This window comes from Mixophyes fleayi, chromosome 1, assembly GCF_038048845.1.
Source record: "Mixophyes fleayi isolate aMixFle1 chromosome 1, aMixFle1.hap1, whole genome shotgun sequence".
In the NCBI taxonomy this organism is placed as follows: Eukaryota; Metazoa; Chordata; class Amphibia; order Anura; family Limnodynastidae; genus Mixophyes; species Mixophyes fleayi.
Window position 1 is genome coordinate 357,959,618 of NC_134402.1, and position 144,179 is coordinate 358,103,796.

A 144,179-nucleotide genomic window follows, 5' to 3' on the forward strand; every position below is an offset into this window, starting at 1 on the left:
GCCCTCTCTCACGCTGTGTCCCCCTCCACTGCCCCTCTCACGCTTTGTCCCCCTCCACTGCCCCTCTCACGCTGTGTCCCCCTCCACTGCCCCTCTCCTCTGCCTCCCTGTGCCCCTCCTCTGCCCCTACTGTCACCCTCCTCTCCCCCGCTGTCACTCTCATCTGCCCCTGCTGTCCCCCTTCTCTGCCTCTCCTCTGCCCCTGCTGTCACTCTCCTCTGCCCCTGCTGTCACTCTCCTCTGCCCCTGCTGTCACCCTCCTCTGCCCCGCTGTCACCCTCCTCTGCCTCTCCTCTGCCCCGGTGTCACCCTCCTCTGCCCCGGTGTCACCCTCCTCTGCCCCGCTGTCGCCCTCCTCTGCTTCTCCTCTGCCCCGCTGTCGCCCTCCTCTGCCTCTCCTCTGCCCCGCTATCACCCTCCTCTGCCTCTCCTCTGCCCCGCTGTCGCCCTCCTGTGCCTCGCTGTCACCCACCTCTGCCTCTCCTCTGCCCCATTGTCACCCTCCTCTGCCCCGCTGTCACCCTCCTGACTCTCCTCTGCCCCGCTGTCACCCTCCTCTGCCCCGCTGTCACCCTCCTCTGCCCCGCTGTCACCCTCCTCTGCCTCGCTGTCACACTTCTGCAGCGGGCCAGCCATATAAAAAAAAAGAAAGAACACAGTAACTTACCAATCCACCGGGTGCCGGGACCCAGTAGACTCCTCTCTCCCGCAGCAGCTGATATTCAGTGACAGCTGCTGCGGGAGAGAGGAGTCTACTGGGTCCCGGCGCCTGGTGGATTGGTAAGTTACTGTGTTCTTTCTTTTTTTTTATATGGCTGGCCCGCGGCACCCCAGTGACAGCGCCGTGGCACCCCTGGGAGCCGCGGCGCACAGTTTGGGAACCGTCGGGTTAACTTGTTTATACTTAAATCTGTTCTTTTAATTACATGGCTAAACTAACAATTCTGAAAAACTATTACAAATTGATTTAGTGACTGTTCAATTGTTATGACAAGGTCCATTCCCAGAAATGTTTTAAAAATTCCTTGGAGATTTGCTGTTACAAGTGCTGCTGCATTATCCAAGTGTTCCAACTAGGAAACTAAACCAAATTTACTCCACTTTCTTCTTATGTTTTATAACCAATCCCTTATTGTATATTACTATGTATTTGTAATATGCCATATATGTGTTACCAAAGGAGTATCTACTATAGTAGAAGGGGGTGCATTTGCTACGAGGCCTACAGTGTGGGAGGGGTCCCATCTCATACCTCCCCACTGTCCTGATTTTGGCAGAACGTACAGATTAGCAGCACACAGAAGGGGCTGAGTTTAACATGAAAGTAGGTGGAGTTCCGACCAGATGTCCATTTGTGTGCAAAGTTTTAGCAGAACAGGGGTGTGGCTTATTTTGTCCAGCTTTCAGGATTCTAAATTTTGGGAGGTATGCGGTCTCCCCTGACAACGCACTATGTGATGCGTTTTGGGGTTTTTTTGGGGTGGGGGGGTTCCACCAGGCAGCACATGGTCTAAAGTCTGAACTAATTTTGGCATATGGGCCATGTAGAGGGCTGCCTGCTGAATCATATGATAGCAGTAAGACTAGCGATACACAACACTGAGGAATCTTCACATTGGAGTCTGCATTGATAATGAGCAGGAACGATTCACCCATTTTAATCAGTAATTTTAGCGCTGATCCTTCTGTCTATAAATATGAATTTCTGCAGTTTGACTACTTGGTATATGTTAAAAGAAAAAATCCAGCTAGAGTAATGTTATTTAAATCAACAAAGCCTGTAGGCTTGTGTTGTCTGTACACACTATTTGATGCCTATACCATATTCATATGTCTTTATGTACACAAATACATCTATTTACAGAAAACACCTTTATTTACGTTGTATCAATATAATCTCATACAAAAGTGCAATTAAAGCAGTCCAAACACATTAACAACTAATCATAAGAACCAAATGGCCATGAGTAATAATATACTATATAGGATTAGATGTAAATGTCTGGATCAATAGACAGTACAATCGGGACTGGTGGAAAACATAAATATGAAGTTCTTTGAAAGATGTGTATTCTAATCATGCATCAAAAGCCAAAATATATGATATGAGAAGCGATTGTTCATTCCTAATCTGCTCTTATATAAAAATTGATAAATTGTATGTTTTTGGGTTTTATTTTTGCTAAAGAGCCCATCCCCTGAGTTGGCAAACTGGGCACTTCTACACACAGTTTTTCACAGTGCTCTGTCAATTCTGAAATTCAGAACTGGGAAATCAATAAAGCTTAGCATCTTTAAATAGAAGAAGGGTAGGGGAGTGACTGAGAGAGCCAATCACCAGTTGCAGTGTATTTATTCTTGGTCATAGGAATAGAGGAGCCCCGGTGCTTTGGCTACAGGAAAGGGCACCTTAGTGTTAGGCTGCCGGTCTGATCATAAACTTGCAGAAGAGGCCTTCACCTATAGCAGCCGCCTTTCCCATAGAGCTTTATGCGCTCACAGGTATTCAGCTGCCCCCAGGTCTTAATTCTAGATGTAGTGCAAGTTTATTAACAGCACTGCAGGGGCTGGAGGTGGCTGTACAGATGGTAACGGATGGTCAGATGTAGGCCGAGGTCAGGAGTCCGGAGCAGTCAAATAACACGCCAAAAGGTCAGGGTCACCAGCACCAAAGCAGAGTCCAGAAACAGAGCAAAGGGTCACAACAGGAGGTCCAATAGCAGAGAGGCAGACTATACACAGGAACACTGGGAGAAACAGGAGCAGGTCAGCAACAGACAGTACCCAAGCTATAACCGGCAGGGAGGCTAAGCCCTCCAAGTCTTAAATACTTAAGATAGCCAATCGGGATCAGAGAATGAAATGGCATAATAAGCCCCCTCCATGTGTGGCTTAATGAATGCAATTATTTGTTAATAGCCTGCAGGCTTAGTAGATGTCTTGGCACACGCGCCCGGCTGCCCTGTGTTGCTAGGGCGCGAAAAACTGACAGCTCGGCAACAGTTGGGCCGAGAACCAGAAGTGACGTCCCAGTCGTCATGGAGAAGGCCAGGACTCCAGAAACAGAGGGGAGTGAGTCGCGGCGGTGGCCGGGCCGCCGCGGCTCGTAACACTTAGTCAAATATTTTACTAGGTACTAGTATACCTCTTAAGCGATACAATTACATGAGTGTTCTTGTACAAACAGATTCAGCTGGTTGAGAGTAGTGTTGAGCTCAAGGGGCAGAAGATTCAAACATTTCAGCCGATCTATAATCCCTTTTAAATTTCAAGAGCAGCAATGTTGTCATTCAGTTGAATAAAGGTGGGTACACACTACAGATTTCTCACCCAATTATCGTGCCAATTACACCATAAACAACTGTTAGGTCTGATATTGCATTAGTGTGTTCATTCCCACGACCATGTTTTATCGTACCAAAGCACATCATATAGTTTAATATGATCTTCTAAACGGACTAAAAATCTCTATAAACAATGGAACGATGTTGGAAGTGTTTATGCACTCAGGGGCAGCAGTGTAGGCAGATCTCCATAGAGTTTACACAGTCACAAACTATTCAGCCGATGGTTATGACAGAGTACAGATCTGAAGGACGAGCGTGTAAAACATGTATAGTGTGTACACATGAATCGGTATGCTGCTTGGGATTTTCAGTCGTTTGTAAAATTGTTAACGATATCGCATCAGGAGAAATTTTCTGTTGAATCTTGTCTCACACAGCACAAGTCTGAGGGCAACATAGACAAGTACAGTTCCTTAACTCACCTTCCAGATCCCAGTTTGCTCCTACTCCTCCCTGATCATCCATTAGTCAAGTCCCATTACATTGATTGCAAGAGAAAGCTTTGTAACACCAATCACTTGTGCTTCCTCCTACTGTCATTGTACTAGCAGAGAGGAGACTGACAGCTGGAATGGAGGAGGTAGAAGAAAATGAGGAAACATCCTCTTCCTCCCCAATACATCTACACTCTGTGAATCTGGAGTCTCAGGGATGGAACAGTTAAATGACCAACTCACAAGTGTCCCTCCAAAGCTTTCTGTACAGAGGATAGTAGCATATTTTTGCACGAAATTCACCAGCGCTCCTGACCTGTAAATGCACTTTAATTTTACTGCATTTATTTTCATATACCTGCCAGTAAAAACAGATCAATGCATTTGTTCTTATAAAATACATGTATTGACATTTGTGACACTGTGGATGTTGACTTAATGGAGCGGTGAGGTAATAAGGAATGGATATTCAATCACACTTACAACCAGTTTTGACATAAAAATGTAGGTGTGGGTTAGGTAGAGAAAATATACAAAGGTTCTATTAAAGAAAGATATTTCAATTAATTTCCTGAATATGTATACATTCATATATATATATAATGAGAAATAAATATGTTGGTGGGCTTCCAGTGTGAGAACAAACATATTTCATCTCAGAATTAACCCTTACGGTCATTTCTGCAGGCAACAAATAAGGTACCACATTTGTGGATACTTGAAGGCTGCAGGTTGACTGTAAACAGCTCACCTAGAAGAGTCATGTTTACAAAACAAACTATGGCCACAAGCAAGGGAAAGAAAACTATATTCATTTCAATCAAAATCACCAGCAGTCATCTGTTTGCGATTTTCCAAGCTCATTGTTATAATGGATGCTGACCATCTCACTGGAGTGAAATGATAACCCGACTCCAGGTGTATTGTTACACATAGCCGTGTGTAACTGCCATTCCTATCTGCCGTCATTGAAGTCCACAACACATTAGAAGGCATTGGGGCGTGGTTAATGGACTATATAACATTTTGGTGCTTTATAAATAATAGAAAATAATAATCACTAAGCTTTATTGGCAGGACCAGTTTGCCAGCTATATACAGTAAGTGACTGGTGTAGTGCGCACACATTTTAAATGATCCAGATATTTTAAGATAAGAGCATTTAAATCCTTTAGGATTTGTGGGGCTACCTCTCAATATATTGCATGTGCATTATGCAAATCTCTCACTGTTATTTTAGATGAATGGTTTGCTTTATTCTACTATAGGGTTGGTTTATATGTATTTATTTAATATATGGTGCTAGCTTCTAACCCTTTTGACTTTTTATATAGTTCTTTGGTTTGAGATTTTATATATATGGGAGAGATATCTATAGATATTTATTTCAGTTTGCTTATTATTTCCTTTATTTGTTGTTTAGACATTTAGTTTCCAAGGAGTTGTTGGTTGAGAAAAGAACAGATGAACTGTTTCAGGTCCCGTGATAACACGAAAAGCCTCAGTAAATTGTAACTTGTCCATCATCATCATCATCATCATCATCATTTATTTATATAGTGCCACTAATTCCGCAGCGCTGTACAGAGAACCCATTCACATCAGTCCCTGCCCCACTGGAGCTTACAGTCTAAATTCCCCTAATATAGACACACACTCACACACAGACAGATAGGGAGACAGACAGACAGAGAGGGAGAGACTAGGGTCAATTTTGATAGCAGCCAATTAACCTACCAGTATGTTTTTGGAGTGTGGGAGGAAACCGGAGCACCCGGAGGAAACCCACGCAAACACGGGGAGAACATACAAACTCCACACAGATAAGGCCATGGTCGGGAATCGAACTCATGACCCCAGTGCTGTGAGGCAGAAGTGCTAACCACTAGGCCACTGTGCTACCCTCACTGCATGAAAGTGGAGGGGAGTGGGGCACAATTAATTAGTTTCAACCATAAATCAGGGAATTATGGCAACATGACTTTCAATTTATTAAAGCACCTTTTCCCCTGCATTTTCATGTTCTGTAATATACAGTGTCTGACTGGGGCATGAATGGCTCACAGGGGGAATACAATGGTAGAGGCCCACCAGAGGGGGTGTTGCCAGCCACTAGAGAGGCGTAACCAAACTACTAGAGGGGGGTGTGTTATGCCCACGAAGGACATCTAGCACCATAGTGTAGTATATAAAGAATGCAGTGTATATATAAAGATATAGTCCTGACCTTCCCCTTAGATTGGGCAGAACAGTCACCAAAATTGTCCCACTAGAATCAGAACATATGACAGACTATCCTGCAGTCTCCTACCTGTTCTTGTCACTTTCACCACCTGTGGCTGCTGGTTTCTTTATTTGCGGCTTGTCTGGATCCTGGAATGTTGGGGGCCCTATTTGGAAAAAAAAATGTATACATTTAGAGAATTCCAACCAGCCCCGGCGTTAAATCAAAGGACCCACGATTAATATTTAGGCCTTTCTCCAGCCCCAACATTAAAATAATAGTATTCCCATTTAATAAATAGATCTATATACCTCCAACAAACCCCAACATTAAAGTAATCGTATTACCTTTTAATAAATAAACCTATCTCACTGCCTCCAAACAGCCCCAGCAATAAATTAATAGAATTTACGTATAATAAATATATCTATTTCCCGCAACCGTCACTGCTATCAAATAATTCATATTCACATTTAATAAATAGACCTTATGCTCCCCAAAGTCAGCCCCACATTCAATTAATAACTCCCAAACCACCCCATCTTAAATTGATTGTCCCCACTATAAAATTAAATTGCCCCACTATTACCCTACAAACAAAATGGCACTCATTAATTAGCCACCCTCTGCCATCACACACACACACACACACACTACATTTCCACATGCCTCCTGTGCCATCACATACACACACACACACACACACACTACATTTCCACAAGCCTCCGGTGCCATCACACACACACACACACACACACTACATTTCCACAAGCCCCCCTGTGCCATCACGCACACACACACTTCATTGCCACAAGCCTCCTGTGCCATCATGCACATATACTACATTGCCACAAGCCCCCTGTGCCATCACACACATTACATTGCCACAAGCCCCCTGTGCCATCACACTCACATACATTACACTGCCCCTTCATCACCATGCTGTGCCCCCTTATGATCACACTGCGCCCTCCATGCTGCTTTTGCTCCCCCTTCAACTGCCCTCCCTTCATCACACTGTGCCATACTGCTGTTGCTCCCCTTCATCACTCTGTACCATCCTGCACCCCCCCTCCTTCATCACTCTGTACCATCCTGCCCCCCTCCCTTCATCACTCTTTGCCATCCTGCTTTTCTCTCCCCCTTCCTTCATCACTCTGTGCCATCCTGCTTCCCTCACCTTCATTGCTCTGTGCTATGCTGCTTCCCCCTTCCTCATCACTCTGTGCCAACCTGCCTTCCTCCCCTTTATTGCTCTGTGGCATCCTGCTTCCCCTCCCTTCATCACTCTGTGCCAACCTGCTCTCCCCCTTCATCACACTGTGCCATCCTGCTTCCCCCCTTCATCAAACTGTGCCATCCTGCTTCCCACCACCTGCATCACTCTGTGCCATCCTGCTTCCCACCACCTGCATCACTCTTTGCCATCCTGCTTCCCCTCCCTTCATCACTCTGTGCCAACCTGCTCTCCCCCTTCATCACACTGTGCCATCCTGCTTCCCCCCTTCATCAAACTGTGCCATCCTGCTTCCCACCACCGGCATCACTCTGTGCCATCCTGCTTCCCTTCCCTTCATCACTCTGTGCCAACCTGCTCTCCCCCTTCATCACACTGTGCCATCCTGCTTCCCCCCTTCATCAAACTGTGCCATCCTGCTTCCCACCACCTTCATCACTCTGTGCCATCCTGCTTTCCTCCCCCCTCCATCTATCAGTGCCATCTTGCTTTCCTCTCCCACTCCCTTCATCACTCTGTGCCATCCTGCTTCCCCCCACCTTCATCACTCTGTGCCATGCTGCTTCAACCCCTTCATCACTCTGTGCCATCCTGCTTTCCTCTCCACCTCCCGTCATCACTCTGTGCCATCCTACTTCCCTCTCCCCCCTTTCCTTTATCACTCAGTGCCATCCTGCTTCCCCCCACCTTCATCACTCTGTGCCATCCTGCTTCCCCCCACCTTCATCACTCTGTGTCATGCTGCTCCCCCCATCTCTGTGTGCCATCCTGCTTTCCCCCACATCATCACTGTGTGCCATCCTGCTTCCCACCACCTTCATCACTCTGTGCCATCCTGGTCCCCCCCCCTTCATCACTCTGTGCCATCCTGCTTCCCCACCCTTTCATCACTCTGTGTCATCCTGCCTCCCGTCTTCTCCACTCTGTGCCACCCTGCTTCACCACCCTATCACTCTGTGCCATCCTGCTTTTCCCCACATCATCACTCTGTGCTATCCTGCTTTCCTCTCCCCCTCTCTTCATCACTCTGTGCCATCCTGCTTCCCTCTCCACCCTTTCCTTCATCACTCTGTGCCATCCTGCTTCCCCCCACCTTCATCACTCTGTGCCATACTGCTTCCCCCCACCTTCATCACTCTGTCATGCTGCTCCCTCCATCTCTGTGTGCCATCCTGCTTTCCCCCACATCATCACTCTGGTTCCCCCCAGGATGGCACAGACTTTACTTAAATGTGCCTTTCTGCCCCCCCCCCTTATCACCCTGTGCCATCCTGCTTCCCACCACCTTCATCAATCTGTGCCATCCTGGTCCCCCCTTCTTCACTCTGTGCCATCCTGCTTCCCCACCCTTTCATCACTCTGTGCCATCCTGCTTTTCCCCACATCATCACTCTGTGCCATCCTGCTTTTCCCCACATCATCACTCTGTGCCATCCTGCTTTTCCCCACATCATCACTCTGTGCCATCCTGCTTCCCCTTCCTCCCTAAAGTGCCTTGTGTAAAGTTGGTGCAGAGTGCATGCTGACTTTCTATTGGTCCACACACTTTCCCCCACCCCAGAGGTGTAACTGGACATTTGTGGGCCCCATAGCAACATTTTGTAAGTGCCCCTCTATACTGCACAAACTTGGAAATGAAAACACATAAATATATTAACCTTTGATAGAGGAGACAACCCCCACAGCTGCAGGCCTCATAACAGCTGCACACCCTGCTACTATGGGAGTTCCGCCATTGCCTTCGCCCATAATCACTACCTCTATGGTTCCAAGGGAGGCCTAGGCCCCCTCTCTCTGTACCTCTGGCGGTAACTTGTACTTAGCCTATCTTTCAAACCCAGTTCGTGGAAGATTTGGAGGTGAGATATGAAGAGTTGGGGCTGATGTTATGATGTCCTTTGTGTCATCAACTGCACGGAGAAACAAATGCTAATTTTGTAATCACACTCCTGCCCACTCAGTGTTTGCTGTCGTGGACAGTGCTTGTTGACGCAATTTGTGATCCACACAAATACATATAAATTATTAACATGTTTATTTAGTCCATCCGTTAAAAAAAACTAATGTGCAGAGGAACAGAGTACATATGTAAAATAATTGCGTTGCCGCGCCCCTTGGGCAATAAATCAATTCTGCATTTAAAAGACAGGAGGAAGGACTGTAAAGCTGAAATGTCTTATACCATTAAGGCAATCAAGCTACAACCTGTATGTTCAAATTGTGTTTGTAGTACTTACAACTGCACATTCCCAAACAGTAAATAAATGATCCACACCCAGATTCCTGTGCTGCAGTTAGGTCCAACTCTGTATAACAAAAACATATCAAGCAGCACTGTTATCGTGCTCCTTTTACAGACACACAGAGATCTAAGAGATCCTCTGTAACCCTCTTAACTAGGACTTTTTTCTCTACGCCTATCATTAGACTATAGCGGTTTCACTTGACTCTGCAAATATTTAGTTTCTAATGCGTTTACATCACTGTAAGCCAAAGGCAGAAAGAGTAAAACAAAGACCAAAGAAAATCTTCCTTATTTGGTTCTCTATAGCTTTATAGATTTCCATGCATGCTTCGGGGAAGTGTGATGACTCGAGTTCATATAAACCTCTAAGAATTCATATACATTATGCCTAGCAGTATTCATAGTACTGGCAGAGGACACAAGAAGGCCCAAGGCAGAGGGAAAGCTGGGCCCCTGACATTCAGTTTAATTAACATGTGACTTACAAGTAAAACCACATAACTCACATTATCAAATACAGTTTATAGCTTCACTGAACTTATAATGAAATAAGTGCAAATCCAAATGCAGGTATCATTTTTAACGATCCAATTTCCAGATTGTTTAGTTTACAGGGAGAGTTCTCTGAACTTATTTTCTATCTCACTGTGCTGAAAGAAGGGTTGTTTGTATAACAGAACCTGTTTCCATAACTCTTAGCATAGTAATTTCATGCAATTAGTAAAGCCACAGAAAATACTCCTAAATGTGTATTTTTAAAAAGCTACTTTTTTCTAAAATAGGGCTGTGTTATTAAAATACTCCTCAGTTGTTACTAGACTCCTAGGCATACCTCACAATAGTCCTGATTTTGGTGGGGACTATGTATATTCTTGTACCATGAAAATGAAGTTGTCTACCAGAGCGTTTGCATGAATAGGTATATGGGAATGGTTGGGTGAATCTGGGGTGTGGCTTATTTTGTTGAAATGTTAACTTTTAAAATGTAGGAAAGTATGTCCTAGGAACCACCTGGTGGCCCTCCTTTATTCCCCGTGACCCGGGCTTAAGAACTTTACTATAGTGGCCAGGCAGCCTGGAATAGTGTAAGGGATTTATTTTTTACATTTTTTAATGTTTTTCCTGGAGAATGGTAGAATAGCAATGGAAGAAATTAATAGCAGTTCTCTTTCATTAAGCATGACATTGGGTATGTACTACTGGCTTCTGATTGACCTCTAGCAATAAATTAAAAGCTGGCAGCCTGTTGTCAAGTGATGTGGACAATCAAAACCATTGGGGGGTGCTACTATCAGAGATGCATATAGCTGGATCAGAATCAGTAGGAGGCAGCTGCGGAGAGGGAAACATTGGTGACACTATTAGAACTGGTGACATTATTGGGCGCTACTACAAGTGACATTATTGGACACTACTGTTAGTGATATTATTGGACAATATTACTACTGGTGACAATGTATAACAATACTACTAGTAATATTATTTGGCACTTGTCACGAACACGCTCCCAGCTGCCGTGACTTTGGGGTGTTTGCTGTATGAGGTCACACACGATTTCAGCCCGCAGTCTCTCTCTCTACCTATCACACAGGTTCTAGACCTACGGAATCGTCCCCAAACACAGCGCTCTCACACCCCCAGACACTTCAGGTTCTGCCACCACCTATTGGGTACGGGCAATAGGACCAGAATACACTGTCCCACACTGACACGCAGGCTTCTAGCTGCTCACAGAGGAGCAAGACCCACACCAGCACACAAAGGGTTACCTCTTCACACCTCCAGATTGTTACACAAATGTAAATACAAGCACACACAGCTTGTTAATCAAATGTATCAACAAATCACACACTGGCATTCCAAGGGTTAACTTGGTCGAGCTCTCTTCTAATAGGCTAATGGATTTGTTAGAGTATCAAGGACACAACTTATTAAATTATAAATTTAACATGCAAAAATACAGGGCATACAGATAAAAAAAATAATGAATAATAATTATTAGATTGACATAACAAGCAAAACAGTTTAAAATAAAAGGGGTTACATTCAGATTTGCACTTACATGAATTGCATTCTGGCCAAGGGAAATTTGGCTTGGAAGCTTATCAATGTGAATTGATTTCCCAAAAAGTCTGACCCTTGCCCCTTCCGAACACAGGTTTTTAAGCAAAATGAAATGGGATGGTATTCACAGGGGCAGTGTTTAATGCTAATAGGGGGCAGGGATGTCCCCTGGGTGTCATCTAAGGCCTGTTCAAAACTATTCCTAAGTGTTGACCTGTCTTAGCTTTTCAAAGATATATCCCAGCGACATAACTACCCCTTCAATAAACCGGTCATTATCTCCCATACATTTAAATACCAAACATGATGGAATTATGACAATGTGACATACCTTTTCCAAAGATATGTGATTTTAGCTGTTCACGGATACCACCCATACCTGTCATTCACAACCCTGGTGTGATTTCTGCTCCTCAGTATGGAGTGACACCCGGATTTCCAAAAATATGAACTATGACAACATTTTCCTTTGAAGGTCATATTTCTATATACCTATATAGACTTTCACATGCTGCCTACAAGGCTCTCCAGCTGTGATTGGCCCCACACAGTTTATTCAAGTGTCCAAAACTCCCTCCCAGGCCAGGCTGTCTCACAGTAGGAGCCATTTGAAGCCGTCCCAGGTGACACACTTATCTTTTCACACTGGAACGTGCAAAGCCAGCAAATACATTTACATCAGACTTCCACATTTTACACTTTAACTAAACTTATCAATGGATTCATTTGATATAACAGATTTACACTGCAGTTATGATTTATCCCTTATAAACAACTGCAAGCTCTCTATGTTCACGACAACACTACTTTTACTATTGGCAATACTGTTACTAATTTTCCTATTACTGCACATTATTGCTAAGCTGACATATTACTGGGCATTATTTATACTACTGTAGGACAATGTCAGAATGTTATATTTCGAAAACTTAGCAACAACCATTTATATAGGAATTGTCAAACTGCAGGTACAGACACTGTAATATCACAATGGCTTTACAAACTGGGCCTCATTAACAAACCTCAAAACAATCGATGCACAGCAACAAGTAAAGTAGAAAAAGTATATTTCACCACTGCGATATACTATTTGACTCTATGGTTAATATTTTATTTTAAATGCTAACTTTCCCCCCCTTACCAAACTCCTATACCTTTCAAGTGTCAGGAAGCAGTTGTGGCCAATAGCAGTCTGACGTAAACTTGAGCGTCTCGCTGTTTATCAGAGACAACCAGTGTCAATGAGCCAAAGCCATTAGCTTGAATCTCTATTCACAATGGCAGTATTCGTTCCCTGGTATGGGTGAATGAAGCTAAGGGTCAAACCAGCAATTCGCACTTTCAGTTTAATTTATCATTGTCAGAGATTACACTGTATAAAGAAATTCTTGCCAGTTATTCATTTCAAATGGTAGGCATGTAATCTGCACCTTACAAATGGTGTTTGAAAATGGTTAATTTGCTCCCAATTTTTAACTAGAAGTAGTTGCTAGAAGATATCTCACATTAGGGGCTAGATTTACTAAGCTGCGGGTTTGAAAAGTGGGGATGTTGCCTATAGCAACCAATCACATTCTAGCTTTCATTTATTTAGTACTTTCTACAAAATAACAGCTAGAATCTGATTGGTTGCTATAGGCAACATCCCCACTTTTTCAAACCCGCAGCTTAGTAAATCTAGCCCTAGGTCTTTTGATTCTATGCAGTTTCTCAGCATACTATTTTTCCCCACACTGCTACCATTGAACTCGTTATTATATCCAGTTTTCCTTATATGTAAGTTCCTTTTGAATGTTTTATCTAAGACCTATAGGAACTCTTCTTGTTAGTTGTGTAGCTGGGTCATGCCCCAGGTGGCAATTGGAAGACGCATATTCTAGTCAAACAACCCCAAACTTTGAAAACTTCTGCATAGCGCAGCTGTCGTCTTCGTACTTTAGAAGCCTGACACCACACTCCCAACATCCCAACATGGCTTAGCGGTTAGCACTTCTGCCTCACAGCACTTGGGTCATAAGTTCAATTCCCCAGCATTCCCAAGATTGTCTGTGTTTGTGTGTGTTTCCTTCCACACTCCAAAAAAACATACTGGTGGATTAATTGGTTGCTATTAATTTGACCTCTCTGTGGGTGTGTGTATTAGGGAATTTAGACTGTGAGCTCCAATGGGGCAGGGACTGATGTGAGTGAGTTCTCTGTACAGCGCTGCGCAATTAGTACTGCTATATAAATAGATAATGATCTATGACAAATATTTTGTTTTAAATAATTGTTTAATAATACTGTGCTTTTACTACAGCTTTAATAAAAAATATCTATTCCATTTCTCAGGTCCATCAATGGTTTTTCATCACTAAGAAATCATGATGTGACCTCATTTATATTGAATGGCCTGTCAGTTTCTAAGTAGAATGCTTTTAATATCCTGAAAGCTAAAGGGATTTTGTGCCCCAATTACTATTATATTTATTTATTTTATTAATATAATTGAGAGAACCCTTCGGGACAATAAGTCAAGCAGAAAAAACTATTAATACAAACTCAAGGTCACCTACATTCTCTGTTTCAAGTCATTGATGATGGAATATAGAAGAACTGGCAGGGACTAATGTAACACAGTGTATAGAATAATATCAGTTTATTACAATAAGTAAATCACCACATGACTATTATTTGAAAGCATGAATTATTCTTATTGTGAATTAATATTTTCTGCTGTGTTGGAGATCAGTAATAATGGGTCTCTCTCTTATTATTTGCTGTCGTATATAAGCTCAGCATGTAACTTGGTCTGACACTTCAGTATTAACAGATAGACAATAAACTATTAATAGTGACTGCATCTTAGAGAATAATATATATATATATATATATATATATATAAATATATATAAATATATATAACAAAATACGTAATAAACACTGGCGCTCACAACAGTAATGTACGAAGTAAATAAATAGATAGTCCACAAAAACACCTCTTCCACATCTGGAGGCAGCCTTCCTTGTAATTGGTAGGTAAGTCCAGAATTGTGCGCCGTATCCTTATTTGACTTTATATATAAATATATATATATATATATATATATATATATATAGAGAGAGAGAGAGAGAGAGAGAGAGAGAGAGAGCTGCCATCAGGGGGGTACAGGGAGTACAGCAAAGTGGGGGACCACTAGCCCTGGGCCCAAACAAATTTGTTAGGAGAGGGGGCCTCCGCAGTGAATTAAGGGAGGTAGCGGGCGCCATTTCTAGACAGCAGCTGCTCCTGAGATGTGAGAGGTGGTCTGGGGAGAGACCTCTGCACGTAATTAAGGATGCAGCAGCGGGCCCTCCACTCCCAAGATGGCGGGGCCCCACAGCTGCCGCCATATGCTCCATTCCAAGCCTCCCAGGTGCCCGGCTCCCTGTCAGAGACCCGCAATAAGGCAGTGTTTCTTGCAGCATCGCTGACGTCATGTAATTAATAACGTCACAGCGCTGTCAATATAGAGGAGCTGCAAGGAGACAGTAAGAAGACGCAGAGAGGTAAGTAAACTACTGCGGGAGTTAGATGGAACCGGGATGGGGGATGACTACATATAATGGGGGGAGGCAAATGTTTGGTAGTGAATAATTTAAAAATGAGGGTGGAGTGAGAGAAGGAAGGAGGGGGCCCCAGCCCATTACATTTGTACTGGGCCCCACAATTTCTGGTCACAAGCTGCGCATAAAAATATATTGGTAAGATTTATATATTTATAAAAAAAAATGATTCTATATTTTAAGCAAAAAATATTATTATTATTATTAATAATAATAATAATAATAATAATAATAATAATAATAATAATATAGTGCTACCTCTTTATAATGCTTGCCTAACTCTTCCTCTGTCAGGGGATTGTGTCAAATTTGCACTTCTGAAGCCACACTGCTTTTCAGTTTTTCATAGTGTTGGTTGTGTCAGGAATGATGTTTCTTTTTTTACCCCAATTTTTTTTGGGAGTCATAGTCGATTAAATGTATGTGTAATTTGTGACCATTCGAGGGGATAAAGGGTACAAAAAACATATCCCTTATATACGTAATTCAACCCATGAAATATAGCTTTTATTCTGTGATTTGTAATGTTTACAGGGATATCACTAACATGCTATAACATACCCCTTTATGTCATATGGTTAAAATACAGGTCAAAACTGGGAGGGTGTGTTATAAAGAGGATGGTACATAATGGGATTTGTACAATTAAATGCACTTTTGTAAAGTGGATTGTTTAAAAAGAAAGCAGTTTGCTACTACTATTACTATAGGCAATGACAAACCAGGGTCAAACAGGCTGGAGTTGTTCACCTCTAAACATTGGTATATATATCATCAGGTAGCTGGAGATATCTGTCTCAGGTAATGGTCATTTTCGAGCTGTATAAGTACAATTGTATCAGACTGTCCAACATGACTCTTCCATCCTGTACAAAACACTCTGCTCCCAAATGTATCTGTTCATTTATTAGAACAGTTACCTGTGCTGAAATAATTAAATGCTGTCAAATAACACACCATAATGGGTGGAATGGGTCATGTAGGTTTATGACAGACAATAAACTTATATTGGTTTATCTACTTATCCCAGGCCCCAGTTCTAGGGCTGATCTAGTTCAAAATTAACTCCAATTAACTGGTCAGACCTCTCACCAAAATGAAAGTTATAGCTTTTAGTGTTCATGCCAATGCCTCCTTCCAGCTATATCAAAGGTGTGGACCCAAAGAACTGTTGTCTTATTGACAGGCCCAGACAGCAACTGTAGCCTTAGTTTATGTTTGGTAAAATACCCCAATTTTCAAGTTTATTACTTTAGGGATTTTTGAACAGTACCTATCATAAATCTAGAGAGGTAGATATAAGGCTCTTGAGACCATACTGGAAAATGCAATCATGCTGCATTAAATGTTTTATTACTGGAAGTGGAATACATTGTATGATACTCCAGACTGGCAGTGTGGTGATTCTGCTTTCCGCCTGTACGGTACGCAGCCATAAGTCCTGAATTTAGCATTGCTGTGCTTCTGATGTTGCCGTTTCTTGCTTAACTTTATATGGTAACTTCAACCTATCTTGGGTTTCACACATCCACCGAAAAGCCTTTGTCATCCTCTATTAAAACACCTTTGCTTAAGATATTGAGTGGAAACATAACTTAATTCATATGACTCAGTTCAGGACTGAGGTCCACTATGTGTATTTAGGTTTCTCATGTGCACCTAAGAGCGCTCTCAGTATGTTAGTTTGAGGCTATAGATTGTTCAGTGCTGTGAAATAAGGTTCATGTAGTCATCCTGCAGCGCAAATGTTCTGCATCACTTGCCTACTTTTGAGAAGAGTTGTACAAGTAGGTTTTATTCCATGGCACATGCAGATAAGGACTATGAGTGTGCCGATATTAGCACTGAAGTGAAAAAAAGCAGCGTCTATACTCGCCGCGGCTATACTCACGTACGCGAATCTGCGATGGAGCCCCTCTGTTCCTTCCACGTACCTTGTCTTCCGATCAGCACCTGTAAGACAAGAGAAACAGCACAAAGACAACCCTTCCCAACACCCCTGATACTTACTCAATCCCGAGGGACTCACCACACCGTACTTCTCCTCAGACAGACCACTCTCACGTCCTGAGACGCTGTACCCCACAGGCCGTCGCCCGTGGCCCAAGCCCCGGCCGTTAAGCCTGCCTTGTCCTGGGGCTCAGGACTTAGGTGCCCTTCCGACGGATGGAGGGGTTCTATAAACCGCTCCAGGACTCCACTTAGAGCCTATTTAGGAACCGAGTGTTCCCTACTCTAGGTCAGGACCTAGCGTCCTGCTAGATCTGGGCTGAATGCCCACTTCCACCTATAAGGGCCTACTGCCCGCTCACCATCAGGGACCTTATGTCCCTCTACCAGCAAGGACCTGGAGTCCTGCTACGCTACAGGGCAGCCACCCTGCTACGCTCACGGAAGCCTATCGCTTCACTCAACCAGAGGCCTGTGCCTCTCTGCGCTAAAGGGTCTTGCGCCCAACCACAGCTCAGGGCCTTGCGCCGGGGCTTACTTAAGACAAGCTCCTACCTACTAAGGTCTAAAGCCAGAGACTGCCTAAGGGCCTTGTGCCCTGTGCCTACCTAAGGGCCTTGTGCCCACTGAACACCTACAATGGCCACTGCTACCTGTGCCACAGGCCTAGTGCCTGAAGGGTGGCCCGGGCCTTGTGCTCACCTGCTCAGAGCAGGAAACTCAGCTTGACTCGCCGTCTTCGGGTCTTCCAGGCTTTCCAGCCACCGGCGCCTCTTCTCCTGTTCCGCGCTACTGAAGGCTGCTTGGCAGGGGCGCTCTTAGCCCCTACAAGGGCTCCCTGCCGACGATCTAATCTCTGGCGTCTTGCTTGAAGACTTCGGGCGGCAGGGTAGCTCACAGCCCTTACAAGGGCTCCCTGCCGACGATCTAATCTCTGGCGTCTTGCTTGAAGACTTCGGGCGGCAGGGTAGCTCACAGCCCTTACAAGGGCTCCCTGCCGACGATCTAATCTCTGGCGTCTTGCTTGAAGACTTCGGGCGGCAGGGTAGCTCACAGCCCTTACAAGGGCTCCCTGCCGACGATCTAATCTCTGGCGTCTTGCTTGAAGACTTCGGGCGGCAGGGTAGCTCACAACCCTTACAAGGGCTCCCTGCCGCTTCCGCCACTGCTGGACGTCTGGAGACGTCCTCCTTCTTCCTCTCCACCGCCGGACTGCCCGCATGTCGGCGCCCGGCGGCTCACTTGCCTGCTGCCGCCGGGACCTGCAGAGAGGAAGGAATACTCACCGCTGGAATGGTGAGTAGTTTCTTCTTTTGCCTTCCTCTCGGCCGCCTAGTTGCCGGGGCACTTCTCCACAAATACACGATCGTCATCACTAGTAATCAGCACTCACACCCGACCTGTAGCTGGTGCAAGTGATATGACAGAAAAACATGTAACTTACGGATGCCCAAAGCTTGAATCGGATGCTGCTGTGTGCGCTCAAGTTTGGAAAACATGCCCTGTTTAGGGGCCCTGAGAACCAGATTTGGGAATCACTGGTCTAATGAATCAGGGCATACCCGAGGGGCAACACTTTGTGCTAAGTTTCAGCAAAATCAGCTTTATATATTGCATAGAGTATACCTCTCGCCAGCCAGATTAATATAGTTTAGTACAATTTAGTAAATTTAGCAATGTGGAGAAAGGTCATGTACTTATTGGTGTTTTGTGCTTGCCCCGTGATTCAGATATTTTGGTTAGTGGTGTTAAACTGCATACAAATCACTGGAGTATCCATGTGTCTGCACTCCCAAAAAATAACTGTATTTGGGATAATGCTGGAAAAACCTGATAGATAAAACATATAGCCAATATGTGTATAATCGCTTCTCCTTGAAACAGTATGAAGAGATTAGCCAGAACTTGTACGGTACCAGGGGGGGCCCTGAATTCTGGAGGTGGGTTGATTTAGTATGGGGCAGACTAGCACTTCCTGGAGGGCAGGGAAATGCCGCCACAATGAAATGACCACGCTGCCTCAGTCTGATTGCTACATGGGGAGGGGGGTGGAGTAGCACTACTGTGGGCGAAGGTGGACATCCCTTTTAATGATAACATGAGCTGGGTCTTGTCACAAATGCAGACTGAAAACTGACAATCTGAAGGTAATTTTGTTTGCCGATGTTTCCTCTTGTACTTTGCAATATAAAACTAATGTTTTTTCTTTATTCTGCCAGACACTTTCCCACAAAGTATTACACATCACCATTGATTTCAGTGAATGAGATAGAAGTGTAGTATTTGATTATACCCAAAGTGTTTCTGACATGCTTTTCTGGAAGCACTTAACTTCTCAAGAGTAACAAATATGCCTTTATACAGCACAATCTGGGGTTGTCATTTGTAATTCTTGCAATCAGCAAGGATTCCTATGTTTATTCTGGTTTGTTTTTGTTTTTCGTTTTGCTACTGTCTCTGAATTTCATTTAGCATCCTGAGATCCATTGTTTAGTGCATCAGGAATAGTTATTATTCAGAATCTGACAGTGGACATGATTATAAGTTGAAAATATATTTATAATTCTGCCATTACTGGATTTCTGAAACTATTAGCAGAAATCAAACAAATTGATGCTGAACTGTCCTCCAATATCACAGCTGTACTTTTTTTTTATTTCAAAATGTATGTGATTTAAAGCCTTGCCATTAAAATTCCCTCTTCTTTTTATAGTCTTTTTATAGTCATGAAGCCTAATGGCCTCATGACCTTTCATTATTTTATGAAGGAATAGTCAGCTTTAAGTACTGAACTGCCCCATTTTTACTAAATCAAGTCCCTCTCTGATCAACTTCCTACAGAAGGTACCTTGTAACAGCCCAATAACTAGGCTGTTTCTGCTTCATGTCAATGGCCGGGACTCTGTGCGGGGGCATCATGGTGACATTATGTCACTTGTTCAGTGTTTTAGACCCTCCTAACCATTGGTGCCCTTGTCACCTGCCTAAGTTTGCTGGCCCTGATGTCATGGGGCGGTATGTCATGAGCATCGAACTGTGCGAGGCACTGGGATAATGTGCCTATTATTATTAATATTTTGCCACACTGTGCTATATGTAGTCCATTTAGTATATTCTCACTTGCCGTATAACACATAGTAAGTATTTAGTGTCTCATAGCTTTGCCACCATTTTTTATTTTCAGCATTCTAAATATCAGGGGCTGGTTGGGCAGGGGAACATCTGCCCTTCTGGGCCGATCCCAGAGTGGGCTACCTTGGGCTGGGTCACCTGGTTCAATAGCCTAACATTTGCCAGCTGGCCCCTGCTAAATATATAATTTTTTTGTCTTGCTTTTTTGCCCTAGTATTCTGGTCACTGTTCAGTGATTTTACTGTGCAGGGCATGCATGCGTCCTTTGAGTATGATACTTGTGTCAGAAAATACAGAAACAACTTCTGTCATAAAACATTGCCCACAGCCCACCCAGATGTTTTTGTCTTTCTAAAATCTGCATGCCCTTATTTGGCTCCTCCCACAATCCTCAAGTCCTTCACAAACATTGCTATTTTCCAGCTTTATCCTGAGCATTGATCATGGATGATCAAACATGCCCAACCCTGTAATTTGCAGTTGCTGTTTATTTTACATGCTTGTTTTCAAGAACATTTAGAATTGAAACAGCTCTAAGAGAAAAACTTATTTTACATAAATACAACAGACACTTTCTAACTTTGTTTGGAAATTCAAACCAGATTCATTGTAATAAAGGACAACCTCTCTGTGTGATGTCAGTCTATCTCCCTCATTGTTTAGGACACACAAATGAAACTGAAAAGTATGCCAAGTAAAATGAAGGAGCAACAGAAAACAGGAGAATAATATAGCAAAAGAGCAGTGCTCTGTGCCTGTCTGCTTTTTTTTAAACAAATCAACACATATAGGTTCATGTTATGTATGAGTATATCTTTTGTGAATGTTGTATGTGTTGATTTCAGATACTTGCATAGGAGACGTGGTCACGTGAGTGGTTACGTGAATCATCACTTACACTGGTAATACATATGTAATATACATAGGCATGCCAATCATTGTATTAGGGTGTGCACCTAAGAAATTTTTCAACCATCAATCATTAACCCTTCATACACCATTAATCATTAATCCCCTCTCATCATTAGTCAGTAACTCCCTCATCCTCATAATATTATTCACCCTCCCACTCACTCACGTGGTTGCTTAATCAGTCTGAGTAAATTGAGATATACAAATCTGGAATTCTGGGCCACGAGCACAGCATTTCGGTGTGTCATATAAAGGGTGGTGTTTGCAGTTAAAACAGACTGCTCATTACTGCTGCACTGCCCAGTATAAATTTAGTTAATAAAATCTAGTACTTTTTAGTTTATTAAGGAAAGAGATTTTTTTTTAAATTTGGAGACATGATCCAGTGTGTTTAATTAGTGGTGCCGAATTTAAATAAGCCTAGATGGACTTACAATTTGGATTCACTGAGGCAGTAGTGTATGAGCCACAAACCATTTACAGCTTTGCACATATTGTTTTAAATAAATGTATGCCTATGTGTTGTGATAAACGCTTTTAAAAACATTTTATTTTGAAGTCCCCTATATGGAAAATGTGGGTGATACAGTCTGATTAATGCTACAATTAGGTCTCCTAGGTCTACGCCATCCTTCTTTTTTTTTTTTTACTTTATTTGGGCTACTAGTTAGAAGACGCCAAGTGATACAGTGGAATATGTTGCCCAGGCCTACAATCAGAGTATCAAACCCTATTTGTTTTGGGTTTTTATTTTCTTTTGTATTTCTGTTTCTAGTTTATATGATGGTGCTAGTAAGTCTGCTTACAAAGCTCACAATTTGCTAAAGTTTCATTGTTTACATTCTCTTTCCCAGAATCTTTTATTTCTTTCCAGAGTTCTGCTAGAAGGGGGAGGGAGGGGTTGGTATGGAAAAGGAAAAGATAAGGTATAAATAATAACAGGGGGAGGGGTATCAATAGCCAGGAATACACATAGTGGGCTTATAGGGAAACTCATAAATTTCTGGGAGTCCCGAGAGAGCAGGGCAACCTCCCAGATCCTGCCCACTTCGATAGTGAGGTGGGTGGGGGTGGGGCTTAGGGACATGATCCATGTGTCATCGTGGCCCCATGATCAATTGTTTTTAGAATAAGGACAAATCTAGAGGCTATAGCGGTGGGCCTAGTATTATATCACACTTACTTTACATCTTAAGACTGACAAGGGAATACAAATAGTCGAAGTCTCCTGGGAGTAAATGTATCAAGCTGCGAGTTTTCGGCTTGTTGGAAAAGTGGAGATGTGGTCTACAGCAACTAATCGGATTCTAGCTATCATTTATTTAGTACATTCTACAAAATGACAGCTAGAATTTGATCGGTTCCTATAGGCAACATCTCCACTTTCAAAAACGCCGGAAACTCGCATCTTGATACATTTACCCCCTGGAGTTTTCATCCTAGTCTGCTGCAGTCTGTTTAACCTCACACTATGGAGTAAATTTACCAAGCTGCGAGTTTCCAGTGGGTTTGTAAAGTAGAGATGTTGCCTATAGCAACCAATCAGATTTTGTAGAATGTAGTAAAAAAATAACTAGAATCTGATTGGTTGTTAGAGGCAACATCTCCACTTTTTTGGGGAGTATCAGCAGTTTTTCGCTACTGTGAATGTATGACATAAATAGCTGTAATACCTAGCTTCTTATCTTACAGCATCCTTTTACTAAATGTTCTCTCAAACTAGCTGGCGGGATAAGGGCAGCAAGGAATACAATATTTTATTAGCTGAAATAATGATCAGAACAAACATGAAGTGAAGAATATAGTAGTTTTTTTTTTTCTTACTTGGTTTGAGGGGGTGCGCTGGACAAGTCTTTTCCCCTAAATATCCTAGGGGGAGCAGTAAATCCATTCCTCTAAACTTTTCAGAGACTCTCCCACATGCAAAGACTCAATGGACTCCAAGAAAGTCTTATGGTCCAGGGGGTTGGGTATAACTTGACCTTTTGGAGAGGACCTGTAGTCTGCACCCTTATGGACTGTGTGTTTTACATATTTTATGCAATTGGGTGTGCATTCAGTAGTGTCTGAATGGGTAGTTTTTATTAAGTTAAAGTTACACTCTCACCAATACACCAATACAATCCGCTAACTCTACCCTGCCCCAGGTTACCACACGCTGAAATCCAGCTTCTCACAAGTCTCAGCAGGGGGGCAGTCACTCGACACCGACACATTTCACTGTAACGATCCACGTTACAAGTGTGCCGTCTACACTAAAGACCCCTCTTACCTGTTGCTCACATCTTCCTGTGACAGGATAGACCGCCTATGCCACTCTTCCCGTTGTGTTGGTGTGACCCGATTGGACTTGCCTTGCCACCGTACCCTTTCTTTATCCCAATTGCACTCTCTAAAGGCAGTAGGAGGTGCTTAAGCTGCTGCCACCAATGCACTCCCTTGCAGCATCAAGACCTCTTGCCTTCAGATCAGGGTTGCTGCAGATGGTTTCCCCTGGCCTATCACACTGGCCAGAGCTGCCGGTATCGGGCAAAGCAGTGGTAATGGAGTGCTGGGTCCCAACCTCAGAAGAGTCGGATAACGGATTAGATTTGGTCTAATCTGCAGATGACAGGAATTACAGCAGAGTAATTAGTCATCAAAGCAGGTTCTTGAAACAAGGATGTTATATTAGCTCAAGTTGTCCTTATAAGAACAGTTAAACACCAGTTTGTGGTACTAGCGATCTTCCAAGAGTTATAGATGGAATAATACTACATGGTCAAAGAGTGTTCCTTTTTATACAGTTTTGCAGCCCTAACTTAGCAGGAGGTAAGCCAGCCTCTGTATTAGCTGGCACCACAATGTCTGATAAATCACATTCAATAATTACCATTAGGACATAATATATCCTTTAACCATGGAGCTAACACAATTTAAGCTTTAACAAAATTTACATCAATCTCTTGAATTCCTGAGACGAAAATGTCTAATTAACATGAGATTACCTGCCTTCAGACAGTCACAGAAACAAAACCAAATTTCCTCTCTTGGCACTGACTCAGCAATAAATACATTTCCTATAAAAAAGTGCACACAGTATAAGAAAAATCAGTACATTTGCAATTATATAAATTAGCATATTGCGCTAATAATTTAAATATATTTATACAATAAGTTATTTATATTTGATCCAGCCACACTTCCCTTTTGTCATGGCTCCTTAAAGGATTCCATCACCTGTCCCCAGGCCCATCATTAATCAATCTCTACATCCGCACTGAGGTGCAGATTGACTTTAGTTCTCACACTTTACTTTTGCAATGGACCAAAGATTTACCAATGCAATGTTCCACAGCTAAATCTAATAAAAACAATGCCTCTGAAATTATTCATAATTTCACCAGGCAAGACAACGCTCCCTCTCTAATGGATCCTCCTTCGCCATCATGCTCTGCATCAGAGCAGGACTGTACCCCTCATCCAACCCCCTCTATCAGAGGACATTCTTGCCCTAATTTCAGTCATCACTTAGTTCAAACAATCCCTCAAGACCCAACTGGAAAAAGCGGTCTCTTCGATCAAGGCAAGCACACTAAGCGTGAATCCCATTAAGAACATTTTCACAGATTCCAGCAGAAAATCACTAAAGATTTAGACCAATTCAATAACGAACTGGAGGAACTTACAGACAAAAATGAAGGACTGGAGAGTCGGGAGCAGTGCAACAATGTACGCATCCACAACATACCAGAATTTGTCACTCCAGACACTCTCAAAATCTACCTCCAGGGCATCTTTGCAGCCGTCTCCAGAACTCAGCCCACGCATAGAACCCATAGAAAGGGCTCACCGGTCGCTTTGTCCCAAACCACGCAATACGTCCTGTCGCACTGCACCTCTCCCCTCCATACTGCTGCTGAGATGCTGTCCGGGGTGGGCGTCCCCCTACTGCCACTAAATTTGTATGTTTTCTGCCATTTGCATAATTTAGCACCACAGGTTATAGCGGCATTCTATTTGTTATACATTCCTTGCTATTGTATCTCCATGCTCTTATCCCTCAACTGCCTATTTCCCCCTTTCCATCCTTTCTCCTCCCAAACGGTTCACTCTTCACTCATACCCCCCACATCCTGTTCTCACATGCTACTCACAGACACCACAATCCCCATTCAGAGATGCTCACTTATTATGCTTGGCTAAGGAACACCTCTCTACTCCTCTCTTTAGCTCCTGTTGGGCCGCATGTCTTAGCATCCACACAGACCCCCTCCCCCACAGCATCGCAATTTTACCCGAGGTGCTCTTCCTGTTGGGTATCGCACCTCCTTGGACCCTCTGGTCCCACTTCTTAAGTGCCACCTCTTTCACTCCCAGCGTTCTTTGAGCACTCCTATCCCTGGTAACTTCCATTCACCCTCACCCACCCTGATGTCACCTCTGTGTCGGGGGCTCCCTGTCCTTTCCTCCCACTCCCATCTGGGCGTCAATCCTGCAAAATCAACAACTCAAACCACAACAATGCTGGTGAAAATAGTCACCCTCATCAACGACTAAGGGTTGAACTGTTAGGAACCCCTCCAGCCGGCACAACACAACCCGGAATCTACTCTGCCAATCAGGTGTTCACTGGAGCCCCTGATGGTGGGGACAGACTGGGCCGCAGACTGACAGAGGGTCGTGAAGTGTGTACCGGCTGGGGAGAACCCAGGCAAGCGGAGTGAGGTCCACGCAGAGGTCAAGGGCCGGAGAGCAGACAACAGTACCAGTAAACAAGCCGAGGTCAGGGGTCACAGGCAGATAGCGGAAACGGTAAACAGGCCAGGGATCAGGGTCACAGGAAACACAAGCGAAGTCCAATTCATACACAGGAAATCAGTAGAGGTTCAGAAGACAGGAACAGGAACAAGCAGGTTAGCAGACTGGAGTGCAGAAGCTATAACCGGCAATGAGGCAGCAGACCTCATTGCCCTAAATACTGAAGCAGACCAATGAGAGCCCAGCTCTCCAATACATCCAGCTGTTCAAATTAGCCCGCAGGCTTGCCCCACTGTTGCGCACGCGCCCGCCTGCCCTGCAATGCCGGGACGCAGCGCTGAAGAGAGGAGCGTCCATCCGTTGCCACGGCAGCGGCAGGCAAGCCCCCGGAAGTGACTTCCCGGTCGCCATAGCGACGGCCGGGACGGAGGTAGGACCGCCGCGGCTCGTAACATGAACACACCACTTTTGTTCCGCACACTGCGCAAACTACAAGCCAATGTTGTCCTTATTCAGGAGACACACTTTTGCCACTCGACACACATTACTTGTATTTAGGCGCTTCCCTGCAGCCTTCTACTACTCAAGTCAGAACAAACACAACAGGACTGCAATCCTACTGCTCAACTCCATCACCTTCGAGCTCTGCGACTGCACCACTGATTCTGACAGCAGGTATATTATTCTAACTTGGCAACTGGGCCTTGTTGAACTTGCAAAAATGTATGCACCCAATATGGGTCAGAGCATATTCTTTAACGCCTTCTTTTCCAAATTCCACAAAGTCCGTATGTTTCTAACAGACTGATCTTGCGGTGCATCAAACAGCGCTTCTACGAAAAAAAGAGTAATAAAGCAGATACCCTACTGGCCAACAAGTTTAAAGCTCGCCATCCCAATTATAAAGAATTTGGCTGGCATCCCCCAATGTGATCCTGGTGCAATCAATAATATCTTCGAAGCTTACTAAGACATTTCATCTCCATGTGGCCAACTCGCATAGGGAGGACCCACACCCTGCCATTCAACAGTATCCATCCTCGAGAAGCCTTCCCAAGCTCGCTTCCTCATCTGCGGAACAACTGAACAGTGACATCACCGATGAGGAAATAGAGGGTATTAAATCCCAAAAGCCAGCCAAGGCCCCGGGACAGGATGGCTACCCAATGTCATACTACAAGATATTTGTGTGCAGCTTAATTCCACACCTTCATTCCCTGTTTCACCAAATACGGGACGTGGAACACTTCCACCCAAACACCACCAAAATAGTGCTCCCCGAGCCGGACAAAGACCCCACTATGTGTTTAAGCAATCACCCAATATCTGTGAGCAGCACGGTGGCTTGGTGGTTAGCACTTCTGCCTCACAGCACTGGGGTAATGAGTTTGATTTCCGACCATGGCCTTATATGTGTTGAGTTTGTATGTTCTCCCTGTGTTTGCGTGGGTTTCCTCCCACACTCCAAAAACATGCTAGTAGGTTAAGTGGCTGCTATCAAATTGACCTTAGTCTCTCTCTCTCTGTCTGTGTGTGTGTATGTTAGGCAATTTAGACTGTAAGCTCCAATGGGGCAGGGACAGATGTAAATGAGTTCTCTGTACAGTGCTGCGGAATTAGGGCGCTATATAAATAACTGGTGATGATGATGATTAAAATCTGTATTGAACACGGGCCTAAGATTCTTGCTAACAGAATGAATCCTCTTCTACTCACCTTAATTCACCCGTCCAGGCAGACACTCAACAATACTAGACACTTAATCGTCTCGATCTACCTTATTAATAAAAGTAAAACTCCGTTTCCGGTTCTTAACCTCGATGCAGAGAAGGCATTTTAGACCGGTTTTCATGGAGGAACATGGCTCTTACCCTTCAGCGGTTAGGTTTCACAAGCAAATTCCTGAAAGCTATCGGCGTTCTATACCGAAATACCTCTGCCTCAGTCCTTACCAACGGCATGACCTCCAGACCCTTTTCATTGACTAATAGCACTAGTCAGGGCTGGCCCCATTTTCCCTTGCTTTTTTTGCCCTAGTCATCAAGCCCCCAGTCAGAAGTATCAGCACTAGCCCGGATATCTCTGGTATTTCAACTGCTATAATACAATAATGGTAAAACTGAGGCATTGCCGTTGCATTTGCAACTCTCTGAAAAAAACTTCTTAAAAACCTAACTTTGATTTCCAGTAGCGGAGGGACTTGCTCACATACTTGGAGGGTTAGTATTACAAAGACATAAGACCTCCTTTCTAAAGCTAACTTTCCTAATCTCATCCAGACTCCAGCAGGTCCAGTGGAGGCGGTCCGCCTCCACTGGCGGGAACATTTTTATTTCTTGGATAGGCAGACACAATACCATCAAGATGAATGCCATCCCTAAAATACTTTACCTGTTCCAGACCTTGCCTGTCTCTGTGCTGCCTCGGACTCTCCCATCCCTCCAAACCACATCTAACAACTTTATTTGAAACCATAGTAAACCTAGCATAAAAAGTGAACTGTTAGCTTGGGCTTCTATTTCAGGCAGCCTCGGGCTGCCCCTGTTCTGTAGATACTATGAAGCCACCCAACTGAGCACATTGCCCCACATGTCAAGCGATGGGTCGATTTAGAAAACGAGTCAATCAACGTGAGCTCTCTGGAGTGCTTACCCTGGCTCCCTAAGCCACATAGACCTGACTCAGCCTACGCTGTACCCACAGTGCACTTTACACTATCCATACGGAATTCTAAATAGGAGTTTCCGCCTGTCGGACCATACCTCTCCACTCACCTTAATAAGGTGAGTGGAGAGGCATGGTTATGGCATGGTTCTGGAGTGGAGGGATCATGTGTTTTCACAATGTAGGAAACTTTGGCATATTTTCTGATATACACAATAGACACCACATTTCTAACACAAGATTTTATTAATACCTCCAAATACACCGTTTCTTCAGGCCTCTTTTAAACTCACACCCCCTCTGCGTCTTTTCCAATACGAGTGCACATGTATATAAAACGACAATTACAAGGGGGCCATTTCCTTCCACTAGCTTACTGTTCTTGTCCTGCAAAATCCTCCACCCGATACTCATGTAGTGGACTGGAAAGCTTACCTGGGAACTTACCTCAGGATGAGAATGTGGGAAACCCAGGGCCGGATTAACCCGAGGTCTAACTGGGCTAGGGGCCCAGGGGCCTCTGGGGGGCCCGCCGGCATTCTTTAGGTCAGGGGCATCCCCGTCCTTGGCTCCCACTGTCAGCTTGAGAATGGCAGGCAGCTAACAGCAAATGTTATGCTGTTAGCTGCCTGCTCGCACTGTAGTGCTTCCACGGCGAGCAGTAATCTCCTTACTGTGGAGATCTTGTGAGAGTGGCCCTGGGGAAACCATTTACGCTCGGGTCTCCAAGTGCTCCATCAGTGTTGCCACTCCTATAAGGTCCTCAACAGGTGGTACCTGGTCCCTACTCACAATCTTCCCAAACATTTCCGATATATGCTGGAGAGAATGTGGTTTGCAGCGAGAGTTCAAACACATTTGGTGGCCCTGTCTAGCCATCACTTACTTTTGGACTGACATTCAGACTCTTATAGACCATCACAAACCTCTTATGCACTTCCATCCCCCATATCGACAAACTTATCTTACACATTTCCTGTGCAACCAAATTTCAGATAGCCCAGAAATGGAAAAAACATAACTGACCTTTTCGTCAAGATGTCATTAACTGTATATGGTTTGTATCCTGGATGGAATATATCACCAGCCTCCAGAATAATAAGGTGACCTTTCACAAAATTTGGGATCAGTAGTATGCGTACCATGAACTTCATCGCCTGGCACCTCCTGAACATATCTTACTCCCATCGTCCCTCTCTCTCTATATAAAATGTGTCATACTACGGTGTCTAGCCCATGTTTATCAAGGTTGCTACCCAGTATGAGGGCAACCTTACCTTTTGGTCAGCTGCAACTGGCACACATGGTGGTAGCGAAGTGACAGAGGGAGAATTTGCTGTTTTATTAGCCTTTCTATATTGGACATCCAACCAAAAAACAGCAGATGAACAGGGACCAATGGCATGGTCTTTGCTGTACAGGTCACATTACAAAACAGACACAACCCTACACTCAGCTTAACATGTTCATTTTCAGCAATATTAATGGACATTGTTAGCATTTTGTATATAGAAAAGTCTAAATACTTAAAAAGGTTGTCTTATTTAATAGAAAAGCAACTTCATAATGTACAGCAAATTTAGTATACATTGTATACAATCTCACAATACTTGTTCTTTTCAATTCTGTTTAAGCCGGTCTATACACATGAACATGTATTTCATATCAAAATAATTAGAGGTCTGACAGGCAAACGAGAGATAATTTGCCATTATGTAGAGATTTTAAAAAAAGTGCATGAAAATGCAAACATAGGCACACACATAAAACATATTTATCTCACAAAACAAATTACATATGTTGGGGTGCATGCATATTAAGGACTACTCTTTTTAATATGTAAAAGCTACTATACATCCAGATATCGCTGGCTACCCTCTACATTCCACACAGCTCCTAGAAATAGGCATCACTCTGGAGAGCCCACACGTCTTACCAGTATACGTAGTCAAAATACAGGCGATGGACACGTTTTATGAAGTTCTGTTACAAGAGCGAGTTTTGCTATAAGACACTAGTAGCAAATGGAATTTGCAGCAAGAGTTAAGAAAAAAACAAAACAAAACCAAAAAAACAGCTGCAAATACTGCAGTATACTACACCGAATGTGATGGACAAGGAAGAAAACAACAGCAGTCGATAGCTCGACATCACAAAATGTTCTGCAGATAATGTGATCAATGGACTCCTTATAATGGTAACGCTTTGTATACTATAAAATAGAATACACTCTATAGTTTCACAGATCAATCAGTTCACTGCATCCCAAACCACTGTTCCTGATCTGCCCACTGGGCAGCTTCACTATCACTGCCTTCCAGGTCTCCTTCTTCTCCACTGCCCTCCATGTCGTCCACATCTTCTTCCTGAGTGGCATCCGTGGGGCTCTCTTCTTTCTCCATTTTCTGCATTCCCTCCAGAGATTTCTGATCATTGGGGTCCAAGCTGAGAAAGAACACCAAATTAAATTAGATTGCACTATGCACAGAAAAACTCTAAACCATCGTGTTTTGTCATATTTACAATTCAATATGTTGTCAATCTAACAGAAAGGGAAACAATAGGTTAAACGAATGTCATTTAGAAACAGAGAAGAAAAAGGAATGTGTTGAAATGAGGCACTCTGGGATGGTAAATAATATTAAAAATGTAATCTTTATTATTATTCATTAAAATATTGATACATCCTGGTTCCAAACGAATGGGGAAATATAAGAGTGAACTAAAATTCTGATTGTGAATGATAATAATTGTGCTTAAATTAAGATAAAGTGTTTTAAAATTGCAGATATATAGCTGCAACTGCTCTGTTGTGACTCTTAATTTTTAATAAACACTTTTATTTGTGTAGTCATCTCCGTGTGGTCATTTTATTCTCACTGTCTCAGCTGTTACAAATACACTCCGTCTACCAGATCTCAATATAAGCCATCATGGGGCTTAATATGTTGAGTTGTTAACGATAATTTCATATTAGTTAGTAATGTTTCCAATTAGCATATAAAGAACACAAAGGTAATGAGGAGATAAGCTAGGCACCAACATTATTTGGCTGATATTATATAGATCCCATTAACCTGGGTTGTGAATGCGATTTATCATTATCATCATTTATTTATATGGCGTCACAGATTCTGTAGTGCCTGGCATAGCAGTACAAATATGAGACATGAAAACAGCAGACATAACAAGTACATGGGTACAGAGCAGAACAATAAATATATGGATGCAATTAACAGAATAAATGAAGGTGCAAAAAAAATGGAGACCACAGGGGTAATTACTTTGCGCACTTTTTGAGCAAGGTACACTTGTGTAAAAATGAGATTTCGTTTTGTGGGACAAGATTATTTAAATGAAATTCAAGGGTGGAGGAGGGCATCCATACACCTTGCTGTTTGTTCAGGACCTGCAGTGGCTACAAAAGTATTTTTGGTGCAAGTTATAAATGCAGTCCTTCCAGGCATGCTGAGAGACAAAGCTTACTGGTGAATGCTTGAACTGAAACATTTAACTTACTTTAGAAGGGATGTATATAAATGATGTTAGTGCAATCATTTAGGGTATAACTATATTCCATTCAGATACATTCCAAACTGCACAGACATGGGAGTGATGTATTTTAGAAGAAATGCAAATTGGTTTGCTGCAGAGTGTTCTGCAATGCACATGCTCAATGCTCTGCTGCAGGATGGTGCATTCCAGTAACGCATGAATACGTTTCACACAGGGATACTCATTCTCTGCCCTGTCTGATATAATCTGCTGTGTGCAGGCCAGAGTTGCTAATGTAACATCTTAATTATAAGAGGTAATCTTGACTTCTTTGAACACACTTTCCTTAATTTGATCCTCGTCCACAGACATACCTCTCAGTTTTGCCATTCTAGTGATTAGGGATAACAGCAGTACTACCAGTTTGTGGATTCTGGGATGACTAAAGGTCTACATGATTCAGTTACTCCAGCAATCTCCCACCCATCCCTGCACCCTCTACATATTCCCCTCCCATCTTTTTTACTCTCATATTCCCTTGCAAGACTTTTTCTGCATCTTTTTATATTAGTCACCCCCTTCAGATATAAACACGCCCATCCAAACAGGGAGGCACAGACATTTTTAGGGTTTAAACATTAATTTGTGTTTTTTGTACTTGTATTTCTTTATAATGATTTATTGTAAGTTTGAAAAACGTAATTATACACTGCTTCCATAAGTTTATAAATCCAAGTAGGAGACCATGGGGCCTGTTTATGAATGGCTGCATATGCCCCCCGATAATTATTGTTGCGATAAGAGATGATATTACGTGCCCATTAATTAAAAAAAAAAAAAAAAAAAAGTCATGCCAACTTCGGGTTCTGGCCTGGAGTCTTTACTGTGCATGTGTTAGGCTTTTGTTAAATAGATGTGTTCCTTAAAAATGCCTAAACCCTCCCGGGGCTACGTGCAGTACACCGTGGTGAAGAATCTTTTTTGGCTTGATGTTTGATTCTTAATTGTACAGTATGATTGTCTCAGCATGTGTTGCACATAGTGCTCTAAGCAATATTTTTGATACTGTTAGTGCCTTTCCTACTCACACCCCCTTTTTCTCCTTCCCTTCATCCCTGATCCTTCTCTCCCCATCCACCCCCCTTTCATATAACACATAAAAACCAGTGGAAATGTCATGTATACTTATATACTGTTATTTTATTTTTCTTTTGTTCCTGCGCACTGTGCTATTTGTACTGCACATGTTGTTTCCTATTTAAATAAAGAATAAAATAAAATAAAAAATGCCTAAACCATGCGGAAAATGTAATTTCTGCATTGTTTACGGCTAAGGGTGGTGTGGGATGGATTTTCACAAACATGGCAGTATGCAATGACCAACACTGTTAGGACATTCAAATCTGTAATAAGAGATACAGGTGCACACCAAATTAAAGTTCAATTACAGGTGCCCCCCCCTCACTTTTGAATGAATCCATAATTGATATTAATGAGATCTCTTTTTGATCTGTATTTTCCCCATGATTACAGGAGGCTGAGACAGAGAAAAACCACTTAGCTCAACATACAGATTTATACAGTTTTCTCAAGCAAATAAAATGAGTTATTTGAAAATACTTTACATAATGATATTAATTTACAGCCAACATGAAGTAAGCATATAACAAGGCAGAAGGATGTCTTGGGTACTAAATATTGTTAGACAAACATTGTGCCAGTTTGTTTGGCGAATCCAATCAAATTGACCAACCAATGTATATAATTTGTGGGCTACCCATATCTAATTAAAATAAGACGGATTGGGTGTGGTAAAAAAACACATGACTCGTGTGCATTGCGATTAAGTGGTTTGGTCCAATGCTTAAACAGTCAGATAAGGGAAATTTGGTCATCCCCATGAATGGCCAAAATGTTGACTGAACTGGTGATTGTCCCGAATAACCAAACCACAATATGAGTGAAGCCAGAATTTTATCAGAAATAACATATGTTTACCCCCATAGCAGCTAGAGAAGGGGATCATCACTTCAGGCAGGAATAATTGGTCATCCAACTTTACACAACACAATAAACTGTTAATTAATTGCACTGATTAGTATACATCATGGCACAGGGATAAGATTAGTAACAGGGACATAACCCCTTACACAGATACAAGTCACAGGTACCTGAGGGCAATGCTATACTGGTCCATAGCTTCCTGAAATTCATTCACAGCCACAAGGAAATCACCCAGCATCCGATGCAAGACACAATCACTTTGATTTGCAAGAGTACTTCGCAGTAGGGCTATACCATCTTCATACTTCTGTTCTCGACCTGCAGGTACAGAACCCTGTTGCTTTAATTAAGATACAGGTGAAACACACTTACACAGCCTCATCATGTATCTCAACGCTGCACTACTATATGCAGCTTATTAGCTTCTCCCCTCCCAGGAGCCTGCACCACACAGCCATGTTTCCTGTGTGACCAAACAGGAGAAGGTGGGAAGGGCCCAACACTGAGGTTTCCGATTGGTTCTCGGGCTCACAGCCTCCTTCTGCAGCCATTTTAAAGCTGTGAAAGAAAATGTTCACCACTTTCGGTGGTAATGGCGCTTTAACATGTTTGTATTGTGTATTTGTGGCAGCATTTGAAATGTATTCGGTTTCTCTATCCTATGGAAATATTACCGGATTTGGATATTTTGCCTCTTTAACAATTCTCCCAATGTAACTCTCTCTCTCTTTGTTTTAATATGGTGTTTTTCACATTAATATTCTGGACAACTTCTAACATTGTACTCAGTGTGATCAAGTATTCTACTCATGAATCAGGTCTGCTTGAGGTAGCTACTTACTGAGCAGTTCTGCTTTCTTCACTACAGCCTTTATATAATCCGGCCTTTGTAAAAGAGCTTTGTCCAGCAGTGTTTTTGCCTTTTCCTGAGTCACTGGATCTTCCAAGCATACCGTTGCCAACAGAGTCAGTGTCTGGGCATTGGTTCCGAGAGTTTTGTAGACATTGTTGGCCATTACCATAGCTTCCCGTACACTGTTGGATGCCAGATAACACTCAATGAGTCCTGGTGAGAGGAGAACAGAGACACCATTGTCAGTCCAGGGTGTAGGTAACAACATCATCCAATCAAATGGTTCACATAGCACTGCCAAGTCCTGGTGTTACATGCCAAGATTCAATCAAAAGCAAAAATGATACAGAACAAAGCCTGCTCCCCATCACTCAGTCATCAGCAGCCATCTACCTGTGCATGCAGAACAGTCTACAGACAGACAGGTTCTAAGCACAGAATATCCCAATGCAACCAAATAATTGACATTCCGATTGTTCATATTGTAAAATGAGAACTTAACTCGCACTAACAATTATAGCGCCATTTTAAGACCGGCAGTTAAAAATGCAATAAATATGACGTTTGTGGTCGTAAGCAAAAGAGACAGCAATGGGTAGTTTATTTTTCAATTTCTATGGAAATATCTTTACTTATGCATTTAAATTCACACAATCACCTGGTCTTGATCACAAATTCTTAATATAGAAATAAATAACTTTCAAATACATATTGTGTATAATCACAAAATAAAGGTTAATAGAAAAAGGCAACATCGCTCCCTAGTGGTCAGAACAAACGTGCACTTTGCTTAAGATGGATGACACAATTGTGTAGACACAGAGGTCAAAATAAAAACTCTTGACTCTTTACAACATTCTAAAAGCAAGGATTATTGTCACTTTTCAGCCAATACTGAACTTCATTTTAAATTAAGTAAATTATTATGCAAAATAAGATATATAAACTGTGGAGAGAGGATCGTGGAGACATGTACGAAATGCTATGGCAACTGATGTCTTAAATTCTGACCCAAAAAATAAAATTCCCCTGTGCTAAACAAAGAGGTCTTGTCCAGATATACTCAGTGATACGATCAGGTACACTACAAATAGCTGGTATATTAAAGAGAAATCAATGAAAGCTTTCACTGATGGCATTTATCCAGTTTTACAGAAACATATTTCTTTTCAACTGAAAGCAGCCACGTTGCAAAATAACATGCAAAGGACCAAAATAATGACATCATGTAAATTGGTGGTGATGCTCTGAAAACAAACCATTTCTGAGTAAGCATGGAATTAGTTTAATTAATGGCCATGTTAAAGGATAACTCGCTATGAGGATATAACCCTTCCTTTCTCTTCTCTTCTTCAGGCTTTGCTTCAACAATCTAAGTGTGTTCCCGACAGTGTCCCAAGCTATAGAGTACTCCTGCTCGATTTGAAGAGGCAACAGCTGATATAAATGTCCCTCTCCTGGTTCATGATACCAAACAGGCACAACGGTGTAGTGGTTAAGTGGACTACTGAACATGCTGGGAGGCACAGTAGTTAGCATTGCTGTCTCACAGTGCTGGGGTTATGAGTTTGCTTCCTATCATGGCCCTAACTGTGTGACATTTGTATGTTCTCCCCATGTTTGCATGAGTTTCCTCTGTGTTCTACATTTCAGTCCAAAAACACACAGGTAGTCTAACTGGCTTCGGACGAAAATGGACCCTAGTATATGTGCGGTAGGGAATTTAGAAACTGTATGCTCCAATGGAACAGGGACTGATGTATACAGTGGGTGCATATAGAATAGCAGCTGAGTGTGCCCAAGATGGCTGTCTCACCCTCTACAACAATGTGCTTTGAGTCCTACTGGGACAAAGGCACTATATAAATAAACAGTTATAATTATTATTTCTGAAAGTTCTGCTGGAGATGTGACGAGGCGTTTAAAACAAAGACCAAAAACACTAAACATTGGCTACAGGTTTTGTTTCTGTCTTCATTTTTTTTTCTTATGTTGGACTTCTTTTAATGGTCATTTAAACAATTAACTAAAAAGACCTTTACTTAATCTTGTCCCTTTTCAAATCCCTTTTCCTACTTCTGAAACGTCATACATGTATTTTTTAGAAGAAAATTAAAAACTGTAGGATCAATCCCAGGTGCGTTATGCTAGATTGAGGCAAGTTAAATTTTGATGTTTCCCAGATAAAGTGCAAACAGAACAGAATTAGAGGAGAGATGGACATAACAAAACACAAGCAATGCAGAAAAACAAATCTAGACGAGAAACATGAAAACTGCTGGTCTGTCATTACCATATCAAACAATCATTTTCTTTCCTTGGTTTAAGTCCTATGTGAATCCATCTGGAAAGCATAGTGAAGCCATACCGGACATGTGCCCAAGAATGATAGCCAGTCAGTACATCTGAGCATATCTCAGGGCTACAGGACAGAGCACACACCCTCCCACACTCACCTTCACAGCAGTCCAGCCGACACGGAGCCAATCGGATTGCTTCGCGGAAGTGAATTATTGCCTCTTGCACTCTGCCCATATTTCTGAGCGCTGCTCCCTTCAGTAACAGAGCCTGGACACTGTTGCTGTTGAGCTGAATTGCTTTTGCTCCCAAATATAAAGCCCTGGAGTGCCTCTTAGTGTAGAAGCTGTGACACCTTCAATGAAGGTAAAGAATCAAAACAATAAAAATTTCAACCGTAATAATGAAAATCGTGGTTTCAAGCAATTTTAGCATGAAATAACAATAGTATAAACGATTGAAAAAAAAAAAGAAAATGATGTAAAAAACTAGGTCTGACAGACTGTATCTTAGTAAGGGCTATAGCTTGCTACAGTAATCTAGTTGGTAAGAAGCAGACTGATTATGTACTGCATCCCAAGTAATATTTAAAGTTTTATAACTCTTAGCGGGGAATTCAATTGACCATGTTGTTCTTGAGAACAACGCAGCTCGCGCACTATTACCGTTGCTGCGGTAACAGTGCGCATTATTATGGTAATTTCAACACTGATGTTTACTCGCAGCTCTGTGAATTGAATTCAACAAAAAGACATTATGTCACCAGAGAAAGTGAATATTCTTTTTAAGTCAAATATATATATGTACCCTGAATATACCTGGTGGGCTGCCCCAAAGCCCACACTATAGGAAACCAGAACAGCGTATCTAGTACCTCTTATTTACCACTTCTGTAGCTTTGTAGACCAATTTAAACCAACATCTTGAAGTTACGTCTTGTGCAATGTAAGCTACTGTAAATCCAGCCCCCCCCACTTCCTCCCAAAGTACATTTACTGATATCTTGGGGGAAAAAACAAAAACATAAAACACACACAAAAAAAAACACCCAAAACAAAAAAATCCACAAAAACATCACGTTCCTGACAGATTAATTTTATTAAATTTCTAGGCATCACTATATTGTCTAAATAAGGACAATTGGTTAAATGGAAATACTCATATGTTTAATCTATATTTTAATTAGGAGGTAGCCAACATTGTAAGACTGGCTTTACTCCAGACTCCAGGTTTTTTATTTAAATAATCAATGCAGAATACGTGGTATTGAGAAGCTGCTTATCTGGAACACAAGATGCACATTGCACTTACCCGGATACCACCCATGGCTCAGCATGCTGATCAGATATGTTGAATAATCTACAGCCAAGATTCTCTACATCCTCCAACCGCCCTTCTCGAGCCAACAAGTATCCATAAATATCCATTCCTGGAAGGAAGAGACAAGTCACATTCTCATGTGTTTCAAGATCTTTAGAAGTTTACTGAAGCAGCTTTGAATGCTGGAAGACATTCCCTTTGTCCTGTAATGTACCACAGATTTACATGGCTTCAATATCATCTTTATTTATAGGGTGCCACAGATTCCATAGTGCCAGGCAATCATCACACAGATAGGACATACATGAGTGCAGGAAGCATGAACAGAAGCTTGAATTCAGCAAGTATAATAATAAATACATGAAGACAGCAACGGCAGCATGAGTGTGAGAGTAAAGAAATAACATAGCACCCACACAGACTTCAGCAGAAGACCTGACAAGGGATATACATGACATATAGACAGTAGACAAACATGAGACAGAATATAGAGGAGACCTTGCCTGTGAGAGCTTACGTTCTCAATATAGACATAAGTATATTTAAAGAGGAATAATAAACACCAGAAGAATGACATTTGGTTATTTCTAAGCTTCTACAAAAAAATATATATTTCTACCATTATCAACTTGTTTTATAGCAGGTTAGAGCTTCCTTACAATTTAGATTTATACATGTGGCAATTTGAAATTAAAAAGGTTTTGCTATAGCTTCTTTAAAGAGAACTCCAAAAAAGTTTGTCTTTTTTAAACTAGACCAGATAATGTTGAGATATCCCAGGAGCCACATTGTGTAAACCAGAGGTTCCCAAACTTTTTCAGTTCGCGGCACCCTTAGGAGACTCCATAATTTTTTCAAGTCACCCCTCCAAAATAATTACCAAGCTGTCTCGTTTTATAAGTAGTTGGGTCAAAATAACGTAATAAGTATTTAGGGCAGGACAGAAATACTTTGTAAGTTGTTTGCAAAAATAGTACACATAAATCCAAGAGGAAAATAATATTTTTATGTATTTTTTTCAATTATATTTCTGTCAAAGAATAATTTACAGCTGATATTAAAAGGAATAAGATCAAACAAAATAAAACAGCATGTACAAAAATCATTCAGTCCCTTCATCCTCACTCTGTGTGCCCCCTTCACCCCTTTAAACTTTTACCATGTGCCCCCTTTATCTGTGGACCTCTGTGCCACCTTTATCGGTGGACCTCTGTGCCCCCTTTATCTGTGGACCTCTTTGCCCCCTTTATCTGTGGACCTCTGTGCCCCAAGGAGAATCAGTTCTCTTTGTTTTGCTCTGGCTCTTTCCACCTCCGTTTATTTTCTTACCTTTTACTTGCCCTTCTTTCTTCTGTTCTGTCTCCTTCCGTTGTTGCTCCTCGCTGCACTGTTCACTGAAAATGTCGGGGTGACATGCAGTGCAACAGAGCAGGGAGGAGTTTTTTGTTTTTTTTCTTCCGGCCGGCAACCAAGCGGGGGGAGGATGGCAGGCAGAGGGGAGCGCATGGCGCACCCCCACCTCGCGCATCCCAATCACCACAGGCTCGCGGCACCCCTGGAGCCGTGGCACACAGTTTGGGAGCCGCCAGTGTAAACAATGACTGCTGCCACCTAACTTCAGTGGATACACACCCTCTCCAGCTATGTAAAAGACCATAGAAAGGTTCCCCAGGTTTGATGGACTGGTTCCTGTTTTCTACATTATTTTGTCTACTCCTGAGATAATTTATAATGTTCTCTCTAATCAATCACCATACATGACCTTAGGAGCTTTCTTTAACAGGCACACTGTTAAAGTGCAACCGAAAATATTGGCGGAGATGCTCTCGAATAGTTTAAGATTTCAAAATTTCAGGTGCATTATTCTTTTAATAAGCAAGTAGTATTTTGGGGGCTATATAGCTACTTATTTACTCAACATCTGCTGAAATTGAGAATCTACTACTATTAAAAAAACTATTTTAATTCGGTTTGAATGCGAGTATATCCGTTCCTTTCATATCACCACTTATGAGAAAATACTGCACTATTTTGTTTTAATTAATTTATTTCTAGAATAAAATATGTTTACCAGGATAAAGATGTATCTATATTATTAGAAACTCCTTGGACAAGATCCCCTTTAGGTGCTTGTAACTTACAACTCATTTATTACACCAATTGTGTTTGCAATACGCACTATATTCTGTTCCTCTTCTCTGATATTTGTTGAGCACATGATGGATGATGCGCCAGACTTGCTGGAAAATGTGCATGTTGGGAGTCCTCGTTTCTGATCCTGGCAGCAATGGATACCATTATTGACTATTTGTGATTACTTACACCATCCTTCATTTGGAGCTGGTCTGTCACTATATCTATCTATGAAATGTATGATAGCTTCCATGATACAGTAAACTCATCACACACACACACACTTCCCCGACACCACTATTCACATTATGAACAACACACTACAAACCTCCTTGCATCACAGACCCATACACAGTAAAATACACATTGAATGTTTTTCATTTAAAAACACACACATTTTATCAAACAAAATAAGCAGCTATTTGCCACCCACATTACATAAGGACAGTACACCGAGAGTTATTGTTCCATAAGTTTCACTCTTCTCTTACAGACAACCACCCACACTGACACAATTCCTGGTCCGCAGTTGCCCTGGAAACTGCCATAAATGATCATACATTTCCATCTCAGCACAATAGAGACCTGGCCCAAGAAATATCCTGTCTTGGGACAAGCTGAGCATAACCCAAACACAAATGTAATTCAGAGTTAGCATTTTGCTTAGTGATAATATTTCTATTTGCTAGATGGAAACATGGATTCAGAGTAACCTGTTACGAGCCGTGGCGGTGCTTAGCTGCCGCAACTCGCTGTGTTCCCCTGCCTGCGTCCCGGCCGTTGCTATAACGACCGTGATGCCACTGCCGGTTTCGTCCCTGCCTTTGCTAGGGCATTGGTTGGGACGCATTGCCACTATCCGGCGCGTCCCAGCATGAAGGGGGCTTTGGGCGTGTGCGCAAACAGGTTATTAAATTACAATTTATTAGCAGCCTCCTGGGGCTGATTTACAAGCAAGGATTCCTGTCTCCCTATTGGCTCATCTATGTATTTAAGGCAGGGAGGGCTTAGCCTCCCTGCTGGTTATAAAGTTCAGTTCCCTGGCTGCTGACCTGCTCCTGTACTTCTGGATAGATCCTTTTGTGTATGTCCTCTGGCTTGTTTCTTGGACTGTGATTTACCACTGGTGACCCCGACCTCTGCCTGTGACTCAGATATCATGTCTTTCTGCCGGCCCTGACCCGTTGCCTAGACCTCACCTCACGGTCTGCTTTTGCCCTGTGACCTCAGCCTATTCTTGACTATGCTTATCTCCTAACCATCATGCCCTTGCTATGGTTATATCCATAAGCTTGTACTACGCTGAGTTTAAGAACTGGGGGAATCTGAGTACCTGTGGGCATGACAAGCTCTACGGGAAAGGGTGCTATAGGTGAAGACCTCTAACACCTGTTCTACAAGCTTAAGACAACAGCCGTTAGCCGTGACATAACAAAGGTGTTAAGGTGTGCTCGCCACCAGAGGGATGTGAAAATGCCAGAAGGACATATACATTGTTTTCTTGGAATTGAATGCTATGTTAATATTTGGAATTCCTGCTGATGGTCATAAAAATAAAATCCTTTGTAGCTGCACCCTCAACACCTAAGTCACAGGTTGGCTGTTTCAGCTTTTCCCTGGCGTTAATGAAGAGCAGCTGATGAATATCTGACAAGAGTAAGTTGAAGTCAATCTTGTGTGGGCATAGCAGTTATGGCACTATTTGGTCTATCCTAAAATGGCAATGAGCAAGCAGCACACCCCTTATATCATCAATTACCCAGAGCCCATTGCATTTCTGGCTCCATAGCTGTGCTCCTGTGCAGTTTCCCCATCTACAACTACCATGAACAAAGTCTCTGTTTAGCTTAATGTTAGAGGAGGATCACTATTCAAGGACAAGAACACCCCACTCTTCCCTCAAACACCACCAACCGTTCCATATATACTGTGACAAGGCAGATATTATGCAAAGATGATACCAGTCTAGCCATTGCCTCATTCAAGATGGCGGCAACCATAAGGGACAAAGAAAATAAAGTTTTAAAGGTAACCTACTAAATTAGTATATGGTCTTCCTGTTATACAGCTGTATAGTGTACTTCGAAAACTGCATATGAAAGCCCAAATGAAGGAGAACACTGAACATACTTTAAATAAGTCAAAATCTGGGTTTGGGTTTTAGGAGCGATTATAATGAATATCTTCAAACCACCCTTGTATTTCCAAAGTTTTTATTTTTCCCAATTTTTAAACATATCTACCCTAGCCCTCCCTGCTGCCTCCCTATATGATCACAATAAAAATACATAATGTGCTACGTACTTTAGCATTTCCATATAAAGACAGTTATTCTATTAAATTCAATATTCACCATTTACAACCCATCCTCCACTGGTGTAGGTAAATTAGTCTCCGGTAAGAAACGGTTTGTCAGTACAGACTTCACATGAACATTTTTTTTGTTCGAAAAAAGTGTTTTGCATATACATTTTTGTTGAATGAGGCAACACTAGTCTTGTGTCAGAGATATGCTTTGTCACCTCTGTGGAGTTTGTTTGTTCTCCCTGTGTTTGCGTGGGTTTCCTCCGGGTCCTCCGGTTTCCTCCCACACTCCAAAAACATACTGGTAGGTTAATTGGCTGCTATCAAAATTGACCCTAGTCTCTCCCTGCCTGTCTGTCTGTGTGTGAGTGTGTACCTATATTAGGGAATTTAGACTAAGGTCCAATGGGGCAGAGACTGATGTGAGTGAGTTCTCTGTACAGCGCTGCGGAATTAGTGGCGCTATATAAATAAATGATGATGATGATGACACCTAGTTAATGCCTCCTATACCATAAAAGTACAATGATATTTTCAGGATTGCACACTATATTAATACATGAATTTTAGCGCAACCCCTGAAACAGTATATATGGACATGATACATGGGAGAGAGCAGAACTGCAGGCAAGTCTGTTGCTGGAACAGTCAAAAATGGACTACAGGACTTGGCAACAACCCAAGAAAACTTATTTCTCCGACAAGCAGCGAGAAGTTGGTTGATATTAACCTTAGAATGTAGACAAATACTTGATAGATCCAGATGGGTGCTTCATTAATAAACATGTAGGAGAGAAAGATCAACTGCCTTTTCCTCACAGTGGTGCTGCATTCTACTGTTTGGTGGAGACAGCCTGTAGTTAATCAGCACACATAGAATATGGCATATTTCCCAACTGTCCCAATTTTAAATTGGACATGTTTGTCCCGTGGTGGGAATTTTGGGAGTTATCTTTCATTCACAGCTACTCTGCAAAGCAATGCAGAGGTGAACTGGTGCTGTGCTACAGTGTTTGGAGGGGAAGAGATATTTCTAAAAGGGCAGCCTAGTGCTTTACAGCGTTAGCCAGCCCTCTGGGGATGTTGGGAGGTATATGGTATTAATAGCTAAATTCATTTGTAAATTATTTTTAAAGCAAACACTATAATTAAACCCAAAGTTGTTTTTGATAATTAATTGTTAATTAAGACAGAAATTGTATACATATTCAAGTATATGCCGATCTGAAGAAAGGTTTCTAGCTGAATACGGGTGTAAGTACACTCTGCCTAGATGCAGAGTGTATGCAGACAGACACGGCACACTGCAGGATATGCATAAAGCATATGTGCAATATAAAGTCCTATCAGAACACACAGATAATGTATTTAATATTTTTTTCTTTTAACACCTGTTAATAAATTTACCATTAATAAAAAATCTATTGAAAAAAAATTGTTTTTTTTTCTAGGTTTTACTTGCATTTATCAGGATATTATTAATGCCTACTGTACATAAAATGCATTTTACAGTTGATCTTAATTGCAAACATGTTCTAGCATGCATACACATGTGTAATCACTATGAATTACACTTACACCTGTCCTGTAGGTGTAAGTACAGCTAAAAATCACGTACCTGAGAGATGCTCAGAGCGTCAATGGGAAGAATGTGTGTGTTTACCTTGACTTACCCTTACTGCTCGTTGTCTATGTGCATACATCCCATCCCTCCCCTGTTCCACCACTGAAATCGTAGGCACTTGAGTTCACTGGCACTTGAGTTGACTAGTATAGTCTGTTTCTGAGCATGCGCAGATACGACACATATCAGGACATACGTTCCTTAATGAGGCCCATGGGGTCTACCTAACTTGCATCTTTGATTAGATACTCTCAGAGTTTATTTAAAAGAACATGAATATGCAGAAATTAAAGAGACTTCTCTTTTTAGGATGAGGACATTGAATGCTTAAACGCAAGCTTCCATCACAGCATCATCTGCAGTTTTGAAATACATAGTTAAAAGCTAATTCTGAAGAAGGAAAAAAATGTATATATAAAACAACCCACAAAGTTCATAAAAAACATCTTAGTTAATAAACAAACAAAAAACAACCGCACACATGTAACACACACACACACACAAGATACTTACTTACCTTTAATCAGATAAGGGTCCAGCATCTGAGCCTGCTCAAATTTCAGGATGGCATTTTTATTATCACCTACTCGAAAGTAGAGATCTGCCACACTCCCCAGTAGGTCCACATTGTCTCTCAGCAAAGACTTTTTCTCCAGAGAACTGGGAAAAGAGGTTTATGCTTTAAGTGGGAAAAATATGCAGGGAAATAAAATCTAAATTAAGTTATGTGGCAACACTGAGAATTTAGGGCACATTCTCTCCTACATCCATAGTGTCACTTATCAATATACCCATCAGCATTATCTTGTGTATCTCACCTATCACAAACTGTTCCCTTACCCAACAGAATAGACGTACGACATAGTGTTGAGGACCCCCAAACTCTTATGTATATTTGTGAGCATATACATTAAAACACACATTTAAATTGCATTTAATGCCTATAGGCTCCATGGATGAATTGAAAGTCTTTAATAATTATCTTTTCATTTATTTAGGATAAAATTAACTAGTTATATGTAAAATGTGATTTATGTGTCATTATACTATGCATTCTTATATACAGCGACTTTAAAAGTATTGATCGCTTTGGCATTATTCATTCTATATTCTTATATCATGGAACCAAAATGGATTTAATAATAAAAATACTCTGTAATGTAAACAACACTAAAGCTTAACTACAAAAAAAAAGCAGACAAACAAGGATTATATAAGTATTCACGCCTTGTATTGTAACAGACACCTAAATAACATTGGTGTAACCAGCTGTCTTTAGCTATCACATTTATTAGGGAAGCCACTAAAAGGCCTATGACAGGGCTGGATATCTTGTGTCTCTCCAGCTTATGGAAAACTACAAGCCCCAGCATGCTTAGCCAGGTTATGCTGGGCCTTGTAGTTCCAGAACACTGACAGGGTTACAGTCTTCCATTGTGTTGACTGGAGAAACTGTCCATGCAACAATAGCTACGGCATTTCAAAAATGGTCACTATATGGAAAAGTGACAAAAAGAAACGACTGTTTAAAAATGCCCATGAAGTCTAACGTATCGTTTCCCAGAAAGCATGTGGGACACCAACATAACTAGTGGAGTATGAGTCTATGGTCCATCAAGACCAAAGGGTAACTTTATCAAGCTGCAGGTTTCAAAAAGTGGAGCTGTGGCTTATGGCAACCAATCAGATTCTAGTTATCATTTATTTAGTACATTCTACAAAATGACAGCTAGAATCTGATTGGTTGCTATAGGCAACATCTTCACTTTTTCAAACTGAAAGTATACAGCATAAGCAATATTGGGTGGCTTAAACACAAATAATAATAAAAACAAAACAAAGTCCTGGAGTGGCTTAGTCAAAGCCCATACTTGTATCCCATCAAAACAGTGGAACAATTTAAAAATTATTGTTTAATAATGCCCCCTAGCCAACTTAATGGAAGCTTAAGTGACAACTGGTCTGCTGTCCAGATGTGCTAAGATGCAAGAGACTTACCCGCAGCTAACCAAGTATTAAACATGAAGATAAACACTTATTTTCAGGTTTTTTAATTGTAAAGTGAAAAAAACAACTGCAAAGTATTAGAAGCTTTGATCAGTGGTAAAATTCCTGAATTCATCCATTTTGGTCCCACGTTTTATTTTATAAAATAAATCATGAAATATACCAAAGGAAGAGAATACTATTTAAAGCCACTGCATAAATACTAACAAGCCTAGAAAATATACAAACATTTTATATTAGCAGAATCTCTTATGCGTCACTAGGGTTAGTCCACCGAATTCTAATTAAAACACATGGGTTCTATTACTTAAAGTAAACTTAGAATGATCTGAATCATAAAACTAAATGTTGTATAATATTGCTTATAGCCGAAATATAGATTTTCTGAATACAATCCCTTGCCAACCAGTTTTACTTTTTACTTTTAAAGTTACAGTTCAAATTTTTCAGTGTAAAGGTTCAATGACTAGAAGGCTTCCTTTTTTGACAGAGAAAACCATCTCAATATATAGAATGTATCCTCAGGAATTACACTTATATGTGCAAACATTACACACGTGAACAAGACGACTAGGCCGCTGCCTAAAATGAGAGCCTTCTTACCAGATTGTATTAATTGCTCTTGTGTTATCTCCAGTGTGTACAAACGCATATGCTTTGATCCAGGCAGAGAGCCAGTCTAGGTTGGGAATGCTCTGAATAACATTAAGAGTCATGGATGCTACTTCTGCACCTTTTACAGAAAGGGACAATAAACCTAGGAATACAAACCAGACATTAGGTTATTGTGTGTCAATGTTCTAGGACAGTGTTCAGGTTTTGGACTGGGGTTTTGTTGGGGTCTTTTACAAAACCTTCTGCACTCACTAGATTCTGTCTCTTTGAATGTAACGTGCACCTATTGCCTACACACAGCTATTTGTAGGCCGAAACAATATTCAATGGAACATACCCTATCAACTGACTAGGAGCTAGTGACATCACTGTCATATGGGTACCTAACTAGTTCCAAAGTGACCTCATAAACTGTGTCTATATATTCCTTATGTCTATTGGTCATAGTTAAATTATAGGTAGCATTCTTGCACACAAAAAGTCGGTCTCCACTGTGAGTAGACAACAGATATATTTGTATACAATCTACCAACTTATGTTACATTGTTCATTTGGAGCACATACCATGATGGGATGTATTCAATGGCTAATGCTGGCAAACCACCCCTTGATATGAGGATTAGCTACATAGACAGCTCGGCATTTGTGAGCTTCTACCATCAAGCACTGCTGGGTTCTACACTAAGATGTCCCTGTGCTTGTTATTCTATCCACTCATTATGGGGACTCATTTCAGTTTGTGCTAGATATTGCTTTCAAAATTTACATCTTTCTGTATGCCCACACATCAATCAATACACAGCATCTTTCTGTACAGCACTTTCAAATCAAACCCCATTTGGGGCCAGATTTTTTTTAAAGCCTTCAATAGAAACACAGCTTCTATCCAACTTTAATTACACTGTAGGATCAAAAGATATTTTATTTCTTTTTTCCATGCATACAAAAATATCCAAGCGAGGGGAATTCAGTTAGTCAGTAGTTACCAAATACTACTTTTGCTAAGTATGAAATGAATTGTGTGGCTTACTGAGAATTATAACAGTGGCACAATTATTTTAATCTTTGTAAGAAAAAACAAAAAAAACACAAGCATTTATTTTAAGCTCTGAAAGTGCAGCCTGCCGCGCTTTGATGTGCTTGGCATGTTCTTAATAAATTCAAACATTTGTAAATGACACAAATTAAAGCATTCGTGGAACTTACTTTAAAATAAAACAAAAAAAGCCTTTATATTTAAGTCTGTTGTTCTTTAGATGCTGATCTAAAAGTTCCAAAAGGTTCTTGTTATGACTTACAGTTTAACATCTAAAGATTGCCTATCTCTGGATTACAGCAGGCTTGGACAATATGTGGCCCTGCAGCTGTTTTGAAACAACAATCCTATCTTTGGCTGAGACCTCTACATCTAGAACAAATACAGACCCACAGGTTGCGTATCTGCGCAATAGAACATTCATTTTGATTACTCTGTTACCTATGCATTACAATTACACTAAATGTCACTCATAATAGTTGTTGGTTTGTACCTAAAATGGCATCGAGCGCCAGTGGACACTGCCTCAACACCTCTTTGTAACTGGTCACTGCTGAACGTTCCTGCCCAGCTTTTTTGTACAAATTGGCTAACATCATGTTAATCTATAAGAGATAGAAAAAAAAAGAAAACAAAATTATATACAGGAAAGAAAATGGTCTCAAACTGTAAAATTAATAGCTTTAATATACCTTTGGAGTTCTTTGTCTGGAAGGGATTCCATCTAGTATGGCAACTGCATCTTTGTCCTGTTTAAGCATTGTATAACACTCTGCCATTTTATATTTTACTTCAATCTCTGATGGGAGACTCTGAGGAAGCAAAGGAACAACAATATGATCAACATTAAAACGTTACCAAGTGAAACAGGTTCTAAGACTTTTGTGCTGCACTTTTGTGCCAATAATGGGCCAATAATGAGCCATAACCTAGGGCAAGCGATCGCCTTCGTCCCAAATTCATCAGGGGTCCCTACAGTGCAGAGGAAGGAGCTCCCAGGGAAAGGACCTAGACCAGGAACTGGGGATAGATACATTTTTATAACCAATTTTAAAATAGTAGATTTGTCCTTTCATTTTTTTTTTGGAACAGGATCCACATTAGATTTCTGAAACCGCTTTCTATGCCAGGTGTCAGCTTTTTTCTATATGAGATAAGGGATCCCCCTACTGTAAAATATTAAATATTCTAAGTTACTGAGAGAGAAAGAGAAGACAAAGAGAGATCTCTCTCTCTCTCTATATATATATATATATATATATATATATATATATATATATATATATATATATATATATATATATATATCTCTCATCAACAACATTTATTTATATAGTGCCAACATATCCCATAGCGCAATTGGGGACAAACACAGTAAACTAATAAACAAACTGGGTAAAACAGACAAAGAGGTGAGAAGGCCCTGCTCGCAAGCTTACAATCTATGGGACAATGGGAGTTTGATACATGAGTTTAAGTCTACATTTTGTATTTTGGTCCAGCCAGACTGCAAAGGTAAAAGTGACTCATAAGCTAAATGATCCTGTCACACGACATGTTGGTCAGGCAGTAGTTGTCTTGTGTGAAATTGTGTAACGGATGGTAATAGGGTAATGTAATGAGGTTAAGAGGGTGGTTGAGGAATATTATAAGCTTGTCTGAAGAGGTGGGTTTTCAGAGAATGCTTGAAAGTTTGTAGACCAGAGGAGAGTCTTATTGTGCGAGGGAGAGAATTCCATAGAGTGGGTGCAGCCCGAAAAAAGTCCTGTAACCGGGAATGGGAGAGTGGGTGAGAGACGCAGATCTTGTGCAGAACGGAGTTGCCGAGTTGGGAGATATTTTGAGACAAGAGAGAAGCTGTATGTTGGTGCAGCTTTGTTTATGGCCTTGTAGGTTAGTAAAAGTATTTTATTTTTATATAATATATATATATATATATATATATATATATATATATATATATATATATATATATATATATATATATAGAGATATAGAGATATATATATAGAGATCTCTCTCACTCTCTCCACATATCTCTCGCACGCTCTATATCTCACCCTCTACATAAATATAAATATATATATATCTATACACACACGTCACATGTCTCAGAGGTGGCTTCAAGTGTCTATAACAACTTACAATATGTATAATTGCTAATAAGAAGCAAGTTTTCATATTTAACAATGAAGGTTTAACTTCAGAACGCACCATTTATATATTGTGTAAATTATTATTTTATTAATTATCATAGTATTATTTAAAAGAGCAAATGCATATATTAGCATGACATATATTATAATGCACTTCCTTTTAATTACTTTATTGTTGCATACAAATTAAGTAGATAGATTGAAAGCTTACAAGTAAGGCCTGCTTACAGCTTTATCTGTCTGTTAATACCCATATCTCATTTTATTACTGTGTTTGTCCCCGAAAAGAAGATACTAAGGAGTATGCTACTGCTATAGAAATAAATGTTAATAAGAATATTGTTTAAAAAAGCAACCCACAATATAATAAATTTGGAGGATGTGTACAAATGAATATGATCCATAATTACTTTCAATCATTCAAATCCTAATTTTCTTTTATAAGGACCATGTACCCCATGTGGTATTAGTTTGATCCATAGATTCCTTGTTTTAAATTAGAAAGTTACACACTACCTATAGAGACACATCCGATCACTACTTTATTAATCCCTGGAATGAAAAAAATAATAATTGTAGGGCTCATTATAGCACAAATATCAGCCATGGTTTATCGCACCGGATCCATTGCAAGCCAATCACATTCAACTGAAAAGATTGCTTTGTGATGATAGCTAGTTATTTTGGTTTTGCTTGGGAAGAAAACTGATGAACGTACTGTTCAGTAAGGTCAAAGCAGTTGAATTGTGATACGCTTAGCACGAAGATCTAAAAATCCTTCTTAAGTACAAGTACTTTTAAAGCACAGCTACTATACCTGACTTTGTGGCGCGGTAGTAGTATTTCCGGTGGAGGGTCTGACTTTAGAGGTCTTGGTTAAAGCCTTCTTCTGCTGGAGAGCCATGGTGTACTTGCTGACAGCATTCCGATACTCTTTATCATGAAAGAGAGAATCCGCGTGGTATACTAGCAGCTGGTACTTTTGTGATGGTGAAAACATCTCCCTGAATAAAAAAATAAATACATAATCAACAAAACAAATGACAGAAAACTTAAGAACTTGTATACGTCCCTCCATGTCCTCCTGATCCATACTGCTCATCCTGTGTCCTCAAACATCACTTAATGGACATCATCAAATCATTTGTCAAATTTTGGTGTTTTGTTTTTTTTTTAATGAGTGCAGTGTTTAAATGTACCTTTTTACTTATTCTGCTGCAATCTAGACCAACTCTCATCTTGTCTAAATGACCATACAAATGTAAACGTAAAGACGTAGTAAATTAATATAAAATGTCATCAAAATACCATAGTACTTGCAGGATGCACCGGCAAAATGGCAATGTCTTTAAATGCAATTCTTGCCTTCAAAGATATTGCAGTTTGAAATCTGCCCTGCAAAGCCGCCGATTATTGGCGACTTGCCAAAAAACGCAGATTGGTACATTTAACCCCTGAACTTTAAAAGCTGGTGGAAGATCTGGTCATCCAGAAGTCACACGGAATTGTCAGATTTGTTTGGTATAGCTTGTCACACTTATCTTCCATTAAAATGCCTGTTGATATGTTATTACAGATTGAGGACTCTTTCTTTGATTACATGTATTGTTTTATCAAATTAACTTTTTAACTATTAAGAGATTAAGGGCAACGTGCAGCCCTTTTTATCATCAATGTTTTTTGTTATTGAAATGTTTTACAAAATTAGTGGTATGAAAGAAAAAAAAATAGGAGCATAGGAGAGGGTAGCACGTGGTATTGGGAAACGACACAAATGTGCGGCCCTTTTGAAGGTTAGAGGACTGCCCATGTGACCCTTTAAGCGTGTCAAATTGCCCATCACTGGGCTAAAATAATGCATGCAGTAAAGCACTTACTAGCTGGACACTTTTAAAGTCTGTGTTATTTTGAAAAATAAACTGGTTTGCTACAATTACATTTATTGCTAAAAATCGTATATTAAAGAAACTTTTTTTTTACCCAGAGAGGCAAAAAATATACAATACAAACTGCACCTAGCCCTCCTGTTTGGTATTGTGCTTCTCCTCTCACCATTCCGTGGTTTAGTCCTGGCTAACCACTTTGGGATCTCCCTCTTCCTTTTTACTTTGAATCTGTACTTTACAATCTCTGACCTACCTGGGTGTTCATGGCTCATCTGCAGCTATTTGTGCAACAGTGGGGTTTATTTACAGAATGCCACATCAAAACAAAAAACTAAGACATTAGCTTCTACTGTCTAACATGCACTAAATCAACCAAAAGCTATATTCTGATTGGCTGCTATGGGTAATTGTGCATTGTTAGTAAATAACCCTCTGTATGTATGTATGTATGTATGTATGTATGTATGTATGTATGTTTGCCATCATTGAATAACAGGATATATTGAGGTTTCTGCCACTCACGGGTTGTTGTTGCTCATAGTCAGCAGGAGACTGCTCAGTAAGCGCACATTGGAGTGTAGCCCGGCCGCAGCCATGTCCCGTACATGATCTATCACATTCATCTTGTAGTGCTAGAAGGCTGGGGAAGATTACAGTGACACAACTACACCCAGCAACACAATTCGCATCAATATACGGCGCCTTCTGACGACCTATATGGAAATATAAGATAGCTGTCTGTGATGCGCCTGCCTACACAACGTATCTTCAAATGCAGTCACTGCAGTCATAGTGCCAAGTTGTTACCAGTCCTATGTATCTACAGCAGTTTATCTTGCATGCCGCAAAATGCAACTTAACCGTGGCTATTATCTGTGACCATCAACTTTGTTTCTGAATAGGCTTTGGACAGGCGCACGCGAGGCGACTTGCTCGGTAGACGTCATTCAAAATGGCGGATACTGCCAGAGGTATGCGTTCCAGTGTGGGGGCGGGGCTTATGCGTTCCAGAGAGGACCGAAACCTATAAGGGCGGAAGTGCTGCTAAACATAGCATAAGCAGAGCGATTTCTGGTGGTTGAGTGGGGGAAACTAGCCGGCTCTACAACCTGTCACTATGTCAGAACAAGCAGTCCTTTTGCTCAGGAAGCAATTAGCAGGTAAGGCTGTGAGCTTGGCAAGCTGTTATAATGTATTTCTATTACTCTGTTCTCTAGTTTCACTATTGTTTAAAAAAAAAAAAAAAAAATCTCCGAGCCGGATGGTACTAAAACTGGAATTGCTCGTCGTGGTGATGACACCTCTCGTACATGAATTAACTAGAATTAGATATACCGTGTTGTGCAACGCTGTTGAGTCAGTGCCAGCTTCAGGAAACATGGAGCTTTCCTACTATAGTAGTGTTACAAAGCCCAGAAGGCCCAGCCTATTGGTGTCTTAGTCCTCTGGGGTTTGTTGTTCCACAACAGCTTCAGGAGCCACAAGCTGCCTGTCTTTTCTAATCCACGTTCTTAAATAATAGAACTACACCACACAGTTTACATTGCATTTCTTGATGTCTGTTTAAAATGATATACTACTAGACACAGTAGTTTTCCATATTTCTGAATCTTGAAATATGGTTTCCAGTGTAAATCTACTTTTTCACTTAACAAAAAAAACAGCTGGTTTACTGTCTGTTAAAATCATGTTCTAGTTTAAAATATTTTATTTTTTATTTCATATGCCAGTGAAACTGTATGCCAAAATTAAATAAGTAGTTGTTGGGAGGCCATTAGAGATCATTCCATTGACCTAAATGTGTTTAACTAGCTCCATGATGCAAGTAACATTTAAAGTAGGTATCACTTGTAGTAATGGACTTGGTTTTTAGAGCTGTTTTTTGGTGTTACACTTATTTTAAAAATGCCATTAGCTGTGAGGCCTTATGATTTAACTGAGTGAACTCTTTAGTTGTTAAAGACTGCACACACAGCTTTTAGGTGAACAACTTATGACACTCTTCTCTCTCCCCCCCCCCCCCCCCAATAGATTTATCTTTTTGCATAATTTCCACATTTTAATCTATCAAGAGGTTATAAACCTTCCTGGCATTCTCATACTCACTTGATAGAGGTTTTGGTATAATGTATCCTGTTAATACCCATGTTGAACTTGACAATCTTCTTTAAATTGTTCCCATGTTCTACTTATGTACAGGTAGAATGTATAGATACCAACTCTTGATTCTAACACTGAACCATATATCTAGACTACCATAATGGGTGGCAAGATGTCTTAACGATTTTAAGAGCAGGAATGTATGATATTGGTTCTGTGGGTGCTGTATCTATTGGTCATTAATGGCAGAATATTTCTGGGAAGAGATGTGGAGTTTTGTTCCTTCTCCATACAGAAGACTATCAATACTGCACAAGACTAAAACAATTTTGCTTTCAACCTCTATTTCAATGTACAACTTTAAACTTTTCAATAACACTATCACTTTTTCCCTTCCATTTCCATAACTTTTCCATGCCAGCACCACAGATATAGGCATGCCACCACAAATGGACAATAAATAAAGGTTAAATAGACCCTCCATAACCTAGTGGTGAGTTCCTGCCTCTTCCAGGGGAAGGTTTTTGGTCAGTAAGGCTTGTTGATTCTTCCATCATTCAAGCTTGGGACAACAGGCTGTAGTGCGTATCACAGCAGTGGTGATATCACTAGAACCTGTCTAGGAGGAGTTCTGATCACCTCTGTCTGCTAGTCTCGGATTACACTGAAGTATGTATGACATAATTTGTGTTAAGCGTTTATGGCTCTTCAAGCTGTTTTGGAGTCCTCTCGATACCTTTGTGTCTTGGATCTGTTCAATCTCAGAGGCATCACCTTTTTTGCCCCTATGCCGTTCAGGACCTTTATTGTATGTCTTAAACTGGGTTTTCATTCAATTTCCAATTTTCTATGGAAGTAAAGATACAGCTCAGACTCTGGCATCTTACATTTTTTTATTTATCTTTTTGTATGGGGCTATGTGGAGGCTGAAGAAGGAAATAAATAAAAAAAAAATAAACGCTCTTGCTGTTTAACTCAAGAGGTTTCTTTGGTGGTGTTGGCTTTAGGTGTTTTCCATTTCAAAATTATCTGCTTCTCAATAAGGGACTTTCAATTGGCATTTGGAAGGAGGCACACCCCTCATATTATGAGGAAGCAGAATTACGGGAGGACAATGTAGGAGGGGGGAGATTTGCCACTTTTCAGACAAGAGGACAAGCTTATTTTGCTGGTGGTAGATGAGCAATACAAATTACTGTAGATATAAATGAAGTGACAGGGCCTCAATCAGGATCAGATGTTTGGGTTTGGAAACTAGGAATATATTTCAACTAACAGCCTGCAACTGTTAGTTGAAATGCAGAAAACAAATGTTTCATGCCAAAGTTCTCAAAACAAGTCTGGAATTATTGTCCGAAAAGATTCCAGTTGTACCATTGAATGCATCTAAAAATCATATTTATTGCTTGGGGATCCTTAGAACCATTTGGAAACAAGAGGAATAGCTTGAAGACTTGGGCTTAGGATAAATGTGGCTTCCACTTCTGTAGCAAGATTCTAAACATTTTGGCTGAAACAATTGTACTCAAAAGATCAAATTCAAAATTCTGAGAACTGTCTTCCACAGTGCTCTAGTTTGTAATGGATGCAATTCCATTTTTCCCACTTGAAATTCATTGCTATAGTTTATGCTTTCAGCCATACCAATGACTCTATTTCTTAATTTCAGCAGGTGTAAGAGGCTGCCTTAACTATCTGGTGTTAAAATGTTTGCTATGATCAGGCAAGTGGTAGCTTATTTTGAAAGTTCAAATACCCCTTGAAGTTAAAACTACTTTGGGGATTATTATGGACACAAAAGCAGATGTCTGCTGACTGGTACACCTTTTGCTCCGCCGTCTTCCAGGTGCAGGAAAATTGGGGAAACCGCAGCATTTCTGCAGTAAAGCTGTCATAACCACACTCCAAAATCACTAGTGGATGGAAGACAGACCGGGCAAAGGCATCCTTTAGATCCTAGAGATGACAAAGGATGTCGTGCACACCTGGAAGGATTGAGGACTCAAGGATAACAAGAGTCAGAAGGCTGCACTCAAATCAGAGCTGCTTGCAGCATGGAAGGCTTCAAACTGAACTCAAGCGTTCATCTTGTTTTAGACAAGATGAATGTAGCATGTGTTCTATTCCATCTGTCTTAAGCTAGATGTACTAGGAACAGGTCATTATCTGCAGTTCACCACCATTGTCCCTTCACATGAAGTGGAGAATCAGATGACTTTTCAAAGAAGGCAAATATTAAACCCAGGAGAATGGTCCCTGTATCATGTGTTTTTTTTATATCAGAATGAGGTATACTAGTTAGTTTGCCACAAAACAGGGAAGGGGACAGACTCCTTGCTGAATCCCAAGGACACTCCAGAAACCCTGGTGTCCTAGCACAATAGTGGACATATCCCCTACATATGCTGTCCTGTCCTTTTAAAAGTTTTGAGGGAGGTACTAGAAGATTATCCTACTATCTCCCTGTTTGGTTCAAAATGTGGTCAATGCTACAACTAGCAGATAAAGAACCTTGGATATCCCCAGCCAACAACATTTCAGTGGTGGAAAGACTGTGCCATTCAACAACCATGCTGTCAAGTGAATTCTAAAAAAAAAGGAATTCTGGGAAGGTACCTGCTACACAACACTGTTTCCTTCATTTTGGGGCAATCCTATAGAAAATACTTATTACCTGGATATGAGAAGATGCTTTCTTTGTTTAGACTACATGATCATTGGGAAAGCAGGACCCAGCATCTCATTCAGTATAGAAGAAAGCTCCATTTGAGTTTTGGCTTTTGATCTATCCATTGCCAGTTGGACCAGACAGGCATTCTAAGATATAGCAATATATAAAGCACTTACGGGTGCATTCAACCACAGCTGTTTCAACTTCCAGAGCAGAATAGCTTTAGGATGTAGTCCCCTCACTTAAGTGTGTGACCTGTCTTTGTGGTGCTGGGATGGAGGTGCAATGGAAATTGCTTACTAGTAATTGTTTCTATGTAGCCTCTATAACAGCATCCTTAACTAAAATTGAATGTATATCTTGAAGTATTTCAGAATCTCTGGTGCTGGGGTGTAAAGAGGAAGGAGCTGTTCAATCTCTACTTTCTGTCCCTTTCAGGGGTTTCTTATCTCTTGGTGGTGCTGTCGTGCAGGGTATATGGAAACTGTTATTGGTGAGAGTAATTTTCATCTTGACTACTTTTCAGAACTGAACAAGAACCCAGTCGAAGGATTTTCTGCTGGACTGATTGATGACAATGATATCTATAAATGGGAAGTGCTACTTATTGGGCCACAGGACACATTATTGTAAGTGTATGCATCTGTCTATGATCTAACCCTTTGCTGTAGGTTAAATTGCACAATAACATGCATCTTTTATATTTGTAATGTGTGTGCATAAGTTTGTCTTGCTTATTTATATTTTGTTACAATGGATTTTATGTGGTGGAATATATATTTGTACCTCTGGTATTAGTTTGTAATGAATAACTTCTAAAAATTCAATGCTTCTGACTCTTCCAGTGAGGGCGGTTTCTTTAAAGTGCACCTTACATTTCCAGTTGACTATCCTTTGAGACCTCCCAAAATGAAATTTATCACTGAAATCTGGCATCCAAATGGTAAGTTGTGGGGCTTCTTTTTTTTTTTTTTCTCTCTATGCCAGATCTAAACCTTCCTATGCATTTTCAGACAATGGCAAGCATGAGTGAAAACCCATCTTTACTGAAATCCTTAAACTGACTGTTGTGATTAAGAATGTATTATGAAAATCTGCACCTGTGTGGCTAGACCATGACCATCAGGTTGCATCTCATCATAAGGTTTAATATTATAGGAGTAAGGACCATTGCTGTGTAAGCCTGCCCAGGACAAACTCCATTTTGAGGAGGTGGATGGAGAGTTTGTCCTTTTTCAGACTCAAAGCCTCACACTAGAGCATTCGGTCAACATGACTTACAACAGGAGTTTTTAAAACACTTTACTTAACTGCCTTCAATGTAATTATGATACAATTGTCTATGGCATGTATAACTACTGCATACTAGCTGCTGTAAATGGTTCTCTAGCCATGGGGGTTGAAGAAGCTCAGGAGTCAGTGTATAGAGACTAAGGCTTACAGTTTCCACCCTGAAAAGAAACACTGGCAGCTCCTTGGGCAGCGTTGAAACCTTAATCCCACCATCCTGTTTACTGTATGCTGCTAGATTAGTTAAAACTAAGTACTGTAATGAAATCCTGTGTTTTCTTAATTTCTTGCATCCCTCTTAACAGTTGCAAAGAATGGGGATGTTTGTATATCTATCCTCCATGAGCCAGGTGAAGACAAATTTGGTTATGAGAAGCCTGAGGAACGCTGGTTGCCAATTCACACAGTGGAGACAATTATGATCAGTGTTATTTCTATGCTTGCTGACCCAAACAGTGACTCTCCAGCCAATGTAGATGCCGCAGTGAGTAAAGCTGTAATCTTAAACAGGGGTATATGTAAATCTTGGCATACTGTGTAATACTGCTGGTGAATGCACAGTAAAGTGGGGAACAGGCTATTTTTTTTGTAAAGTGTTGTGACTAACAAGCTGCTAACCCGCTTTAGAAGAGACAACCTTGGTTTGCAGTCAGACTTCTTGCATGCCTATTGGGTGATTTAACGTGTTCTGGTGAGCCAAATTGATCTGGTCGTTCAGCAGTTGATCTGACTTGATAGAAGGGCCTCATATAATTGATCAGTTGATTAATTGTGACCTTTCTGAAAGCAAATACAAGTCGTTTTTTTGTTTTTCTTATGCAATACTGAAGCTATAGTCAAATATTACAAAGTCAGCCACATGGATGTAACATGGATCCTTGTCTGATTATGGTGGTATTTCTTCTGCCGATGTAGTTTCACTACATTGACCAAATTCCTGCCTCCTTTAAAAACTCAAATCCATTTGAATTAAAAAAAAAAAAATTAACCTTTGACTTGGTCTAGTGGCCAACTGGCCACTACAAGCCTGCTCCTATAATAGGGGCAGTCTTATGGATGTAGTTCATAAGCATTGATTATATTATGGTAAACTTTAAGCCAACTTTCTTGCATGATAAAGGTGAAGGGTTTTAGAGTACAAAAGAGTAGTCCAGAATATCTATATAAATGGGTCTAAACCCTTTATCAACCTGTGGTACATGGAGCCCAATAAGTTCTTTAGTCTGCTAAATATAATTTGATAACCTTACACTTCGTACTATAGACCATACAAAACTAATCTGAAGCGATCACTTCTGATCTAGTTGGTTTACTCAGATTAGCAGTTACTTCGAATAAACTTTCATGCTAGATGGGCCTGTTTGAACCAAAGCAAGTAAGCAATAAAGGAAGCAAATTTAGCTCTTGCGTACAATATGGAAAATCTAGAATATGATAAAGGTGGTTGTATTACAACCTCTGGTTAGTTTTAGACCATTAGACGAAGCTCTCATGAGCAGTGCCCTTCCTGCACTTTTCCATTACAAATCAACGACTATAAAATTTAGACAGTCATACCTGTGAGTGTGCTGCTGTTCATTTTTATGTAGGGGGTTTAGACTCGCTCCCTGAGGTGTATAAGACTAATGAAACATGAATGTCATCTCTTTCAGAAAGAGTGGAGGGAAGATCCAAATGGTGAATTTAAGAGAAAAGTCGCTCGCTGTGTTAGGAAAAGTCAAGAAATGGCATTTGAATGAATTTGTAAGTATTGGGACTATCATTTGGCATGTTTGCTGATCTACAAACCTAGTACCATGTAAGGTGGTATGTCCGTATTGCCCAACATCCACCTCTGCCAATATGTCCTCTTAAAAAGTCATGGCAAGTACACTTTTGCTGTCCATGATTACCTAATGTTCTATCCATGTCACTTCCATAAGAAACAAAGTGCTTCTATTTCAGAGAAATAATGTGATGTTTTTTCTTTGCAGTGTATTAAAAGAAGGAATCCATCTTTGCATCTGAGCAATAGCATTCACAGGCAGAAGCAGACTCCTGCTCACAGCGTGTGGCGTTTCACTGACCTCTGTTCTACCCTCCTGTGGGCAGTTTACTTTATGGTTTTATAAATTATATGATAGACTTCACATGTTTTAACTGCAACACCTGCAGATGATTGTTTTTCAATCCCACCAGGAGATCCTTATTTATTCAGATATATATTTTTGCATATGTCTTTTTATAAAGTAGCTTTCTTTACAGCACTATCCCTTGTATTGTGCTGACGTCCTGTTAGGGACACAAGGATGCAGCATTCCAAACATGACTTTGGCAATACAATGTTTACCATGACCACCAGCTTCAGTGAAAACAGGTGATTATTTTGTCCCAAACACAAGCATGCTTTGTGGCCATGGCAAATGACCTCACAGTACACTTGCTTGGTGGCTTACATTAGCCAGAAGTTCAATACTAGGAGAATGCATACATTAGCTTTTGTTGCTGCACACGGATATTTGGGCATCACAAAGCTTAAATCGAACCAGGAGGATTCATGCGCCACAAGTGGACATGTTGGTAGTTCAGATGCTTTAAAAAAAAATCTTTTTTTTATTAACCCTATGCTGTAGAATGTCTTGTTTTGTGTAAGTTTTTTTTGTTTTGTGAAGCAACTATTTGGTTACAGAATTAAACTATTTTTGAGATGTTTTGATAACTTGAGTTGTGTCTATCTTACATAAAGTTGTATTTCTGGGAGCATACAGAAGCAAAGGGGTACACCATGTTATCGATCCTCTTAAAACCAATGCTGCTTGCATTAATACATTGCCATGTGAAGTAGAGTTGTTTTATTTACATAGCTAACTTAATCCTTCTGAGAGTTGTGAATTGCTGTTCTGCATGTAAACACCATTTATATAGCGCCAGCAAACTCCGTAGCGCTCTACAATCGGGGACAAACCTAGTAATAGATAATACTCTGTAATACGGACAGAGGTAAGAGGGCCCTGCTCACAATCTATGGGAGTTGAACACATAAGGGTAAGTCTATATACTGCATTTCGGTCCATCCAGATTACAATGGTAAAAACTGATTGCCATGCTCTATGATCCAGTCACACAGCAATGTTGGTCAGGGGGTCCGGGTTTGTCTTCTGTGAACTGTATAAAGGGTGGTAATAGGGTAACCTAGAGAGATTAAGCGGGTGGATGAGGAATATTATAAGCTTGCCCGAAGAGGGTTTTTAGAGAACGTTTGAAGACTAGAGGAAAGTCTTATTGTACGAGGGATGGAATTCCATAGAGTGGGTGCAGCTCAGGGGATAAAGTCCTGCAACCAAGAATTGGAGGATGTTACGAGTGGAAGAGGCGCAGAACAGAGGTGTCGAGTTGGGAGATTTTGAGACAAGTGATATGTTTGTTGGTGCAGTTTTGTTGTTGGCCTTGTAGGTTAGTATACTATAAAATACTTCTAAGAGCTCTGTTGCGTTATGCCCTCCAAGCTGCTAACCAGGCATATAGCCTCTGGTAATATTCATTGTCAAGTTCTCTGTACACAAGATTTTTGTTTGGATACAAAACAGGTTTCCTGTTCATTTTTGTATTCATTTGTTTTCCAAGAAGTCTTGGTAAACCATCAGAAGAATGCAGTTGCAGAGTGTAATGTGGAAACCCAAATGTCATTCATATATGCTTGTTGAAAACTTCATTCTAAAACCAAGGGCATTCATATGGAATTGGTCCCCACTCTTGCTACTATAATGGCCTCCACTAGGGAATGCGTACCACTAGATTTGTGGAGCACTGCTGTGGGGTTTTAATCCATTTAGCCACAAAAACACCTGAGGTCAAGCACTGATGGGTTATAAAGTGTGACTTGCCGTTGGTGTCCAATTCATCCAATGGTGTTCTGTGGGATTGAGGTCAGAGCTCTTTGCAGGCCAGTCAAATTCTTCCACACCAACTGTTGAAACCACTTTTTGATGGACCACACTTTGTGCACTGGGCCCTTTTCATGGTAAAAGGGGAGAGGCCCTTCCTTAAACTGTTGCCACAAAATTTGGAAGTGAAATTCTATAGGATTTCATTGAATGTTGTAGCATTAAAGTTTGTTCTTCACTGAAGCTATGGGGCCCAAACCATCTAAAATAACCCCACATTATCCCCCCCCCCCCCCCCCCCCCAAACTTAACAGTTGGCATCTGGGTAGAATGCATTCTCCTGGCATTTGCCAACCCCAAACTAGTCTCACTGCCAGATGGAGGACCATGATTTATCAAGCCAGAGAGTGCATTTACACTGCTCCAGAGTCCAGTGACTGTGTATATTACACCACTCTGGTTGACCTTTGGTATTGTGTATGGTGATATGAGGTTTGTGTGTGGCTTCATGGCTGAGTTGTTGCTCCTAGATACTTTCACTTCATAATAACAGCACTTGCAGTTGACCAGACAAACTGACCTGTTGAAAAGGTGGTGTCCTGTGCCAGTGCCACTTTAAAAGTCAGCTCTTCAGTATGACCCATTCTGCTGCTAATGGAGATTGCATGGCTGTGATTTATTATGTGCATCCATTAGCAAAGGTGTAGCTGAAACGGACAAACACACTAATTAGAGGTTTCCATAAACTTTTTTTTTTTTCCCCATGTAGTGTATTTCAATGCCGAAGTTTGGGGTTATAAGTTGGTGATGCTGCAGTTTACAAGTCACACTGTGTGCACATGCATCACCTCATTTTGAAATGCCTACTGAAAAATGGAATGTTTCAGTGGTTCTCCTTTAGATATACCATGCCTAGGTGCAGAGACTTTCAGCTGGAAATGGCTTGATTGTAGCTACTTTTAGTAGTCTCTTTTGGCATCGCTATAACATTTTGACTATTCCTTTTCTACAAACAGCTGATCTAATACTTAGATGAATTGTTTAATCTGTTAGGATGGGTGGTGTCATTGTTAGGAAATGGATGCAGCCAAACCATGCAAAAAAAATAATACACCCCCAATACATGACAACCACAAGAGCCCTTTACTGTTGAAAACAAACAGGGCAGTAGAGTTCTTTAGAATGGTGCTACACATATACTCATCTGTTTGTCTAAGGATGAGCAAGGATTCACCTGACCACACCATCTTCCTCCACTGCTTCTTTGTGCCAATGAAGTTATGGCATTCTTCTGATTGCGCTGAATGTTAAAATTTGTATGCAGTTGATCTGGAAGTGCTCTCCTGTTTTGTCTTTGCACTTCAAATAAATGCACAGCTACCACAATCCTGGAGTATGCACTTCTGTCCTGTTGTCCTTTGCTTTTCCCTCAAAGTTCCATGCAATCAGCAGCAAACATCACCTTTTGGAACCTTGCTTGTGCTACATTGGTGCATTGAGCTCTCTTGGTCACCGAAGCTTCTGTCAAATAGGGCCCCAACAATTGGGGTTATTTCAGAGTCTCTGAGGTATCATATTGCTGTCATATTGGCTATAATTCTAGGCAACCAAGACAGTCACGTGTGTATGTATGCTATACACATTTACTGTGAGCTAATAAGACTGGTCTTAGTCTGTTGGTGGTAGAGAACTGCACTTCAGACAGACCAGCCAAGGACATCACACCAGTCAATTGTTTTGGTTTGACTAGCCACAGCTAGTTTTATTTTCCAGTCATAAAAATAACGACAGACAAAATCCTTGCCTGGCCAGCACTAGTTAAACATTCAGGAACACCCTCTCCCAGACATATACAAGACTCGCTGTCACTATTTGCAGCATTGCTCAGGAAGCATCCAACCTCCTCACCAGACTGTGAGACAGAGGAAACTGCCTAGCAACTTTTTATCAGAACCTTGCAGGTGCAACTCCTGATTAGTCTGCCTAGCAATCGGAAGCACCAGACTGGGCCTTATGTATGGAGTCCACCCTTTTCTTGCCAAACATAACACCCAGGGAACCTTACCAGTTTTTCCTACAGTTAAGAAACACTTTGGAAAGCTTTCCCTCACATACAAACAATCTACATTTGTAATTCAGCACTTTCCCTGTGTCTGTGTGGTCTCTCTATATCATATATATATAAAATATTTTTCCATGCTGTGTTATTTGTTTAATTGCAATAGCAGCACCTGTTTGTGTATATAAGTGACTAAAAAGATAGGCAGGCAATGTAAAGTGACTCCTAGTTTCTGTTCTTTCTCAGTAGTTGTCATTGCTGTGCTATTAATACCATATTCAGCCTTTTTGAGACTTGAGTGTATGATTTTGCATTTTTATAAGGATTGAACTGTAGTTGCCACTTGAGGGCATGTTCCTAAACATCCTATGTTACATGTTTTAGTTTAATGTCCAGCACTATGGCACCCTAAGTTTAATTGTGTCACATGTGAAAGTGTCTGACAATGCAAATGTTTAAAAACCTTAAGAAAAAGCATTAAGCTCACCCCTGGTGATCCAGTATGGATCTAGCAGTATTTGAGCAATCTTCTCCACTGCTGGGTGAAGGAAGCTCTGGGAGAACCAGTGAGCAGCAGCACCAGACCTGTTACCAGTATAGCTGTCAGGACTCTGCCTGCTTGAGGCCCAAGATAGTAAAGATCCCCACCCAAACAAACAACAAAGCTGCTGTAACTGCAGCTTCCAGCCCTGTGGAGCCAATTGGTTTGGAGGGGGTAATTGATCCTGGAGCAGGTCTCTTGTAACATACATTGGGCCATACATAAAAAAAAATCCCACCTATTATCTCTATGACAGGGGTAACACATTCTGCCAGGTATTGGCCTCATGTGTGAAAGTAGCCTTGCATAGTGGACCTAAGCCAGGAAAGCGTGTGTGTACACCTACATCAATACCGCTCCCAATTTCCTACTGCAGGTGGAATTACTTTATTTTCCAATCCAACATCTAGGGGGGGTATTCAATTGTTAGCGAGATGCGTTAAAATTTCGCGCTCGAAAAAAAAAATAAAAAAAAAATGCACTTGTTTTTTCCTGTTCGAGCGTGCGTTTAAAAAAAAAAACCAAAACCCTCAATTCAATTGTTTTTTTGCATTCACTCCCTCGCGCTCTATTATTGGTCCTAGCGAGTTTGAAATGAGGAGTGGTTAAGGCACTCATTTTACTATAAAAAAAAAAAAAAAGAGATTGGGCCCCTACACTGCAATCAAGAAGGGCCCCAGCACTGCACAAGAGATTGGGCCCCTACACTGCAATCAAGAAGGGCCCCAGCACTGCACAAGAGAATGGGCCTCTACACTGCAATCAAGAAGGGCCCCAGCACTGCACAAGAGAATGGGCCCCCACACTGCAATGAAGAAGGGCCCCAGCACTGCAAGCAACAATGGCCCCCCCGGTACAGCAGAATTAAAGATTTTACAAGGAGGTACATTTTTTGAAATTTACAAACATTTGAACACTGGCCAAGCATGGACATTTGTAAGGTACAAATATTTGTGGGACAGTGGGCAAGCCGGACCTTTCTTCGAAGGTAAAAATATTTGTTGGGACTTTGCGTAAATGAGTGTGTGTAAGTAAAGCATCATAAAACAGGATTTCGTCCATGGTGAGTATTTTATTTTTTTTAATAAAAATCTATGGTGTACCTGAGGTTGTTTACTGTATTTCTTGGGGTTTTATTATTTTTAATAAAGATTTGTGGTTGGAATGAGGGTGTTGTGCTTTTATTTAACATTTTGCTTTGTGGAACTACAGATCACAGCCAGCCGTGGGTGTAAGAGCATGTTGGCACTTGTGGTTCTACTACAAGTGCAAACATGCCCTGGGTGCTATGGGTACGTTGGTGCTTGTAGTTAGACAAGTAGCAGCATGCCCACACTATTTAGGAAAACATGGCTGGCTGGGACATGTAGTTCCACAAGTAAAAAATTTTTATATTTTTTTCACACAAAATCCCCATTTATTACCCTACTACCCACAGCCCAGGGGTAGAGGAAGAGCCCTAGTGCTATCGGCACTGGCCTGGGTGTCCCGCTTACATTTTTCAGTGGACCACAATCCCTAGGGAATCCAGGCCAGCGCTGAACAGTCTGTGGGTGTTTAGTCATTATGGCCGTGGGACTCAAACTGCGTATTTGGCACTAACATATGATGATGTGCTCCTTCAAAACAGGATACTATTTTAGGATTTGGTCCTGTAAGAGGTTACTTAGACATATATATCTTATGGGTGATAGTAGTTTAAGGTAACACTTTCACTCTAACTAGATATTAGTATTGATGATTAGATATATAGTTGTAAGTGGGCAACATATTTTATAATAATTGAGTATACTCCGATTAGGATATATTCTTTGCCATTGCTAAGTTAGGCTGATTTTACATATATCTAGTGATGAGTGATATTGGCAGTTATATCTGGTAAGTTATAACCTGTTTAGTGGTTAAATGGTTATAATGTTGACCAATCATTTGTTAATTTTGATTATTATATATATATTTATATTGTGTATAATTGTTGATTTTTAAGGTTTTATGTCATGAGTTTTATCTGGCGCTGGATATTATGTTGGTTGTATTCCATAATAATACGATTTTGCTGTTAGGATGATTAATAATATCTTGATACATTACTATCGTTTTATACGGGGCATGTATGTGGCTCCATTCAAACATTATGTACACGGATTCTCTGTATCAATCCGTTTTGTGTTTGTATTGTGGGGATTAATAAAGTTGTTCTGACGCATGCGCGGTGATTGGCGGCATCCGCGCATGCGCCAAGATGGCGTTTGGGCTCTATTTAAAGCCGGTAATTCAGCTGTATATGTATCTGCTGTTTTTTTCTCCTGATGAAGTCCCGTTTTATTGGGACGAAACGCATTGAGCCTACTATATCAGCATCTATCTGCACTCCTTGATGTAAGTGCACATATTTATCTTTTTTAATAAAGCGCTATAGTATTATTTATACCTCCTTTCTTGTCATTATTGCTGCCAATGACTAAGACTGGGAGAGAGAGAGTACACAATCGATTCTCTAAAGAACTAATTCCATGCTAATTTGGAGAGACCATCTGGTACGCAGTTTTTACTTACTTTTTATGGTTGGAACACACGGGTGCCCTGTATACTACAATTGTTTTTATCCTGGGCGTAGGTGTTTTCTCACGCTAAGGAAGCCCTATAGGTGGTGTATATACTTATGGGTGGTGTGATTGCACATCTTGACAATATTACTCTATGTTGTGCTTTGTTTTCTGCATTGTCCGTTATTTGATCCACTGGGAGGAACAACCTATGAGGAGGATTTTCCCTCTCTGACTAGATGACCTACTAATACCTTATGGTACGCATTATATTACTTCCATTTATACTATACAAGTGATAATACACATTGAGGCGCCCTGCCTGTCTTCTGTTATATATATATATATATATATATATATATATATATATATATATATATATATATATATATATATATATATATATATATATATATATATATATATATGCACACACACACACACACACACACACATACACATATACAGAGGGAGAGAGAGAGAAGAGAACTCATCTTCAGGGTGCTCCTGAAATTACTGATCCTAATCTCACCACAACGGAGACCAAACTATCCACAACTGTCTAATTTTGGCAGCACACTGACACTCACTGTGATAAGACCACCCCAGGCACAAAACTGTCCACACTGCGGGCTCCCCCTTCTGTGACTGGGCCCCAAGGCCTACCTACGCTTGACAGCCGTGCTGTTCCACTGCCCGCAGCACCATCTGCAGGAGTTGTTCTCTGGCAATCATCGCCTGCCCGAATCGGACCACACCTGGTCAGCCGCCCTCTGACTACAAACCTACTGGCACAGTAGTGATTAAGCTCCAATGGTGAGGAGGTAGCACAAATACATTGTGAAGTGCTTGACAGCTAAGTTGACATGCCTGCATCGGATCCACTGCTCTGTTGGATCATTGGTGCCCACCCGCTTAACAATCACCTGCAGCTAAGCAGACATCTGCCACCTGGGCAAACCCACAGTGCTGTAACTTAACCACAGAACATTAAAATCGCTAGCATCCCCACGTGCCCCTCCTGCACATGATTAACCCATATTCTTAAGGGACAAGCACAGACAGTTACCCTTTCACATAGCACTTTATTTGAGGATTCAGCAGAAATTTAACTCACCAGCCGAGTGTCTTTTGTTTAAACCACCCTGTGTCCCCTTGCCTAGGAGATTCCCACACAAATAATAGCCTGCTCTTTTTATCAACCAAGAGCTATAACTGGCACTTTTAATTTCCACATAACTTAGCTAAAGTTCACACAGCTAGCTCATATTCTAAGACCTATAGCAACCTTGTATATTTGAGTATCCACTGCCATGATTTCTCAATAAAGTACTCTTCTACCTCATCCACCCAGCCTGTATTTAGCACAAACCAGAAGCAGAAAGCAGACAACGAATTGCCCACCTCGCCTACAAAAATCTACCGCTAAAGAGACACAATGGCGCAGACAGGGAAATTACAAAACACTTTCCCAGACAAGAAAAAACTGCATCCTCTTCACCACCCTTAGCACCACCACCGATGCCTTCACCAAATATCGAAACAGGTCCTTCAACTGTTCCCTCAACAAAAGTCGTCATCACAGAAGTATGAAATTTAATCGTGAAAAGAACAAACAGTTTCTCGACAGATCTACAAAAGGTGATTGGAGATAATAAAAACGAAATGGCAAATACAAAGAATATTACTATGGTTTGAATGGATTGAATTTAAAGACACCACATTGCATGCCCAATGGAGCAAATGAGGCTCAAATCTATGTTGTTTAAAACTATTCTTAAACTTACTGGAGATTGTATCTTCTTACTGGAGACACATTTCAAAAGAACGACCATCCCACCCTGTCAACTCAAAGATTCTCATCGGTCTTCTACACTTGACATCACACGAAAAAGAATGGGGTAGCTATCTGTTCTTTTTCTGGTCACAGATTCTAAAATGTATCCAGAAGACAGATTTCTTTTCCTCACTGGTAAAATCGGACACCTAGATATTGAACTTGCCAACATTTATACACCTAACTCAGGTAATTCAGAATTCTTCTGAAATTTTTTCACGTCCCTGCACAACACAGAATGGTTTACTCCTAATTGGAGGACACTACAATACCATTCTCTCCCCTACACTGGACAAATCAACTACCAGATCTCCCCAACTAACAACCACAAATACAAAAGCTTTATAAACATATGACTGAGGCTGATCTATTTGATATCTGGTGACTGTTAAACCCATCATCTCACACATTTTATTAATTTCCTCATAAATCTTGCTCACGCATTGACCTGTTTTTGGGCTGTAACCATCTAACACAACACTTTTTAGATGCTGATATTGTAACAATCGCTCGGTCAGATCACTTAATACTCACAGCATCATTTGATTTTTTAAAGAACCCTCGTGGGAACCCTTTCGTGGCAGCTCAATGAGACACTTCTTAAAATCCCTCAATTCAAAGAAATCATTTCATCCGCCCTAACATAATATTTTGAACTAAACTTACATTTGGACATACAATCTGGGAAGAACATAAAGCTGTTATCAGGGCCACAATAATGAAGTATGTTTCACATAGGAAAAAACAACAAAAGCACACCTTCAATACACTTACCTCCCAACTACATAACTTGGAATTACACCATAAGCAGAATGTTTAAACAAATCACAAAACTGAGAGGTGAATTTTAAACTATATTAATGGAAAAAGCTGAAAGAAGCCTAAGATGGCTAAAGCAATAAAGCAGACTCGCTGCAAGCACATAAACAAAGCCAAATAATCAGCGCATCATAGACAAGAAAGGAATTCTTACTTATGACCCAAGACTAATTAATAAAACATTTCAGAGTTATTACGTCTTGCTATGTAACATCCACATGACAGGATCCCCTAAAAATGCAGACCTAACAGAAACCTCCTTAATAATTGTATGACTTCTGACAACACTCATCATACTATTGACCTGACCTATGTTTCCAACCTGCATGGCACCCCTACTCTGTTATTAGCTTTGGATGCAGAAAAGGCATTCAACAGAGTGGGGTGGCCTTATATGCAATGAGTTCTGGTAGCCATGAGCATGGGAGGTCCCTTTCTGCGTGCTGTTGCATCTCAATATTTCAATCCTACTTCTGTCCTGGCCAACAGATTTCAATCTTCCTCCTTCGCAATCTACCATGGTACCCGCCAAGGATGCCCTCATTCCGCTCTGATATTCGCCCTCATGATCAAACCCCTTTCCCGCAAAATTATTTTTTTGCACCCGCATTAACTCCTCTGAATATAAACTCTCATTATATGCAGACGACATTCTCCTGACCCTCACTAACCCTCTTATATCCCTCCCTAATTTACTTAATGATCTCTCCCTCTTCGGTGATCTTTCCAACTACTAAATCAATCCCTCTAAATCTAAAGTCTTAGATCTCAATATTCCCCCGCAATTGCAAGGGCTTAAATCTAGCTTTGATTTTTCAATGGCAATCATCTAAATTGAAATACCTCAGAGTATACTTGACTCGTACCTATGATCAATTATACGCTTCAAACTTTCCGCCTCTCTTTGCAGCCATCAAAGCCAACCTCCTCAAATGGAATAAACTCATCATCTCCTGGACGGGTTGCATAAACTCCCTTAAAATGAACGTCCTGCCCCGTCTCCTATACCCATTCAAACCCTCCTCCTTAAAGTCCCCGCTAGCTCCTTTAAATTCCTCCAACACCTAGCCACTAAATTAATTTAGTCGGCGAGAAAACTGAGGATTCACATGAACATCCCTCATAAACCACACAGGCTGGAGGCCTTGGAGTCCCCATTTTCTCAAAAACTATCGAGACACTCATCTCACCCACTGTATTCTTTTGCATTCGCCTCCCAGCCTTAGAGTTTGGGTTGATATTGAAGTCTCTCTCTCCAACACCTACTCCCCTGCCTCCCTCCTGTCGCTGAAAGTTTAACACCCCCATTCACAACTCCCTCCCTCCCTGGCATTCTCCCTCACCACCTGGTCCCACACTGTGACATCCTATGACTTAGCTCATAATGCTTGGCCTGACTCCCTTTGTGGAATAACCCTTCCTTTCCTGCAGGCACTCTCCTGACTCAAATCCCATCCTGGATTCAACAGGATATTAAATTCTTCAAGGATATAGCCCACTTCCAATTGTTTCCCACCTTCGCTGACCTGCCAGCCCAATATCGCCTTCCCTCCTCCGGTTTCTTCCGATATTTACAACTACGACACTTTTATGATTCCATTAGATAAACCGTGACTGATGTCAGGGTCGGACTGGGTCGCCGGGGAGTTGGGATATTCCCCAGTAGGTCCCGACGCCTGATAACTTTGCCCCCTTTGTTGGTGGGGGGAGCAGGTACTTTTAAAAAAAATGCTTACCTCATCGCTGCGCCGGCGCTTCTCCTTCCTCCTTCATTTCCACAGTGAGGAACGGCGCAGAGAGGAGCCAGCACGCAAGAAAGAAGACAGAAGACAAGAAGAGAAGAAAAGAGATGAAAGAAGACAATAGGAAGGTAACTAAAGGAACAGAGGCAAGGGAAGGAAAGCAGAAAGGGACAGAGTGATGAAGAGTAGCGGCAGGAAGGCACATAGTGATGAAGAAGGGGGGCAGAAAGGCACAGAGTGATGAAGAAGGGGGGGCAGAAAGGCACAGCGTGATGAAGGGGGAAGGAAGCAGTATGACGCAGAGTAATGAAGGGGGGGAGCAGCATTGCACAGTGTGAGGAAGGGGGGCCAGGTAAAGGGGGGGAAGCAGCATGGAGGGCGCAGTGTGATCATAAAAGGGCACAGCGCGGTGATGATGAAGGGGCACAGTAATGTGTGTGTGATGGTACATGGGGCTTGTGGCAATGTAGTGTGTGTGATGGCACATGGGGCTTGTGGCAATGTAGTGTGTTTGATGGTACAGGGGGCTTGTGGCAATGTAGTGTATGTGGTAGGTGGTGGCTAATAGTCCCCACTATTAAATTAAATGGCCCACCATCATGATGGTGGGGCAATTTTATTTAATAGTGGGGACTATTATTTTAAGGTGGGGTGGTTTGGGGGCTGTTAATTGAATGTGGGGTGAGTTTGGGGAGAATGAGGTCTATTTATTAAATGTAAATATGAATTATTTAATGGCAAGCGATGGTTGTAGAAAACAGGTATATTTATTAAATGTAAATGCTATTAATTTATTGCTGGGGCTGCTTGGAGGGAGGGAAATAGGTTTATTTATAAAATGGGAATACTATTACTTTAATGTTGTGTTTGGTTGGAGAGATATAGATCTATTTATTAAATGGGAATACTATTATTTTAATGTTGAGGCTGGTTGACGTTTCCTAAATGTTCTCTTTTTTTTTCAAATAGGGCCCCCAAAATTCCAGGATCCAGACAAGCTGCAACTAAAGAAACCAGCAGCCACTGGTGGTGAAAGTGACAAGAACAGGTAGGAGAGAGCAGGACAATCTACCAACTGTTCTGATTCTAGCGGGACAATCCCGATTTTTGGTGACTGTTCTGCCCAACTCAAGGGGCAGGCCAAGACTCATTTTACAACATAAATGCCCCCCCTCCCAAGGAGCCACATGAAGTCAAATGGGAGGAGGACATGGGTGATACACTCCCCCCGGAGTTCATCTGAATATAGCTAAAACCTCGATCTGTGTCAAAATTAGCGAAAACGCTCAGAAAATGTATAATTGATGGTACCTTTTCCCTCACAGGCTTCATACTATTTATTCAAGCACCTCCCCATTGTGTTGGCGCCTTTGTGATCAGGTTAGCACCCTGTCCCACATTTGGTGTTCCTGTCCAAAACTTTTCCCCTTTCGGGCTTCTATCCATCGCTTCATCTTCACTGTCACTCAAGTTTCGCTCCCTTCCTCTTTCTCCTACTCATTACTACCTCGCCCCCTGCCCGATGTTCCCACAAAACACAAACACACCCAAAAGCTTATTACATATATCCTCAGTGCGGTAAAATGCCAGCTTGCTCTATTCTGGAAAATTACTGAACCTCCCCCTCTCTCATCTATTATTAACCACATCTGGCAGGTATACCATATGAAACACATCACAAGCATCCTGGGGCATACCTCTGTCCCCTTCACTTGGGTCTGGACTCCTTGGACCGCACATTACGGTTCTCCCCCACCTTTAGCGCTCTGATCTCCTGCCCCCATACACACCCGGTACACAACGTGTACCACTCGCTCCTGCCGGCACATTCAACAGTGAACAGTGACTTCCCCTCTCTATCCCCTTCCTTCCTAAACATAAACAAATTTAAAATCCCATTTTGGTCTTTCACCCCAAAAAAGCCTTTGACAGGCTTTCTTAGACTATTATATTTCAAACATTAAAATACTTTAGCTTTAACGGCAGTTTCTTACAAGCTATCCATGCACTCTTACATAACTCTTCTTGAGTGGTTTTGTCAAACGGGCTTACTTCATCAGTCTTTACATTAAGCAATGGTACCAGGCAGGGATGTCCTCTTTCTATACTGCTATACACATCATGCATTGAAGCCGTTGCGGCTACAATCCGACACAACTCAGATGTGAATGAGATAAAGGTTGGACCTATTTACTATAATTATCAATATTCCTTGATGACGTTTTACTGACTCTCTCAAACCCTCTGATATTGCTCTCTAACCTTATCAAAGACCTGGAAACCTATTTTAACTTATCGGGTTATAAAAATTCAAAATATGAAGCCCACCGAAACTGTTAAAACCCTAGAGTTACATTTTAACACCCAATATCACTCTGATATTTAGGTATTCAAATTACAAATGTATATAACAATTTATTCCAAGCAAATTACCCCCACCCCCCAATTCTAAACTCAATTAAGCGTGAGATTACCACCTGGGGTTCACTATATATATCTTGGTTTGGAAGGATTAACGTAATCAAAATGAAGTTGTCCCCCAGATACTATATTTCTTTCAAACGCTTCCTGTGTCTGTCCTGGGGTCATATCTCACCACATTGCAGACACTTGTGGCATGTTCATATGGAATGCTAAAAAACCCAGGATTAAACTATCTTGTCTTGCAAGATTCACCACCTCCAATGGCTTTGGACTACCCATTTTTGTACAATACTATCATGTGGTTCAATTAAACCAAATTTACTTACTGGCAAATTCATTCAGGTATTAAAAATTGGATAGATATCAAAAATTATTTTATTCAGACACACGCACATTAAAATTCCTTTCATGGATACCAAGGTATTATTGACCAGCCTCAGCAAACTCCTTTCCCACTCTCTATTTCACACTAGATTTGTGGGACAAAGTGGGTAAGGCATACAAACTTACTGAATATCCCTCTCCAATCTGTATGCACCTACTTTCCCAATAGGAAATGCCACAAAATTAGCCTCACCTTGGAGAAAAGTAGGAATCACGCAGGTTATGCACATACTAGGAGAATTTGTTCCTACGTCATTTCTTACTTATGTGACAAATATGGGATTCCCCACTCTCTTCAATTTCAGTATCTCCAAATTAAAGTTTTTATTTAATCTCAATTGAAATCTCCCAGACTCCACAATCGTAACACTATTTGAAAGACAATGCATGTATCAAGTAGGCAAACAGGGTCTCATATCCCTTTTATACAACATATAACCCTCTATGGACAGCCCCTAGAACCATTTGAAGCCAATGTGGGACGGTCTCTAGACCAGGAGGGCTGTTCGCTCATCAAACAATGTATCATTAAAACTTCTATAAATACCTCTATAAAAGAAAATGCTTGTAAACTTTGCACCAGATGGTATATGGTCCCTTCTAAACTCTACAAAATAGTTCTCGCAATCTCTAATTTATGCTAAAGACAATGCATGAACATAGGTTCCTTTTATCTTATCTGGTAGGAATGCCCCCACATCTCCACCTTCTGGAACCAAGTTGCTGATTTCATAGAACAGATAGTAGGATGTTGTGTAGTCCCAGATCCCGTTGTCATGTTACTCTGCTATCCTATAAAAATGCTCAGAAAACACACTGGCAAGTTGATTTAGCATAGCATGGCTCCAGATAGCTAAAGACTGGAAAACCCAAACCCACCATATGTTCCAGCCATTACATCATGTATCTGGTACATTGTCTTCATGCAGGTGTAATAAAAGGGCATGGCTATTATTTGAGACAGTGCTAAGCTGCTCTCCAATTTCTTCCTCTCCCCTTCAAATGCATGGTCAATGGTAGCAAACTGTTCTGGTTCTGCTGGGGCAGTGCCAATTTTATGTGACTGTCCTGGTCATTCGGGACTTTGTTCCAACTGCAAGGATAGTCTGTATGGAAATCCTGCTTCATACTGTACTGCTTATTAAGAGAAACCTGCTTGTATCTAACTGTAGTGGATGTTGCTTGCTCTTAACGAGCTATATAATGTGAAGCGGGACATACATCCCAACTATTGTTGCAGTCGGGACAAAGTCCTGACTGTGCAGGATAGTCACTCAAATTCAGGACTGTCCCACCAGAATCAGGATAGTTGGTCGACTGTGCTGCACTCTCCTAGCTGTTCTTGTCTTTTCACTACCTGCGGCTGTTGGTCTCTAATGCTCAGTTACTGCTTGTCTGGATTCCTGGAATGTTGGAGCCCTGTTTGGCAAAAAGGGAGATACATAAAATATGGAAGTCTAGCAGGGAGTGAACCCATTTAGACCTTCCTCCCCCAATCACTCCAGATGATAAATCAATTGCACCTACACTTAATGAATAGGCATCCCTATCTGAAACCAGCCCAAAATTAATAGTATTCACTTTTAGACCTAACTCACAAATAGACCTATTTCCTCCCTACCAGTCCCGACATTAAATTAATATAATTCACATTTAATCAATAGACCTATTTCCCCCCAATTAGCCCCAACATTAAATAAATAGCATTCTGAATTAATAGATAGACCTAATTTCCCCCACCATGCCCTGACATTAAAATAATAGGTGTATTTATTAAATGTGAATACTATTTCTCCCCAAACTGCCCAGATATTAAATAATTAGTATTCCCATTTAATACTTAAACCTATGTCCCCCCCCAAATTTCCCCAATATTAAATAATTGATATTCACAATAAATAGTGCTCCTTCTCCCTAAACTCAGTTGCCACTACCAATTGTGTTTTTTTTATTGTATATTTGGAATAAACTTTATTTATCCATGGTTCACAGTTTTTGTTTGGACACTTATACACTATTGCTTACCTTTACTTCTCATTCTTGAGAGAATTACCTACACTTGCCTCACATGCTTTCTTCCCACAAACAACCCTAGACTCTCTTCAGTGAGGCTTTTGTTCCCAACACTCCACAAGACTGCACAAATGTTGTCAATTATTTGATCACTGCTAAATCTAAATGTCATTTACTCACTTCAAATTCTCTTTGATCCCCTTGCTGCATTTGACACTGTTGACCACTCTTTTCTCATACAAACACTACAATCCCTAGGTCTTCAGGACAATGTCCTATCCTGGTTCTCATCCTACCTATCTAATCGCTCTTTCAGTGTTAGTTTATAACAGAAGTTGCTTACCTGACATTTCTATTGCTGTGGACAACATGACAATAAATCCTACCCCACAAGCTTGTTGCCTAGGTGTGATCCTTGACTCAGAACCAGGGCCTGATCAACCACTAGGGGGCGCGGCGCTGCGGGTATTTATTTATTTTTTTCATATTTTTTTTTCGGGGTGGGGGAGGGGGGTCGCCGCGGGGGGGTGGAGGGCTCGACGATCAAAAGCATTGGTGGTCAGTGGTTAGCAACACACAGCCAATCGCCAAGGCTGCCTGTTGCTGTGTAGCAGACAGGAAGCAGGACGTCTTCACTTCCTATCTGCTGATCTGAGGAGAGGAGCGACGCTGGCACAACTACAGGTAAGTGAAGGGGGGAACTGCCCTGCATATCTATAGGGAGGGGGGGAACTGCCCTGCGTATCTATAGGGAGGGGGGGAACTACACTGCATATCTATAGGGAGGGGGGGGAACTACCCTGCATATCTATAGGGGGGGGGGGGCAAATACCCTGCATATCTATAGGGAGGGGGGGGGGGGAACTACCCTGCATATCTATAGGGAGGGGGGGGGGGAACTACCCTGCATATCTATAGGGAGGGGGGGGGGGGAACTACCCTGCATATCTATAGGGAGGGAGAGGGGGGACTGTCATGCATATGTATAGGGAGGGAGAGGGGGGACTGTCATGCATATGTATAGGGAGGGAGAGGGGGACTGTCATACAAATCTATAGGGTGGGAGGGGGGGCTGCCATGAAAATCTATAGGGAGGGAGAGAGGTTGATATGTATGAAGGAGGGCAGAGGAGGGGGGCTGATATATGTGACTGGGGGAGTTTTGATGTGACGGGGGGGGGGATAGCTACAGTGTGGAGGTAAGGAAAATAGCTGCAAGGGGAATGGATGCAGGGTGGGAGGTAAAGAAAATGGCTGCAGCAGGGGTTAAGGAAAATAGCTGTGGGGGGGGGGGGGGTTGTGGTTAAGGAAAATGACTGCAGGTGGTATTTAAAAAATAGAGCCGCTTTGGGGGGCAGAATCTCATGATTGTGTGGTGGTCACATGGGTGGTCTCAGCAATCACTAGAATACTAAATATTAGTGAGATGGGGCTGGTAGAGGTTTGTATTTGATTGACAACAAATATTCAGATATTGCTTATATATGCCTGTCCAATGGGGTACTTTTAGCTGGCCATAATGGAGTGTTTTGTTTTAACTAAAGGGCCTAATCATTCAGGGTTTGCATTATAAAACATTTTTGCATTTTCAAAACAGGACGCCAACTTTCCAGAAGCCAGCGAGAGGATAACAAAGTTGCAAGAGAGAAGAGCAAGAACAGGTAAGAGACAATGGCACAATCTGTCTAAATTTGAATGCTGGAGAATACACCTGAACATTCATATTCAGGAGTGTTCCTATACACCTAAATATATTCGGAGGAGGGGGGGGGGGGGGCGCTACGGCCTAATTAGCCTAGGGCGGCCAGAACCCTTAATCAGGCCCTGCTCAGAACTATCCTTTGATCCCACATCCAATCTACATCTAAATCCTGTAACATACTGTATATCTAAATTATACTATACATTTGCAGAATATGCACATATCTCATACAAGACACTGCAAAAACTTTAGTTCATACAATACTCGATGTATGAGATTTGTGCAACACTATCCTTACTGGTCTTTCCTGAATCAGACTCTTACTTTTACAACCTATTTTGCATATAGCTGCTAGATTTTCCTTTGAAATCGTTCTTTTACTACTGATCCGCTCTGCAGACTCTAGTTGTCTGTTTACTTAATCAAATATAAAATATTTCTATCATACATGGATAGCATCAATAAAACTACACCAACATACATCTTCCTCACTTGTCTCAATATAACTTCCAAATCGACACCTGTGCTCCACATGAAATCTGCGTCTCTAATCCAATCTCCCATTCATGGTTACAGGACTTTTTTTAGGCTGCACATACTCTCTGGAATTCCATCCCTCACACAACAAGACTTTCTTCTAGTTTTCAAATGATTATACTATAAAGAATTATTTTATAACTTTTTATGTGTTCTGATGTCACCTTTTATTGTACTTACGTTTGTGCGTATGCTGCAGTCTGAGCGTACTTCCACCAAGATACAAATTGAAACGTATCTTGAGATACAGAACTGATAGAACGGTTTACTATATTTGACATCGTATCAGCCAGAACCGGACTAATTGAACATTTGAATTTTTGCTCTGCATTATCGTATGTGTTTTTCAGTGAGCACTGCCTATTGTTTTGGACTACTAGGACTGTTGAAAGGGGCCAGAAACAATGATCAAGATTGAACACTTGTGTGTCTTCCAAGTGTAAGTCTAGAAGTAAATTAGAATCTTTTATGCTAAAATGTTATTTGGACATGTGAGAACTTATTGTAGCGGAGAATTTTGTAGCCGTGTATACTGTCTAGTTATCAGTTAATTTTATTTGTGTTCGCTCTTCCAATTTACATTTCTCAGTCCCTTTATAAAAACCTTTTTGCCCCATTCCCTGTTTCTTATCCTATTGTGTCTTCATTCACTCTTTCATCTTTCTCTTCCCCATTATCCTATTATTTTCACAGGCACTCTTACTCTATTATACTTTTTCTATCCATTGAATTGCACTCTTATCTTTAATACCCAGAATTATCCCTCTACTGAAACCTCATCTGTACTACCTCTACCTATTCAATCTCTCATATACCTGCTCTTTTAGGTTACTTGCAAAAATACCTCCTTCCTACTCCCTCTCCCCCCCACCTCCCTCCTCTTGGTCCCCCATCCCCTACACACACCACTCCGCCCATTTACTTCTCTCTACCTTTCCCTCCTCCAAACAACTAGGACTCTTCCACGTCCACTCCAACCAAATACCTCCCCCCGACACATACTCTTCCAACCTACATACACTGAGCACTCTCCACCACCCACTCAAACCCAACACCCTTATATACACCTACCTCACCCAGTATTCCCCATATCTCTCCTACCACACTATTAACCATCACTCTGAACATACAATTCACACCTGAACATATTTATACAACAAACCTATCCGATCAGTCCATATACTTCATGCTCTCAGCTAGTGCCCCCTACATCAGCCCCTGAGCTCCTCCTCTCACTTTACCCTACTACTTTCCCTTACCACATACCCCGGATACATACACCCAATAAACATCCTTCTCTTTACTCACATTTTTACCCAATCTACCTCTACTCTTTAAAAACAAACCAGTTCCACAAACCACAACGACTACACCCCACTAGAGGCATGTGCTCCATGACTACAAAAAGAGAAGTATTACCTATTTCTAGTTCTACTAGGCAGAGAAACCCATGTTTAGTAGCGCACACCAACACCAGCCTAGCGCAATAGTGTACTCAAAACTGGAAAATGAATGGGACTGGAAGTGCCGGTCCAGTGCTCAGCTGTAGTCAGCAGGTCCTAGGTCACTGTTTCTGTACAGCTGACCAGGCAACCTCCCCAGGGAGAGAGAGAAGAGGCACCTATACCTGCTCTGACTATAGCAGTGTTTTCATAGAGAATGCTGCTAGTAAAAGCAAAGAAAATAAAATTAAACTAAAGAGACACCCTACTGCATAGTCTCTAAATTAAAACACAATGTATATGCAGAAAATTATTCAGAAGCATAACTAGAAATAATCTCATCTGCTGGTCCTGTTATTTACATTGACACATACTGCAACTACACTGCTGCTAGTTTGTCATGAATGTGTTTCTACATTTGAAGCATCCAACAGCTGCTAATGATTTATTATTGCCTGGAATTGATAGTCTAGACATTGGATCTTCCCCAAACCTGCATAAGTAGTACTTCTAGTTTAAGTAACTACATGATGTATAACATCTAAATTTTGAGGTGTAATGGATGAGGGTTTGAGTTAATGAAAGAAATCTCAGCTGAGACACATGCTCGTTTCTTTTCCCTATCCCTTTCTTGTTTCTTATAAAATTAGACATTCCTTTAAATAACATTTTTTCAAAAACCTGGGCCCCAAAGCAACATTTTAAAGAGGCCCCAAGAGAGGTCTGGCAACCTATGGCTGAGAGCTGTAGGCACAGTTAAATGGTCCTTAGCATGGTATCATGGCATCCCTATATTTATGTATATATGTAGAAAATAAAACAGACACCCCTACAGATAGGACAAATATACAATATACATTGAAGGGAGCACATAGAATGAAAGTGAGAGGAACACCTGGATATGGACAATTTAAGAAAGCAAATGTTTAAAGCAGGCCGAAAACTTAGGACAAATAGCCAGTATAGAGGGACACAGACAGGTCAGTATTTGCAAACAGTGAATATTGACTGAAAGCCAGACATAACACTCAGGACATGCTTATGATCTGCTGGGGCCAGTTGAGAAGCAATAATGGCAAGTTCAGCATTTACAAGGTGGCTCCTTCCTTACTGGTTAAAACGAAGGACACATCTTGGAGGTAATGGATTTCAAGCCCCTTATATCTCAGACACAAAAAAACAGCTGCATAGGTTACAGTGTTCATAGTCATGCCCCATCCTCCTAACTTACAAGCTGACCTTTTTTGGCAGCACATATTTTATCATCTTTACAACTCAGTGTTATCATCACAGTGGAATTTCAAAAGGGTTTTCGTTTTTTGTTTAGATCCACTTTAAGCATTCACATGCAACTTCGTTCATGCATATTATTTATGTCAGTAACACACAAGCTTTAAACCACACTAAAGGGAAATATGGCTCTCCTCGCTGGTTACGATCCCCACCCATGTAGAAGTAGGGGTATCTCCCACGGGGTGTTTGTTGTACTGTCCACCTGCCCACTTTATTGCACTCTGAACAGGTAGTGTTGCTTGCAAAGCCTGCTTCGCATATATGGTCAAAGGTGCTTCTGGGTTTATGCAACTACTACTTAAATCCTGTTTAAAAAGCAAAGGCATTTCTGTTGTATGATCTACTTTCATGTTTCCTATAGAAACTCAATACGATTTTTAATATCAGACATGGGTCGAGATGTTGCCTATAGCAACCAGATTCTAGTTATCATTTATTTAGTACATTCTATAAAATGACAGCTAGATTCTGATTAGTTGCTATAGGCAACATCTCCACTATTTCAAACCCGCAGTTTAGTAAATATAGCCCTTAATCTTTCTGAAATATGAAACACACCTTTTTTTCTTTTTAAATGGAAAATCCTGCTCTATATTTTTTTGTTCTGTGCTAAAAAACAATATTTGGGAAAAGAAGGCTAGAGTATCACAAAGTAATCAGGTGGCATCAAAACCAAACCATTCCCTAAATCTTATGTATAATACACTACTAGTAGTGACTGTTTTACAACATCAAATATAAAACACTGTTTTGGTATTTGTAGGTTTGTAATGTTATATATATATATATATATATATATATATATATATATATATATATATATATATAACCACACATACTATATGTACAAGAAGAGCATTGTGGTATTTTTTGCATGAGAAATAGTTATGGTGGAATTACCCCTCGAAAATACTGCACAAGACCCTATAACCTCAGTGATCTTCTAACACTCTTTCGTCTCCTATATTGTACTTTTTTCCCGTTTCCATCCCAAGAGAACAAAGCACTGTCAGAGTATATATGCAATGTATTTATTAGCATATAGGAGAGGATGTGTGTGTTAACAATAATTGCTCCAGCCAGTGGAGTTACAAATCCACCAGTCAAATATCAAAGATTACTTTTATTAAGCACCAGCTTAACACTGATTATCCCCCCCAAGTACCAGATTTTGCTTGCTCAGACTATGACCATTCATATTACAATACAATATAAAAGTTTAGTTCAAAATGGAACAATTTAATTTGATATTTGGAATACAGTTATTTTAGTCCACTTTTTGTTCCTCACTTCACTGCCCAGGGGCAGACAGAGATTTGTTCATAAACTGTTTTTTCACAAAGCACATCCACCACTAAAAAGAAAAATAAATTGATTCAATTATACTGTTAAATTTGTTTAGTAATGGAACATGTTTTAAACAGCATTAAAAAAGTTTTCGGCTAGAAAAGTTTATTCACAAGTGGAATTCAGGAAGTACAGTTTATATGGCCATGGATTCAGCAAAAGGGACACACAAAAGGTTGGTGCCAAGAAATAATAAGTCATTACTTGTTTAGCTTATTTACTTAAGTAAACATAGTGAACTTAGTGACAAAAAGTAATATTTTGATTAAAATGTCAAAAACACATTACATGGGTAGACAAGCAAACAACAGTCCAACAACATGGTACAATTGGTTCAGTAAGACAGATAAGCAATATAAAAAGTGACATTTCGTGCATCTCATAAATGCTAAACAAGAATTTATTTTAATTACTGCTACTACTTGTAATGGTAGCTGTAAGAATAACCTGGATATCAATTAGATGTGGGTCAAGTCATGCAAACCTGTGGATATGGAGAGTGAACACAGTAAAAGTGCTTAGAGGGAGGGCTTAGGTTATCTCCTCTCATGCTCTAACCCAGCGGTGTGCAACCTGTAAACTGGTGCCCCAAGTGGGAATCATGAATTTTATTTGGTCCACTATATGCTATAAATTGTATAAATTTGTTATGTACAATCCCAAGTTGGTTAGGTACCACTGTTCTAAGAAGCACAAGAGGGTCACATAAAACAATAGTTTAGCAGTATAACCAGAGTATAGAAACATGTATGGCAGGTAACAGGAAGGCGACAGCTGATTACCTTGCTCGGTTTGTCATTCTGAGGGTCGAACACCTTCTCACACAGCCTCAGACCAGTTTCTTGCCTCAGCTGCTGCAAGTAGGCCCTCATCACCTCTGGAAGAAGAAGAGAACAACACTATATTGCATGTAACAATAGTACAAGCTAGTACATGTTGCAGATGTGCTAGATATCGATATTTTGTTCTAAACCGGTAAGCGTGACAGGAAATGTATTGTATTTATGAATATATAAGTGTTTACCAGCAGAAGACATTATACAAGAATTCTGAATCTGCTAACCCCTCTGCTACATCTGTCCATTCTAAATGCAAACAAACTGCTAGCAGAATATTCAGTCTAAAATATAATTAACATTGTGTTAATTTTAGAAAAAGATAACAGAAGGGCAAAAATGTAATTGTCTTTTTGTGCGTGACTGGTCTATCTTTATGTGATTGATTAAAATGACTGTGGACACAGGTTATAATCCGATCTTTCAATCCAATGTATTTTTTTTTTATTTTTTTTAATTGTTACAAATTAGCACATGGTGATGACAATGTATCCAATACAATAGAACAAAACATTTTGGTGGATTTTTTCCATTCAAAGGGTGAAATGTGTATACTGTAATAGTACAATAAAAGTCTAACAATCCTCAACTGCCCTTCATTGCACATGCACTAAAATAGTTCTATCAAAGCTCTATTGTGTGTGGTGCAATCACCTTTTTTAATTTACAATATGGTTAAGAATCATCTGATGCTAATGTGTATGCCTAAATTGAGATATTACAGAAGTCAATCCTCCCTGAAATATGTACGTACGTCCAGAATAACACAGATCTATACAGGAATCTGCCCCCGCCTTCTTCCCAGGACAGAGTCTTACCGTCTTCCTGTTTGTTGGAAGGTTTAACATACATGGCGTTGAGGGGGAACCCTGGTTCTCCTGGGATGGGGAAGTTTGTAATCCCCAGGGTGTACATTTCCTTTTCCCCCTGTCCTTTAGAATTACACTGGTTTAAAAAAAGAAGAAAAAAAAAAAAAAAACACAAAAAAATAAATATATTAACCAGATAATGGTTCCATAACTAGCTTTTAAGTTTTCAATCTTCTGATGTAGGAGATCAGCTCAAGTTGGCACCAAGAAAGAGACCTTAATCTAAAAATCCTCAGTCAGTGCAATGCAAAGCTTCTGTGTAGCTAATGGAAACAGGTAAAGTAAAGGATGGACTCTTTTGGAGCCCGGCTGACATCAATATGCACCAAATGAACAAAGCACCTGTTTGGATAGTCATGCTTTGAATAGAAAAGGTTAAATTATTAGCGTGCAGAATTTAATAAATCAGTTATAAACTGCTTGCATACAAATTTTTAAAATTTAAAAATATGAGCTTTGTGGGCATTGTTTACATTTTTGGGTGTTTTCAATCTTGCACAAGTTTTAACATTTATATCCATAGAAGCTCCCCAACACAATTAAAATCTGCTAAAAATTCTCACCTTCTGCAACTTTTTCAGGCACTCAGAAATGTAGAGAGTGATATATATTAATGTCCGGTCAGCTTCATTCTAAAATAAAATACAGGATTTAAAATAAGTTATCTAATATCAAACAATGTACCTGTGAGTGTTGGTGTTGTTCATTCAACATGAACTCACAACATACTGCCTTTGCACTACGTACACATAGCATAAAAGTCCACATGCTATGTCTCAGCAGCTGAGTGTAGAAATTTGTATGCACACTTTTTCCATTTTTTTCTTATATTTCAAAATCGCATAATAAGGGGATTTTTGCTCTCACTTTAAAATTTCCAACCCCCTGGGAGACAGGGCACGGAGTTTATCACTAGTTCCACAAGGAGACAAGAACAAAAAGAAGAGAAACTTGGTATTCCTGTCTGGGCTGTGCTCCTCTGCAGCCTTGAAGATAAGGATTTTATGGTGCAAAAGCAGGTAATGCCTACCTTGTAGACCTTGAGCAAAGCATGCAGTGAATACCAGGTGGCTGCTCTGCAGAACTCGTCTGCTGAGGGCTCCTGATGCACTGCCCAGAAAGGACCATCCGTGTTGGACGAGTGCACAGTAAACCCAGAGGGAACCAGTGACCTTAACCTTCTAGACATGTATATCTGTAAGTCGTACACCACATTCATGCAGTGAAGTGCTGCCCCCCAAGGGTTTCAAGTATGCGGTAGAAGGATGACTTCAGCAACTCTTGCTTGAGACAACCAAGGCTGAAAAAATGGTAACAAGCGATGTATTGTATACGAAAAACTAGTAAGAAATGAGACTTTTGAGAAATGGCTGCCAGTTCAGAGAGAAACCTAGCAGAGGCAGAGAGTGAACAGAAAGATTACCTACATATAGAAGAAGCCCAGCAAAACTAAACTAAGGGTCTAAAAGGAAGCGACCTGTAGAGCATTCAGAACAAAGTTAAGGTGACAGTGAAAGGGGCAGACAAACATGGCCATCTCCTTGTACAGTATTTTTATCATCTGGAGCAAAGAAAAATGACACCTGCACCTTGGAAATCTCAAGACAAGGTCTTTTTCCAGGCTAGGAAATACAAAAATATTCAGGCAGAAAACTGTATTCCTATCATCAGACAAAGTATGATCTCCAGAACCTATGATAGACTTTGGTGGAAGGCAGCTCACTCATCTGTAGCATAGTCTAAATCACTGTTTGCAAAAACCTTTCAACTTAAAAATGATGGCCTCAAGAGCTAATGTAGGAGATTTAACCAGCGAGTAAAACGCTGAGGCTAGCTGACCAAATCGGCATACAGGGACCAGCCATCTCAGTTGGTAGAGATGAAAACCTATTGCGTCCCTTCCAACCAGAACTTCCGCTATATTCAGGAAGTTAGTGGCATTAGGGAAACTGCTAGTGAACTGGAACAATCATGATAAAAGAACTTTGTGATTGTTGCAATGCCAGCAAGTCTATTTTTTGGGATCCCAGATATTTAAAAGATCAAAAGAATCGCTGGATAAAGAGACCATTTACCTAGGTCAAGGTTCTGGCAACGCAGAAAGTATTCCACCCATTTGTCCATCTCTAATGTATCGGCTGAAATCAGAAAAGATTTTTTACTCACTGTAAAATCGATTTCGCTTACTTTATTGGGTGACACTGCAAGACATTGGGTATAGTAGGTGGAACTAGGAGTTTAGACACTTATCAACTTGTTTGTTCCTCACATTCCTCCCCTACTATGCCCATCCTCTCCAGCTCAGACCTCAGTTTTTTCTAAATGCCTAGAAGATAGGTCACTTCAGTATAGGCTCCTGCCTATACTTGTATTAGTTGTAGGCTTTGTCATGTTTTTATTTTAATAATAATAACCAATTCGCATCACCACAGAATAACCTCCCTCATGGTCTTGGAACTACGTGGACTGTAGTGACACTGTCCATTGTCGCTGTTTGCAAGGCCCTTAGAGAAGCTGAAAGACATTGATAGATGGGAATATGATCCATCCACTACTCCAAGGAAGCAAGAGCCCTTGAAGTGAGACAGAGGGGACTAGCCAGATGCTCCAAAAGACCTGTTCCATTATTGCAATTGAGCAATCTGGATGGGGTGCATATGGAACTGCACATGAAGGACTGCCGCCAGAGTACTCAACACAAGCAAGCAGTACTGAATGGTCATTCGTAGGTTGGTATGATGGAAGAAACTAAACTTTGGGTGGAACTGTCTTGTCTAGAAGGAAGAAGTAACAGGCTTGTGTTGAAGAGTAGACACAGGAACACAGAAGACAATAGCACTATGAACGTCTTTTGTTTGTCCAGCCATGGACTTTCTGAAGGTTTGGATGATCTTGTGATGTTGAACATACAGAGACACTGCCATGGAGGTTATGACTTCAATAAACACAGAGTCAGGACAGAGGGCCCCTTGGAAAGCAAATTGGAGGAAGTGTTGATGATCCTCTCAGTGTACCATAAAATTCCATAATATCTTGGCCTGGATCACCACCAGAAGCAACTTCATCTTACTTCGTCTAACATGGGATGGAATGAACATGTCTTTTTGTGGGCTAGAAAACATTTGAGAAGAAAAAAAATAAAACGTCCTCTTTGGCGTTCTGGAACCACCTGAGCTCAGCAAGAAGTTTGACAACTTTGAACCATCTCAGCAGTTCACGGCTGGTTCCAGCACTCTTTACCGCCTGAGGGATGAAAGAAGCTCTCGCATCAGAACTTTGATTGCTTAGACATGTTCTGTAAAAGGTACACTTGCCTCCTGTAGCATAATTTATGATAGTTTCTAATTGAAGTTCAAAGAGAGCCTTTGATGTAAAGTCATGCGCTGTCCGCTGATTAGGACTTTTGCTACTACTGCATTTACTAAAGCTCTGGTTGCTAATCTAGCATAACCCATGGCCAATTCCTACAAGTAGAATGATGCATAAAGAGTCATCTAAATAGTGCCAGCAAGAAACAAGCTGAGTCTGTCACTTAGTAGAGGTGCTACCAGGTAACTGCAAGTAAAAAAATAGAAGCGAGAAAAATGTAACAATGAAATTAGGGACCAAGAAAAAACAACTGTGCCCAGAGGAGAAGCAGGGGAGATGAGAGAAGATGGGATGTTGTAGGGCTGATGATCCAATGGATAATGGGTCCCTCAGCAAGGATTTTGTTCTCATGTATGATGATGTAAGGTGGGCGTCAACCTATGGCTCTCTAGCTGTTGTGAAACTACAAATAGCAACATGCCATGCCAGATACATAACATAGGGAAACATGTTGTCTAAGGCTTGGCCTGCAACCTCATGGCGTTCTATGTTTATAGAATGCCTCAATGCCTTCTAATATACTTCTAATTTACTGAACAGGGTGAATAATATTATGTATTCAGCAAACAGCATATAAATCCTGTTACTTTAATGTGCAGACACATAGTTATCGCATCCATGAACTAGTGATTTAGTGATAACATTTTATCATTAATAAGCTTATTATGATTTGGATTTAGTTAATTATTTAGCAAACACGTTTGTAACTGCATCCCTACTTTCCTGCACATTTATATTTATTTACATAAACATAAGTTGCAATATTTGTAGTTCAATTGATATCAAATTATCTAGAAAACACTGTATTCGAAGTGTGAGTTTTTTTCAGTGTTTTGCATGGCCGGATTAAGTGGGGGACACAGGGGGCACGTGCCCCGGGCCCCCCTCTCTCCGAGGGCCCCCCGCTGATCGGATCACCTCACCTGTCATTTGGTGATCCGATTACTCCCTTGCTTGTGCGCGCGGTGGGAGAGGGGCGGGGGCTGACGTAAACGCACCCTCCTCCACCCGACAGACTAAATGTCTGATAGATGTATGTACAGCAGCACCGCTGCTGCTGTACATTTTAAGATGGAGGAAATGGAGCTGCTGAGCTTGCGCAGCTCCTCCAAGGAGTTGGAACAAGTGTCTGGGTAAGTAGTCACACTTTTACTGCTCATGTACATATTTATACAAATTGAAAAATAAAACAATCATATGTATATACTTATTCAAGAAGACCCTCATCGCATGATTATTACTTGATTAAATGTCAAATGTAGCCACCTATAGCAGCTAGAATAATATATATATATATATATATATATATATATATATATATATATATTATTTTAGCTGCTATAGGTGGCTACATTTGACATATTTGATCAAGTAAAACTATACGCTATGAAGGGTCTTCTTGAATATGTATATACATATAATTTTTTTTCAGTTATGTTTCAGTAAATATACAAAGTACTTAAACATTAATAATATGCTGGTAAAGCCAATCCATGCCAGAGTGGCAGGTTAATGTAGTCGTACAAGAGGGGCAGATCGTAATTTAGTAATCATTATTAAAGTAATAAATTGCTTGAATAAGATTTTAGGTATATATATATATATATATATTCTAATTACAGCTTTAAAATAAGTGTCTGGCTTCGATAACTACCTCACTACTGATTAATAAAAAAGAGGATCCGCTAACATAGTTGCTGCATTATATAAGGGTATACATACGTACATAGCTACACACATGCAGACAGGGGCGCATTGGCCATTGGGCTTACCGGGAATTTTCCCGATAAGCCGGGGGCTTAATGTGGAGGGCCGTAGGCTGCTTGAAGTTTTTTTTTTCCGTTACATATATTTTTGGTCTGTTTGTTTTTTTTTATAATTGGGTATCGACCGACAATCAGGACCAGCGTCACCAGTCTAACATGGGCCTCTCCTGGATCACGGGTGCCAGCGGGGGAGAATTGTTGTGGCCGCGGAACTTATGTTAAACCCCGCCCTCCTATACGTGGCCTCGTCCCTGTCCTATCCAGTCAAAAGCAAAGGTCACATGGGACGCGCACCACGTGACAGGTGCAGTCCCATGTATACAATGCAGGAAGTGCGGCTAGAATAAGGTAAGTATGAGGGTGTTTTATGTCAATATAGTGTGTGTTAATGTAGTGTGTGTGGGCAGGGGAGCCTATGTCAGTATAGTGTGTGTGTGGGTAGTGAGGCTTATGTCACTGTAATGGGGTTGGGGGCAGGGGGTTTATGGCAATGAAATTGGGGTGTGAGATAGGTGGTGACTAATGGGTGATGGTGGGGCAATTTAGTTTAATAGTGGGGGGGCTTTTATTTTAAGATAAGGAGGAAGGAGTTTTAATTCAATGCTAGTTTGGGACTATTAAGTGTGGGGTTGAGTTTGGGGAGGAGGGCTATTTATTAAATGTGAATACGAATAATTTAATGTCAGGGATGGTTTTGGGAAATGGTTACATTTATTAAACGTAAATGCTATTTATTTCTGGGCCTGTTTGGAGGTAGGGAAATAGGTTTATTTATTAAATGGGAATACTATTAATTTAAATGTTTGGGTTGGTTGGAGGAAAATATCTCTATCAAATGTGAATGCTATTATTTTAATGTGGCTGAAGGGAGGCCTAATTATTAAACGTGTGTGCTATTGATTTAACGCAGGGGCTCAGAGTTTTTTCTTAATTTAATGTACCCATTTTTTTTCCAGATAGGACTCTCAACATTCCAGGATCCAGACAAGCAGCAACTGAGCTAAAGACACCAGCAGCCACAGGTAGGGAAAGCGACAAGAACAGGACACACATACTTGGGCACATACAGTGGGTGCACAGACAGACACAGTGAATGCACATACATACAGGGACAGACACAGTGGGTACACACACATACTGCGCTCCGCCTACCATTTATTTGGCGCCGCCCACATGAGGCCATTTTCAGACTTTTTTTCCAGGGCCACTTTAAGTTCCCAATCCACCCCTGCATGCAGACATATATAGTCAAAATTGGTGTTATGTTATCAATGTTTATTTTTTTATGTTAGTTTCATTGTTCATTGTTTCATTGCTAGTTTTAGTGTACAGTATCATTGCTAGTTTTAGTGTGCGGTATCATTGCTAGTTTTAATGTGCGGTATCATTGCTAGTTTTAGTGTGCGGTATCATTGCTAGTTTTAGGGTGCGGTATCATTGCTAGTTTTAGGGTGCGGTATCATTGCTAGTTTTAGGGTGCGGTATCATTGCTAGTTTTAGGGTGCGGTATCATTGCTAGTTTTAGGGTGCGGTATCATTGCTAGTTTTAGTGTGCGGTATCATTGCTAGTTTTAATGTGCGGTATCATTGCTAGTTTTAGTGTGCGGTATCATTGCTAGTTTTAGTGTGCGGTATCATTGCTAGTTTTAGTGTGGGGTTTTGATGATTGTTTTAATGTAAAGTATTTTAGTTTGTGGAAGTAATGACTTTTCTTATGCAGACAACCTAGGCGAGCCCTCTGGGAGAGCTGTAAGTGTCGTACTGCTGGCTATAGGTGTTGTAATGCAGGATGTGTCAATGCTTACAGCCTTATACACAATGAAGACACTTTGCTCTTAATTTTAGATCTTAGGGGGCCCCCCTGTCTTAAGTGCCCCGGGCCCCCCAAAGCCTTAATCCAGCTCTGGTGTTTTGTCATGATTTTCAAATCTTCACTGGTTAGGAGTAAGGAGATAATAAACCCAACCATGGGATTACCACCCTTTCCAACATTCAGATACTCAAAACATCAGGCCTCAACACAAAGCAAATCAATACTACATTTATAAATAACTTACCTTAATTTCATAATTTTTAAAGAAGACATTAGCCTTGAAATAAATGATAGCTTCATCGATGATATCTGTGTCCTTGGCTAAAATGAAACAAAAGAGAGGAATTATGAAATTGTCACTTTGAAAATGGCACAATATAACATTACTACTACTGTTTTATTACATTCCATAATATTTTTGCTGAATGTCAATACAGCGTAATGCATTTAAAAGATCAAGTAAACCTACTATTGGACATTAATATAGCAAAGCCTGTAGAAGTAAGTCTTATCCAAAAACTTGTTATCTAAAAGCATATGAAAACCGAAAGAGGATGAGAAAACAAAAAAGAAAGGAAACTGTAATTGTTTTGTAATTTAGTAATTTTATCAGGGTGCTACAAATTATAAAAAAAAAACCCTTATCCCAAAAACCTTAGGTCCCGAACACCGTGGAAAACAGACCCCAACTGTAATAGCAAAATATGGCATATTTAACTAAACCTGTCCAGCTCGGCAGGTTCAGTTAAAGGGCCTGATTCATTAAGGAATGTTAAGTAAAAAAAATGAGTAAGTCTCCTGGACAAAACCATGTTACAATGCAAGGGGTGCAAATTAGTTTTATATTTTGCACATAAGTTAAATACTGACTGTTTTTTCATGTAGCACACAAATATCAACTTTAAATTTAGGTGTACAAATAAGCTATCAAGTATTTGTGTGCTACATGAAAATACAGACAGTATTTAACTTATGTGTAAAATACAAAACTAATTTGCATCCCTTGCATTGTAACATGGTTTTGTCCAGGAGACTACTTACTCAATTTTTTTTTACTTAACTTTCTTTAATGAATCAGGCCCTTACTCTGGAGCTGGACTGAAACCAGGTTTATAATATGCCTTTAAACAGACCACACTGCTGTGAACGATTGTTAATTTGGATGTGTTAAACCAAAATTATCCCAAAAAGCATGACAAACATCTAATCAAAGCTGCCAGTGACCACAATCAGCCAGTGTGCGCAACCTGTACTCAGGTGATCACCCTCTTGTGGACATAGTTAGTTAGTGGAAATGATTTGTATGGAATGTAACATTTGTCCGACGACATAACCATGCTATATTTTCCCACTTTAACTTGAAATGACTGATGTGATTTGTGAAGCAGGACAAGGAAATACTCCACCATATTTTATTTTAATCTGGAGATAAGGCAGGAGAAAACGGAAGTAAGTATTTTAAATTTCAGGTTTCATATATGACAAAATTATAGTAGGATTTACTTGCTCTTTACATAGAGGAAAAAAGAGAAACCCTGTCAAAGGATGTAGTAACAGGTCATTAATCCTATGGGGGGGGGGGAATTCAATCGGCCGCGTTACTGCCAAAAGCAACGCAGCCTGCACACTATTACCGATATTACGGTAAGAGTGTGCGTAATTACCGTTAATAAGGCAATTTAAAACGCCAGCTTTTTGTTCGCAGCTCCTGAGCTGGGAGCAGAAAGATGGGTTAAATTTACCGTATTAACGGTAATATACTTACCACGGCTGAAATAAAAATTCCATAAAACAACAAACTAGGCACATTTATGGTATGGAGCATTTGCATGGTTTTATGCCTTTCTATTGGTCATTAATCTACAATATGAATGTCTGAGCCGTTTTTGCACTACAATTACATCATGAATTACTGTGGGTGGTGAATTTGTTGCACCGTGTGGTTTGATCATTGCTGTTTATTTTGATATAATGTGCAGATTTTTTCTTTTTTTAGTTTTCAACATTATTGAAATGTTTGATTCTGGAAAATCCATTAACAAGTATAAGAGAAAATTCTCAAACACTATTTACCTGTGTAGATCAAATCAATACAGAGCAAGCAGAGACTTGCAACAAACCTGGAGCAGGAATGTGACTGAAACCTTTACAAAGCCTTGCAGGACTTACTTTCTCTAGGAGCAGGTCCTTTGAACTGGCTTCTGATTGGCAGCAGTGCCATGTTTCCAATAAGTTTGGTGTCCGATTCCATTAACATGGAGTGGTAGGCCTACAACATGAAGACAGATAATCAAACATTTTAAGTGTTCGAGCAATGACTGTGGAATCTCACAAAGCCCTAAAGCAGTTTTGTGCAAAACCAATGGTGTGAACCCCAAATACATTACAAATGTCACGGAAGCTATGCAAGTGTCAAAAGTTTGGAAGGAGAAAACCTGGCATTAGAGCTGCCATTTTCATAGCCTTCCTCTTAACACAGTTTTGCTAAACTATCCCTTAGAGCCTCAGAGTGTTTCTACAACCTATATACTATGACAAACAGGACCCATGTATCAATATCACATGTGACTCAGTGACAATCTTAGTGAACCCTCTGTTTTGTTTTACATGTGACTCGATTCAAAATGAAATAAAATGTAACGTTCACCAATTTGTTCTGAATACTTTATAAACTTGTTGGTAAGTTTTTAAAAGTCGTCATAAAAATTGGACATCAGAATATTTTTTTTTGTGAATCTTATATTTAAGAGTTTAAATTAATGTGAGAAATTAAGCTCCTGAAAACATGTATTCTTAAGACATTTCCCCCCCTGACTACATACATAGTATACCATTTTCTCATCAGGTTTTACAAATAGCAAGTTCACTTTTCTTTACTTCCCAATTTCTCTGCAAACTAGTTTTTTTAAGCCCATTACACTATGATAAAAGTTTTGTTAACTTGAACCATAGATTCATCTTTTATTTGACAGTCTTCAGTTAAGAGGCAAATACTTAATATGTGTGATACATGTATCTCTCTGTTTTGCATCATATTCGTTCAGGCATACCCATTTCTATTTCTTTCTTTAAAAGAAATGGTACACATGTACTGCATACATCAAATTGCCAGTGTGTTCACCAACACTGAAGATGATTTCTATTAAGCTTAGTCTTCGGCAAGGCAAATCTGACACAGGACTTGGTCATGTTTTTGCATGAGGAGATAAGAAAATAAGAGAAGAGGAAATAACATGGTGCTAAGTTTCACAATAAGTTATTAAATACAGGCCATCAGAGACCCTCAAACCCATTAACATGGAGACTTTTAGTAAGGAGCAGAGCAGTGTTAACTGTCTGCAAAACACACTGTCTGTGCTTGATTGCAACACAGCTTAATACAAATAAAGATATAAGGGGAGAGGATGGCCACACATGCAGCAATATTGTATTTCATAGTTTCTTTACATTTAATACAATTATATATTTTTTCTTGTCTGAAATGTTAGCTTTAAATGACTGACATGTCTGTTTTAAAAAAACAAATCAAAACATTACAGAACACTGTAAGAAACTTAAAATTCAATCACATAAAAAAGTAATTTAGCTATTTCTATTAGTCAAAACAAAATTCACTTGTCACATACAGAAACTAAGCTACTACCAGTTTTCTTTCATAAAGTGTGGACAACATTAAGCAGGCACATAAAAGGTTCATACATTGAAAGCCACTTCCTGGCCCAAACATCATGTCCTCTTTTTCGTCTAACCACACAAACGATACATGTAATTTTACTAGGAGTGCATCTTTTACTCGGTACAAATTTAACCCATGAGACAACTTACATCCATTTTTCTGCACCACAAATACAAATGTAACATCAATAATCCTCAAATTGTGGAATCCCACAAAACGTGTATCAATAATAAAATTAACTTTAGACTGTAAATTATGCTTTGTTATCCTGTCATACCAACTAGCATTTACAGTGGCAAAATACTGACATTTACTACAGGAAAGGTGCATTATTATTGATTCAATGAAATGTGCATCCGCCTCCACAGCAAGATTATCATAAAACACACAGCATATAATACAGGGTGTATGCTATTATAAAGGCTGATAGAGAAGTTCCATACAAGCCTAAGAGACACATGTTGACAGGGTATAAAGGACATCAGCTATATCCCTCTAATGTCTGCTATTAAATATGGCAGTCAATGCACGACCTGATCCCTGATTTATCTGTGTTACTCAACATGGAGTAGCTACAGAAAGTCTTGCTGCATTGCTACAGCCACATTGGTATGTGTGTCGTGCATAAAGCTGTTTATTGTAGATATAAGGACAATTTCCTAACACCAGCATCTGTACATGTCTGTGCCTCGCCCAGCACTTCCTGGGTGGACGTACTGTCTCCGACACCCTAAGTCACACACAGCCCTGCTGACATTACATGATCGGGCAGTGTGTGCTACTAACAGGGACACTTACCGGCATGATGACAGGTTATAAGGCAGTAGCCCGATCTCTACACACCGGGTATACGGCTCTGACACTTCCGCTGTCCCACCCTGGGCGTAGGAAACAGGAAGTACAGTACGTGCGATACCGCCCTCAACCACCAGGGGCAACTGAGACGTAAAAACGTGAAGCCCGCAATAACTCCTGTGGCCGCTAGGAGGAGTCTCTATGCACATTGATGTCAGAACTTTTTCCTCCACACATAGTAGGGAATATATATGTGTATACAGAGGTACGTTCATGTATAGTAGGAGCCAGCTTTCTAAAATGACTGGGGGTGCTCACGTTACACCAGCCTATATGAAAACACACATACACAGAAGTGGAAACTAAGAAGTGGTTTACTTGTTTTACATCAAAGCAGTAGGATAAGTGTGTGCATATACCTATACCCAGTATATACATGAGCATACATACCATACACATACATTGAAAATATAACATAACTTCCAATATATTGCTAAGAGAAAAAGACAATATTCAACACTGCCAAAAAGTTCAGAATAATCGTAAAATCAACACAAATCTGCACTGCACGGCTCTTACCTTGCTACTGTGTCCAGCGGAGGAGGGTTCAAAGGGTTACCTATAGTCTCTTCACAGTATCTCACATTGTTTCTGCATCCACAATCCCTCAGACCTATTAACCTGTCCCTTTGACTTCTCTATATGCACATTGTATCACCCCACATGCAAATCAGCCTTCCCACATGCTACCAAATCTACCCACATGCCCCTAAAAGGCATGTCAGATATTCCAAAATGCCCATCTGACCTCTCCAATTGCCATAAACCTCCCCACATGTCCCTTATATGACCATCAGACCTCTCTGCATGCCATTATAACTCTCCACACACAAATCAGACCTTCCCACCTGCCACCAAATTTCACCACATGCCCCTTAAATGCCCATCAGCCTCCCTACATGTCATCAGATCTATCCAAGTTCCCCATACATGTCATCAGACCTCCCAACATGCCTACACACATTCCATCAGATCTTCCTAAAGGCCATCACATCACCTTCAGCCTCTTCACATGCTATCAGTTCTCACTTGCCAGCGCAGAGGAAGGAGAAAGCGCACACTACACTCTGTCCACCTTCTTTTCTGATTGAATTGTCTGTGACACTGTGACCTCCGTGCATTACTCAGAGGTCACAAGACGTGGCTGCTCATAGTCAGTCGAGCAGCTGAATGTGTTCCAGTCTGCCCCTGCTTATGCCATACCTGGTTGATGCTTGAAGCCAGGAGTCACATTTTAAAGCTCAAAGAGCCGCAGGTTGGCCACCACTGCTGTAGGTCTTCAAGACACTGTCCTATCCTGGTTCTCATCCTACCTTTCTAAGCGCTTTTCCAGTGTTAATTTCTCTGGATCCACCTCTGCTTCGCTTCCTTTATCAGAAGGAGTCCCACAAGGCTCAGTCCTAGGTCCTCTGCTGTTCTCGATCTACACCACTTCTCTAGGAAAACTAATAATATTCCCACCCAAAAACAGAAGCTTCCTGACTGACATTTCTATTGCCGTTGACAACATAACCATAAATCCCAAGCAGCAAGCTCGCTGCCTAGGTGTGATCCTTGACTCAGAACTATTCCTTGTTCCCCACTTTGACTATATTTAAATCATGTTGTATTCATTTAAAAAAAAAATCTAGAAAACACATGCTACACAAAACACTGCAAAAACTAATGCATGCACTCATCATCCCCCACATTACTGGTCCTCCCCAAATCACTTTCATCCCTACAATCTGTTTTGAATGCAGTGGTTTCCTTGCAAATTGTTCTTCCTCTGCTGAGCCACCCTGTCAATCCCTACATTGCTTGCCTGGTTTTTTTGCAGAATCCATTATAAAATACTTCTGCTGACCTACAAGGCCATCAACAAAATTTCACCAACATATATCTCCTCTGTTGTCTCAAAATATCTCCCAACTTGAGAACTTCGTTCTGCACAAGACCTGCGTCTCTCATTACATGCTTTCATTCCCATTTACAAGACTTTTTCGAGCTGCACCCTGTGGAATTCCCTCCTTCGCACAATAAAACTTTCCTCTGGCCAACAAACCTTTTAGCGTTCTGGAAACCCACCTTTTCAGGCAAGTCTATAATATATGTGGGGATTGATATACAAAAAAAGAGGGGCGCTCTGGAGTTGGCAATCTAAGTTGAGCTGCTGCCTAGAACCCAAAAAGACAGGGGTTGTCCTCCCTCTTGAAACAAAATATACAAAGAAATAGAATTTTGGCGCTGCTAAGTTTTGGTTTTTTTTAACTTTTTATTTAAAGAGGAGACAACAGGAACAGTACAGACAACATTTTTGACAAGAAAAATCTTAATATTCAAGGTGTATCCTCTGAGTTTTATACTTTTATATCGGTGGGGAGGGTGAGAAGGGAAGGGAGGGAGGGGGGGTAGAAAGGCACAAATATTATCAACAATATTGCTAATAAATAAATAGGCACGCAAACTTGGAACATTGCTAGGAAAGGCTTTGACACACAGTTACAATGACTGCCCGAAAGAGCAGTGGCATACAGACATTACTCACCAGCCGTGCACCATATCCAGCCAGAGGCGGCCCAAAAGCTATGTTCCATCTGCAGGAGGAGGAGCCGTATTGGATAGGCAGCTACGGCTTTCTAGAAAGTACCACGGGGCCCACACCTTATCGAAGTTATATAATTTGTCATGGAGGTAGCACGTTATACTCTCCATGCTTGCGAGAGGTCTTATGTATGACCGTAACTCCTGCATAGAGGGAGCACTAGGGTCTTTCTAGTGCTTTGCTATTAGGGATTTAGCGGCTGCCAGAATGTGGGAGATAAGCTTGTTAGAAGGCGCGCTCTCATCACGTATAGGGCGAGAGAGAAGGAATGACCAGGGAGCCTTACTTATCTGTTGTTCTGATACAGAGTTTATGAGTGTAAGAACCATGTCCTAGAAAGGAACTATGCGAGGGCAGGTCCACCATATATGTAGCATCGTACCTCTCTGGCCACATTCCCGCCAGCAGCTCGGAGTGGCCGTAGGAAACATTCGAGACAACTTATCAGGAGTATAGTACCACCTATAGTACACTTTATAGGCAGTTTCCTTAATTAGTGTGGAGAGCGAGCTCTTGGCAATCCCCTCCCTGACCTCCTCCCAGCATAGGTCGTCTGGGGGAGGACCCAAGTCATTTTCCCATTCCCGCTCATGTCAGGCGCTGCTAAGTTTTAATCCTTTATGTGGTGTTATTTAGTGAAACAGGAGGTTCTACTGTACAAAATGCAATATACGGTGTGTACTGTACTATATTTCTTTGTAAAGTCTATAATATTCCTCAACCACCATTTTAACCTCACTAGGTTACCCTATTACCACCTTTTACACAAGACAACAGCCCTCTGACCCCACTAAACATTGCTGTGTGACTGGATTATATAGCATAGAAATCACTTCTTACCTTTGCACTCTGGTTGGACCGAAATGCAATATGTAGGTTTAACCTCAATTATCCAACTCCCATTGTCCCATAGATTGTAAGCTCTAGAAGTTGCCTCTTTGTCTGTATTACCTAGTATTGTTTTACTACAGTGTCTGTCACCAAATGTAAAGCGCTACAGAATTTGCTGGTGCTATATAAATAAATGATGCTGCTGATATTCATACTTACCAACTTCTGAGGGGAGGTCACGGAGGAAGTGCAGGGAGTGTGGTGTAACACATCCTGTCACTTTGGCCCCATCATCGTGCCACTGGGCCAAAATGACACAAAATGCTGCAAATCACATCATTGAGGCCCCCGTCCCACCCACTTCACTTGGAAGCGGGCAAGATCTGGGAGAAATGTCTGCTTTCCCTGGGATACGTGAGAACTACCCAAAATTTGTAAGTCTCCGAGACATTCAGGGAGAGTAGGCAAGTATGTGCACAGCTATGACAGAGATTAACTCCTCTGTGCTGCTATATGACTGCTGCAAACTTAGATCTACAGTCTCCAGTCACTGAGATACATTCTGATGTGACGTACAGTGTTTGCTATTATTCAAGAAAAACAGATTTGTGAGTGAATGAAAAAAGTTTGGCTTTATATGCATACACCTTTTAATATTGTAGTGGGTGTATTAGCCCCCAACAGGAAAGCTGTCCTATCATTATTCCACCTCTAGCACTCCTGCCTCACAGCACTGGGGTCATGAGTTCGACTCCCGACCATGGCCTTATCTGTGTGGAGTTTGTATGTTCTCCCCGTGTTTGCGTGGGTTTCCTCCGGGTGCTCCGGTTTCCTCCCACACTCCAAAAAACAAACAAACAAACATACTGGTAGGTTAATTGGCTGCTATCAAAATTTACCCTAGTCTCTCCCTCTCTGTCTGTCTGTGTGTGTCTATATTAGGGAATTTAGACTGTAAGCGCCAATGGGGCAGGGACTGATGTGAATGAGTTCTCTGTACAGCGCTGCGGAATTAGTGGCGCTATATAAATAAATGATGATGATCTTACCACCAGATGGACCAAATAGGCTGTAGTTTGTAAGTGTTTATTTTTGACATGCCAGCACCATGCAAATATATTAAACAATTTAACACATGTCTTTTGGGAACACAAATCAGCACTCCCTCCTACCTCACTAAATACTTTTTTCACAAGTATAATACTTAGAAAAGACACCATCATCATCATCTCCGTGCTGAATATCTAAGATAGCTGCTGCCTCTTACTGACACACAGTGCATACTTGCTGACATCTTCACTCTGCTTTCTGAGAGAACCTGGGAACATTTAGAAGTGTAGATTTCTGTTGCCCACATAAAACTACACCAACAATACTTTTCAAAATAGGAACCTGCTAGTGCTTAGTGTGAAGGAGAACTGGGATAAAGCAATGTAGTGTAGGATTCACAGTCAGAACTGGTTACTGTGGGAACATGCCAAAATATTAATATTTAATTTCATACAAATAGAAAATTCAATTATATCTGCATAAAATCGGCTACAAATGCTATCTCAGAAACCATTTAGAACATGTTTTAATGGTAAATTACACCCAGCCAAATGTTGGCAACTATAAGTCAGCAGAACTTAATAAACTTATTGCAAATCATCCTATTTGATATTTGCTTTACACTGGATGGGCATCTACTGAATCAAATCTTATAAGTGTCAAATAAATTGCAAGCCACTGATTTGAGAACTGCAGCTATCTTACAGAATACCAGGAGACAATGGACTGGATTTCTGGAGTCAAAGCTGTTCTATTGCTGAAAATAAAATATGCCAGCGGTTCCCAAAGTGTGCGCCACGGCTCCCTCAGGTGCCATGGGCAGGAAAACAAAAACAAAAAAAATTACCAATTACCAATCCGGCCCAGCATCCTTCTCCCTTCTCACTGAATATCGGGCGTGATGTCATCACGTCCGACATATTCAGTGAGAAGCAGCAGGAGAGAGGATGATGCTGGGTCCTGGGCACCACCGGATTGGTGAGAAGACAGAAGAAATAGAAGAAAGAAGGCCAAGTATGGCAAGTAAAGAAAATGGATGAGAAATTGTGATAGGAAACAGCAATGGAGGGGCAAAAGAATGAAGGAGGGGGCAGAGTGATGATGAATGGGCACAGTGTGATGATTTTTGTACATGTTTTATTTTGTTTGATCTTATTCCTCTTAATATGAGCTGTAAATTATTCTTTGACAGAAATACAATTGAAAAAAATACATAAAAATATTATTTTCCCTTGGATTGGTGTGTATTATTTTTGCAAACAACTTACAAAGCATTTCTGTCCTGATCTAAATACTTATTACGTTATTTTGACCCAAGTACTTATAAAACTGCTCGGTAATTATTTTGGAGGGGTGCCTTGAAAAAATTATGGAGACTCTAAGGGTGCCGCAAACTGAAAAAGTTTGGGAACTACTGCAATATGTGATATCTACCAATTTACAGCATTTATCTTTCTTATACAATGTTATAAAAACAAATATACAAACAAGAAAAATCAACCCACATGAACGTAGTAGAAAAAATATTTTTTATTACAATATTAAATGCACTTTAGCCATCTTTGCTGTAGCACAGAATAATTGGATGGAGGCCACGGAGAGCATCACAAAGGACTGTCAATTCTGTGCAGCTTTCTACATAAAGGGAAGTATGGTATTTTACAGAAGCATTCCGTACACTGCAACCGAATATAAACATATGAAAACATACTGTAAATACAAGATACTTAAATAAGTAAAAGACCTCTCAGATTTCCTCTTTTCCCTGAATGTGTGTCCCTAATGACGTCAAATTTCCCAGGTCTGAAGTAGGTTCATTTGTAAAGTATAAAATGCTGATCGTATTAAACATTACACAAACATCGTTGTAGTATTTTCAAATTAAATATCTTTTTCTTTCTACCCAAATTTAATCCATACATTATTTTAGTTGGCTTTTGTATCCGATAGTCCCTATATGTGCCAAGTCACAGTGTATTTGCATAAGAGATGCAAAACAGAGAACACATCAGACATGAGATTTGTCAAATAATTGAAAAGAGAAAAGCAACATATAAATAACAAGAAATATAGATGTGAATTGCACTTTACTGACTTCTGTCACAGGACTTGTATATATAAACATTATATAAACCAGAGTGACATTTCTTTCCTTGTACTGACTTCTGTCAGCTGCAAGACAGCATAGGATACTCTGTATGTCAGCTCACTTTAACCTCTATGTTGGAGGTTAAAGATTTCTACAATACACTGTTAATCCACAGGTCTATTCATAGGCCCAACATATACCAGTTTGTACATGGCACTGTGATCTCAATGCTGTAGGTGCAAGACAAAGGTAAACCCTACAATAAATATTCTCCTTGATATAGTAAAGCTATTATATTGTATAAAAACGTAACCATCTGTTCAAAATGCTTTTCCAAACACACATGATGAATGTCACCATCATTGCTCATCTGCTCGGTCCTGGAAGAATTCATCAAAGTTCTGGGATATGTCCTCTTCATTTTCCTGTAACATAAAGTATATATTTTTATATGGGTCTATGTTTCTTCAAAATCTGCCATGCCAGTCTATTTGTACTTATGTATATCTAGCTTACTATTGTTTGTTCTATTAATTTGAACTCTAAAATTGTTTGTTCGATTCTTCATTAAGTAATGTTTCAAAGAACAGTGAAGTGTATAACAAAGCGGAATTCAAAAATGTGAACTAACGTGCATAAAATAATGTTATAAGCATGAATTCATGTCTTATAAAAGGCACATCGCCACAACTTTGGTGCTTTTCCGCTGTCTCATACAAAGCATGTGCCACTATAAGTACCTATTTAAAAGTGTGTTTGGGCAGCACTGTGGTATTGGTTAGCATTGCTGCCTCAAGCAGTGGGTCATGGGTTGTTTATGACCAGGGCCCTATCTGTATGGAGTTTGTATGTTCTCCCCATGTTTGCCTAGGTTTCCTCCCACATTGCAAAGACAAACTGGAAGGTTAGTTGGCAAACAAAAAAACTGTTAATAAAATAATGGTCCTATACCCAATGTAAAGAATCACTCAGAGTTTATTAACTGGTGCAAGACAAAAAAAAAAAAAAAAAAAAAAAAAAAAAGTGTGTTACCCATAGCAACAGGTTTCAAACTAATTTTTCGTACTGCAGAAAGCAAGCATCTGATTTCCCTTCTAATTTATCTGTACCCAATTGTGCACTGTGGTCAGAGCAAACAAAGCAGTTTTCAACAAAATGCTTGCTCTGGCTACATGTTCGGAGGAAAATAAAAATAATGTATTAACCCCCAAAAATGTTCTCAGCTCAAGCTCTAAACTGGGATGGCTAATTTACCTTTCAGGTCAACACCTAGTTTTGAAGGGAAGACGGACCGTGGATCAACAGAGTTAGCAGATCAACTGTCACATTTAAGATAAAGGTGAGGCAATACATTTCACCAAATGCTCCCCTTTTAACTGGCTGCTTATAATGGACATACATGTTGCTGTAATGATACAAACTTATTCCATAACCTTTAGATCTTTATTTTTCATAATAGATAAATTTCAGCAGGGATGAGTTATTTTATTTAAACTGTTTGAATAATTTTGTTGTACAAGAATGAACCTTTAGGTCCCAAAAGCTTGCATTATATATGTATTTCTTCAGCAATGAAAAGTATACAATTTGCTTTGTTTTTCTAATGCCAAATCGTCTAGCATCTGTGAGACCATGAAAAGGACAGTAGGAACTAAATGCCAACTAAAGCACTTGTGCTTGCTTCACAGCTGTAGTGGAGAAAGTCATGTCACTATAATACACTACTGGGCTGATGTAGAGTGGGACAGATGTCTCTTTGCATAGTGTAAAATACGCCATACTGCAGTACACATACCCACACAGAGAGCGCAATGCATATGTGACATCTGTGCTTCCTTATGACTGGCAGTGGACGGTCTAATGTAGACCAAGTACTCTACAGGCGTGGTCACACAAATGCGGCTGATGCAGACCAGCACGAGTACACATATACACCTGTTAGAAGCCTATTTATTGCGGGTGCGGGTGCAGTAGCTAGTCATCTCTTATTGAATAAATGCGGATTCATCTCTCCGCCTGTTACCACTTTCTTCACTGCTTTGGTTACATTTCAGGATTTAGTGGGCGTTTGTGTGACTTTTTGCTGTCTGAAGTCAGACCCTATGAGTGCTGTGACATTTAAAATGATGTCTGGCTACAGTAGTATTATGGGTTTCTAAAGACCATGAACTCACCTTTGGTTCTTTGAACTCCAGGTCTTCCCCATACTGGATGGAGAAATCTATGTGTTGCAGTACAATGTTTATACATTCTTCATCCGAGCGGTCAAAAGGCAAGAACCGGACCATACTGTAATCATCAATCTAACATATACAAACAAAACATGAGAATATGAGGAGTCAGTATTCAGAAATAGGGGCTAAATTGCATTGGAAAGTTTTAATATGGGTCACCATGGTTTTTTGGCTCCACAGACGATTGTTAATTGCGGCGTAGTATGACCATAGTGTTTGATTGTGCAATTCTGCACTTAGTCGTGTCTCAATGAAAATCTCTACCTACAGTCAATATAGCATAATGGGGCAGTGGTTAAGCACTGTAGTTAGGGTTTTTCTTGACAGAAAGTCTAAGGAAAAGGGTCACCAATAAAATTGGAGGGAAAAAAAATAAATATAATAAAAATGTATGTAGACTTGTGCTGTGTTTTCTATGCAATTAATCTCCAGTGTTCAGGGCCTAAAGCTGTATATGGCTGTAACACGAACATTACATGTAGGATTTGGGTGCTGGCAAAGTAAATGCCATTTTATTCAGTAACAAGGACATTTTTGGAAGCTGTATGTTGCAAGGTGTTTTCTCACCACAAATATTAAGCTCGGCACTGCTGATAACCAGCCACAAAATCTTTCTTTATCCCCATTAAGACAGGAGGTTTAATTTTACACCTCTGTGACCAGGGCCATTTCCAAGTGTTTGTGTTGCATAGATCACAGAATGGTCAGAAACAGGTTTTATCTTGTTTGGGTTTTTTATAGCAGAAGACACCTTGGGATTTTCTGTAACAATGGATAGCATTCCAGTGCTATTGCAGTGTACAAACAGCGTTCAGTCTTAAATAACAATGGCTGCACCCAACGCCACACTCTGGAGATACTGTTCTAAAAACAGAAACTTCTCATCAAATTTGTTTCCCAGATCTGAGAAGAACGCTTGCATACAAGTGATTATTAGCTAAGTGCCACTTCTAAACTTCTAGCTACACAAGGAATACTTTTAGAAAACACATAACTCCAGTCATCACTTATGTTCTATTGTGCAATATGAATAGTGACTTAAAAGTAAGGTGGAGTTGGTAGGTGGAAATAGGACAACAACCAAAAGTTAAAATACACAATAATATACCAACTATAGTGAGAACATTCATTAAATAGGTACAGGTGCTTTCATCTCTTAAATAAATCTAGGCACATAAATATCATTCCTAGAGCATTAAGTCATTGTTATGTAGCAGCAAAAAAATGTAAAACATGCAATACAGAATGCATGTTGTTCTATTAACACAGTGGGAAAGAATATAAAAAATATATACATATATGTGTTCATAAAATATAATATGTAAACATGCCATATTCCCATTAGTCTAGTAGACAAGAAAATAAAAATATACCACTACCTAACTTACCAAACCACAAATGGCTTTTGTCAACTTCTTGAACTTTTTACTTTGTAGCCTGCTAGATGAATCCTCAATCATGGAATACATATCTGGGTCTAAAAATCTGTAAATGAACAAAGCAGAATGGTTAGAGAAGAAAAATAAGTCCTCAAACTGTTATTATGTGCACAGGTTAGAACACGTGATACAGTTTTACAGCTAACCTTTCAATTTCTTTTTTAGCTTTCTTGCTCAATAAATCCATCTTGGTCATGATGTTGCACTGTGGAATCTCCAAAGAAATCATAGCACTCAGGGCAGCCATGACACCAGAAATAAACTGAAGAAGAAATGGACACCTATTAACAGTCACCAAAGAGTAGACAGCAGTGTTCTCCCTTTTTCTATTATAATAGAATAAACCATTGTTTCTCCTAGTACAACAGGCAGCATGTGAGCACTACAGCCAGCAGTGTGTGTTACGCCATCGTCTACCAGATTGACCAGTCCTGGCGGGTGTGGACAATAACCTCCATAATTTTTCAATATTATCTTTGCAAAGTGTTACACTGCCCCCACCAGGCTACTTCTTAACGCCACCCGGTTGGCTTAAAATAGTATTTCATTTTAAGGTTATACAATATTGTACTTTTTTTTTTTCTTAAGATTAATAAGAAAAAAAAAAAAAAAAAAAAAAAAAAAAGGGAAGAGGACTTCCTGTCCGGACACTAGGAACCCAAACGGATCCCAAAATCTATATTGCAGTTGTGTCTGAGACTGTTAGTGCACTCATCAGAGGGAAGAACATGTGTCCCCATAAACTCCAATGTTGATTTTACCACTTGGGTTATAAAGGTCAAAGCACATAATTTTGCAGAGGATATGACCAGCAGCATTGGAGTATAACCAGTGCCAGAACCACAGCCCCAGTAACATTCATATGTATTTGGCAGTGCCAAACTATGCAATTTAAGAGGAAATAAAACATTCCCAGACACTCAGATTTCCCTTACTGGATCCCCGGAAATTACATGCTGGAACAGTTTCTCCCAGGACTCCTCTATTTCTATAGTGCAGGACTTTACAAATCTCATCGTCTCACCATTTAAAAAGGTCTACAGAGGGATGTGTAAGCAGGAATATCAATAAGCAGCTGCCATCTCCAATTGCTTATTATTAGTCTGCATTGTTTTTCGGAGCCTCTGGGAAAAAGGCTGCATGGAGCAGTCCCCAGGGCTCAGATAAGGCCATTGGTGTAATTTCACCCTACCTCATACTTGCCTACTCTCATGGAGTTTCCAGGAGGAGTAGGCATCCTCCTCGGTCTTGGTGGAGGCGGGGCTTAATGTAGCCGTTGCAGTATAAAGCCCTGCCCCCGCTATGCAATGCCGTGAGTTTCGCCACTTCATAAGGGACGTGCTCCCTCCTGCACTTGTCACATGACCTCCCCCCTCCGGGATCTACCAGAGAGGAGGTTTTAAAAAGGTACCATGTACTGCAGCTTTAAAACATTTTTTATGGCTTTCCCTTTACTACCATTTTACCAATGTTTTCATCAAACAAAATGCACCCATTGCACATTTCTTAAAAATAATTTATCCTGCAATTTTGACACAGTAACAAAATGACTTTATAGAAACAGTCAAGCTACCACAAGTAACACACAGTCTGAACTGAATAAAGCAGATTGAGACAAAGTCACAAACACAATAGCTTTTCTGAACAGAAATAAGACACTTTGCCCTGTATTCTCTGATTAAAGAATTATGCATTGTACAACATGTCTGGCTTCAAAACCTACCTTGAAAGATTCCACCATAAACTGAGAATCAACCAGGAAGACCCCACAGACTCTGAACTCCCACTGCTGAAGCTGCTCCACCAAGTACTTCATAACTGGCAAGTGAGTGTATAGTTCAATTTGACCTAGGTACATTGAAACAATTTGTTCAGCAAAATTGGACTAGTATTTGTATATTGTAAAGTTGAACTATATTTTCTAATTAGTATGTGACTTTCATTTGTGTCCAGAATTGTAGGAAACTACTAACAGGTAGGTCCACTTTTTGACATAGTAGATTATAAGAATCAATTCTGCAACAGCCAAACAGGGTGTCTAGGGTGCTCCCGAAACAAGAAGTGTCACTAAACAGAAAATAGTCACCCATAGGACTAAAGAATCCGCACATATAGGCCACACCACTTGACCAAGAGTGTACTGGAAGTCTGGATAATATTAACAAATGTAATCAGCGACACTAACAGTGTACATAAGGGGTTAAAATACATTTTAATGAATCATTTAAAAAAAAAATAATTTACACCAACGGTCCATGTAGCACAGTAAACAGACTAATCTAAATGGTCATTGAAAGTAGAAATATTCAGACACTGTGGTGGGTGCTTAATAACTGTGTGTCCACCTTATGGCCAAGCATCTACCGGACACACTTCAAGGCCCACATCTACAGCCATATAAGACTTCCTCACATGCCACTTGGAACCCCCCCACCAAGCCCTCACTGGGAGTACCAGTTGTCACCCAAGGGCCGCTAATTAATACCACCCCACCAAAAAAAGCTAGTTTACCTGCTCAGTCAGGAATCAAAATCTTTCCCAGGAAAGAAGATCACGTGCTGCTGACTGCACTACCTCCTCCGGTATCACTTATATGTCCTGTCACATGATGCGGAAATGGTTTTTCCGATCATGCTGTGTATGAGATGCTCAGCTTCACCGCAACTCAGACAATGGCAGTCAGAGCAGGGAGCATAAAGCTGAAAAGAGCAGAGAGCCGCAGTCGGAGGCTCGACCAGTCGACTGGTGGTGCACCTGTTGCAAATCAATCATCTACATTGTAATAGGTAATAGACTTGATAAATATGTGTTATACCCCGAGACACCGCAGTGGGAAAGATTATAGTCCATATTCTATTGGAGTGTCCCTCAGCCCAGGCAGGCTTTATTTGGAAGGCTTTAAAAATATAATTAAAGTGTAATTATAAAGCAGACACTTATTCTTCTGCCTCCTCCACCTTGAATGAGGTAGACACCAGTCACCTTTGCTCTCCTCCTTAGGATGCACTCAGTCACGACACCTAATGTGACATCAACACCTGACGGACCTAAGTAAAGACTCCTTCATGGGCCTTAGAATTACAATCTCAACAGGTAAATGTTACACTAGATATTACAAAGAGAGAAAGCAGTATTTTTTAATGCATTTTTCCTACTAATGTCATATTGTTAATTTTTACTTTTAAAATATGTATCAGAGCGTAACGTACTTGGAGGAAATGCTTTTCACTGTGCAATCCGAGCAGTACTGGTATAGTTTACAATTTGCTTCTATGCTGGTGTAATTAAGTTAACATTAGCAGTAGAGAACTATCAAAATCTGCCTACTCACCAGGACAGTCAAACAGTATGTAATCATCCTCTGTGTGCCCCAGGCAGCTCTCCAGCCAATCAAAGTTATTGGCAAAATATTCCATACAATACACAAGGCCTCCATTAGGTCCAAATCGTAGGGAACTGTCTTCCATCACATCATTTACTTCAATCAGCTCCCGGATATCTGAAACAGTATAAGGGTGGACAAGTGCCTGGACTGTAAAAAAAACTGGTTTCCTAAAATAAGTTTATTACAGATTGCTTGCTGCATCATAGGGTAAAGACACCTTTAGAAATTACACTGTCCCTATAGAATTACACTATTAGATAATATGGGAAATCACTTATTTGGGCCAAATGATGCATCACTTATTTGGAAGGTCGATTACCCAAAAATGTATTTTAACATGATTCATTACCAAAGATAAAACAAAGGTAAAGTATGTGCATTTAAAAAAACAAAACAAAACAAAACCACACATACATCTGGTATAGGCACATCCGTACTGAACAAGGAGTTGATATGAAGATATGATGAAAATGGGTATACATCTGCTCTACTCTAACAGACAAGACACTGCAGGATATGTTCAATACATATGTGGAATATCAAGTTGTTACCTGTTAATAGTCATTAATCACAGAACATTAAAATATATAAAGTCCCCCCTATAAAATACATAGGATGTTTTAATGTCTACGGTGTATTTTTACAGTTGCTCCTGACTGCAAACACATGTAATAACATGCATACAGCCATCATCACTAGTAATCGGCACTTTCATCTGACTTTGGCTGGTGCAAGTGTTACAACTGAAAATCATGTACCTTTGTACTGTATTCTGTAGATATGGCAGTGCAAAAACCAAACTCAAAGTTTGTATCATTGGAACTTATCACCTTTGTGACACTGTCCTTCCTGCTGCAACTTCAGTGTTCAAGAACTGCTTCTAATCTTCCATTTCAAAGCATCCAAAGCAGTTTTCAATCACTTTAACAACATTTTTGGAAACAAGCTTGCAACTCATACTCCAGTCAGTGGGCCATTGTGAAAAAGAAAAAAAGTGTAGCACCTCTTTACACTCATAAGCTGTGCTTACTTCAAAGCAGCTTTTTAATATACATTTTGGTACAAAAAAAACACAACAAAAAACCCAAACACAAAACTTTACAATGTAAGAATGCCTTTGTTGCCCCCAAATAAATAGAATATCAATTTACCGGCCATGACTGGATAATCAAAATATTCTGCTGCTGGGTCCAGATTTACTACTTGCACTGACCTATTCAGGGCCGCACAGTGCTGAACCATTGTAGAACAGTACGTGCTCTGGAACAAAACAAAACACCTATCAGAGGGTAAGTAAGACACAGTAACAAAGCAGGAAGGTTTTATACAACCAACACAAATATATAGGTTAGTAATCGTGTAGTTTAGAGTCAGATTATTCCAGTTTCAAATCTAACATATAAAAGGCATCACAAAATGTGACTGACATATAAAATGACACTCATATGTTTGTTTTACAAATAAGATCCTAGCTTTTCGATAATGAACCTTACATAAATTGTTCAGTCTAAAACTACATTTTCCTGCAGGACAGTCATGCTGTGACTTATAGTTCCACACCAGGTGGCACTATTAGAATCCACAGCCAGAACACTCAGCAACGTGCGGCCTCTCTGATCGCTACGTGACAGGCTCCGTGGCGGCTCACCTTCCCACTGCCCGCCGGCCCCATGACCAGCTGCGCATAGCGAGGCATTCTCCCCGCACAGTCCACCTCCCGGTATGGTAGCGGCTAAATCCCCTTCGGTCTAGGTACCCTGGCACGTCAATATGACGTCGCAGGGTCATGTGATCGCAGCGGTCACATGGTGCAAAGTGTTAGGCGGGCTGCTGAAAGTGAATGGTAGTCGGTGCAGGAGCGCCATCATTTCTTTCCGATCTTGGCTGCATTCCTGTAAAAAAAGGTAAGTAGAAGGGGTGCTAGTGTGTGAGGGGCATGTGTGGTGGATGCAGGACTGGCACAGGGGGCATGTGAGGTAGACGCAGGACTGGCACAGGGGGCATGTGTGGTGGGTGCAGGGCTGGCACAGGGGGCATGTGAGGCATACTTGCCAACTCTCCCGGAATGTCCGGGAGACTCCCGCATTTTGTGAGAGTCTCCCGGACTCCCGGGCGAGTGTGGCAATCTCCCGAATTCTGCCCACTTCACTAGGAAGTGCCCCACTTCCTAGTGAAGTGGGCAGAATTAGATCCCAAACGCCGCGATTCCCGGTGAATCGCGGCGTTTGGCCCCGCCCCCGCTGTCAAATGACGCAATTTGCGTCATGACGTCACAGGGGGCGGGGCCGAAATGACGCGATTTCGGCCACCCCGCCCCTTCACGCCCCCCTCCACTGGCTGGCTCCCGGAAGGGAGCTGAAGAAAGTAGGTAAGTATGATGTGAGGTGGATGCAGGGCTGGCACAGGGGGCATGTGAGGTGGATGCAGGGCTGGCACAGGGGGCATGTGAGGTGGATGCAGGACTGGCACACGGGGCATGTGAGGTGGACGCAGGACTGGCACAGGGGGCATGTGTGGTGGGTGCAGGGCTGGCACAGGGGGCATGTGAGGTGGATGCAGGGCTGGCACAGGGGGCATGTGAGGTGGATGCAGGGCTGGCACAGGGGGCATGTGAGGTGGATGCAGGACTGGCACACGGGGCATGTGAGGTGGATGCAGGACTGGCACATGGGGCATGTGAGGTGGACGCAGGGCTGGCACAGGGGGCATGTGAGGTGGACGCAGGACTGGCACAGGGGGCATGTGCGGTGGATGCAGGACTGGCACAGGGGGCATGTGTGGTGGATGCAGGACTGGCACAGGGGGCATGTGTAGTGGATGCAGGACTGGCACACGGGGCATGTGTGGTGGATGCAGGGCTGGCACACGGGGCATGTGTGGTGGATGCAGGACTGGCACACGGCATGTGAGGTGGCTGCAGGACTGGCACAGGGGACATGTGTGGTGGATGCAGGACTGGCACACGGGGCATGTGTAGTGGATGCAGGACTGGCACACGGGGCATGTGTAGTGGATGCAGGACTGGCACACGGGGCATGTGTAGTGGATGCAGGACTGGCACACAGGGCATGTGAGGTGGATGCAGGACTGGCACACGGGGCATGTGTGGTGGATGCAGGACTGGCACAGGGGGCATGTGTGGTGGATGCAGGACTGGCACAGGGGGCATGTGTAGTGGATGCAGGACTGGCACACGGGGCATGTGTGGTGGATGCAGGGCTGGCACACGGGGCATGTGTGGTGGATGCAGGACTGGCACACGGCATGTGAGGTGGCTGCAGGACTGGCACAGGGGACATGTGTGGTGGATGCAGGACTGGCACACGGGGCATGTGTAGTGGATGCAGGACTGGCACACGGGGCATGTGTAGTGGATGCAGGACTGGCACACGGGGCATGTGTAGTGGATGCAGGACTGGCACACAGGGCATGTGAGGTGGATGCAGGACTGGCACACGGGGCATGTGTGGTGGATGCAGGACTGGCACACGGGGCATGTGTAGTGGATGCAGGACTGGCACACAGGGCATGTGAGGTGGATGCAGGACTGGCACACGGCATGTGTAGTGGATGCAGGACTGGCACACAGGGCATGTGAGGTGGATGCAGGGCTGGCACAGGGGGCATGTGAGGTGGATGCAGGACTGGCACAGGGGGCATGTGCGGTGGATGCAGGACTGGCACACAGGGCATGTGTGGTGGATGCAGGACTGGCACACGGGGCATGTGTAGTGGATGCAGGACTGGCACACAGGGCATGTGAGGTGGATGCAGGACTGGCACACGGGGCATGTGTGGTGGAAGCAGGGCTGGCACAGGGGGCATGTGTGGTGGAAGCAGGGCTGGCACAGGGGGCATGTGTGGTGGATGCAGGGCTGGCACAGGGGGTATGTGTGGTGGAAGCTGTTTGACATAGGGGTCACATGGTAGTGTGTGTGTGTCTTTCTCTCTTGGCATAGCGGGGCATGTGTGATGGAAGCTGCAGGGCACAGAGGGGGGGGGGCATGTGGGCAGAAGGGGCATGTGAGGGAGAAGCCTCTTCCCCACACAGCCCCTCCTCAACCAACAATACCCTGACAACACTCACCATCTTTTATCTGCTATTCCCCATGACATGTGCTCATTCTCTTTTCCCTCACAGGCCTGCTGCCCACAATCGTGTCTCACTGCCGCCCACCAGCTTTTCCCTCGCATGCCCCGCTGCCTCAAACCTGACACCTCTTACTTCAGAATGAAACAAGGTACTTTTTATTTGAAAGAGGAGTAGAGCCTTACCGGCAAGTGAGATAATAATACAGAGACCGTTCTTGCCATAGATGTTGTGACTAGATGCAGTAATCTTTAATAAACAAAACCACATTTTACTCAGATGATATTTTCATTACAGGCCATGAGTATAATTGCTTTTGTCACAACACTGTACATAAGACTTTTCTCAATTCTCTCACAAAAATAACAATACATCCAGTTTTCTACACACTTTTTTGGGTGGCATACTAAAGCTTTCTCACTTATCCATAACTTTTAAATTTGGCTATTTTTCAGGCATTCATTGCGGGACACCAGGAACCATTGGAGGATACGGTAGGGACCAGGCGAAAGGGCAATATAAAACATTCTGGAAGTTCACTGACACTACTCCTGCTGTATACCACTCTTCTGTTAGGCCTTTAGTTTAGAATTTTATTACTGGGGTGGTCTCCAAAGTCTACGACTTTAATGTCACAGCTTGGATGATTGTCTAACGCTCTGAGCGTAAGAATGGAGGTAACGAGGTGGTGTTTACTCTAATGCCCCCACTCACAATGCTGGATTCCTCCACAGGACCCGGCCAAAGTCAGTACTGGGGTTCACAGGCAGTCTAAGAAGACTCTTGAGTCACTTGCGTTTTCTGTGGGTGTCCTGTTTGGGCCGTAGCTCGACAATATTATTAGTTGGGTGACAGGAGGAAAAAGTGCTTTTCTTCCTGTTAATGTACCAAAAGCTAAGGTGCCCAGGTTTCTCTCCTGTTTTTTCCTCTTGTCTGCTAGGTGCCCAGTCGCCAAGTCTGCTAATAAGAAATTGGCATGATGGTGTTCTGCCCACCCATGATCGCTAATGTTTGAGCCTGTCTACTCCTCTTCAGGGTTAAACATAAATTGAAGGCCTATAGCAGTGGTTCCCAAACTTTTGCAGTTCGCGGCACCCTTAGAGTCTCCAAATTTTTTCAAGGGACCCCTCCAAAATAATTATTGAGCAGTCCTGTTTTAGAAGTAGTTGGGTCAAAAAATTGTAATAAGTATTTAGGTCAGGACAGAAATACTTATTTAGTTGTATGCAAAAATGCCCCCTCTGCATCCAGACACTCTGCCCTCAGGCACTCTGCCCCCTCTGCATCCAGACACACTGCCCCCTCTGCATCAAGACACACTGCCCTCTCTCACACTGACCCCTCTGCCCTCTGTCACGCTGTCCCCCCTCCTCTGCTCTGTCACCCCTCCTCTGCCCTCTCTCACAATGTCCCCCTCCTCTGCCCTCTGTCACACTGTGTCGCACTCCTCTGTCCGCTGTTACCCTCCTCTGCCCTGTTGTGCCCCTCTGTCACCCTCCTCTGCCCTGTTGTGCCCCGCTGTCTGTCCTGCTGTGCCCCGGTGTCACGCTCCCTCTCACTCCTCTGCCGCGCGCCAGCCATAGAATAAAAAGAAAGAACACAGAAAGTTACCAATCTGTCGGGCGCCGGGACCCAGCAGACTCCTCTCTCCCGCAGCAGCTTGTTACTGACGTCGATATTCAGTGACAGCTGCGGGAGAGATGAGTCTGCTGGGTCCCGGCGCCCGACAGATTGGTAAGTTTCTGTGTTCTTTCTTTTTTTCAATGCTTGGCCCGCGGCACCCCAGTGACAGCACCACGGCGCACAGTTTGGGAACCGCCGGCTTATGGGGAGAGTAGTATAGAGGGGGTAGAGCTACGGTGAACTTCTAGGATGTCTTAAAGTGTCTGGGAAACATTGGGGTATAGTGTAAGGACCAGTCATGCAGTGTCTCCCAGGGGACTATATATAAAAATCCTATTATTTATTCTGTGTTTTATTTCCCTGATTACTCTTTCAGAAATAAAACATTTTTTCTTATACTACAAAGCAATTTTTGTTACATACTGTCCAGACTACTGTAATGATATCTTTGTCTCCTACAATCCATTCAAATAGTCGCTGCAGAAATAACCTCTATACTCTCCGTCATTAATTACTGTTGTCTTACTGAAATCATCTTGTCACTACAAAAGTATTTAGTGCTGTCCTATCCATTTCCACTTATATCTATTATCACAATCTCTGTACATACCAACCCTCTGCTTACGCTGACGCTTTTTTTATTTGCTTCTCCCAGGTTACCTCCGCTCTCAGGACTATGACCCTTCTTGAATGCTGCCCGTGGAAATGTTCAACAGAATATCTCTGTCAAGTATCGTCTCTAACTGCAGGATCCTGCTGAAAACTCATCTGTTTAAGGAAGAGTTCAAATAGTGCTTGTGACTCCCAGAGGGTAAAAGGACACGTTCTGGAGCGGACTGTTATGGGATTCCCATTTTAAAGTGTCCGTCCATCAAGCGATATTAACGAAGGAGAAAGCAAGAAACCTAATAGAGACAGTTTATTATTTTATTTCTACTCTCGAACTTCATGTTATTATCCACCTGATAATGCCTGATGAAATTACCGCGAAGAGTGATAGTTATGTTGTAGCTTGTTACGATGAGGGCCAGCAAGTGGGATATATTACCTGATATTGTAAATGGACGTTATCAGACATTTGTGTGTGCTGTTACATATTACAGACAGCTGAACGTTGTAATATACTGTATATTTGAATACTTAGTAAGAAGTACATAATGTGATGTAAACAAAACATACTGAAAGCAGCTTTTTTTGTATATTTCAGAGGTAAGGTTGTAATAAACTAGTTATTTATTTCACCATTAAAATTACTACATCTTTATTGTTGCTTTGGTTGCTTAACTTTCTCAAAAACATCTCAATGTTTAGTATATCAAGTCTGTACTTTACCTGTAATTGCTATGCCGACCAAGGTTCTCCCCCAGCAATGGAGGACCCAGGAGGGGGTGACTGATCCAGGCAGCCGGCCGGACCAGCACACTCATGGGGGTATATTTATTAAACTGCGGCTTTGTAAGAGTGGAGATGTTGTCTATAGCAACCAATCATTTTCTAGCTGTCATTATGTAGAATGCACCAAAAAAATGATAACTAGAATCTAATTGGTTGCTATAGACATCATTTATTTAGTGCATTCTACAAAATAACAGCTAGAAAATGATTGGTTGCTATAGGCAACATCTCCACTTTATCAAACCTGCAGTTTAGTAAATATACCCCATTGTCTTGCACTGTTTGTGATCTAATTTTTATAATAACCTATTTAGTGCTGATACCATGCGCCTCTCTGTGAAAATGGTGCACAATAATTCATAATGTCCAGTAACTTACACACGTAGGAACACTGGCCACAACTTGGACATACACACTGCTGTATATGTAGCACATTTTCTTTTGTTTACAAGCCACCAGACCTGGAAGATAAGTTTTGACCCAAACCCCTCTACCATTTTATGTTAGATATTTTTTACATGTCTATATGTGACCCGTGTGGAAGAGACCTTCACGCTTTCCTCGTGTGTCCTACAAGCATGTCAAAATATTAGATAAATGCATAAAGTATACCTGCTGAACCAAGGATTGTAAAACAAATAATATACTATCTATTCTCTTAATTATCTTTTTGAAAAAAAGTAATGACATAATTTACCAATATATTATGAGAACCATCTTCCACATATTAGGATTTTTTTATTGAATGCCGACATTACTTTTAGCCTGACAATTATTACATTATTATTGTTATATTCAAATATGTCCAAATTTTTTTAAAAAGATGCATCTAGCACGAAGTCTATTACACCACATCTGATTATAAGAAGGGTCCCCGCATAATAAACTTAATTTTCCACCTACAGCAGCAAGAAGTAACTTGTAATGCAATTTGCAACTGATCCATCGTAATCACACAGGTGTTTAATTGTATAGTGTGCCTACATCTTTATTCAGTCCAGGTAATTTTAAGTTAGGTTTGTGTCTGAATCTAAATTTGAGGTGCACAAATGTAGTGCACTCTAATTTTCAGTGCACGCTGTACCCACCACAATAAGTGCTGAGAGACAAAAGCTGTGGCATTGAAAGAAAGGCAATTATGCAAATAATCTTAAGAATAAAGATCCTTTTTTATTAATTACTAGCTGAAGTACCTGCCGTTGCCTGGGTTTAAATCTTCAAGCTATTAAGTTATCAATGAGTTGGATGTAACTGTCAACCTTTTCAAAATAATTAGAAGCTTAGCAGGTCTTCCAACACACCCATTAGGTGGCTGCCCAGTGTGATTTTTGTTTTTAGATTAAATGTCATTGAAATCCATCTAGTGGAAGGACCAGGACAGGCTCGCCAGGTCAAAGTTCTGCCTAGCGTACACCAACGGGAGGTTCTACTGGGACCCTAATCTCACTAACACCTGGACAGGATTCAACTGGACCATCTCGTGTTGGTTTCATCCCAATCGGTGCAGGGGTGTCTGAATGCATAACTGGACAGACAAGCAGACCAATGATTTATATATATATATATATATATATATATATATATATATATAACATTTTACTGTGATAGGGCATCCTCAGAATGATTCCTCCTCTTGTCTGCCTTACTTGCATTGATCAACATTCTGCGCTCTTGTTATAATTGCCATACCTACTCCCAGTGCCCTTCTTGAGTATGGTTCCAGTAGGATTAGGATAGGGAAGAGATATCCTAGTACATGGACTGGAGCCAATGACTGGGGAGTCACCAGACCCATTGTGCTAAATAATGCCACATAAGTACCCCTTGAGTAAAATATACACCATGGGTATATCCAAGTACTTATTTAACTAAAAATGTTAACACTAAAATCTGAACATTTCTTGGAGGGGAGGGGATCGTGTAATGTAAGTACCGCTCTTAACTATACATTTATGCATCCGTGTTAATATGACCCAGGTGGCAAAGCCTACATTACGCAGCTTGCTGTGACTCACGTCATGGAGGACCCCATCCTGACCACTTAACTGGGAAGTGGCAGGATGCGGGAAAACCAACCAGGTACTGCAGGAGATCTATGCAGAATTAGGGAGTCTCCCGGACAATACGGGAGAGTGGGCAAGTATGATTAAAACAACCTAAATTATCCACTACAAAGCATACAAGTATAATAGTCAATTTCTGAAAGCAAATCTACATGCTCCAGACTGAATTGAATATTCCCCAGAGCAGGGCCATCTTAACAACATTACGGGCCCCCGGGAAAAGCAGTGCATCGGGGGCCCTATATATATATATATATATATATATATATATATATATATATATATATATATATATATATATGGGCCTCGATGCACTGCTTTTTTTAAATGTACTCGCTCAGTGACCCTTGAAGTTTTTCTTTTGCAGGATTATTTATTTTATTAAGAGACTTGCCTATGGGGCCCCCGGGCACCTGCCCATGGTGCCCAATGGAAAAGATGGCCCTGCCCCAGAGAATACTAAGTAACACCATAGAAATGAACTGACAACTATAATTTTCTGCTGATGAAAACAAGTTCTGTGAATAGAGAGGGAGAGGGGGCTCTTCATATATATCTAATGCATGCTACTGTGCATTAAGGTTCTAGCATAAAATAATAATTGCAAATAACTTTTCTCATGGGCTAATATCTACACATTATCCTTTACTTTGAGTTGACCTTTCAGTTTGCATTTCTTGCTGTTGCTTCCAATTTATGACCCTGTATCTTCAGTTTCTCTATTTCTCACTCTAAAATGATCTTTTTTTTAGATATCTACAGATCAATATGGATCATTTATGAGTAACCACAAGAGAAATTAACTCTTAAAAGGTTGGCCCAATAAGTACATTTTATCTTTAAAAAATAAATGGCTAAATAAATATTATTATTTTTTTAGGTGACCTGGAAACAAATTCAAGACAAAATGCACATATTATACTATCCATTTTCTTGTTATTTAGTACTGATACTACCATCACCAAAAACAACCTCAGTAATATAAGACAGTATAAGTGTGGCTAAGAGCTGGCTAAATCCTATTTCCCATACAGTCATTGTACCAGGTACCTACACTGAAGGGGATTTAGACACTTCACTGTGAGCTGGCTAAATCCCCTTCCAATTCATGACCCGGCCAGCAGGGGGCCAAAAGGTACCTTCAGTGAAGGGGATTTAGCTGGCTCACACTGAGTGTGCTATTTCCCATGCAGTGTATGTACCAGGTACCTTCGGTGAAGGGGATTTAGCTGGCTCACACTGAGCTGGCTAAATCCCCTTCGAGTTCATGACCCGGCCAGCAGGGGGCCAAAAGGTACCTTCGGTGAAGGGGATTTAGCTGGCTCACACTGAGTGTGCTATTTCCCATGCAGTGTAGGTACCGGGTACCTACGCTGAAGGGGATTTAGTCGCAACCCTCCCGGTATTACTCGGCAATGGCTAGATCCCCTTCATGGAGAGGACCCTCTGACATCACCAGGTCATGTGACTGCTGTAGTCACGTGGTCACAGTCCACCTCCCGGTATCACTCGGCAATCGCTAGATCCCCTTCATGGAGAAGACCCTCTGACATCACCAGGTCATGTGACTGCTGTAGTCACGTGGTCACAGTCCACATCCCGGTATCACTGGCAATCGCTAGATCCCCTTCATGGAGAGGACCCTCTGACATCACCAGGTCATGTGACTGCTGTAGTCACGTGGTACAATGGGGAGGCGGGGCTGCTGCAAATGTCCTTGTGTAGCTACTGAAAGTGATGGAGAGTCAGGTAGAGCAATCTGCTAGCAACAAACATTGCAATATTTCTACTGACTTCGCATGGAAAAATTGTTTTCCCTGTCAGGCCTATTGACGTGTAAAAGGCTTTTCAGGCATTAATCCCAGAGAAGAGTCTTAAAAAACAGGACACTTTGAAGTACATTAACTAGTTTACATGTCATTTGAACATTCAAACTTTGTGAATGAGTATTCCCGAAGTTCCATTGCATATCCTATGTTTTTTAATGCTAACACTTAATTAAATATACTTAATAATGGACAGTGATCAATGTAATTGTGCTTTGGCTTTGTTGTAGTCCTCATGTGACTCCCATAATGAATTGCACAGTGGGTCCTGTCCGAACAATGGAGGGAGGCGAATTTGCTTAAGGCTTTCAGATTGCAGTACTGTAAATGTAATACAATAAAGGTTAAGCTGGGTACACACTACAGAATTTCCCACCAACTTTTTATGCCGATCGACTTTACATGCGATTGATGGTCGATCACTCAGTCCATGGACTGCATACACACTAGCCTTGTTTTAGAAGATAAAGGGAAGAGCGGACTTCCCTTTAGCAACTTTTTACAGCCATGTTGTCGTGAGCAATGACTGTCATTTCGTACTCACTGTTGTGGATCGGTCGGAAGTTTATACACACTACACAGCGGAAACGAGATTGGAACGAAAATATTAAACGGTACGACCATCCATTTGGGCAGACTTTCGACCATCGTGTCACTACACACACTGATCCGACTTTTGAACGAGCAGTCGTATGTCGGCTGATTGAGCCGATTATTGGACAAAAACCGTGTAGTGTGTACCTAGCTTTAGGAAGTGTTTCTGTGTGATTGGACCAACATTCTCCAAAATAATGTGCACCCGTCTCGCTACTTAGGAAGACTAATCTTCCTCTCTTGCCATGCTACATCTGCCTCCCTTCTCTGTCAAGTACTGCACTGGTTCCCCCTCTGTTACAGAATACAGTTCAAACCCCTCACCCTCACCTATAAAGCCCTCTCCAACTCCACTGCTCCATACGTCTCCAACCTCATCTCCAGTCGTACTCCCTCTCACCTTCTACAGTCATCTGTTTTCTCCTGCGCTGCCCCCCTTGTCTGGAACGATCTCCTTCGTTCTATTAGGCGTTTTCCTAGCCTGCAAAACTTCAAATGTTCCCTTAAAATCCACCTGTTCAGGAAAGTCTCCCTTTCTTCTGTCTAACCTATCCCCTGTCCTCCACAACTCACCTCTTCATGATCCTTCTTCACTAATCATAGTACACCTCCCCCTCATTCTTCCTCCGCTCCTCATGCTACCTGCTTTTTTCAATCTCTCACCTTCAAATTTCTAGTCCGTTTACCTGGACTCCCCACTTTATGTTTCTTGTTAGTCTGCTCCTTTCCTCTAGATTGTAAGCTCCTGCGAGCAGAGCCCTCTTATCCTTGTGTCATTCTCCTGCTATCTTTGATACCCCAACTTCATTTCTATACCTCAACACTAGGCCCCTGCCCTTGGTCTCAGCTTCTTCAGCTTTCCTTTGTATCTCACGGGCTCTGATCCTGTTAGTTACACCCACACTCCTGTCCACAGATTTGGCTTGCTTTACTTCACTTACCAGCTCTTCTCCTTCCCTTTTCTAGTTTCTAAGTGTTCTGGACTTCACTTAAACCTCTCTGACTGGTGTACCTGCTCTCAGTTGGGTTGATAATTCAACCACACTTTGTTTTTGTATTGTCCTGTATGCTGTGTTCTGTTTCAACCTTTGCTCTCTGTACATATATATGTATATATACATATGTATATATCATCATCATCATCAACATTTATTTATATAGCGCCAGCAAATTCCGTAGCGCTTTATAATTGGGCATATATATTGTCAGGCGCCATCCCTGCTGTTCCTCTGCTATGTGGGGACGGACGCCTGGTGATTCCCGGCCGGGGTGCCCTGTTGCCTAGCAACAGGCGTGCCGCGGCTTCCGCCAGACCCCGCTGTCGGGCACGCGTGCCCTGGTCTGTCCCATTGCCTAGCAACGGGACGCCTCTTCAGCTCGCAGCGTGGCTTTTCCCAGCCTCCTCCAATCCCTGGCCCCCTTCCTCTATTTAAACCTGGCTCTGGCGCCATTAGGGTGCCAGAGTAACAGGTTCCTGACTCCAGCATTATTTCCTGGGATATCTTGGATTTTGACCCTGCTCTCCTGACCATTCTCTCGTTTTCGTGCTCTCCAGTTGTGACCCGGCTTGTCAACCATTCTCCTTCTGCTTGTCCCATATTGTTCTGTGACCTTGGCCTGTTTGTCTACCCGCTCGGATCTTCCTATTGTACCTCGCTTCCCGATTGGCTTCTGACCCGGATCATCTGACTCTCCTTACAGCTACACCGGAAACTGGCTAGTAGAACCGCGACCTGCGTGCCTCGAGCAGCGAAGTCCAAACCTCCTTGCGGGGGTCCCTGGCGAATACCAGGGGCACATTAGACTCTGCACCTGCTAGTTCAGTAGTGCTAATGCCGGTTAGTGGCCTCTGTCCTCTAGTTCACGGCTAAAGCCTGACATATATATGCATATGTATATATACACACATACATACATACATATATATATATATATATATATATATATATATATACACACACCCTGTCTGTTTGCTGTGAGGCAGGACATTTCAAATCATTTTAGAGGGACCTTGATGAAGAGTAACAACAAGTGATACAGATAAGCCTGCTTTTATTTTATTTTTGGTACGCATATTCACATGCGGAGTGTGCAGTACGGTGGAGGGACCCACAATTATAATGTTATTACACTATATTTGTTTCTTTTTCTTTTTCCCTATACCATGAGAGGATCTGCACATCTAAGAAGTTGATCTGACTGGTCCTTCACTACAATTTGTTGATGTGCGCATGTTCTTCATTCCTCTGGTACGCATATAGGAGTGATTTTCCAGGATGCTATATAACATGAGGCGTCTATCACTTTGTTTTTAACATTATATATATATATATATATATATATATATATATATATATATATATATATATATATCCCCACTTGGATTGCTACCTCAAGCGAAACATATCCAAAATTAAGCTTATTGTCTTTCTACTGCCTGGTGTCACGTCCCTTCCTCCCGGCTCCCCTGTACGCATGCACGCTAACTGGGAGGGTCATCATGGACTCTGCCCTCAAGTTCAGTCCCTCGCTCAATACTGACACCTCTATCTTTGTAACTTTGTCAAGATTCGCACTTTCCTCATCCTGGATGTCACCAAGATCATCATTGCATTTCATATGCAGGACCTGGGGGTAAATGTATGAATATCCGGATTCTTCATCTCTGGCGTGTTCAGCCTCTTCAGCGCTTAAATTTAAAGCGGCGCTGCATTGTAAAGAGAAGTTTCCCTTTACAATGCAGCGCCGCTTTAAATTTAAGCGCTGAAGAGGCTGAACACGCCGGAGATGAAGAATCCGGAGATTCATACATTTACCCCCTGATCATTTGTGGGCAAAAAAAAGTTCCTGTGGTGAAGGTGAACTAGCCAGCTCAGTACATTTAGTCCAGTTCCCCTTCTCTGAAAGATACTTAGCTGGCTAGTTCCCCTTCATATGTAGGACATAGCCACTAGGGGGCAAAAAAAGTATTTTCAGAGAAGGGGAACTAGTCTGATCATACCAACCTCGCTAGTTCCCCTTCATATGCAGGACCTGCCCACTAGGGAGCACAACGGTCCTATCAGAGAAGGGGAACTAGCCTGATTGTACCAAGCTGGCTAGTCCCCCTTCATATGCAAGACCTGACCACTTGGGGGTGGGGGGACAAAAAATGTATTGAGCTGGCTAGTTCCCCTTCGCCAAAAGGACCAGGTCCTGATGGCGAAGGGGAACTAGTCACAACGAATCACAGTGTGACTGCTCCTCCAAGTTTACACTCACATATGGTTTTACTTCCAGGGTTGGATGGAAGCCGCTGTTCTCCAATCCGCAGAGACATGGCCTGCTCCTATCATCCCCACGTTTCACTGAAAGAAAATTGTGAGTGAAATTCACAAGTCTATAGCTTCAATCAAATAACGAAAAACACTAGTAAACAACCCATTTATTCACAAAAAGCTCTGTCATGTACATATTCAAATGTATCCTTCGGCCTTGATGAGAAATATGTCAATTAAAACGTTTCAATCCCAATATATCTGTGTTATTATGCGCACTAGATGCTGACTGTCGCTGTGCACTGAGTATGTGCACTTGGAGCGAAGTACGAAATGATACAGAAAGGTCTGCTTATTGCTCCCTGCAGAGACACTGCTATAAATCCCCTTGTGTGGAAATATCCAAGGTGATCTCTCAAGTCACTAGAGTGTCAGGAGCTAGGTGAGGCTGAGGGTTGCACTTGACATGAGAAGATAAATAGACCGATTACATGTAATAGACACAATTCCATATGTGGAAGAAACCCTCCAAATCTTAAACCACACCAGAGGAAATTAACACTAAGGTGAGACAGCTTACTTGTCCTAATTTCAGTTTCCATGAGCTAGCATTGTTACATACTTATCTGTTCTGATTGTACATAATAATGTTATAGTTAATGAAAATTATTAGTATATACGAGTGTGTTTATGTTTTAACATGTTCTTTAATTATTGTTCTAACGTGTTCTGTAATTATTTGTGAAATTGGACTGAAACTATTTAAAGCATCTACCAGCTTTAGTTTTTGGTATATTTTTCCAGTTTTTCTATGTGGCAGATACAAATTAGCCGTGAGGTCCCATTGGACCTCAGAACCAATTGAATCTGCCTTTATTTGTCTTATATTTTATCAGCCATCAAACGGGATAGCAAGATTATTGTTAAGTACCATTGATCCAGGGTTGGCATGACAATATACATATGTGCATACCTATAAAGTGGAGAAAAGCCCTTTCTCTGGGGTTTCTTACTACTTTTTAAAGGTTACAGCCGGCAACTGGCCATTGCTGGGGGTCTCCAGTGAAGGCTTCCTCAAGCAAAACCCTTTTTTTTTTTAATGAACGTGAAACTAGAAGCCCAAGTTCTTTGCATTGACTTGATATTTGAATAGGAGTTCAGCAGGTAAGATCTGGTATAACATACGTTGGAGCTGCCAATAAGCTGGATTATTTAATCAGCTAAAGTGAGTGTTTTCAGAGTAGTGTGCAGGGAGTTAAAAATAACTAATTCTTTCAATTAATGATTTTATTAGTATGCACCTGGGGTGATTTCTCACAGTGGTGGGGGCGATTGGCAGTGGGTCAGAGAAAACTTATACAGATCATGGCCCCAGTTTGAAAAAGACTTTATAGACCATTGAAAGTTAGGTTCTATAGGTAATTATTTATGATGAGATCTGGTTCCATTTCATATCAGACATGCAGCCATATCGCAGTACTGTCCAAATAATCAAGAAAAGTCAATTATTTTATTTCTAGAACATATTAAAAACATTACTTTAAATTTCATGAAAAGAATCAAGTCCACCTTTGCTACAATGTATTTATGAAAATGAATGTACCCTAAGATTACTTTGCATAAAGGTACACATGGGCTTATCCTGTCACTGAACAGAAATGCCCCATTTAGCCACACGTCGAATAGTCCTATCGCTTCTAGCTACATTGGGGCCTATTAGTGCATACATAGAGATTGCAGTTGCCTTCTAACACTTTCTACCATGCCTGTTAATGATCCTGTTGATTTCAGTTGGATCATTATGGGACATGCCATAAACTCAGTGATATCAGCCCAGTTAGATAATATTGCCTGGAATTTTGCACCTTTTGTGGTCCGCTTATAATGCACCTACCAGCTCACCTAGCCTTGCTATTCGTTAAGCCACTGTGTCTGTATCTATAAACAGTATATTAAAATGTACTGTGAGGTAAAACTGATTAGTGTTCTTACATGTGCTTTTCCTGATCGGTGCCTCTTGTCTGAGGTGCCATCTTGGATGCATTAGGATAGCCAGTTAACAAGGTCATAACAATAACCATAGCAGCCCATGCTACAACTATGGTCCCAGAAACACAACAGGTTTGTTTCGATTCAGGCCCCTAAAACATACAGATTATTGGTGCTTTGCACGTGTATTTATTGTCACGATACCAACGAGGGACAGCTAGATCCTGGTAGTTCAGGCGGGATTGGCGTCACTTCAGCTAGAGTCTAACAAGTGAAAGGTGTTTGCCAGGGATTCCTGCAAGGGAATATGGACTTCGCGGCTTCCACTTGCAGGTCGTGGCCCCCTAGAGAAGTTCCCAGTGAACCACAAGAGAGTGAGCGAAGGATTCGATAGGTAGAACCCCACAGAAGATATAGAGCAACAGGAGATCTGTATGAGTCCTAAATGTGCCCAGTGATTGGTGGTGGTTTGAATTAATAACAGTGCAGGGAGGTTTGGCAGACAATGGGATAAGCAAAGGGGAGAGCTATTCCAAGGTGTCACGTACCAGTAGGGTTAAAACCGGATCCTAGTAGTTCAGCCGGGATTGGCGTTACTCTCGCTAGGGGCGCGGAGTCTAACAAGTGAAAGGTGTTCACCAGTGATTCCCGCAAGGGAATATGGGCTTTTGCGGCTTCCACTTGCAGGTCGCGGTCCCCTAAGGAAGTTCCCAGTGAACCACAATAGAGAGAGCGTAGAATCAATTAGGAATAAACTTGCCACTTGATATTGATGATGCCGGTAATGTTCAGCGACGTTGCCACTTGGGAGTGGAAATAGCAGGAAGGTACTGCAACGTAGATACTCGGAAGTTGGTTTGCAGAAGTGGAATATAGTTGCCACTTGAGGGTGCTGACCGGAGCTTTGGTAGCGTAGCCACCTAGAGGTGGTGTTCCCGGAGGGATAGCGGCTTGGAAACTCGGAGAGGAGCAAAAACACGGAAGCTGTATCCAATACTAGAGTCAGGGACTGACTGAAAGAACCAGCATTGAGTTCTGGTCACAGGGTTTAGATATAGTGCAGTTCCTATTAGGCAGCCAATAGAGGGCAGTGAGAGCACAGAAAAGGGCTAGACAGCTCTGCGCATGCGCAGAACACTGAGCGCCGAACGGAAGAAGGGAACAGACAGCGCTGGACGGTGGCAGCGGCGTGGAACCAGGTAAGTGAGTTTTGCTTAACAGGAGGGATCCTGGTGGAGGAGGCCTCCGGAATCAGCGGGGACAGGCGCCGGCTCCCGGGGAGACAGCGGGAGTCCGGCGTGTGACAGTACCTCCCCCTTTAAAGGTGGGCAATGAACACCTAGGACCTGGTTTCTTCGGAAATCTGGAATTAAATTTTTTCAGCAGAAGAGGAGCACAGATGTCTGCAGCCCGTACCCAGGAGCGCTCTTCGGGGCCGTACCCTTTCCAGTCAACTAGATACTTGATTGTTCCCCTAGAACTCTTGGAATCCAGAATATGGCTGATCTCGAATTCGTCAGTTTGTTGGAGGGAAAGAGGAGTAGTAGATGTAACGGGCACAGTGAATCGATTAATGATGAGCGGTCTCAATAGGGAAATATGAAAGGCATTAGAAATACGCAGAGTGGATGGTAGTCGTAACTTAAAACAAACCGGACTGATTACTTGAATGATCCTATAAGGACCAATGTAGCGAGGAGCCAGTTTCATACAGGGTACTTTAAGACGAATATTCTTTGTAGATAACCATACCTTGTCGCCAATCTTCAACAGAGGAACAGCTCTGCGTTTCTTATCTGCCGCTAACTTGTAGCGAGTGGAAGATTTTTTAAGAGCCTTCTGAACTCGAGACCAGATGGATAGAAAATCCTGCCGAAGGGTGTTAACTGCTGGCACTTGGGTGGGAGGGAGGGCTGAAAATTCTGGCATGCGAGGATGGTGCCCAAATACCACGGATAAGGGAGTGGATGATGTGGATTAATGAAAGGAATTATTGTGAACAAATTCCGCCCTGGGTAATAAATCCACCCAATTCCTCTGATTGGCTGAGGAAAATATCCTGAGAAACGTTTCAAGATCTTGGTTTACCCTTTCCATCTGGCCGTTGGTCTGGGGATGATACGCGGAAGAGAATTTCAGACGGATGCCCAGAAGATGACAAAGGGACCTCCAGAATTTCGAGACAAACTGCACCCCACGATCCGAGACAATTTCAGCGGGACAGCCATGTAGTCGGAAAATTTCCTTTATGAAATGTTGAGCCAGACATACTGAGGACGGAAGACCGATGAGTGGAACGAAGTGTGCCATTTTAGAGAAGCGGTCCACAATGACCCAGATGGTATTGAATTTATTAGCTGGGGGTAAGTCAGTGATAAAATCCATGCTAATATGAGTCCACGGTTTGGTAGGTAGTGGAAGAGGGTGGAGTAGCCCCTATGGGACTTGGCGGGGGGTTTTGTTTTGAGCACAGGTAGGACAGGCCACCAGTACTGTCGAGAGAGTAATTCTGACGTTTTACGGGAGCCAAGATGACCTGCAAATCGTGAAGCATGGGACCAGCGTAGGAGACTCTTCCGTAAATGAGGAGGAACAAATGTTTTCCCCTGAGGGGGAATAGGAGCGGGAGTTGTTGAAAATAATTTTAGACATTTAGAGTCCAAGATAGGACGTTCCGGCAAAGTGTCTGCTCCCAAATTTCCTGGAAAAGCCCGAGATAATGCATCCGCCTTCTTATTTTTTATTCCGGGTTTGAAAGTGACCCGCAGATCAAATCGGGTAAAGAAAAGCGACCAGCGGGCTTGACGTGGATTCAGGCATTGGGCTGTCTGGAGATAGAGTAGGTTTTTATGATCCGTGAAGATCGTAACTGGATGACGAGCCCCCTCCAGAAGATAGCGCCACTCGTTTAGGGCCAACTTCATGGCCAGAAGTTCTTTGTCCCCGATGGCGTAATTACTCTCTGCTGGCAGGAATTTGCAGGAGAAGAATGCACATGGATGGAACCTGCCTTGGGAGTTTTTGAGAAAGAACTGCCCCCACACCGGCGGAGGATGCATCCACTTCTAGAAAAAAAGGAAGAGAAATATCGGGTTGCTGGAGGATAGGTGCCGAGGAAAAGGCTCTTTTGAGAGAGTGGAAAGCTTCTAACGCTTCTGGGGACCAAACATGTGGTGTCGCTCCTTTTCGGGTAAGAGCTATCAGAGGTGCCACAATAGAGGAGTAACTAGCAATAAACCGTCTATAATAATTGGAGAAACCCAGGAAACGTTGAATGGCTTTGAGTGTGGTTGGTTGGGGCCAGTCGATTATAGCACGAACTTTCCCGGGATCCATTTGTAGGCCTGATCCAGACACTTAATAGCCCAGGAAAGGCAATTTAGAGGCCTCGAAAATGCACTTTTCCAACTTGCAGAATAAACGGTTGATGCGTAATCTGGAAAGAACTTCAGCCACATGTAGGCGATGAGAGGAAAGGTCTCTGGAGAATATTAGGATGTCGTCTAGATATATCACTATGTAGGAATATAGCAAATCACGGAAGATTTCGTTAATAAAGCTTTGAAAAACAGCAGGAGCGTTGCATAGGCCGAACGGCATTACTAGGTATTCGTAATGACCGTCCCGTGTATTAAAAGCCGCCTTCCACTCATCCCCAGAGCGTATCCGAATCACGTTGTATGCACCGCGGAGATCGAGTTTAGTGAAGATCCTCGCACCCTTAATGCGATCGAAGAGCTCGGTGATCAAAGGAATAGGGTAGCGGTTTTTAATAGTGATGGTGTTCAAGCCTCTGTAGTCAATGCAAGGACGGAGTGCTCCATCTTTCTTCTTCACAAAGAAAAACCCGGCTCCGGCAGGTGATGAGGAAGGTCTAATGAAGCCGCGTTGCAGATTTTCCTTGATGTAACGTGTAGTAGCCTCTGTCTCGGGTAGTGAGAGCTTATAGACTCGGCCTCGAGGAGGGGTTTTCCCCGGAAGGAGATCGATGGGACAGTCCCAAGGTCGGTGGGGTGGTAGACGCTCGGAAGAGACTTTAGAGAAGACATCCACAAACGAAGAATACTGGTGCGGTAGGATAACAGTAGTGGGTTCTGGAATTTGCGTGAAGCCGAGAGGCTTGACCGGTGTCAGGCAGTGGTGAGAGCATGCTGGACCCCATGCAGTGATTTGTGATGAAGGCCAATCCAGATGGGGTGAATGTAGATGGAGCCATGGTAATCCAAGGATGATTGGGCTGATGGTCAATGGCAGGACGAGAAAGGAAATTTTTTCCCAGTGGAGGGCCCCCACTTGCATGGAGATAGGTTTGGTACATCTAAGAATACTGCCGTGAGGGAGACGGGAGCCATCGATGCCAGTAGTGGCCATGGGCCTCCTCAGCGCAACAGTGGGCAGCGCAAGTTGTGTTACTAGCGATTGTGATATAAAGTTCTCAGCTGCTCCTGAATCCAACAAGGCCTTGGACGACCTGGGCCCTGAAAGTAGATGCAAGGTGACAGGAAAAGAACAGGTTAGGTCTGGAAAAGAAGTTGGAGAGGAAGTAAGAGTCCCCAGACTGACCTCTCCAGTGCAGGCTAGGGTTTGTCGTTTCCCGAACACCCGGTGCAAGAAGCCAGGAGGTGACCAGAATCTCCACAATATAGGCATAATTTGTTTTTCATCCTTCTCTCCCTTTCATCCGGAGTTAAACAGGAGCGCCCCAGTTGCATAGGCTCGTCCGTAGACGTGGGTGGCTGAAAGCGAGGAGCTAGCCGAAGGGTAGCACGTCTAGGAAAGTCTTTCTCGGACGATCTTTCCCGAAGCCGAAGATCTACCCGGTTGCAGAGAGAAATTAATGCATCTAAAGTGGGAGGTAATTCTTGAGTCGAAAGGGCATCCTTGATTTTCTCTGACAGCCCTTGCCAAAAGGCAGCGACAAGCGCCTCATCATTCCACTGGAGTTCGGAGGATAGAGTCTGAAACTCAATAACGTATTGAGCCACAGACCGTGAGTTCTGACAGAGTCTTAGGATGCTTGTAGCAGCAGATGTCACTCGTTCTGGTTCGTCAAAAATCCTCCGGAATGCTGAGGTGAAGGCTGTAACATCATTGAGGAGTTCGTCATTACGCTCCCACAGAGGAGAGGCCCATGCTAGGGCTTGGCCGGATAGGAGTGAGACCATGTAAGCCACTTTTGACCTGGAGGTAGGAAAATTCTGAGGTAATAACTCAAATTGGATGGAGCATCGATTTTAAAAACCACGGCAGGAGTTAGGGTCACCATCGAATTTGGAGGGAGTTGGCAAACGCAGAGAGGAAGCAGCTGCAGGAGGACCCTCAGCTACTTGTGGTTGTGGTTGAATAGCCGGCTGAGGCGGAGCCACCTGTAGTGCGTCTAAACGGGTAGCCAGAGTTTGCAGACATTGTAAAAGTTGCATCTGAACCGCATCTTGGCGCTCCACTCTTCCAACCAAGTGTTGAAGCATATCCTTGGCGGAAGGTTCTCTATCAGGATCTGACATGGCTGGTTCTTAGTGTCACGTACCAGTAGGGTTAAAACCGGATCCTAGTAGTTCAGCCGGGATTGGCGTTACTCTCGCTAGGGGCGCGGAGTCTAACAAGTGAAAGGTGTTCACCAGTGATTCCCGCAAGGGAATATGGGCTTTTGCGGCTTCCACTTGCAGGTCGCGGTCCCCTAAGGAAGTTCCCAGTGAACCACAATAGAGAGAGCGTAGAATCAATTAGGAATAAACTTGCCACTTGATATTGATGATGTTCAGCGACGTTGCCACTTGGGAGTGGAAATAGCAGGAAGGACTGCAACGTAGATACTCGGAAGTTGGTTTGCAGAAGTGGAATATAGTTGCCACTTGAGGGTGCTGACCGGAGCTTCGGTAGCGTAGCCACCTAGAGGTGGTGTTCCCGGAGGGATAGCGGCTTGGAAACTCGGAGAGGAGCAAAAACACTGGAGCTGTATCCAATACTAGAGTCAGGGACTGACTGAAAGAACCAGCATTGAGTTCTGGTCACAGGGTTTAGATATAGTGCAGTTCCTATTAGGCAGCCAATAGAGGGCAGTGAGAGCACAGAAAAGGGCTAGACAGCTCTGCGCATGCGCAGAACACTGAGCGCCGAACGGAAGAAGGGAACAGACAGCGCTGGACGGTGGCAGCGGCGTGGAACCAGTTAAGTGAGTTTTGCTTAACAAGAGGGATCCTGGTGGAGGAGGCCTCCGGAATCAGCGGGGACAGGCGCCGGCTCCCGGGGAGACAGCGGGAGTCCGGCGTGTGACACAAGGATTTGCTGGTTATATACTAAGTGCAAAGGAGGCAGGATTAACTATATTGTCAGTGCAATGGGGGTTAGCCATATGTTCAACAACGTGATCTGAGAATGGGATCAGTGCAAGATAGAAGGCAGCCAATAGAATCAATGCAAGAACCACTAAAGTATCAACAGAGCTGGAATACAGCTCTATGGGGCCTCAGACACTTAAAACAGGAGGGTTATCATTTTAGACAAATACACAAGCAAAACTGTGTGCACTACTGTTAGGTACACGCAGCTCTGCCTTCACAAGCAGTACAGTGTGAAGCGGGACATACCTCCCAACTGTCCTTGTAGTCAGACCTAGCGAGACAGTCTCCCAAATTTTGGACTGCCCCATGAGATTCAGGACAGTGGGCAAGTGTCACGGTACAAAGGGATCAGATCCTAGATCTGCCCAATTTAGCACTACTCCCAGCAAGGCGCGGAGTCTAACGAACGGACGGTATTCACCAGGGACCACCGCAAGGTGGTTTGGTCTTAGATGCGTCCGCCCGCAGATCGCGGCCCTCACTGGAAGTATCATTCAAGACCTTTAGGGGAATGTAGATAGGAGGAACTCAGCAGACAACAGGTTGCAGCAGGAGCGATGGAGCGTAAGCTCTTCAGACAACCGGTACAGCAGGAGTGGTGGAGCGTAAGCTCTGTAGACAGCTGGTACAGCAGGAGTGGTAGAGCGTAAGCTCTGCAGACAACAGATATACACTGGGAGAAACGGAGCCACGTCTAATACCAAGCAGGTAACTAGATAAACATGCACTGAGCTGCAGGGGGAAGTGCCTTTTAAAGTTTGGAGCCAAAATTGAGTGTCCAATGGGAGACAGGCAGAGAGCATAAGAAGATAGATAGTATAGTAGAAAAAAGAAGCGCTTTCCTTATGAGTGCAATAGGGGCTGCCTTACATTACAACATATTCACCATAGATGTCATACGTTGCGATGCTAGAGATTAGTAGCTATATCCAAGCTACTGAGGTTATATTCCATAGAGTATCTTATATGTGTATCTCTGGCGCCACACAATGCATTCAAAAAATGACCATAAATCAAGGAGAAAAGGGGTGTATTCAATTATTGTTTATTCTAAAAATGAAATATATTCATAATGGTATAACCACCATTTAGACATTGATTCATAACTATGAATTCATTAAAGATGATAGACAAAAAAAATCTCAAAAAAATATAGCATATATTGATATAAAAGTCAATTGCAATGTTCAAAAGATTAAAAATATAAAAAATATATAAAAAAAACTCTGTAGCGGGAGTACTCACGTATCCTGTAGTAGTTAGTGTGGTGGATTTCCAAACTTTATAGGTGCATACAAATATCCATGCGTCCGGACAGTTTCTTTCGTTTGTTTATCTGTCTTCCGGCACAGCCATGCTGAAGATATTTGCAGTGTACTTGTCTTTACTTCCTGGTATATTGGAACGCATATTCGATCCTAAATGATATAAACACTTTCAACAGCTCGTTTTTGTGATATACAACTGTCAGTGGTGTTTCCCGTAGTTGCATATAGTTAAGCCACTTGTATTTCCACTTCTCGTTAGTGTAACTATCGTGTTACATATCCCGTATTTCCGGTTATTTGGCACGGCATCCAGAATGTAAAAAACTCCTATAAAGGGGATGATCAAATAAGTATAGGATTGTTTCCCATTCTCACCAACGCGTTTCACCTTTACAGGCTTCCTCAGGGATTGGGAATTACCTATCAAATGATTCTTTAAATAGTTGCTGATGAGTGACATCAGTAAACATGCCTCTCTTGGTGTTAATAGGTTTTTTCATTAAAGCCCAATCTTTTTGCTCACTCTGAATTTTTTTTCCCATCAAAATCCATACAAAATGCAATTCCAGTCTGTTCCAACAAATTCTTTTAAACAACCAGAATTGAAATCTAAATCATCTTTCTATCCAAGTCACTTAAAGGGACCTTATATTGAAACATTCCAGAGAATGGTTGAAACGGAGTTAGAAAAACTAAATGTCAACAAAAAAAGAAAATTGAATTTAACTAAATGGGAAAGAGAAGGTATAAACCAATTAAGAGAAAATAAGGAAGTAATTATAAAATCAGCTGACAAGGGAGGTGGAACAGTATTGTTCCACCGACGGCCGGAGCACGGAGGTCAGCGGGGAGCGGGTAAGTGTGTCGGGCCACGGTTGTAGAAACCGAAGGACCGGCGTATGACAGCAAGTAAAAACAGTAATGATCATAGCACACTTATGTACATTTTGCATATCTCAAAAGTAGTTATCAACATGTCAACCCTTGGTTTACTTCCACACATTGACTTAACAGGTTGTTGAAAACAACTTACCGTATATACTCGAGTATAAGTCGACCTGAATATAACCTGAGGCACCTAACTTTACCACAAAAAAACTGGGAAAACTTAATGACTCGAGTATAAGCCTAGGGTGGGAAATGCAGCAGCTACTGGTAAATTTAAAAAATAAATATATTGGGGGGTGGCTTCTATGCATTAGATAAATACATATACAGCTAGTACCATAACTGTGCGTATTGATAAGCACATATTCCCTGAAAGTACAGTCCAACTCAGGCTCCCAAAATGTCTCCAAATGTACCAAAAATCATTAAATACCCACATCAGCCCACTGTCCCACTGGTGTAAATGCGTCCATATTTATAGGATGCAAATGAGTTTGTGTGTCTATGTGGCAATATCTGTGCTACAGAATATGCTGGAGCTATATAAATAAATGTTCATATGATTCCTGTTCCTGTTAAGTGCACTTTGCAAGCTATTACCTGTGTCTAATGAGGAACATATCCACAGGATACCAATGTACCCACATTCATAATTATAGGAGTGTTTCTGAAAATATATAAAATTCCCCAGAAGATTACAATAGAAACATATGCATTTTTTCCCCGCAAAATTGGGGCTATTAAACCAGAATGCTTCCTATTATTACCTAATGAGAGACAGAGAGAGAAACAGAGAGCTGTCAGTGGACCTACCATCCTGTGGTTACATTGTTACAGTACCAGTTTAAATGTAAAGCAGTAACGTGTAAATGGTACAGAGAATAGAACACAATCACTAATTAATACAATTAGTTCTAGGGAAGGTGAGAATTCCACCAGTCTTCATGGAGAACACCTCTAGCATCATATATAAGATACAACATAATATTAACCAATAGTAACCATGTATTGAAAGAAAGGAAATTCTAACAGTGATTGTTCCTAGAAGTAGATATATCCAATATCTAGTAATCAAGTTATTACATACGGTCTGCAGATGTCCCAGTGTTGAGGGGGTGTTCACTTAAAATGGCCTCTCACGACAATAGTCGATCATGCGTCCAAGCACAGGTGGGCAGAACAGTGCATTCCCCGGACGCAGGTGGCGAAGACGCGGTAGCCAGTTGCATCTGGTACATTCCTCACAGCGGTCAACGATTTTCACCTGGCAGGTTTCCGTAGGGCTATGTGAGCTTCCTAATTTCCACCTCAGCCTTTTACTTACCTCTGCAGTGGAACACATGTGCGTTCCACTGACAGGAAGTTCGGCATTTGGAACGCAACCTTGCATTCCAAATGCCGAAGTTAAGAGCTGAGGGACCGGAGAATAGGTAAGTTCACACGTGTATAAGCCGAGGGAAGCTTTTTCAGCATAAAAAATGTGCTGAAACAGTCGGCTTATACACGAGTATATACGGTATATGTTGTGGAGGTATTAGATCCACATTCATAATTTTGTTTGCCATTTTTTTCAGATTAGGCCATATTCATGACAAGTCCTAAATCAAATATTGCTATGCGGCTTTTTAATTGCTAGTTACACCCCTGCCAATACATAGGTTATGACATCACACTAGTCCTTCACTTCACTAGCTGAGCAAGGTTACTGGACATGAAATCATAAGAATGAGCGGTGCTCTACATATTTAAAATACAGCTAGCCTGCAACCTCTGTGTGGCTGTCTTCAACTCTGACATAGGCCAGTGATTCCCTGGGGAAAGCCACAGGTACCACAGGACAGGGAGTGGGTTATAAAATGCCAATTTACAGCAACTGCCTGTGACACAAGCACCCCCTCGGGTGATACACACATGAACGATTTCCTGCTTTTTAAACTGAACTTTTATTTTTCCATCACAATAAAGCAGCATACACTTCTGTCAGGATGACACCAAGCAACCTAACACTGACTATGCAGAGTCCTTCTGTCTAGACACTGGCCACAATCTAGCATCTGTTGCACTGTACAAATGCACAATTCAGGTTTATATACTTTACGCTCCTCCCACAGTCGTTGCTTGATGGACAGGTGACACTCCCACCTTGGCTTTAAAAAAAAGTTCTCTGCAGGTGTTCTGTAATTACACTTCTATGCAGACACACCCTGTCAGCTTTTCCACAGCTTTTAGCTGTGGAAAAGACACTTTCAAACCATTTTCAAAGCATGTAAGTTAAATCACACGTTATATATTTTTCCCTTGTCACACACATCTTACACCCTTATACCTGTAACCTAGGTGCAAAGCTATACTTTGCCTTGGTCAGTTTAACACCTAATAGAGGCCTGTGGAAAACCACTCACTTTGCCACAGCCTATAAAATGAAAACTAAAAAGGGGATTATGGCAGATGGTTTCCAAAACACTGGTAAAGCTATTGTATAAAGCGACTGCTTGATCTTAAATATTTTCGATGTTTGACAAGAATAGCTATTTATAGTGCAGGAGACCACAATCTCCAGCCAATCTTCTTAACTGTATCATGGATATAAATACATAGACACTAAGTGGGGCATATACTGTTACTACATTTAATAATTTTGTGCATATATTTACCATGCAGTGATTGTGGTATTTATCAGGTAAATATACATTTTCTTTCTTTTTTTTTTTGCTCAAATAGGACCATAGAGTTTAAGCAAAAGAACCAATCACATGCTGAGTGTAAAAAAATAAATAAAAATCAGAGATCTTTATATCAGTTATTTTTTGTGTAAATATTTGTAATATATCACATAATGTGTGTTTAACGATTGATTAAACAGTCTGTTCTTTTTTCAGGATTACCTGGTAATATGAATGCTTGTGGGACAAAGAATGTGGGGAAAGGAAATGAGACATCCCAATGTGTTCCCATAACTTTGCAAATCAAAACAATACCAATTACCGGGTCTATGAAAAATGCAACATTTCTCAAGGTAGAATTTTCATCATTTATTTCAGTTAAAAGTAAAACAGGGATGGGCTTTACCTTGTCAGTGTTCAGCAGATGTCACCTTCTCACATGCTCAATTGTTAAAATATCTGCAGATATGACATTTCTTGCACTCACTACCATCAGATCACACCCTTTTTGATCTCAGCTGTAGACACCACACTATATAGCAATATAGTATTCTGATTGACACTGCCCTACCTATTCAAAACTATCATGAGACAGAGAGAAATCTAGGCCCCCCCACCAGATAAGCAGGCTTGGGAGGACATGAGACTGGGAATCGTTAAAAGTTCAATCTCTACCAAGATTAAAGAAAACTCCTACAAAGTATACTATAGGTGGTATTACACCCCATGACGCTTGTTAGGATGTTTCCTTCCGTTTCACCCAACTGTTGGAGAAATTGCAACCACAGGGGCACCCTAGTCCACATCTGGTGGACATGTCCTATTATTACCTCCTTCTGTGGAAAGAAATCGACACACTCTTAAACAGCCTATTTGAAGCTCTGGTACCAAAGGACCCATGGGTGTTTCTCCTATGTTAACCAGGACCTAGATAAATTATCCAAGAAACTAGCCCTACTAGCTAAAAAGTTTGGTAGAATCCACTTCCAATGTCTTTCTCCACTCTTAAAAATCAAATCTGGCACATATTATTATTATTATTACCATTTATATAGTGCCACTAATTCCACAGCGCTGTACAGAGAACTCACTCACATCAGTCCCTGCCCCATTGGGGCTTATAGTCTAAATTCCCTAACACGCACAGACAGACAGACTAGGGTCAATTTTTGCTCCAGCCAATTAACCTATCAGTATGTTTTTGGGCTGTGGGAGGTAACCCACGCAAATATGGGGAGAACATACAAACTCCTCACAGATAAGGCCATGGTGGGGAATTGAACTTATGACCCCAGTGCTGTAAGCCAGAAGTGCTAACCACTACGCCACCATGCTGCCATGGAGGAAGTTACTTATTATTTCCATGAGGCCATGTATTTACCCAGGTACGGGCCGCATGCTCGTTGTGGAGAGCAGATCCAGGCCATCCTCTTCACTTCCTTGAGTTTCTTTCCTGATCTATATGCGGTGTGATGACTCGCTCCTCACTGGAACCAAAACACCTGCCCTCTTCTGTCACTGACAAATGCAGGCATTTCACCAACACCTCTAATGTGGGATGGTTAGGATTTGCTTCCTCCCTTCTAGTCCTGTAGCCCCCTCCCCATTTTAACTTTCCATTTCCCATCTCCCCTTTCTTTTATTACTTAAAACTAGTCATATTCACTTCTCTGTTGTACTGTTAGTGCCCCAGTTACTTTTTTTTTTACCATGTTTGTTTTTTTATACTGGTCTGCATACTCAAGTTGTGTTCCTTTGTCACGTTATACTAATGTATGTATATTTATGCTTGACCATTTGAAATAAAGAATTATAAAGAAAAAATAAACATGAACTATTACCACAAAGTGGTTTGGTAACAGGACATCATGGGCACTGTAAATCAGAAACAGTTGAAGTTAGAAATCTAACCCTTCAGGGATGATATTCATTTTAACAGCTATGACAGTGGTTCCCAAACTTTCTCAGCTCGAGGTACCCTTAGGGTCACCCTCATTTTTCCAAGGCACCCCTAAGCAAAAATAATTACTTGGTGGTCCCGTTTTTTAAGTAGTTGGGTGAAAATGACGCAAGATGTATTTAGACCCCTTCAGTATGACATTGTGCCCCTTTATCATATCACTGCGCCCCTTCACCATTTCAATCTGTATCCTCTTCGCCATCTCACACTCTGCGTCCCCCTTTTCGCCATCTCACACTCTGTGTTCCTCTTCATCAGATCACACTCTGACCCCCCTCCAGCATCTCTTTGTCCCCCCCATTCAGTGTCTCTCTCTGCCCTCCTCCTTCAGTGTCTCTCTGTCCCCCTCCTTCAGTGTCTCTCTGTCCCCCTCCTTCAGTGTCTCTCTCTGCGTCTCTCTATCCCCCTCCTTCAGTGGCTCTGTCCCCCCCTTTCAGCATCTCTCTGTCCCCCTCCTTCAGAGTCTCTCTTTGTGCCCCCCTTCAGCATCTCTTTGTGCCCCCCTTCACTTCCTTAACTTACCTTCTTTCCTGACATCCTCTCTGCTGCTGCTCCTCACTGAAGTTGACGTACGTGATGACGTCACGCCCGGCAGTCAGTGAGGAGGGGGATCCGGCGCTGGATGATCGGTAAGTTTTTTTTTCTTTTTTTGCTATGGCGATTGCGGCACCCCTGTGATAGCGCTGCGGCACCCCAGGGAGCAGTGGCGCACACTTTGGGAACCGCCGAGCTATGATGAGAGGGATCCAGTAAATCAAATTATTCTGTAGTTTAGAGAAAAGTGGTGGTGGGGGGGGGGGGGGGGGTTGGAATAGCTAGTTGTAGTGTAGTGCAAGGAAGACCCCTAGATATTTTTTTTTTTTTTATGGATTGCCACTTAAAATAAAAATGGGATTTAAGGGATTCAGCGCCATGAGAGGAGATTTGGGGGAGCATAGCTTCCACTTTTTTGAATAATTTGTTTTATAGCCAGCTAATTCACTATTCCTTTGCATAGTTTTGTATAGGTTGGGCAGGGAGATTGTTCGTATTCTTTTTAATATTAAATGAAGATTGGGCAGCAACTACTTTTCTGTATTTTGACATAAAATAATGTCAGGGCATAAAACAGTTTAACATACAATAATAAAGACAACGATTAGGACTCCGAAATTTTCCTTGCATTATCACCTTTACCACTTACTTAGTGACTATAGATGAGGTACCACTGACACTTTAATTACTCTAGCTGGTTTGATTGCAGCTTTACTTCCCTTAGCGGTTTAACTTTTTACACAGGTTATGCAATAATTTCACAGTATTTTACACAATCCACATCACATTGTATCACACCCAAACCCTTTAAACATGTAAGTGCACATTAAAACTTTTAGCTCTCTTGTTGGCATATGCATAGACTGAAGGATCACAAGCCACCAGTATTGCTCTATAAAATGTACTATTTTCTGGAAATCTGGGAGCATTGCACTGCCAAAAAAGGATTGTGTGCTTCATCTCTGAGTTCGCGCACACACCCATAGGGCTACAGAGGTTATCTTTCAGGTACATTTACCAGTATCAAACATTTCTGATATTGCTACCAATATTCCGACCATCTTTAGACACAAATTAGTTCCTTCAAGTCTTTGTGCACCGTCTCCCCCTTTTATACTATGTTCATAGACCACTTATATTTCAGCATCCAGATCTTACTATGGGCCAGAAACGGTATTTGTGCAGCATTGCCAAAATCTACAGCACCAGCAACATGAGAGCCCTGACAGACAATCGCCTGCATTCACAGCTAAGTTGCGGTATGGATAGTTATAAAAGTGGCTGCCATGTTTTATTTGAATCATGCTGCAAAGCTTGTAAAATAGTAAGTGCAACATTTTATTTTGCCAAACTCATGAAAGATCATTTATGATTATTTGGTGGACCACCTGCTGGGACATGCTGCGCAACAATTCTGTCCATAAAGTGGACCTTTCACCAAGTCCTCTAGTGTTATTGTTATTTTTTTTGCTTATTGCTTGCACAAGGCAAGATGTAGTGAAGCACAAAAAAAACCTAAAAAAAAAAAAAAAAAAAACTAAAAAAAACACTAGAGGACCAGGTGAGTTTTTTAACTGCATTAAACAATAGCAAAATGAACATCAATATTGTTAGGAATCCGCTCCACAAAAAACAAAAAGTACCATATTTGTTTGGGATAATAAAGAAATCAGAAATATTTAAAAGTTACCATGATTATAATTGGTTTGTCTGGACTTCAGTTAATAAGCTGGCACTACTGTCCATGTTGCTTTATTTTATGTTAGGTTGCACAAAAACACATTTTAAGCCTCCACCTTCAGGATCAGTAAAGCATGAAATAAGGAAACATTGTAGAAGGTATGTTTCATAGACGTTTGCTGAAATATTCAAAACAAAGATTTTAAAGCTGCATTAGCATTTGTAAATTGCTTACACTGCAGGCTGAATTTTTTTTTTCCAGGGCTCCTTCGTTTTTTACAATTTTTATTGAAGTTTTCAAAAGGAGAAATTATATGGACATATGTGAAACACATCACTTTTAGAAAAAAAAAAAAAAAAAGTCATGGAAGACAACTTGAAATAGCAAAAGGGATTTGGGGAAAAAGGGGGAGGAAGAGACGGGTTTGCCACAAATATTATGAAACGGATAATTTACATAGTATACATTAACATTAAAATGGATCTAACTTGGGGAGGGGGGGGGGGGGTTAACTTGGTTCTCCCTTGGTTGGATGTACAAGAACGTTTTTAGAATTCATTTTTTAGTCAGGGCAATCTGCAGAAAAGTAAAATATGAACAGTGAGTAGGAGAGAATTTTACTGGTGTTGGTAACCAGTGTTTTGGTAGTTTACATTGATTGCTTGTGATATATCACACACAATTTTTTCCATTACAATTTTTAATTGGTATTTCTCACTAGGCCACAATTGGACCATTTCCGCAATATTGAAAAACAAGAAGGGAAGTCAAGCTTGGAAGGTGATTTCATTCACAATTATGAGTGCACAGACTTCTTTAAATGATTTGCTACATTCTTTAACCACATCTTGTATTGTCTTTTATATTCTTCATATACATCGATGGTAGATACTACTACTGAAGCTGCAATGACCTTAGGAGAAGTGATGAATGAGAAAATCACGTCTCTTTCATGAAAGAACCTTGCGACTAGTGAAAGCACTGCATATACTTCAGAATGATTTATTAGACAATACTTGTAAATTCAAAATATTATTGTTCTTATATTCTGTTTCGGTTTGTGATTGCAGGAAATTGTACATATACTCAGTGCTGCTTCCACTGAATAGAAAATTTATATTTCTGGACCGAATGTGGTCATTATAGAGCAGTATAAACTGGTGTTGAAAGTTCAGCCTTCATCATCAGCTATTTATATAGCGCCACTAATTCCGCAGCGCTGTACAGAGAACTCACTCACATCAGTCCCTGCCCCATTGAAACTTACAATTCCCTAACATAAACACACATACAGAGACTAAGGTCAATTTAATAGCGGCCAATTAATCTACTAGTATGTATTTGGAGTGTGGGAGGAAACAGGAGCACCCAGATGAAACCCACACAAACACGGGGAGAACATACAAACTCCACACAGATAAGGCCATGGTCAGGAATCAAACTCATGACCCCAATGCTGTGAGGCAGAAGTGCTAACCACAAAGCCACTGTGCAGCCCATACAATTAATAATGGTACCGTCCCACTGCTGAGCAAGAGTCCAAAACCTACTCTGCATAACAGTAACATATGTCCAATAGTTAGAAAGGGTATGCTCCCCACACTATACACTACCACCTACATACAGCATCCCACTAGAAAGTAGCAGACTGTTCCTATCAATCTTCACCTAACTACAAGACAACACCACATCAAAAGATCTTTTAGCTATCTCACTACGTAGGACCTCACCTTCATATTTAGAGCTTATTATTCTTCCTTCACTTAACAGCATGTCTTTAATAATCCTCCAGTTCACACTACTGTAATAACACCAGGCAATACCTGCTCACATTTTGCTAGTAGTTTTCTATGGAGCAAAGCTCACAAATTATCACAGAAGCTGTGTGACAAGTTAATGTACATGTTTTTTTGTATAGTTACATTTGTCTAATAAAATTTCAGACCAAACAGCTTGAATTTAATATGTGCTGATTTTGCAGAATATTTCTATATAGTGTCCGTTCATTTACTAGTTGTATTTGAAATGTAGACGAACACTCTACCTCTCCAGTAAAGTGGTCTCACATAGCCTGACCTGGACACAAAGGGGCAATTGTTAGCGAGACGGGTGAAAATCCCACACTCGAAAAAAAAAAAAAATCCTGCGCTCATTTTTTCCTGTTCGAGCGCTCGTTTTAAAAAAAAAACGCTCAATTCAATTGTTAACATTGCATCCACCCCCTCGCGCTCTATTATTGGTCCTAGCGAGTTTGAAATGAGGAGTGGTTAAGGCAGTCATTTTAGTATAAAAAATTAATGCAAATTAATGCAATCAAGAAGGGCCCCAGCACTACAA

At 41.4% G+C, this 144,179-nt stretch overlaps 5 protein-coding genes and 1 long non-coding RNA gene across 7 annotated transcripts; 3 read left to right on the top strand and 3 right to left on the bottom strand.

Annotated features, from left to right (window-relative positions):
• Positions 1 to 30,057: 30,057 nt before the first annotated feature.
• ANAPC7 (anaphase promoting complex subunit 7) lies at positions 30,058 to 52,978 on the bottom strand. Its single transcript, XM_075178362.1, has 11 exons — positions 52,788 to 52,978; positions 51,197 to 51,383; positions 48,916 to 49,035; positions 48,717 to 48,828; positions 47,176 to 47,329; positions 45,083 to 45,225; positions 38,496 to 38,613; positions 37,343 to 37,539; positions 34,875 to 35,099; positions 34,201 to 34,351; positions 30,058 to 30,979 (listed from the first exon to the last, which is right to left on the bottom strand). Exons 1-11 carry the CDS (start codon positions 52,886 to 52,888, stop codon positions 30,790 to 30,792), a joined length of 1,698 nt encoding a protein of 565 aa, XP_075034463.1. The 5' UTR covers positions 52,889 to 52,978; the 3' UTR covers positions 30,058 to 30,789.
• Positions 52,979 to 53,290: 312 nt separating this feature from the next.
• Positions 53,291 to 61,024, top strand: LOC142095423 (ubiquitin-conjugating enzyme E2 G1-like). Its single transcript, XM_075178371.1, has 6 exons — positions 53,291 to 53,425; positions 57,563 to 57,665; positions 57,882 to 57,979; positions 58,632 to 58,810; positions 59,979 to 60,069; positions 60,300 to 61,024. Exons 1-5 carry the CDS (start codon positions 53,383 to 53,385, stop codon positions 60,063 to 60,065), a joined length of 510 nt encoding a protein of 169 aa, XP_075034472.1. The 5' UTR covers positions 53,291 to 53,382; the 3' UTR covers positions 60,066 to 60,069; positions 60,300 to 61,024.
• A 21,611-nt stretch (positions 61,025 to 82,635) lies between these two features.
• On the bottom strand, positions 82,636 to 96,118 carry ARPC3 (actin related protein 2/3 complex subunit 3). The gene is made up of 7 exons (XM_075178383.1): positions 96,002 to 96,118; positions 93,697 to 93,796; positions 91,772 to 91,848; positions 85,143 to 85,211; positions 84,529 to 84,655; positions 83,657 to 83,751; positions 82,636 to 82,881 (listed from the first exon to the last, which is right to left on the bottom strand). Exons 1-7 carry the CDS (start codon positions 96,005 to 96,007, stop codon positions 82,819 to 82,821), a joined length of 537 nt encoding a protein of 178 aa, XP_075034484.1. The 5' UTR covers positions 96,008 to 96,118; the 3' UTR covers positions 82,636 to 82,818.
• A 5,917-nt stretch (positions 96,119 to 102,035) lies between these two features.
• Positions 102,036 to 120,472, bottom strand: GPN3 (GPN-loop GTPase 3). Of its 2 annotated transcripts, none has more exons than XM_075178393.1 (9): positions 120,338 to 120,472; positions 111,319 to 111,384; positions 110,822 to 110,949; positions 109,617 to 109,784; positions 108,009 to 108,133; positions 106,432 to 106,547; positions 106,235 to 106,331; positions 104,787 to 104,915; positions 102,036 to 103,037 (listed from the first exon to the last, which is right to left on the bottom strand). In XM_075178393.1, exons 2-9 carry the CDS (start codon positions 111,354 to 111,356, stop codon positions 102,972 to 102,974), a joined length of 867 nt encoding a protein of 288 aa, XP_075034494.1. In that variant the 5' UTR covers positions 111,357 to 111,384; positions 120,338 to 120,472; the 3' UTR covers positions 102,036 to 102,971. The 2 variants fall into 2 exon arrangements, with proteins under 2 accessions (XP_075034494.1, XP_075034501.1); XM_075178400.1 differs by having other exon boundaries at positions 110,822 to 110,930; positions 120,338 to 120,468.
• LOC142095462 (uncharacterized) lies at positions 111,381 to 116,633 on the top strand. Its single transcript, XR_012677780.1, has 3 exons — positions 111,381 to 111,574; positions 113,812 to 113,911; positions 116,039 to 116,633. It is a non-coding gene; the product is annotated as an uncharacterized LOC142095462 (long non-coding RNA).
• Positions 120,473 to 134,673: 14,201 nt separating the features above from the next.
• FAM216A (family with sequence similarity 216 member A) lies at positions 134,674 to 143,374 on the top strand. The gene is made up of 6 exons (XM_075211433.1): positions 134,674 to 134,971; positions 137,884 to 138,020; positions 141,306 to 141,420; positions 141,928 to 142,000; positions 142,564 to 142,622; positions 142,731 to 143,374. Exons 1-6 carry the CDS (start codon positions 134,674 to 134,676, stop codon positions 142,796 to 142,798), a joined length of 750 nt encoding a protein of 249 aa, XP_075067534.1. The 3' UTR covers positions 142,799 to 143,374.
• The last annotated feature ends 805 nt before the right edge of the window (positions 143,375 to 144,179 follow it).

Bases quoted from the DNA above. Each gene is read 5' to 3' on its own strand.
- LOC142095423 (XM_075178371.1), top strand. From the start codon at position 53,383: ATGTCAGAACAAGCAGTCCTTTTGCTCAGGAAGCAATTAGCAG. The intron at 57,666-57,881 runs GTAAGTGTATGC...TGACTCTTCCAG, and splicing joins GGGCCACAGGACACATTATT to TGAGGGCGGTTTCTTTAAAG. The intron at 58,811-59,978 runs GTGAGTAAAGCT...CATCTCTTTCAG, and splicing joins CAGCCAATGTAGATGCCGCA to AAAGAGTGGAGGGAAGATCC.
- ANAPC7 (XM_075178362.1), bottom strand. From the start codon at position 52,888: ATGAATGTGATAGATCATGTACGGGACATGGCTGCGGCCGGGCTACAC. The intron at 48,829-48,915 runs GTATATTAAAGC...TATCTCTTATAG, and splicing joins CCAGACAAAGAACTCCAAAG to ATTAACATGATGTTAGCCAA. The intron at 45,226-47,175 runs GTAAGAAGGCTC...CTCTTTTCCCAG, and splicing joins AGAGCAATTAATACAATCTG to TTCTCTGGAGAAAAAGTCTT.
- GPN3 (XM_075178393.1), bottom strand. From the start codon at position 111,356: ATGCGCAGCTGGTCATGGGGCCGGCGGGCAGTGGGAAG. The intron at 106,332-106,431 runs GTTAGCTGTAAA...GTTCATTTACAG, and splicing joins GCTAAAAAAGAAATTGAAAG to ATTTTTAGACCCAGATATGT. The intron at 104,916-106,234 runs GTAAGTTAGGTA...TGTATATGTTAG, and splicing joins CAAAAGCCATTTGTGGTTTG to ATTGATGATTACAGTATGGT.
- ARPC3 (XM_075178383.1), bottom strand. The intron at 83,752-84,528 runs GTAAGACTCTGT...TTCTTCTTCCAG, and splicing joins TTCCAACAAACAGGAAGACG to AGGTGATGAGGGCCTACTTG. The intron at 82,882-83,656 runs GTAATCAGCTGT...TTTTCTTTTTAG, and splicing joins AGAATGACAAACCGAGCAAG to TGGTGGATGTGCTTTGTGAA.
- FAM216A (XM_075211433.1), top strand. From the start codon at position 134,674: ATGCAATTCCAGTCTGTTCCAACAAATTCTTTTAAACAACCAGAATTG. The intron at 138,021-141,305 runs GTAGAATTTTCA...CTTATATTTCAG, and splicing joins AAAATGCAACATTTCTCAAG to CATCCAGATCTTACTATGGG. The intron at 141,421-141,927 runs GTATGGATAGTT...ATTTTATGTTAG, and splicing joins GCATTCACAGCTAAGTTGCG to GTTGCACAAAAACACATTTT.